Below are 141,753 nucleotides of genomic sequence, written 5' to 3'. Positions count from 1 at the left end.
TTATTATTATATCCAGCAAACAGTAGTCTTTAGAGAGTGTTCCCCAAAGCTTCTGTGATGATTCCTTGGCAATTGACCAAACAGTGACCTTTAGCCAAACGTTCAGAGAACTTTCAGGGAAGATTCCCAGAAAGATACCCAGAAACAGTGGCCTTCAAAGTATGTTCAGGTAACCTTTAGGGAACATTTTATGAAGGTTCAACAAATAGCAACCCTCAGGAAACGGAAGCATTCCCTAAAAGCTTCCCTGAACCCTAAAGGTAGTTGTTTGCTGGATACAACAACAACAAAAATAATAATCATAATAATATTTTATATATATATATGACATTTTCGCTTACGTCCATTGTGAAAGATTTTACTATTCTGTTTTGTGTAACTCTTATGTTCTGTGGCACAATAAAAAAAACAGTGATTATAAATATTAAATAATAATAAATATAATAATAACAATAATTATTATTGTCGTTGAACAGGAGATGTGACCATTAATATTCCCTGATGGATGGTTTTTCTCCACTTGGGTGATTTCACTTCAACACCAACCTGCTCGTCACGTGCTCTCGCGCTCGCGCTGTGTCTCCACCAGAAAGTCCCGGAAGATGCTTCAGTGTGTAGAGTGGGCGCGGGGTGCAGGTGAGGCAGCTGGCGCTCTTTACCTGTAAACAAACACAGAAAGCAGACATGAAGTCGACCCCCGGGACTCGGTTTAACGGAGAGCCGCTTCCAGCACCGCTTCGAAGCCGGTAACGTAACTTCAGGACAGCGCGCTCTTAGTTTAATGCTGTATCCGTGCCTTTGTTTTCTGTGCGCGCGGAGTCTCTTTGTTACTTTTGCCACTTTTAAACTTTGTAGCTCATGTCGTGTTGCTTTTGACATTTGTCGTTCATTTCAGTTCATTGTTTTCATTGTACTGCTTTGTGTGCACCATATGTTGTGTGGCCTCGTATTTCAGCTCTCGGTGTTCTTTTAAATCTGGCTGCCAGCACTTGGAAACATGTTGTGACTGCAAGCTGCTTTGGCAGAGCAGCAGAACACATTCAGTGCCACACCTTCCTATTCATTTATCCGCTTCCTACCATTGTGGGCTCTTATATTTACAGTATTTGAATGTCTCTGTTTGTTGGCACCTGACATTTCTTTGCTTTCTTCCCCCCTCTCTGTATCCCATTGATTTTCCCCTTTATTTTCCCTGCTCTTTCTCTCTCCCTCTCTCTTCCCCAAAACCTGCCAGGCTGGAGATCAGTGTTTGATCCAACATCCTGATACACACAGTGTTGCCAGACACACTGCGCAGAGCTTACACATGTAATCAGGTGGGTCAATCCACTCCCAATCCATTTGAATCCACAGGCTGCGAAGGAAAACCAGGTCAATTCACCTTTAAATCCTTGTAGTTTCTGTCTGATCCTGTCCACAGCATTCCTGCTAGAACTCATCTCTCCTTAGAATTGCTTAACACAAATCACATGATGTTGATGAGTGTGAGAGTGCACCTATATTTGCTACAATGACTCTGCATTCAGCATGACCAAACTGTATTTACTGCAGTTGTGTTGCACAAGGTGATATGTTTGTGGCTTCCTACAATGTTGCTGCATGTCTTTAAAAAGCCGCTTGAAACTGAAAATGTAGCACAGAGTAAAAATACAGCAGTCTCCTTGAGAATTAGATAAAAGTGATCATCAGAGTTATTTTTAGTTTTGACAGGTTGTCTTGTCTTCACAGACCACCTCATATTTGCTAGAGGATTTTTTTCATTGCGGTACAGGCTCCCTTTATAGCCTGTTTGGAGCCTTTTACTTGCTTACAGCCTGCATATAAAAATGAATCATGTCAGAACAAAGGTAACTCTGCAGTCTACTTGTCAGGAGGCTTATTTATTTCTCTGCTCTGGCAGTGTCCACTTGGCAAGTAACAATTATTAAAAAGGCAGCTGGGGTGATTTGTTGTATAAATATAAGAATCTTTTTTTATATATATAAATAAGAGTTTTTTTTTAAATATAAATACCCTTACAAAATCTAAACTTTGAAAAGCCTCACATCTTATTAGAAATACTGGCTGCATTAAAGCTGTAATATTTAAATTTTGAACTATGCTTTTGAGTTAAGCCACTGTGTTAGCTGATTATTGTTTATGTATCCAGAGAGCTTCATCAAACACACCCTCACCCAGTTTTTTTTAATCTTTGCATTTATTGTACGTTTAATGATCGGAACAAATGTCATCCAGAGTAAAAAGCAGTAAAGCAATAAACAGGAAGAGATGAGTTAATCTTTTTCACCATCTTGTGTTTCCTCAGGAGCAGCGTTATCGTGACGTTCATTTTCAGTAAATATATCTATAGACACTCAGAGGTACAATTGCGAGGGAGGAATGCTGGACTTGATGGCAACTTGAATACGGTTTTCATTATGCTCTCATGCACACACAAACAGAGTCATGCACACACATGCTGCAGTGGGTTGCGAATGTAATTATAGACTCTGCGTCTCAGGTGGAGGGCAGAGGCTGCAGAATTTGCAGCAGAGGGGAGTTGTTGTTAGATAAATGCTGATATCAGGAAGTGGCACATGAGCCAACCTACAGGAAATGTCACCTACAGCACATATACTTCACACTCACTGTATGCTGTATATTTTTCTGCATTTCATGTTGCTGCTAAAAAACTGCTAAATTGAGGTAAATGTGTACTGTAGGGAAGCTGCCTCGGCTTGGGCTTTTGTTGTTTAGTATGATGTTGACTTCAAAGATTAGCATGTTACCCACGTGGCCTTCAGTTCTTAAAAATATTCCACCTTAGGTAAATGTTGACGCTAAAGTGTAAATGGTATGCTAATAGAGTGTGTCACACATTTCTATCAATAAGAAATTTATGGCTTACCAGCATTAACTTTCGTTTAAAAAAATCTGCACGAGCTTACTGGAAAAATTTCAGCACCAAAAACATTCATGCTCTCAGGCAATTATGTCGAAACGTTGTACACAATTAGAAAAAAGACCATCCTCCTCACTATTAGCTGTCTGACAACTGCAAGAACAACATTTTTGTCACTGTTATCTCCAAAAACTCTCAAATTTCTGTTTCACGCACTAAATTCTGTTCTTTTAAATGCTCTATATAAATAAATGATCGGATTTTGTTCTACACACAATGTAGAATCACTTGCATATTGGTTTAGTTCATTGACAGGGAATTGATTTGTGGCTATTTTCATAATGATGTAACTGTTTGACTCTTGCCAAGCAATCAGTGTTTCCAGCATTGCCGAATATGGGAATCTTATCTTGATGTTTTATACGATGGTAGCATGGATACCTTTGGACTTTGGACTGTTGGTTGGACAAAACAAGACATTTTATTTATTTATGATTGAAGGTAATATACTGAGATTATAATTTCTTTTTCATGGAAGACATGGCCAAGAAGACATACTATTCTGAAGTTTAGAAAGATCTTTAAACCAAATCTAAAAAGAGTTGACTCAGGGCTAAAGTTAAACACGTTACAACAACCAGAAGATTAAAATGCACAAAACAAAATCCAGTTTAGGAACAGCAGTTGCACTTTTCAGTTACACTTCTTCTGATATAATACTCAGGCAGCCTGTGGTGTTTAAATAATGCTCAGTGGGTCCTAAGGGGTTGAAAGTATGCCAGAAGAATATCCCCTACAGCATACACCTCTACCACCAGCCTGAACTGTTGGTACAAGGCACAAACGGATCCATGCTAGCATGCGGTTTATGTCAAATTCTGACCATCTGAATGTCGCAGCAGAAATCTAGACTCATTAGACCCGGCAACAACGTTTTCCCAGTCTTCTGTTGTTCAGATTTGCTGAGCCTGTGCAAATTGTAGCTTCAATTTCTTGCCCTTAGCTGACAGAAGTGGCACCTTGTGTGGTCTTCTGCTACTGTAGCCATCTTCTTCAAGGTTTGGCTTGTTGTGTATTCAGAGATGAACCTCTGCATACCTTGGTTGTAACAAGTGGATATTTGAGATAGTGCCTATTCTCCTCTGGCTTCTGGCATCAATGAGGCATTTTATCCCAAAGAACTGCCTCTTACTGGATATTTTCTCTTTTTTTGGGCCATTCTCTGTAAATGCTAGAGACGGTTGAGTGAGAAAACCCCAGCAGATCTGCAGTTTATGAGATGGATAGTTGAGCCTATCTGGCACCAACCATGTCCAAAGTCAACTAAATCACCTTTGTTTCCCATTCTCATGATTGGTTTGCTCTTCAGCAATACATCTCAACTATGCCTACGTGCCTAAATGCACTGAGTTGCTGTCATATGATTGGCTGATTAGATATTTGTGTGATCAAACAGTTGAACTGGTGTATCTAATAAAGTGGCCGGTGAATGTAGATAGTGTCCCTATTGTCTAAACATATGCCATATAAGGAAATGCTAAATCAGGCAGGTCCTATTTCAGTAATAAAAACTCAGCCTAACCTTCAGTTTTTTGCTAGGTTTCTAATATGCTCACTGAAAGAAAGCCTGTCATCCACCAAGTACTTGCAGGAAGACTCATGTTTAATTATCATCATCAGTTCAATCATTTGAAAGTGACTATATTGAGCACTATCCACAGTGGTTTGTAGATCACTGTTAATTAATTAATGGGGTAAATAATCAGCAGATTAATTGATAATGACAGTAATTGTAAGTCGTGCAATTGTTATTAATATTAATTTCATTCCAGTCCTTTGTAGCCTTAAGGTTTTTCTTGTTCAGTCAAGGTGATGCACACAGGAGTTAGTCTAGTCCGAACATATGGAAGAAGTTGTATTTCAGTATTTGTTTTAGCCATATGTTTTCATTAAACTGTGCACTGTTGCCTACTGAAACTAATGACAGAGGCAGGTCCTGAGGCGGCGTGTGAGACTGACTCATCAACTGTGGACGGGTTCTTCGGTGTAAAGTGTTTGTGAAAAGAAAGATAGGAAGAGCCACAGAAACCACATAGAGGAAGCTACTAATGACTCAGCCGACCAGGTGACAAGGCGCCCTCAGCAATGAAGCTTTTGGACTATAATTAGACTTAACATGATGAGGGAACTTCACACAGCACAGTAGGTAGGAGTTTTAGAGAACTGGACCACCTCTATAAATGCAGACAACAAAGGCAATAAGGACTTAGTCACCCTTTGATGGTTTACAGTAAACCTATCCCCACAGTTTTATTACTTCCAGATAGGAAGTCTTAATACCATGATATAACCTCCTCTTTCACAGTCGACCATCTAACCCAGTGACCAAAAGGACCTGAACCCACTGTCATCCTCAGCTATGGCGAGCCAGGAGCCTGTCAACCCTTCGCATGCTGCGTTTGACCTGTTTATCCAAGCCCAGAGCTGTAAGGATGTAAAGCACCACTTTGTTGAGCTCTGCAGTGAACTGGACATCAATCCTAAGGATTTCAGGACCTTCTACACAAAGCTAAAGGAAAGACTGAACTACTGGAAGGCCAAAGCCTTATGGACCAAGTTGGACAAAAGGGCATCTCATGAAGATTACCAGCAAGGAAAAGTCTGCAGCAAAAACAAGGTACAGGCAAACTGAGATTCTTTGTTGTATCATATAGTGATGTGAAACATATTTGTTGACTTTGATTGTTCCTTTGGAAATGGTGACACTGTTTTTTCAGGTTAAGAAATGTGTTCTTTTAATTGACAGAGAAACAGGTTGTTACTTTACCTGTTTCACAAGTAAGGGAAAAAACTCTAAGCTTCTATGTTAAAGAGGGATCCCAGCAAACAAACACAGTGTTCACTTTCTGATTGTCCCTTGACTCCACTGTTTAAGGGAATTTACTTTAGTGGAAACCACTAAATACCTATCATTATATCAATGAAAATATGTCCTATTTAGATACAGTAAATTGTTGGTCACTATCAAATGTAGTCTAAAATTCTCAATTTCATCTAAGATATGTCCAGTAAAATAACAGTTCAGTTCAGCACAATTGTGTAGTTGCTTGTGAATACACAATATATCGATTATTGTCTCTTCATTATGCAGCATACTTTAGAGGTGTAATCCTATGAACGTTAGATTATTTTAAGGGAAAGTCCACTGCCTTTTAAACTCCTGTGTCGATAAGTATAGGGACTACTCATGCATGCTGTATCTTGTTTTCACTCTGCCGGCGAGGCTGTCCACATCTCCCATCATTTGATATGATAATATTTCACAATTTATAGTAGCCGTTATATCTGTAAAAAGAATATTAGGAAACTCATGTGTGTGTTTCATCATAAAATACTGGCAGTAAAATATCTTGTCATAATTTTTCTTGGGGAGATGTTGACAGTAGAATAAAGTATGTGCTAAATGCATGTATTTTTTAATGCAATGTTCATGTACAGTAACCTACTTCCAGAGTTGCACTGTCGTGAGAAGCAAACCAGGCAAATGTTCAGGATATAAATAAGGGCACAAAGGTTCCAAGGTTTAAATGAAAATAGAATTCTATAAAACCTCTGATCCATCACAGTTTACACTGGTGGTCCCACAGGAGGACATAGAAACATTCTGTTTTATCAGATTTTCATCATCTCACCTGTACTGACTGTCTGATTTCCTTCTTTCTTAGTGTCTTGTGTTGGGTGCTGGTCCTTGCGGACTGAGAACAGCCATTGAACTGACCCTGCTGGGGGCTCAGGTGGTGGTGGTGGAGAAGAGAGAGGATTTCTCCAGAAACAATGTTCTCCATCTGTGGCCGTTCACCATCTACGACCTCCGCGGGCTCGGAGCTAAAAAGTTCTATGGCAAATTCTGCTCTGGCTCTCTGGATCACATCAGTGAGTGACTCTGACAGTTATTAGTGAGTGAGAGAGCATAAGGGACGTAAAATGGCAAGGAAGAGAAAGGGAAAGGGATTTAATACACTTATTGCATTAACAGAACCCTTACAGAGCCAAGCCAACTTATTGAATTAGAGGTTTTGGAGGCTTGGTGTAAACACAATTGGCTACATTTCATTAAGTCCCCAATAATTTTTGAATCCACACATTGTATGCTAGAGGCCAAAGTTTCATCCACCATCAGATAGGATTTGTAACATTTCAGAAGTGATCAGAATCAAGCACTTGTCAAACTATTTATTCAGACTTTGTCAGTTATCAAGTAGAATGCATTTTCAAATGAAACATTTGCTGCTTTTTTTCTGATTAATATCTTAATCTCTTTGTTTTGGTTGAGCAAAATGGTAACAGATTTATATTTTTTAAAAAAAACAATAGATAGATCAATTAACACAATCTTCAGTTGCGCCCCATTTCCTTTGCTGCTTGTCTGCATGGATGATATTTTGATTGTCTCATGCACACATTTCCAAAAAAATATGCATGTGTGTTTCCAGGCATTCGTCAGCTGCAGTTGATTCTACTGAAAGTGTCACTTCTGCTTGGGGTCGAGGTGCACACCGGAGTGGAGTACCAGGGCTTGATCGAGCCCTCAGGAGAAAATGGTACTTGCATTTAACAGCCATAATCACCCTCCCCTCTGCTTTTGCTGTTGTTGTTTTAATGAATAAGATTTTTGAACCAGCAGTATGTACAGCAGTAAAGCTATTATGAAATCTACTGAGGTGCAGGACACATGAAGTCTGATGTCTCTCTGTCAGGTTGGATGGCCAAACTACAGCCTCGGTCTCATCCGGCTGCAGCCTTCCAGTTTGATGTCTTCATCTCTGCTGGAGGAGGCAGGTTTGTCCCTGATGGTGAGACAAATACCCATGCACACTTTATCACTTTGGTTCCATCTGTTGCAATAAGGGCCACAGCCCAATTTTGTAAGGCACTGCTGTTGCAAATAATCTGAAAACGCAAACTTTGCTCAGCAGCCTTTTTCAATATGTGAACTTTCATCATCCCAGTTTCCTCTTCTTCTGCTTTCTCAAACTCTCAGGTTTCAAGCATAAGGAGCTGAGAGGGAAGCTGGCGATTGGCATTACAGCCAACTTCATTAACGGAAACACAGCTGCTGAGGCCCAAGTAGCTGAGATCAGCGGTGTAGCTCGCATCTATAACCAGAAGTTCTTCCAAGAGCTGCTCACAGAAACGGGTATGAATGCAAATGACATTCATGAGAGTCATATTCATGTGGATAGAGAATAATACCTTGATTTAGAAGTGAAGCAGTTGTATGCTCTGGTTTGATATAATGTTGAAAAATTAAAACAAGAAAAGAGGAAATCAGTTGCATCATATTGCCTTGTTTTGCTTCATGGCTTGCACTTGGTGAGAACATAAATTGTGAAGTAGAGTCATTGAACCGTAACATTTCTAATAACAGGAATGCTTTTGTTTTAATTTTGTTTTTCTGCTGTTGTGCCCTGCTGAATGCAGCCCTAAAGGCATAAAATGAGTGTTCACACCGTCAGGTTGGGTTCAGTGTGAAGTGTGAAACGAGCAGCAATGTTGTTAATTTGTGTTCCTATCTCTATTTAATTTCCTGTTTCATGTTTACTGTGATAAAATACACCCTTTCCTGTCTGACCTGCTCCACCTTAATTTTAGTGAAATTAAATTTGGGACCTTTATAATTATGTTTGCCCTGATCACATGCATTTAAACTGCTTTTTACTCCACGCTGACCTCTCCGTGCAAATTACCGTAAGCTCTTCCACCCAAGAACTAGTTAAACAGTAAAATAACATAACCAAAGAAGCCAGCAATATAGGAAGATATCGCACTGAGAGAAACTTGTCAGCCCTCATGACTCTCTACCTCTCTCTCTCAGCCTTGCTCTCCAACCATTTTCTGTTCCAGGTATTGATTTGGAGAATATTGTCTACTACAAAGACGACACCCACTACTTTGTCATGACTGCCAAAAAGAAGAGCTTGCTGAAGAAAGGGGTCATTAAACAGGTGAGAACAACACATCAATTACCAAGAAAAAGTGTGATTCTTACTGGCACAAGCTGCATCTTTGGCCAGTAAAGAAAAAGGAACAAACCAGATGGATGAAACAGCTCTGCAGGTGCTTCAGTGTGAAGAGACAAACTGTTACTCAGCTCTTCTTTCCCTGCAGCCTGGGCTCTCAGCTAATGCCGTAACCCAGTATAAGCATGTCACTGTCAGAAAAGGTGTCACGAGTCATCAGATGGCACGTCTCCCTCTGTCTCTGCAGGACTATGCTGATGCAGAACAGCTGCTGGCTCCTGCAAATGTGGATCACAAGGCTTTGTGTCGCTATGCACGTGATGCTGCCTTCTTCTCCACCGGTGGCAAACTGTCTGACCTCGAGTTTGCTCAGAATCATGCTGGCGAGCCAGATGTGGCCGTGTTCGACTTCACCTGCATGCATCGTGCTGAGAATGCCTCGCTGGTCAGAGAGAGGCGGGGCCAGAAGTTGTTAATGGGTCTGGTTGGAGACTGCCTGGTGGAGGTAGGGGACAAGGCTTTAATGTCCTTTCCCCCAGTTCACATTTTTAGTCATGTTAGCGGCATGTCTGTAAAAGCCTAGTAACTGCCACAAATTTTCATTCATCTGCTTTCATTTTGGTATTGCAGAGCATTTCTTTGGGAAAGTCTTGCTAAAAGGACAGATTAAATTGTCCGTAGCCATGTTGAAAAGCAATTAACCCAAGAAGGGTGACTAGGTTTTTATGTGCACTGTGCATATCTGATAGCCAGAGGATCAATTCCTCACTTTGTAGCACTACCAGCAGATCAAATGTTTACTTATCCAGTGAAATATCTTGACATCTGCAACGTAGTTTGGAACAAAATGTTAGCTAATGACATAAATTAATACATAAATTAATTGACTTTTCTCAATGGTGAATCTGTGGTATTGAGGGAAATTTCTTGATGTGTGTTTAATAGTCACATTAAATTTAGTCATCCATGTTTTTAACCAGAAACACCATCAGATCAGAACTGTACATTGTATCACACTTTATCATTACACCAAATGACTGCAAAGCTAAGGGCATTTCTATCAACTTATAGCCATGCTTTATTTTTAATACTGTTTAGCAAATTTTAGCATGCCAAGCTAAGATACTCTAGCATTTACATATTAGCGACATCCTTTTTAGCATATTAACAAGCTGACATTTAGCTCAAAGCACCTTCCACCGTCAATAACATTTCTGTAGACTCTTCGTCATGATTACACCAAGATAATGACCGTCTGGAATTTTGATAAGCTCTTACGCAGAACTGCTGTTTCTTTTAACCTCATAAGTTTTTATGAGTAACAAGCTTCTGAGTAATTACTCATGGTGTGCTCCATTTAACTGTTGTACTGTTCTCTGCAGCCTTTCTGGCCTCTGGGTACCGGCATAGCCCGTGGGTTCCTGGCTGCTTTTGATGCAGCGTGGATGGTGAGGAGGTGGGGGAAAGGGGTCCCACATCTCAAGGTCCTGGCTGAGCGGTAAGTAAATAAGAAAAACAAAAGGCAAAATTCATCTTTTCATCATGATTAATGCAGGACTCCAGACTAACTTTTTCCACTGTTAGCACCGGAGTGACCAACTTTTCATTTGGTCGCACCTACCACCTTGTCACAGCCAAAACACAGCACTTGCTGAACATTTTCTTGTCGCTAGACACTACAATTTACCAAAGTTCCCTAAATGCCCCACATTACAGAGTGTGGTAGCTGCTGTTTGGTAACTGTGGTGCTCAGACAGGTGTGTGATCAAAAATTATTTTGAAAAGAGTTCAATTCGGACATTCTGATGTCAGATTTGTCCTAGATGAAACCGAACGTTTTTCTTTTTCTACACAAACATCTTTTCTGTGAGCACGGCATGTAGGGTGCTCCGCGTTTCATGTGAGGACCACATTATTAAGTGTAAATACTGCAGTGCACTAAAGTTATAAAACTACTACTATCCACCACTATGCTTAACAAAGTTACTGTCTGTGCCGGTTAGAACAGCATCAATACAGCTTAATGAAATCCTGCGACTACGGGAAATGTTACCTTGCACATTCTCAAAAAAGGGTGCAAATTCGACAATTTTCATCGGAGTCTGGAGCCTTGTCCGTATCTTGAGAAACACACTTCACTTTCAGATGCAGTTTTTTTTTGTTTCCATGCCACTTGCTGGATTTCTCTCGTTTGCATTAACCGTTTGTTCACCTTTAGTTTCACACACACAGCGACAGCAACAGGTTTTACTATTTGTATAATATTTGGGCTCAAAAAAACTGAAATAACAGTTTAAGTATTTTATATATTAATGGTTGGCAGAGAATGTACTAAATAAATGACTGAAATATAGTGCTAGAAGTCATCAGCGTGCCTGTGCGTCTCATCATCAGTAACAACCCCCCATCCTGAGATAATTAGCATGATGGATCATTGTTTTGATTACATAAGCTAAAAATTTATTCCAGTATGGTTCCTTGATGTGACAAGAATAAAACAATGAGACTAAAATGTGGCAGTTGTAAACCCAGGACAGGACTTTGATCACTGTCTCATTTTCAATAAACTTTTATGTCTTTAGTGTGAAGCCTGATTATTATACAGAATGAAAGGTCGAGTACCTCTAGTAAAACATTGGTTCTACTTTTAAATAAAGTTTAAATTAAAAGAGTGCGCCTGCAGATTACTTTAAACACAGACAACATATAGTTTTCACCTTTTTGTATTGCTGCTACTCTTGATTGATTTTGAATTTTGTTTTGCTCTAATTTGTCTCTGCTTTCATTTCTTCACAAATGTGCAGAGAAAGTATCTACCAGCTCCTGTCCCAAACCACACCAGATAACACCAGCAAAAACTATGCTCAATGCAGCATCGACCCCAAAACACGGTACCAGAGCGTCAACCTGTCCTCCATCCAGGCACATCAGGTCAGCCCTGCTATCCTTTATTTACTCAACAGAGACTGGAAACAGACTCTGTTTAATCATCATGAAGGTTATTCAGAAAGGTAGATTACAGTGTAAAGCAGTGAGAGTGAACAAGATAAATGTTGATCGGAATTCTACATGAAAATGCAGCTTCCAATACTTTTCAGCAATGAACCTATAAGGTGATTTCTGCACAGTGTAACAGATATTGGGCCTTAAATGGCTTACTATAACAAAATTGCAAAGATTGTGTTAAATGCAATCTTTAAATGAGTTGTGAAACAATCTCTGTGAACTAAACTTAGATTGATTTATTTAGTGTGTCATCTCTGAAAAAATACAATCATTTACCTTTCACTCACTTAGGTGCAGCACCTTTATGATGTTGATAAATCCTATCCGGCAAGCAAGAAACAAATGGACAGATGGCCTACCATGCGTCAAGGTCAGCTGCTCCTCTGTACTTCCTGCACAAAGATTATTGTGGTTAATCTTTCACTTTCAGCTGCACAAAATAAACCAGAAAGCACTTTGTGGCCAGAATAACAGATGAATGTTGCATATAAAGCATTGTCTTACTAATTGTCTGTGTTTGGTTCCTCAGACTCATCTAGTGTTTCTGAAGAGTTGTTGAAATGGTGCCAGAAACACACAACAGGTTATGAGAATGTGAACGTAAAAGATTTTACACAATCCTGGCGCTCTGGGCTGGCTCTGTGTGCTCTGATCCACCACTTCAGACCTCAGCTCATGTGAGTCACCTCCTCAGCAGTAGCTTGGTTTAGATCTGGCATCATATTTAATGATTCTTAATGACTATTTGGCCCAGTTCTTTGAGTAATGTATGCTTTGCGTTTCACACATTTTAACAAATAACTGTTCGTCTTCTCTATTGAGTAATCTCTGTTGTTATTCTAAAGTGATCCTGCTTTCTCCTTCCTCTCAAAGTGACATGTCTTCCCTGGATGAGTCCACTAGTGCCCACAACAACCAACTGGCCTTCAGTATCCTAGAGAAGGAGCTGGGCATCCCACCTGTCATGTCTCCCAGCGACCTGGTCGACACTGGTCAGATAGACAAGCTGTCCATGGTCCTCTACCTCACCCAGATCCAAAAAGCTTTTACTGTGCCAGCAAAAGGTAAAAGTTTATTGTTCGCACAGGTAAAAAGGAAAGTCGATCAAGGTCAAATTTAAAAGCCCAAAATCACTTTGCAATATTCATTAAATGCCCATTATAGTGGCATTTTTCTAATCTAATATAGCTATTAATGCCAGCAGCATCAATCTTACATAACTTGGTTGCTAAGACACTGCACAGCATTAGCATCACCTTAAAAGGGTCAGGTGTCCTCCCACTGAAACATGTTCAGTGTGCAGAAATGATCAAACCAGCACTGTCTCTTTAAGAGCATGCTACCCAGAATTCATTGGGCTTTAAGTGGCTAGTGCTGTGCTCAGAGCCAGCCTCTACTGGTTGTGCTGCACTTCTGCACTAAGCCAGACCAGCAGCCGACAGAGCAAACAGGAGCTGGATTATCAGGCTCTGACGGGAGGTAGTGTCTCTTGAAGCAGATCCGCTATTCCTGCTCTGAAAGGAGGATTTTCTCCCGGCTGATTGTTGCAGAGGTATTTTTTTGCGATTTTTTTAACATGAGGAGTTTGTGCAGTGTAGATGTGAGCTCAGCTTTTGGAGGCAGTGAATGAGCTGAAGTGGGTGTGATATACGCGCTCTGTGCCTGTGATGCTGTGCTGCTCAGCTTGGGATCCGCTGACTGATGTGCAGGCAGGAGGGAGCTGTCAATCTCCAGTAACCTTATCTGAATGATGAAAGAGTGGGAGTGATAGTCACAGCTTGAGCTGAGGAGTTTTTCTGTAGATTGACAAGTTAAATTCAACTGCTGCTGTGACGCTACAGAAAATTCAGACATTCTTCCTATTTCTGACAGAATTGAACATAAAAAGCTTTACTTTGAGGATTTTAGAAAAGGTGCAGTCAGAACATTTTAAGCAGCTTTAGGAAAAGATCCAAGTAGGCCAACAGTAACATTCAGGTATCTTTAGAATTGCAGTCTAGTCGAACAGGAAGAAACACTGAATCTGGTGTGTGTCCCTCTCTGACGTTTTTCTTTCTTTCATTTTCTGTTGGCAACAGAACCTGCAGGCTTCCTGCCATCATCCAAGCCTCTGACTCTCTCCCAGACACAGTCAGCTGTCTTTTTCCTGAGCAAGCTGAAGCACAACTCTCTGCAAAGACGCAAGGTACGCCCACTGTGACTAGAGTTCACTGTTTACACAGCATGGAGAAATGTTTGATAATGATATTTTCAAACACCCTGGCTTGTTGGCTGGAGTTCACGTCGAGGCCTTCAGTCTGTGTTGCGGTGTTATCAGTGACTCAAATGTCTGCTTCGTCTGTTTTTCCCCTATGTCAAGACAAAATGTTAGATGCTCTTTCAAAGAAATTGGTTTCCACTTGGATGGTTCAATCGTGTGTGATTGTTCTCCACTTAATCAACAAAAATAGGTCCTATGATAGTTATCCTTATTTTCTCTGCAGGAAAAGCTGGCATCTGAGAAACAAGGCACAGAAACTACGACCAGGATGGGAGATGAGGACAGCGTGAGTTTATTCTGCTAGTCACACTAATTCTTTATCACTAATCAATGTAAATCTAAAAAGAAACATCATTTTCCAGTGTTGTTTGTTGACTCTGCCTCCTGACCTTTTCTGCAGACGCTGGTGCCTCCTGTGTCCCCTGCACTCAGTCCTACGCCTACTCTTTCTCCTGAGCCTGGTGCTGCTGTTCTGATGACCAACAGGGAGGAGTGTTACTTCTGCGGTCAGAGGGTCTATGTCCTGGAGCGCATCAGCGCTGAGGGCAAGTTCTTCCATCGGAGCTGCTTCACCTGCCATCGGTGCGGCATCACACTCAGACTAGGAGGATACACCTTTGACCAGAATACAGGTGAGTGCTGTCAGAATACAATCACATGTATGCAGTACGTAATGGGGCACAAACATCCATTCAGTATGCTGCAATTGTCTTGTTTGTTATGTTTTGTTTTGTTTTTGCAGCTTCTTGTTTGTTAATCTAGCAGTCTGCGATTGAAGTGCTGTATTACTGAATATAATGTGCTTGTAGTAATTGTTTTAACAGCCATTGTACCTGTGGTATGATGTATTCTCTTAAAGCCAGACTGAGCTACAAGTGAAGCACGACTTATTTATTTATTGATTTGTATTATTAATAATTTGCACGGAGACGCTTTTTTTTTTTTTTTTAAAGGGGTCTACATCCTGACTGAAAGGAGATTAATTATTAAAGAAAGCAGCCGGGTTTTTCCTCTTAGCACGTCAACATTCACTCATGTCTGATTTTGCCTTTTATTGTTTTCATCTGTGATTTCCCCACAGGGAGATTTTACTGTGAGCTGCACTCGGAGGAGCTGGAGCTGGCAAATGGGGCTGAAACATCTTGTAAGGTGGGTCACTGAACAGAACAGATGTAAACCGTTCTGTTGCTTGCTGCTGATGACTCCATGCTGAATCTTTGTGTTCATTATGCTCTAGTTACACAGTCATGCATCTGGTGCTTATTTCAGTGTCAGCAGGCTGACTCAATCGGGGCAATGACGAGGACGTTTGTTTCAAAATATATGCAGTCTGTGGACTATTTCATCCTAAGCATTAGTTTTTATTTCTTCTATACATTTCCACTAACATCTTTTTTTGTTATGTCATTTCTGTCTTTAGGACGACAAAGAAAATGATAATGGGGCAAATGAAGAGAATGGGCTTTCTAGTGATGAGTATACACTGTCTCCATCGGATGAGGAGTATGAGCACACTCTGGACTGTGGCCCTGTTACTCATACACAGTCACATAAATCTGAACAGGACCAGGATATACGTGGATCCAAAGAAGATCCCCAAGAACCACAAACATCAGAAAGTCCTCCATCTATACCTGAGGTAGCAGCGCCAAATGAGGAGGACACAGAAGAAATTTCTTCCTCAGCGCCCTATCCGGTTCCAAAGCCACGTCTTTCTCGTCAGACCACACCCACCCATCAGCCCTCTCCCCCGGTTGCAAAACCTCGCACAGTCCACTCTTGTGATCCCTCCCCTCCAGAAAAACATTCACCGCCAGCCACTACAAAAGAGACCTCTAAAGCGGGACCAGACTCCCGACCTAAACAATCATTGCGAAAGCTTCAGTTAACCGATGAGGAGAGAAGCCTGCTGGTGAATCTTCAAAGTTTCAGCGCCGACTCAGACTCAGAGACCCCTGGTGGATCCTCCTCCTGCTCCTCTTCCTCGGCGAATGCAGGAGGTCCTGCCAAACCAGAGGGTCTGGATGGGCAAGAGGAGGAGGGCTACTGGAGTGGGAGCACTGCAGGTCACATGCGGGAGAGGAGGAATCGACGCTGCTACAGGAGAAAAGAGATGCCAAGCGGGCAGACCAGAGTACGATCCAAGTTTTCCCCCTGGAATCTGTCTTCCCCGAGAATCAGCAGAGACACCCGGCTCAGTGTCCACATTAATCAACCAGGCAGAGTGGGTGAGTTGAACTTCATTTTTAATTTCTCTAATGGAGTAAAATGGTTGCAGGCACAAACTTTTGCTGTTGTGTTTTTGAGTTCTTGGTCAGTCTGGGTTTCCTATTCTGCCTTTTCACCACAGAAACGACATTCAGACAAGTTCACAGCGCCTCAGAAGAGGGTGTTGATGGAGATGATGACGACGACGATGATGATGACGATATGTTTGAACGAGATGACATTGACTTGTTTGATGAGAAAGTAAGGAGAGGAGTGGAGATGTTTTCATTTTGCATGACGCTGAAATTGTAAATTTTTAAGCAGCACACTCACATTAACATCACTTATTTTTAGTTTCAGAATGTGCCATCTGACCCTGTTGAGGCTGAGAAGCTGGAGCTGATGAAGATGAGGACACTGGAGCGGCGGGCAAAGATGAGCGAACTGCAACGATTTCAGAAAGCTCAGGTCAGTGTTGCAAATTTTTTTTTGTTGAGTTCAGGTACAATTTAAATGTTGTTAAATTTTTAACACGCTGCCATGAAAGAGTGGAAATTTCTTTGTTTTCAAGATGTCCATGTAAACATTTCACTTATTACTCATCACTTTGAAGCTGACTGTTGGTCCAGGCTCATATTTCCCACTGCAGATGTTCCTGAGTGAAACTGGCTAGCCTACGCTTTAACTGTGACAATTAACCCACATTGAGTTTCTTTTCATTCATACATAAAAGAGTTCATACGGTGCTTGTGTAAAGTATTCAGCCCTTTTGGAACATTTACATTTTTATTTCTTTTTCAATTCAGTGTCAGTTTAATTTAGCTTTTTTTGACCAAAAAATGCAAAAGACTCTTTCATGTCAAAGTGCAAACATATTTCTTCAAAGTAATGTCAGTTAATAAAAATATTAAATGTACAATAAGTGATTTTGTAGCCCTTAGACAGGCACAGTTTATTCTTTACATTTCTTCATGAAGGATTTAACTGTACACACGTGGACAAAATTGTTGGTACCCCTCAGTTAAAGAAGGAAAAACCCACAATTCTCACTGAAATCACTTGAAACTCACAAAAGTAACAATAAATAAACATTTATTGAAAATTAAATAATCAAAATCAGCCATCACTTTTGAATTGTTGATTAACATAATTATTTAAAAAAAAACAAACTAATGAAATAGGGCTGGACACAAATGATGGTACCCATAACTTAATATTTTGTTGCACAACCTTTTGAGGCAATCACTGCAATTAAACGATTTCTGTATTTGTCAATGAGCGTTCTGCAGCTGTCAACAGGTATTTTGGCCCACTCCTCATGAGCAAACAGCTCCAGTTGTCTCAGGTTTGATGGGTGTCTTCTCCAAATGGCATGTTTCAGCTCCTTCCACATATGTTCAATGGGATTCAGACCTGGGCTCATAGAAGGCCACTTTAGAATAGTCCAACGCTTTTCTCTCAGCCATTCTTGGGTGTTTTTGGCTGTGTGTTTTGGATCGTTGTCCTGTTGGAAGACCCATGACCTGCGACTGAGACCAAGCTTTCTGACACTAGGCAGCACATTTCTCTCCAGAATGCCTTGATAGTCTTCAGATTTCATCGTACCTTGCACACTTTCAAGACACCCTGTGCCAGATGCAGCAAAGCAGCCCCAAAACATTACTGAGCCTCCTCCATGTTTCACCGTAGGGACAGTGTTCTTTTCTTCGTATGCTTGGTTTTTGAGTCTATGAACATAGAGTTGATGTGCCTTACCAAAAAGCTCCAGTTTGGTCTCATCTGTCCAAAGGACATTCTCCCAGAAGCTTTGTGGCTTGTCAACATGCATTTTTGCAAATTCCAGTCTGGCTTTTTTATGAGTTTTTTTCAGCAGTGGTGTCCTCCTTGGTCGTCTCCCATGAAGTCCACTTTGGCTCAAACAACGACGAATGGTGCGATCTGACACTGATATACCTTGGCCTTGGAGCTCACCTTTAATTTCTTTGGAGGTTGCTCTGGGCTCTTTGGATACAATTCGAATGATCCGTCTCTTCAATTTGTCATCAATTTTCCTCTTGCGGCCACGTCCAGGGAGGTTGGCTACTGTCCCGTGGGTCTTGAACTTCTGAATAATATGAGCCACTGTTGTCACAGGAACTTCAAGCTGTTTAGAGATGGTCTTATAGCCTTTACCTTTAAGATGTTTGTCTATAATTTTTTTTCGGATGTCCTGGGACAATTCTCTCCTTCGCTTTCTGTTGTCCATGTTCAGTGTGGTACACACTTTTTCACCAAACAGCAGGGTGACTACTTGTCTCCCTTTAAATAGGCAGACTGACTGATTATGAGTTTGGAAACACCTGTGATGTCAATTAAATGACACACCTGAGTTAATCATGTCACTCTGGTCAAATAGTTTTCAATCTTTTATAGAGGTACCATCATTTTTGTCCAGGCCTGTTTCATTAGTTTGTTTTTTAAAATAATTATGTTAATCAACAATTCAAAAGTAATGGCTGTTTTTGATTATTTAATTTTCAATAAATTTTTATTTATTGTTACTTTTGTGAGTTTCAAGTGATTTCAGTGAGAATTGTGGGTTTTTCCTTCTTTAACTGAGGGGTACCAATAATTTTGTCCACGTGTGTATTCAATGACCTCTAGATTCAGGTGTCTTTGTACTACAATTGCTTCAAACACATTCACTGTACTCCAGTGGTCTCTATTTCACTGAATGTGTGACTTTAGCAGCAGTTGGCTTCGCTTGTGTCGTATTGAGTCACTTTAATGGGAGTGAATACTTATTTTCTATTTTTAATTATTTGACATTACTTTATCTACGTCTGTCGTCACGCAGACATTAAAGTCTTTATTGTAAAAATAAATAAAGACATATTAAACTGACCATGATAATTTTGAAACACTTCCAAGAGAGTCAATACTTTTTGTTGGCCATTTATCTCAAAGTCCGAATTAAAAAAAAAAAAAAAATCTGATGTGATGTTTGAGTTGTGAGTGCAGTTGCGCAGTTTGGCCTTGTTGGAAATAAAGAGCAATGACAAGCTGGTCTACCTTTTTAATGTGTTTGAAGTGGTATCCAAAGCCATCGTTTGTGATAATCATTTGGGGACCTCTGACAGTGTCAGATGTACATCAGCGCTATCCCATGCACCCATTGGTAGTTGCATAAATCAAGATGCCTGAAAATTCACATTAGATTAAGTCACTGCCCACCCATTTCCAACAGTTATGTTGCCTGATGTCACTTTGTCACTTCATTGCTGGTCTCTGCCCATTGATTATTTCTTGTTTGTCCTTTCTTGGTTGATTTGGCAATGCCTATGGTTACCAGGGTAAAAAATGAATGGGTAAATAATACAACTGCAAACACTCTTGTGGAGATTGTTTGTTAGTAATGAAACAGAATAGCAGCTCAATTATCAGCCTGCAGAGAAGCCCAACAAACTCATGGTTCTTAAATGAGGAAGTCCGTCAATAACTGGCCTTTTTCCATCGGGTCATGAGCAGCTGCAGTCTGATTTCATCCTGCACAAGGCAAGAGCAGTTTTCTGCACAACAGTAGTGCTCAGTAATGTAGCAGTCCTCCATCTAGCAACTGACTGTGGCTGCTTCTCCCTGCTCTATTGTTGCCTTGCAAAAATGGAAATGAATAGCTGACAAGTCATTGCCATAGATGACATCTCGCACAGTGTGAAAATTAAAAGTAAGAATAAAATGATGCAGCACTAAGGGTGGATTAAATATCCAGTTGTTTCCTGTTAAACCCTCATTTGTTTGAAAATACATTGAATAAACTTTGAAATTTCATCAAAATCATCAAAAACTGAGTTTGATTTAAATGATAATGACTGACTAGATGTTTTTATTAAAATTTCTTTTTGTGTCTGTGGTTCGCAGTCCATCCAGCGAAGACTGGAGGAGATTGAGGTGACTTTCAAAGACCTGGAAGACAAAGGTGTAGTTTTGGAGCGAAGTCTGCGAGGAGAGGCTGGTAAGAAAAAAATGTTAACCAGCAGACCAATGATTTTCAATATGTGATATATTAAGGTTTGTTATTCTTGATTTCATGAGATTTGTAATGAATAATATCCTCATTTTTTATGACTGGAAACATTTAAATAGATTTCCACACAGATTTTATGCTTGTTTCATGCTGGAAGATGACGTTGACGTCTGTAGTTTACAGTAAAGAAGTTTCTAGTGCTTCAAACTGAGGAGGAGAAATGTAAAGAACATCCAAATGAGCTGTTATTGAGTTTTATGTTTTTAATATGGTCTAGCTCCTTAAATTTTGATTTTTACTAAATGTATTTTATTTTTATTATTTATATGTCAGTGGAGGTAGAACTTCTAATTTTCTAAGCCAAATGAATTCTCATGCGTGTTGGCGTTCAAGCTCTCAGACACTCACATGCTGGTTGTGTCAGATGCAACAAATACATCTTGTTCCTCATTACTATCTATAAATTCCATGTAAATGTGTCTTCCTCTTTTTGAAAAAGATAAAATTACTGTCACGCACAGATATCTAAACGCTACAATGTTCCACTTCCAGACAGCGGTGGTTCTCCTGATACGATCGAACAGTGGATCCAGCTGGTCCATGAGAAGAACGCGTTGGTCTCTGAGGAGTCGGAGCTCATGGTGGCGTAAGTTTTCACCCTTAGTGGCTCACTCATAGTGATGCACAGTAGAAGCCTGTGCAGTCACACCACAAGTACAACACAGTTTTTGTCCATAGTAGAAGCGACATCGTAGCCACAGGGTCCATACCAGCAGACTTCCACCTCCAAACACTGTGGCGACTATATGTTCTCACTGTGGCAGCACTCAGACTTCATCCGTTCTATCCTGACCTGCAGCTACAGTGGGTCGTGCTGTTGATATGACTCAGCGGATGTTTTCTTTCAGGTCTCGACAGCTGGAGCTCGAAGACAAGCAGAGCGCCTTAGAGTTGGAGCTCAGGAAATACATGGAGATGAAAGGTGTGTGTTTGGTGTGCACAGAAACACAAACTGTTCACACAGGTTTTGATGTTCGTAACAGAGCAACCCAACTTGTAAACAGGCACCATAGTGTTTAACTGTGGCCTGTAGTGCAGTACACGTTTTCTCCACTAATTCTAGCATCAGCGCCGTGCCCTTTAGCTCGGGTCATACCAGTGATCTCTAACACATTCTGCCTCAAGTCAAGTTTTAACTTTCAAATTTAGTTCATATGAGGTTCAGCAGTTAATAAAATGTCCACTTGATTTGACTAATTCAAAGTTAAATGACCTCATTGTGCCTCCACAGTGTTTCTGTTGCTGTTTGATTTCAGTCAGTCTGCTAAAGCCTTGTGTCAGATCTGAGCATCGTGTCCCTTTTCGTTTAATTTTCTTTTTGTCATCAGCGTGGACGGTAGGAATAATTAAAGAGGCGACCTGTACACTGTACAGTAGCACACATTGCTTTGACACTGTTTTAAGGTAGACTTGGGGAAAATATGACCTTCTGCTTTCAAACTGTATAAAAACCACAGCTGAGCTGCAGGAGTTTCTGATGACTCATTAAGAGGGGGCTGCTGCTGTGGGGTAAATAAATTCCTGACAAGTAAAAGCAAGTATGTCTTGGAAACTTTCGCTACATGAATATTCTGAAAAGGATTCACGCTATAATGAATTTTTTTTTTTTCCAAAAACAGAAGTTGGACATGATGGGGTCCTCTTATATTAGACCTGTACTGTACCACGTTCTCATTATTCCTCGAGTTAGACAGAGAATCGACTTATAGAATGCAATTTAGACTTGAACTGCATTCCAAGTCACATACTTGTCCTTTTTACCCTTTACTATGTGCTACAGTTGCCCTTGCAAAGTGCATAGTGCTACATGTGATATGTATACAACTGGGACGTACTACTTCACGATAATATTTCACCTTAAACTTCTGTTCTGCAATGTACTGGCTGAAATTTGTTCTTACTCACACGAGACACTGTGACATATGAGATGAGACTCTGCAGAGTGTTTTGGATCCAAATGGCCAGAAAAGCACGCTGCCTTCCATACTGCAACATCCAACTGGATGTAGTAAGACAGCCTTGTATTTTTGGCAAAACTACTTTTGACATACTGTGGGACAAAGTAAATCTTTTTCTGGCCTACTAGTATGCTAGTGTGGATGTGGTGCCAGAAAAAATATGTTAATAATATTTACAATACTGTACCAGTCAAAAATATCTGTTAAAAAAGAAGATATTTTTAGCCAATTTAAATACAGTGAAATAGTGTAATTCTGCAATCAAATGTAGAAGAATGAATTATCATTTGTGAAAAATTTGATGTGATGGTTAGACACAAGTTGGCTTGTATTTTTAAGAATTTCACGTAAATTGCTACGTTTTTTTCTGGGATTTTTACTGGTTGTCTGTGAAATATAACTAAATTGTTCATATATGTTTTTTTAATTGTTGAGATGTTCATTTTTACAGTGTGTCTTTGTAGTGTTCCTTTGTGCTGTATTAGTGATCAGTTGTAATTTCCTTTTTAATTTGAAGTATGCTTATGTTTTTGTCTGGCAGACAAGACAGCAGAGCAGCAGGTGGAAGAAGAGCGGGTTCTGCAGCAGATGATCGAGGTCGTGGACATGAGGGACTCTTTGGTGTCATTTCTGGAAGAGAAGAGGCTGAAGGAGATAAGCGAGGAGCAGGAGGCTTTCTCCATCATGGAGGCCAAACGGCACTCAAAGGCAGGATCTCAGGTCCACTGGGCGTGAGGCTGTCATGCAAACACGTACTCAGTATGAGCCTCTGTGAGCCGCACACGGGATTCTTTCACATCTGCTGCGTGTGAGATTCGCTGCTTTTAGACTCGGAACCTGAAACTTAAATGTGCAAAGCCAAAGATGATACGACATCGTTTTGAAAGGTAACCCATTACAAGTCGTCCCTCAGCGAATAGGATTAAGTTGAGGCTTATGGGCTGGATGCTGAATGAACATCAGTTGCAATCCGCCCCCTAGAGGGAGACAGAAGCCTTGCGGATGTGACTCTTGGAGTTGATGCATCCTACAACTCTGCAGCTAAGACAGCCTGCCATCACACTGGGGTGATAGCAACACACCATGTATGAAAAATGATCTGTAGTATCTGCCGTACTACTGAACAACCACCACACAGCAGATAATCATTACCCAGTCTGGGATTTGACCTGGTTTTGTGTCAGAAGCGTGACTTGAGTGCAAAGCCAAGACAACACAGAATGCAATTACAGTGGTGAGAAACCTGCAGTAGATGTTTCTAAATAGATCTAGGTTGAAAATACAGGACAAATACATGTTTTTGAAAATAGTTGGATGTTTATATTGATTTTAATTGTGTCCTCACAGACAAGTGCTACACATAACGCATTAATATACATATCCTGATTCTATCTTTAGTATTTGTATACTGAATATAAATATGATGGAGGTTTAAAAAAAAAACTAAGAAGAATTTGAAATATTAGACTAATTAAAATTCTGTTATTCCATTCTTTGTTTTCTTTTTATCCAGCTGTCATTTCTGAATGTTATTGAATTTTGTAGCACTCCCTGCTGTTCGCCACGTCCCTTCCTGATAGCTCGTTGGATAGCTAATCTCAGGGGTTGATCGTTCAGTCCTCTGAGAATCAGAGTTACAGTTTTCACTGATGGCCTTCAACTGTCGGCTGCTGTTTAAGTGGTGTATTATTGGAACATGGGGGATTTGAGGTGAATGAAAAACAGACTAAAATGGACTGGCTCATCTATTTATAAATACCATCATTTATCATTTGCAGGTGTTCCTATTTATGTGCTGGCTGAATAGACAAAATCAAGGCAGAAACCAGTCTGTCATCAGAGAAAAGGAGCCTTATATATTCATTGTCCTGCTGCCATTCTGTGCCACCTGGACGACACTTCACAGTATATCAAATAAAGATGATGCACTTTGATGTTTTGGTTTTTGTGTTTTTGGCAGTGTATTGAAGTCCTCAGGGGTGGAACTAATGGATGCTTGATCCTCTGAGGTGTTTTATGGTACCATAACCTCGCTAAATGCTCTAGTTATCTAAAATATAGAAGGCCTGACTGCCCCTGCTATCCTTTTTCCTGACCACTAGGGTGCACACTTGGCCTCGAGATTAAAAGTGGACATACGACCTAAACACTGGAGTACTCCAATTAGTTATATTTGTAAGTTTCTGCTTCTTTTTTTTTTACTTCCAGTAATATAATAATGTAAAAATACTCCGTTACAAATTCTGGTTTGATAATTTTACTTAAATTATCAGAAATATTTTCACCTCCTCGGTACTCGTTATGAACAATAACCTCAGTCGGTGTTATTATTTTTGAGCAGGTCATACATTAATTGGAGGGTTGGTGCTTCACTCCCCAACTCTTCTTATCCACATCTGAGCTTAAGGATCGCACTGACTTTCAAGTTACTGCATGCAGCTCACGGCCATCGGTGTGAGCATGTGTGCACTGTAAAAAATTAATCTTTCTTTACAGTTAATAACTAACATTTACTTTTGAATTTAAATTGACTAGGTAACTGTAAAAATTGCAGGCCCAAACTGTCAATGGTGATATCAAACGTGCATTTTTACAAATAGCCGTTTGTTTTGTTGTTGTTTTAATCTAATATTTGACTGTAAAATTCCAAAATTTTTGATCGTATTTGAATCAGAAAAAATAGCCATCATATGAAAGTTAGCTACTTTCCACTGCTGCCACCAGCTTATACCTACAGAATCTGAAAAAGCCTTTGAAGACTAATGAGGGCCCAGATTTATTTTATTTATTTTTAACAATATTGGTATGGTAAATAACATTCAAATTCCTCCAGTTTTAAGAAAAAAGGATGATCTGGATGATTTGAAATGAAGTGAAAAGCTTCAAAATTGCAACTGACGATTGTAACAAGACTGCAGAATGATTTATCAATATAAAATTCAAACTGTCCTTTGAAACAATGCTGTTAAAATGTGCTGTACTTTATGCAGCTCATCTGACCCAGGGTTTAGCTTCCCATGTGCTTATGAGGAATGTTTCTTTCACAAAGAAAAAGTTTTTGTTTTTTTGTTTTTGTTTTTGGACCAGTTGCGTGAAGCAATTAACAATTGCCTTTTGTGACCTTGACTGTGTTCAGCTATCAGGAAATGGTCACTGGTTTCATGCGAGCACTTAATTGAATTTAATCTCCGGTTATGTGAGCAGCCAACACTCACCCAACGCTAACCCTACAGCACAAATTAAACAACCTTACATAACACCTCGCTCACTTTTGTTGAGTGGATTTAAATCCTGATTACGCTTTGCTGAATTGTTTTGTGAAGATCTGAAGATGTGTACTGATGTCTTCATGATTCTTCTTCATGTGAGTCCATTTCAGCGACAGACCAGCGCTGAACATTTTCCTGATCCATTTAGTGTAATCCCATTGATCGCTAATTTAGCTGCAATAGATCTGAGGAGCGTGCAGTGGAGGTAATCGATTTGTTGGAGGTGAGTGGACAGCTTTGCTTTACATCACTTTAATGATATAATTGAAGCTGGATAATCTCACTGGCGTGGATTTAAAAGTTCATGTAACTTGTAAGCTTGTCCATGATGTAAGATTTCATGACTCAGGCCTGATGTTGCTGCTTTAGCAGTTTCTACAGACAAGTAAAAAAAGTAAAAGAACAGTACTTTTAGGAAAGAGGATTTCATTTTTTAAAAAAGTGCTTATGTATGCAGAATACCCCTTTCACTGTGTTATGGATTATTACTGATCCACTAACATCTAAGTAGCATTTTACTCTAGCATTTGGCAGACTCCCACTGATGAAAGTCATGTTTTTCATTTTGCTATCATGGTTATATGGTGCTTTTTATGTGGTGGAAGTCACTCACACCATTAGCCAAGTAAGCAGTTGCTGCAATTGTGTAGTATTTACACCTGAAAGCTGCAGTGTGGCGATGACCATCTCAAAAATATGGATTCAGACGTCTGTGATTTTGCTGATCCAGCTTTTGCTATTCTGTCTCTTTTTGGGAAAAGCCTAAAACTCAATGCCGAGTCTGTGCAAGTTGTCCTGATCTGGTTTGAAATATTTAAGGATAATTCATTTTGCGTGCTCAGAGGTTGTGTGCAGTAAATCTGTGTTGTCAGCGTGACCTGTCTTTTGTCATAGCCTACTGCTGGCTCACTGTGTGGTCGCTGGCATGAGCACCTGATGCAGATTAATGCATAAGCCTGTTAAACGCGGCCTCTGAAGACCACAGTGTGCAGTGCAACATGCTGATAGCCTGAAGCTGCAGTGGAGTTAAAGCGGTCCGTTACACAGGAGTGAGATATGTACTGATGTGAGGTAAAAACAGGTTTTCAAAAACTATTGACAGATTTAGAAAGGTCCATGCCACGATTACTGAATTGTTTACTGATGCTTTACAGATTATCAACAAGAACACCGAATGGGTTTGCAAGTGATGAAAAAAATCTCTGTTTTTGTGTTCATCTTCCTTCAGCATGATAACTGCTTTGTCTTATTTTTAGTTGAGTTAACTCCTCAGTGTCAAATATATTCTAATAATTTTGTATGGGCTCAACAACAAAGATGAACGCAACAGTTTCCTTTATTCTCTTTGAGTTATGACAACTTCTAATAGAATTTAGTACTCTTGAACTACTCTGATTGAGAAGAATGTTTTTTTTTCTCCACAGTCAAAGGTGTTTTGAACCACTTACTTTAATGACTGGGAGCATAAACACAGGGTGTTGAGTCAATTACTTATGAAAGATTGTTTTTTCCAACTAGCATGTCGTTATTTAAAGAGAATTTTAAAATGTCATGCATTGAAATAAGACTGCACAATAGCTCGGTGATTAGCACTGTCGCCTTACAGATAGAAGATCCTTGATTCATGTTCTGCATCTTTCTGCATAGAGTTTGCATGTTCTCTTTGTGCATGCATGGGTTTTCTTCAGCAACTTTGACTTCCTCCCACAGTCCAAAAACATGCTGAGGTTAATTGCTGACTCTAAATTGCCCGTAGGTGTGAATGTGAGTGTGATTGTTTGTCTCTATATGTAGCCCTGCGACAGACTGGCGACCTGTCCAGTGTGTCCCCTGCCTTCACCGTAAGTCAGCTGGGTTAGACTCCAGCCCTCTACAACCCTAATGAGGACTAAGCATTTTATAGATAATGGATAGATGGGTGAATTTAATTACCATAATTATGAACACAAGCTTTAAATTAGCAAGTTTGAAAAATTAAGTTGCCTCACTATTAAAAATCAAAATCATTCAGCTAGAAGATTTATCTTGCAAATGTGCATTAAATTAGGAAGAATAGATCTCTAGAATTACTTTCTAGAAGGTAGACCACAGCAATAAATCATCTGAAACAACGCTGCTGACAGCTGCAGACTGACATCTTTATCAGAGAGTGTTTTCACACATAGACCTCAGGAAAGGGGGGGGGGGGGGGGGGGGGGGGGGGAATGAATAATTGGCATTAGAAACACAAGTGCATTACTATTAATCTTTATATTTAGTAGCATGGCCCTTATATGTGTAATATTATTAAATATAGAGAGTAATAATAATGGTGGTGATGATGAAGGTATTGCAGCTAGAGGTGAATTATTATTAATATTATTTGGTAGTGATGCACATATACCGTAAGTGTGTAAATTTTGCTACTGTTATTTATTTTTTAAAAATGCACATCAAAATTAATTTTCACAACCTGATTGATATTTTTAGGGTAGATTTTTATTTATCACAGTTTACACAGAAATACTGGAATAATGTGGACATGTCCCAACACTGAATGAAAGCACACATTAATGTCAAAATGAAAACAGATCAGTGCCAGCGCATCTAAATAAACTACAAATATAAAATGTAAAATCAGATTTTGCAGTACATCAACACTTATGCAGCCACAATTTTTAAATTCTAATATTTATGCTGTGTTTTGCATTATTAAGTATGTAATATATACATTATTTATATTGAAATTAAATTATATAGATTTGTATTTATTATAAATCTATATTTAGTTTTATCAACCTAAAAAAAACTAAATTAAACCCACTCTGATTCAGTGTTGCAGCACTATTAAGCTAATAAGCAGTGTAGTGGAACTATGGATTCTTGGTTACAAACCTTTTGAAAAAGTGCTGTCCTGTTGTCATTGCAATGCTAACTGATGTGATTCTGAGCCTCGTAATTCAAACCAGCAGTCCACTGGACCCAACTCCCGCCTGATGTGAACGCGCGCCTGCACGCGTGCCCGTGGCTGTTTTGAATGAGCTGAGTTTGTGTCCAACCTGCTGAGTGGCTCAATGATGCAGCAGCCTCACTGACTCCCTCCCTCCTCCCTCCTCCCTCCTCCCTCCTCCCTCCTCCCCTCTGTCTCTCCCTGGATGTAATCTCCGACTTGACAACAGGTATTTGCAGTGTCCCAGACAAAGTAATCTGTCCAGTCGTCGGTGAGCTTTTGGCAGGAGAGTCAGAGCAGAGCTTCTCCAGCGCAGTCTCTAGGTGAGTCTCCATCACTGGGGCTGCTTCTTTACCAACATTGTAACTGCACGATTCACACTTTAGTCTGAGCTGCAGGTCGGAGGCTGCTGTTTGTTGACATGTAGCTGTTTTTGTCCGAGACTGAGGTAGAAAACCAGCGTTGCCTCATTTGTATTCTGCGCGTAATTGTGGTGTTTTTATGGCTTTGACATTTAGCTCAGGCGGGAGAGCTGCTGTTCAGACTCCATGTAAATATGCGATCCTTCAGTATCTGCCGCAGAGTGATCTTATCCGCAGCCAAGTTGTTATAGAGAAAAGGACGCACGACGCTATCAGTGTCATCTCTCTGTGTGGTGTTGGATTCCTTTGTGCGTCGGCGCAAAAACGCGTGACTCGACTGTAAACCTGCAAATTAGATAAGAGTCATCTGTAGGATGTGAGAGATTTTCTTTATATTTTGTGCAATTGCTTTGGGAAAAAAACAACATCTTGAAATTTGCAACAGCGCTGCAGGTTTGGACTTTGCAAATGAGTTTTACATCGCTCCGTGTTTTGAAGACCCTCTGCTGAGTCTTCTGTTCTGACCTGTGCTGCTTAATAACATGAGAGAAAGACTTGCTGCAGGGAAATCCTCCAGCCCATCCCTCAGATCCGTTCAGACACAGAACGTAATGTCACATAAAAGGTCACTTCTTCCATGTGCTGCAGCTCTTGGGGTTAATGTGTTTATGCACTGAGTGGAAAAATGAAAGTGGGATGACCTCAGAATTTGTTTTCCCTTCATTTGTTCTTAGATTTTACATGTTTGTACCACGGGCTCATGAGATATATTTTAAGCAGACATTTATTTTAGATTTATTGGAGGCTATTTCTTAGTGCTTGCATCTAGACAAGGTCAGGTCTCCAGATCAGGAGTTACTAATCCATTATATAAGAGAAAAGAGGGCAAACAAACTGGGTAACCTGTTCTTTTAAAGTGCTCCTAATCCTTCTCAGTACCTTTAGTTTTATTGGATAAGTCATTCTTCCTCGTTTCCAAGCTCTGATCCTGATAGATGCTTGTTGTTTGAGCAAATAAAAAGTCTTTTGCCGATAACTAAGTGTAAGTGTTTATCACCAGGTGTGCAGGCAGCTGTTTGGATGCGTCAAAAGTTTGTAATTTGACAACAGCTGTGAAATTTGTGTGTACGTTTTTTGAGAAATTCAGGACAGCTAAAGGTGAGAGATTAACTAGTTTTATTCTTTGTTTTATGTCTCTGATAAATCATTGAGAGGCCTTATTGATACACAGCTGTAAGCCCTGGTGTCCTTTGGTGCTGCTACAGTGTGGGACAGCCCCGGCGCTGCTTTAGACATTCCCGTGCACTAGTTAGAGCTGGGATTAGCACGTCAACCTTTTGTCTGCCAGACAAAGACTCATCGCGTCTCATCTGCTGCGTCCTCCTGCAGACAGTCTGAGCAGCGCAGCAGACACAGCAGCCTTCATCCCTGCCTTCTGATGACTCCACAGGATTTATGATTATGATGATGAGGAAGTCTGAACATTAAGCCAGGATTACTTTCTTTAAAAAAAACTTTGGCTTTAGTGCAGCTGCATGCAGAAATTAAACACTCTGAGGAATCAGTGTGGAGCTTCGGCGTTGACTGACATCTATTCTTATGTGTTTTCTTTCAACTTAACTCGGAAAGAAATCCCTGTCGAAGCGTCTGCAGACATGGGTCGCCAAGAGGCCGACTATATGTGGAAGAAGGACACCGACAACATCCAGGAGATCTTTGACTTCATGGAAGAGTTGGGATCGTAAGTACATTTAACTCTGATTTACATTATTACTATTTAGAGAAGTTTCAATGCCCTGTGTCTGCATATGGGGAATTTCTGCCTGTTTTTCTTTTTATTCTTGATGTTATTTTGTACTGGTGAATATATGATTGCAGACTCTCAGCATGCTGTTTGAGTTAAGGAGAGATTACTGGTTTGATTGGATTGACGCGAGGAGGCCTACTTTACTGCTGTCTCAGACAACAAGACACCCTGGCTGTTAGATCCCGGCTAAGACGTTCATTCACAAAAACATTTACACTTAACATAGGTTTTTAAATCATCAAATGTTGCTATTTGTACTTCAAATAAGGGAAAAAAGGCAAAAAATCTGATTAGAAAGCAAGTACAAATGAAAGAAAAAGTGGTATAAGAAAACAGAAACGGCGTCTTTTTATGATCAATTTAGAATTTAGGTACTTTTAAAATAACCAAAACTCTGATCCTAGCTTCATAGCAGTCAAGATTTTCAGCTTCTCTTCTTCTAACATCAAAATAAATGAATAATGTGTTTCCAACTGTTTCATATCATGACTTTCAGGCACTGTAGTGGCTATTTTATCACTGTTTTTGAAAAAAACTATTAATTGGCAAATCAAGACATACCTAATCAATTAGTAAATAATTAGAATAGCCAATAATTGCAGCCCTAAATGCGCAGAAACTGATCAAATACAAGATTTCTATGTGGATATTAAAAGTCACTTGAGGTAATTTGTACAAAAAAAAGTAATGAAATTGAACTAAAGTTAATGTTTTGTAACATTAGTTATGTGAGCACAAAAAATGAGCAGGTCCTGCATCAGAGAGGCCGACAGTAAATAAGGGGGGAAGCTGAAATGCTGCCAGGACCACATCGCTGTGGGAAAACAGAAGGCAGAGGGCTGAAGACGCCGCTGAGTGGTGATTGCTGGCGAGGCGCTCCTGTGTGTCGTGATCTAATATGTGGTTCAATTAGTCTGCAGCAATTACTGTTATTTCCCCAAACAATTTGATCAAAACAATGCCTGGAGGTTCATGGAAAAGTGGGTGAGGACAAGCGCTTGTAATGAGTGTATTTCTGTAGCACCTTAGCACAGAATGACGCTGTGGTGCAAGGAAATTAAAACTGGAGAGCCAGAAGGAAGCATGTTTGAGCCCCTCCGCTGCTTTCATTCCTGCTGGAGATGTCGAAGCTATTTTGTGCAGTCTCATGTGTCTGGTTTAGTCTTTTTGTCATCATTTCTTCCATTACAATGAGAGGAAGAGAATCCAGAGGGGATGGGAGACTGCGTGGAACTGCATCTTCTCCCAGCAGACCTCATCACACTTAGCATAAACAGCATCCGGATGGTTTCCTGGTAATAACGACACGCTGGTTTTTACACGCTCAGGTTTACCTGTCAGCAGCTTCTGATGGGCTTTTAGTCATTTTTCATATTGATGATTTCTCTTGAGAGTCAAAATAGTTTCTCTGAGGGGAGGAAAATGAGCTCTGGGAACCTGAAGCAGTTGAGCAGTGGGATGTGAAGTGACAGACAAGAAAACAGCTTCAGATCAAATCAGTTTTGTTTATGCAGCACGCCTTTGTGTCACCTAAAGAACACAGGGCGGGTTATCCAGTGTCTCCCTGCAGTCCTCTGACACCTGCCCATGACCTGACCCCTACTCTGTGCAGGAGCGTCTTGTTTCCAAGGATCCCTGCTGCACATGCTCAGTTTCTGACCTTTGTGTCTTGAGCCCTCAGCCTGTTGCTGTTTCCATTGCGTCAGGGATAAAGAGCTTAATCCACCCAGTAGAACAACTATTCCCAGACAACGCTGAAGATAGCATGGACACAGAGCAGAATAACAAGCTCCTTACCTATGAATAGTTAAGCCATGGGAATTCTTAGGAAATCTTAATTGAACTCTTGATATTGCTATCTCTGCCTTGGGTTTATTTTAATTCTGATGCTCTCTAAGAAACTTAGATGAGGAGGTTTCTGTCCCTGGATGACTGGATGTGTAGCATCAATTGTCTGACAGTTAGATCCTTAAAGTCATCAGATGCAATTATCTAACAGGAATTATATTTTAAGAGTGCACAAAATGCTGTTGTGAGTTAGAAGAGACAGTTGGCAGATCTGTACAGTAAAGGCTAATTGGTGTTATGTCGTGTTTATCTCATCAGTATTCAAAATACCTTACAGTGTTTCTCACTGGGCATAGTCCTTTCCAAAGGCAACATTTTCTGCCAACTAGCACCTCTAAAGCTCAGAATTGAATCTTTTATTGCTAATATGAAAACACAAAAATCAAGGTGTAAAAAAATAAAATATTTGTGCGTTTTACTGAAGTTAGAAAGTCAACTTTTTCATCTAAGTTTGCTAGAAACAACTAAATTTCCCCAAATCTTCTCAAAATGTTCAACAAATCCTAGATTTTCTCATTTAAAATGCAAGTATTTCTGCTGAAAAATAAATGAAATTAAGAAAGCAAGCCACAGCTGCTTCTGGTGAGAAAAATGTAAAGTAAAACCGACAAAGAGGCCAACTCTGTGTGCTGCTGTGGCCTCCATATTTTATCAACATCGGCCCCAGACTAATAAGAGGGAAGCTCATTTGCACTCACCATTGCAGAGTGTTATCTCTCCCTGTGCTGTTTCAAAGCATTCGCTGTTGAACTCATCAATAACTCGCGTTCAATATGTGTTCATGTGTTAATTACCAGAGGGGCGTTCTCAGAGGTTTACATGGTGAAGGAGAAGAAGACGGGAAAGAATTTTGCCATGAAGTGTGTGAAGAAGAAACAGAAGAGGGATCTCAATCTGGAGAATGAGATCGCTGTGCTCAGAAGGTAATTCACATGTGAATTTTTATTATGAGCCTTCAGCTTGCAGTTCACATTCTGTCAGTAGTCAGCATGGGTGGGAGGTCTGCTGATCTGCTTCCTCTTCTGCATGTTGTTATGCTGAAAATATGTGGAGTTTGTGATGGGATGATGACACCATGCAATACGTTTTTCAAACAGAATCCAACATGACAATGTTGTGGGGATGGAGGATTTCTATGAAAGTCGGACCCATTACTATCTGGTCATGCAGCTGTGAGTTTTCTGGTTTATACCTTAATATAAAATGAGATTTGGAAATTGAAATTGCACTAAAGATGTAATTTTAATGTCTTCCTACCAGTGTCTCAGGTGGTGAGCTGTTTGACCGGATCTTGGACCGGGGCATGTACTCAGAGAAAGACGCCAGCAGTGTGATCCAGCAGGTGCTGCAGGCCGTCAGTTATCTGCACCAGAACGGCATCGTGCACCGTGACCTCAAGGTATGACCCAGACAACGGAATTATTGCATTTGGTTACTTTTGCATTAATGTAATAAACCTTTTTTTAGTTCTTGCTTTGGATATAAATATGCAACATATCCAAAATGTATAAAGTCTGTGCCTTCTCTGTGTTTAAAGAACCTAAAAATATTGATACAGATGCTACATGTTGCAATCAATCCAGTCCAAGTTGCCATCCAAGAGAAATGCTTACAGATTTAGTTTTAACACTTTGGGAAATGTATTCATTTGAGTTCATACCAACAGTAAATGTAAAGTTTGATACTAGTCTCTATATGTATGTATGTGTATGTTCACTATGAAGTTACAGCTAGCAGCTGGTTAGCATAACTTAACATTAGGACTGAAATCTAGATTAAACAACTGGCTTGGCTCCGTCAGAAGGTAACAAAACAGCCCTACCAGCACCCAAATTTTGTCTAGGCTAGTTGTTTCCGGTTGTTTCTATCAGAATCGTCACGCCTCTGTCGTCACTTAGTTACGCCCGCCTTCTGACTCTACACTTCATGGTGATTCGTCCGGCGTGGTTAATTACTGTATGTAGCAAACAAAAAAGTGTGAAATAGGTTAAAACATGTTTAAAATTTTGGATTCTTCAAAAATAGCCACCCTTTGATTGCTGGTGACACTGTTGGGGATTTATTCAAAACTGAAGACACACTGAACCAGCATGGCTACCACAGCATCCTGCAGTGACATGCCATCGCATCTGGTTTGTGTTTAGTTGGACCATCATTTATTTTGCTAGAGAACAATGACCCCCTAACCGCTGCGTAAGGGCTGTTTGACCAAGAAGGAGCGTGATGGAGGCTGTGTCAGATGACCTGGCCTCTGCAGTCACCTGACCTAAACTTAGGTGAGATGGTTTGGGATGAGATGGACCGCAGAGTGAAGGCAAAAGGACCAACAAGTGCTCAGCATCTCCGGGAACTCCTTCAAGACTGCTGGAAAACCATTTCTACTGACTACCCCATGAAGATCATCGAGAGAATGCCAAGAGTGTTTAAAGCAGTAACCAAAGCAAAGAATGTAAAATTTAAAACATCTTTTGACTTATTTCACATTTTTTAGTTTACTACATAATTCCATATGTGATCATTCATAGTTTTAATGCCTTCATTGAGAATCTACAATGTAAATAGTTATGAAAACAAAGAAAAAAAACTTTAATGTGAAAATGTGTCCAAACTTTTGACTGGTAGTGTATGCTTCTTTAATTTTTTCCCCCAAAACATTCCTTCAACTTAAGATCTCGTTGATAAATAAACTATACTACTTTGAATTTTTCCACAAGTTTTGGTTTGATGGAGTTTTCCATTTTTACTGAACTATTTAAGCATTTGTTCCACCTCAGCAGGTGAAGTAAAACTTTGAAAAGTTCATCATTGAATCATTGTGCTTGTCTGTCCCTGTGCAGCCAGAGAACATCCTGTACTACAGCCAGGAAGAAAACTCCAAGATCATGATCAGTGACTTTGGCCTGTCAAAGATGGTAGACAACGACATCATGTCGACAGCCTGTGGCACCCCAGGATATGTAGGTGAGGAAACATGTCAGTCTGGTGAATAATACATGGACACTTACTGAGTGGGAGGCTTGAAATGGGTCATTAGAACACACAAGGGTGAAAAAAAACAGGGTGGTGGAGATGATCTATATTATTTACATCTTTGTTTCTCAACACATTGTGCTAACCATTTAATGTTTTCTCATTTTCAGCTCCTGAAGTTTTGGCACAGAAGCCTTACAGCAAGGCAGTAGACTGCTGGTCTATTGGAGTTATAACCTACATCCTGTAAGCATAAAGATTTGATATCTGCTCCACAATTTTCATCACTGTTAGATTAAATGTTGCTGAAATACTGCACTCAGAGGGAAATATACTTCCTGCTCCACTACATTTATCTCACACCTTGGGGTACTTTTAAAATGAAGATTTAACACAAGATATTATATAACAAGCTTTTAAAAATACAACAGTTTAAACCAGCGGTTTACAGCCTTTGTGGCCTCTTACAAACAGCAGTATGTAGTCAGGCTCACGTTTCACATGTGTGTGAGTTGTTATCAGCTCCACCAAATAATGATTTTATTTTCCCTCTCACATGGTCTCATTCCTGTTCAGATCATCAGCATAAAATCAAAGGTTAGAGAAAAAGTAAAAAAAACACTGAACACAAGTCGGTGAATCCTCTCCGATTAATCATGTTTGGAGCCCTCAGATGTATCTGCTGCCTCTGTGTATAAAAGTGGATGTAAAGGAGTTCAAACCTGCAGCAGCTACAACAGCAACATTCTGCTGATACACTGATGCTTCCTAATTAATTATCTACTGGTGTCAAATATAACATCAGTCAGAGGGATCAAACCAGCACTTTTACATTAATACTTTAACTAAATTTTGTTACTGTTACTTTGATCTGACAAAGAATCTAAATTCTTCTTCTACCACTAATTGCTGCTACTGTTCTCATGGTTTTATATGGCACATATAAAGATGATGCAGTGATTGAGTAAATGATAAAATCATTCATTTTCATCGCAGACTCTGTGGATATCCCCCATTTTATGAAGAAAGTGAGACACGACTCTTTTCCAAGATCATCAAGGCACAGTATGAGTTTGACTCACCCTTCTGGGACGACATCTCTGAATCTGGTAGCTACACTGAGCATTAGCACAGACCTATTGTGTAGCTGCAGGATACTGTCTTATCTCTAATGTCTCTCTAATTGTTTTGATCTGCAGCGAAGGACTTCATACGTAACATGATGCAGAAGAATCCCAACATGCGCTACAACACAGACCAGGCGCTCAGACATCCCTGGTGAGTGGCACCCAGTAGCTTTGCATCATGGGAAAATTTTAGTGCAGATACTGGGCATCATGGATAGTTAGCATGTAGCATGGTTACATTTTAGATAAGTTATATAAACCAAACAATTGAGTATTGCCTTTTGTAGTTAGCAGGCATTGCTCTCCCATCCCTGGATGTTTAACGTTTTAGTGACGTACAATCACATCCGTGTAAGTCACAAGAGTGACGTACAGTATCAGGTCACCCAGATGGATTCAGGATTAACGTCTACCTTGAAATAAATTTAAGCCTTCTGCTCTGTCAACCTTTTCCAGGATTATCGGAAAGACGGCCCGAAGCCACGATATCTACTACTCTGTCAGCGCTCAGATCCAAAAGAACTTCGCCAAGTCTAAATGGAAGGTCAGTCCACACTGATTTCTTGGCTCTGATGTGATAATCTCATTGAGGAGCTGCAGTTTACAGCAGATTAATCGGGTACCTACCTAAATCCTTCCTGATTAGGCGCAGTTTAATCAGATACTATTCTGTAATCAAGGCTGTGGATGGCTGATGTAGGGCTTTTAGTGTCAGGGGAAACAAAACAAATGTGATTGATGGGCAGTAAAATTGTCTGGACAACACATGTGTGACACGCTGTGTATGATAAGATTTGGTATAGCAGAAGCATAATGTCTCACAAACATCACCAAGCAAAGGTAGTTCCGGAAAACGAAGATCTCTTTGTGAATTTCTTTTCTGTGTTAACCCAACAGCAAGCCTACAATGCCGCTGTTGCCATCAACCACATGAAGAAGCTGCAGCTGGCCCACTCAGAGCTGGTCCTGAGGCAGGCCAGCATCCCTGACATCAAGGTGATCGACGTGTCCTCCCCAACGAGAAACCGCAAACAACTCAACACAGACAAGCTCGATCCCAAAGTGGAGGAGGTCAACGGGAACGTACGCGGGGCGCAACACATATCACTGCCTCTGAACCATGTCGAAGTGAAGAGCCACTTCCACCCGTTGAAGGCCAGTCAGAGCCAGTGCGTCGGACACCACGCGCCCACCATAGCTGAGCAGGGGAAGCACGTCTACCACTCAGAGCCCGCCAACCTCAACGGGTTTGTGTCTGCCTCATGTGATGCTGTGAATTTTGACTTTCTGATATCACAGCAGGGCTGACGTTTTGTTATTTTTTTGCCTGCAGGTACGGTAAAAACCGCAACACTAAGACGATACAGACTGGAGTCTGCTCAGTCATGTAAAAGGCTTCATGAAGTTTACATGGAAACAAAGCAATTTACCTGGTAGGTTCAAGGAAAACATTGCATCATTGAGTCATAATCAAATGCAGTAATAGAAGGAATACTTGTATTTAAATTGCAACGCTATTGCTTGTGATAAAGGGATAAAAGTTTTTATTCAGGGAAGTTTTTTTCTTACTATTTCACCAGCTTTATCTGAAATCTAACAGAACGACTCATCCTGCACATCAATTAATGTTTCCCCTCTGTGACACAGAGACACACAGCAACCTTTGTAACGCATGTTGTACATGTTTCACTTCATTTTCAGCTCATTATAGACAAATACGTGTCTCACCCTGGGTGCTTCTCTGCCCTCTGCAGGTCAGTGTTGCTGTGTTGACTCAGCATGCAGCTGTTTTGCGTCAGCAGCTCCCCGGCACTGAGAATGAGCGGCGGTTGATCCTTGGATGGACCCGAGCGGTCTGTGAAGTCCACAGTCGGTGGGACATTTTGTTGTAGAAGGAGTGCCTATGGAGCTTTTCAACACTTACAGACACACACAAACACACAGCGTTTTAGACAGTATTCCAGGGGATGTCTTCCAGAGAATGGGCTCACTTGGTGCTGAGCTCCAAGTCTTTGTCGTGAAGTCGTCCCTGACTTCTTTTGTCTGAGAGTTTAATTCATCAGCACTTAGTGTTCAGGTTTATTAGGATCGTGGTGGTTTAAGGTAACATACACAATGCAATAAGATACATTATTGTACTTGATCATGTGTAAATCTTTATCCTTATACCTGCATTTGCAAGCATAGTATATATATACATTTAAAAAATGCATGCTGGGTCGAAGCAGTAGCTCAACTGGTTGGGCTGTTGACCTATAAACAGGGGCTATAGTCCCTGATGCAGCAGTCATGGTTTGGAGTCCAACCCATGGCCATTTGCTACATGTCCTTCTCCCTACATTTCCTGTCTCTAAAAAATGCATGCTTGCTGCTTCTTACAAGCCATACTAATATAATTTATTCTGGTAAAGTTGTCTCTTATTTTTGTTACTTTCCTTGTGTGTCTGTTTTGTGTTTTTTTTTATTGATTTTTTTTTCTAAAGTATTTTCTTCCTTTTTTAAAAAATAAAAAGACAATAAAAGAGCAGGTCAGACGCAAGTTCACAACTAAACATTATACTGTATATTCAAACAAATGACTCATTAACAGTGTAAATGCCACAAGTATATCTAGAACTTGCCAACTCATAGTTCTTAAATGCCATCATCCTAAATGTGCTGCTATATATATATAAATGGTAATAGATGTTCGTCCGCCACTTTGGACATTTGGTTTTTTGTCTCTTCAGCTGTATGTGGCTTTGTATTGATGCGTTCAGCAGATATTGATCTTGTCTATGTTTAATGCTGGAATTTCTGTATGCACAAAAATAAAACCTGTACAGAATCTGCATTTGTTTTCTTCCCATTTGACTGATTTGAGAAAACTTGCTGAGAATTAAATGTGGGATTAGTTTTATGCAAATGCACCATTAGTCACACAAAATAATCAGTGACAATAACTGGCATGTTTTGGGCTTACAAACTTTAGGACCTAATTTTTATTTTCTCCATAATTATTAGGGTTCGAGCACCAACGGTCCCAAGGCACCGACGGTGCCGAAGGACCCTATTGAAATTCTACGGTTTCTTTTCTTCTTCACTCTTTTCCCGTCTTTTCAAACTCCACTTTGGTGGCCTAAACATAACCCAAAACGTGTCAAACTTTGCATGCACATCACGACTGGAGAAAAATTTGATATTTTATGGGAGTTGCGCACATGTAGCAAAATGGCTCCGTAGCGCCCCCTGTAAATTTGAAAAAGTGGTCATTAGGCCAACTGCCACGATGTTTTATCTACAGCCATAATATTTAGGGGGCACATGCAGCACATCAAACACACACGAAAAAGTCAATCACGGCCACGCCCTAAACCCAACAGGAAGTTGGCCATCTTGAATTAGCTGTAAATATTTTCTGATAAATAACTCATCGGGGGTAAGTCCGAGAGAACTCAAATTCAGCCAGTATATGCAACAGTTCTTCCTGATGAGAACTTATCAAAATTCTCCGCAAAAGTCAAAGGGTGTAACCATGCCTACTACCCAAAATATAGATCTTTAACCATCAAACAGGAAGTGTTGTCTAACTCTCACGAACATGCTCCAATCTGCCTGAATTTTACATGTATGATCAGAGTCCTGCCCTGATGACATCCATGTAGTTATATACATTACAGTCATAGCGCCACCTGGTGGTATCAGGAAATACACATCTTTTTTTACACTTTGATGTACTATTGTCAGCAGGTTGATCAGATTTACTTTAAATTTGGTGGCATAAGCCTAAACATATTGATGATGATTCCCAGAGAAAATGGTGACTCACTATCAAAAGGCGTGTCTGTGGTGGTGCCATGAAAATTTAATTATTGACATCTCAGCTGCATGTGTTCCAATCTGGACCAAACTTCATATGATGGACATCATTCCGGGTCAGAACACATCCACACTCATAAATTTGAAAATACTCATAGCGCCACCTATTGGCAACAGTAAGTTATTGTCATTACATTTGCATGTTCCATTGCCCGATACTTTGTTGTATCATTCTGAAAATTAGACAGCTCAGTATTCATGCCTTGACGATGCCACAGTGTGAAAATTTTGACGATTCATAAAACACTGTAGCCGTGGGAACAGATTGTTTCCATGGCAAACAAAGTACATTTTGACAGGTTTGGAACCCTCAAATGCTCGCCAAAATTACCACACACATCAGGACTGCTGAAGATTTGATATTTTAGACGAACTGCACATGTGTGTGGAAAAACAGCTCCATAGCGCCACCTGGAAAATTTCAAACATTTCTACAGCCAGTACCTGTCACCTACAGTTATGAAATTTAGTAGACATATGTGACTCATCAAGAGGCACAAAAATGTAATTGACACCCATGCCCAGAACCCAACAGGAATTCGGAATCAACGGGCCCAAATACACTCTCAGACGCAACGCCACCTGGTGGACATGCGTGGATTCGCCGACCAGCAAGGATGCGAGGACCTGTCCATCACTGCTTGCAGCTTTAATAATGTTTTGAAATTTTCTTTATAAACAAATCAAGTCACACATTGTAGAGGCTTATACTGTCTATACATACTCAATATTACAGCAAGGAAATGTGCAGTCACATTCAGGGATAACACACCTTCTACAAGAGAATGAACAAGAAGAATAAAGTATGTTTGTATCTATAGACTGGAATTACTCCTAAACATATTTGAAGCTATATTTCACCTTTTGTTAACTTCTTATTCCAATGAAACAAAGGGAACCTGAGTCAGAATGCAACTCCAAGCCCTAATGAATTCATCTACTAATTGGTTTTCACCATTTACTTTCTCTTTCTTGTTTTTAGTTTGATTCCTCCAATTACTTTGCTGAGTTGTTTTTCGCTAATTAAAACTAAATATATCATAAATTGGAACTCGATGTACCTGATTCTTTGACCTGACCGGGTATTCCCAATTAAACTAACCTCCAAGCCAATTACCGGCCCGTACTGTAGCAGATTAGATCTCACACCAGCTCCTCCAGCATAGCCAGGATTATAGAGAACAGTGTATTTGGAGCAGCAGGTTTTAGCCAGAGCAAATTACAGTGAGCCAGCATATATCCAAACATGTCTTTGTAACCAGGTACAGTAAAATTTTCAACTTTTATCAAAACATATGAATCTAAAACTGGGACACTCCATGGACAAAATTAATTTATATATAAGGGTACGACTAAATTTTCTCTGACTGCTGTAAACCTTGAATCTTTTGGATTAGCTAAGATGGAATATGAGATGCACTATGTGGTCCTATATGGTGAATATTCATCTTTCTTGTGTTTTCTATATTTTCTAAAGCTGGAGATGTTAAACAGAAACTGTGAAAACATAAAGATGCTCACTACAGTAATTCCTCCAGACCCTGTTCAACTAGATCTGGCCTTCCAGCTTTACAAGACAGTCAGAATTTTGTTAAATTTCAAAGTAGGTTCTGATGAACTAATTGTCCCTCGTCATTCTCACTGCTGATCCTTGTTCAACTGTTCAAAATGACCAGCTACTTTTGAGTCCACCAGGCTGATTTATGTTCTGAAGCTGCTGCTAAATCTAAAATGTCTCAGCCATGAGAATCAAATGTTCTACTGTTGGCTGCAAGAATGAACACAAGAGCCTTAATGCACTCCCAGCATCTGAGAAACTGAACATCCAGCAGATTTAGCTTGATTATTAATGACAATGTCACCGCAACAGTAAGCAAGGAATGCTCACAAAATACTTGTGAACAATATGTACAAGTTCTAATAATATCTTTAAAAAACAACTTTTGAATCTAACGTTGAAGACATTTATTTTTTCAAATTGAGTACCTTTGAAGTTAAAACTGAACTTAGACATGTTTTAAAAGGGACAGTAAGAGGATGTTAGAATTGTAAGATTGTGTTACACGAGAACAGAGGAAGAACATTGTCAAACAACATTAAAATATAAACTGTCGTCAAGATGCATTAAAAAAGGCAGAACATTTTGAATCCAATATTCTGAGGATGTTTTGGGAATGTTGTTGAGGTAACTGTTTAGGAAATTTCTGATTTTGAACAATTACTTGCAAACAGAAGTACGGAGCCCCTCTGGTGACATGGTAAAAAAAATAAAAAATTGTAGCCACAATATAGCTAACGTGCGCACGAAATACTACTTCGTCCCCACGAAATACTAATTTGTGGCCACGAAATAGGTATAATGTGCGCACGAAATACTAACTAATATCATTAATATTATTCCTGGACAGCTGGGTAAGCAAATCGAGCACACCTTCTCTACAACCTGCAATAATCTGTGTACGGGGCCGTACCTACGTGATGTTCCTAGGATGAGTGTCTTTTCTTAGCTTTGCTAGCAACGGTCATTGTATTTCATGGGAATGAAGTAGTATTTCGTTCGCACGTTATATCTATATTGTGGCCACAGAAAACACTCCTCTAAGCTTTGCAGAACTTTTTCAGAACATTTTTAGCTCAAAAACCAATCTAAATAGGTTAGCGCTAGCATGCTGTGCAGCTAATTTGGCTAACATTATCATTAGAATACATTCTCTGTATGCCCACAGACAAGAATGATGTGGGGAATTATAACGCTGAGGGACGTTCAGAGATGGTGGAAAGCTAAAGTCATATTTGAGACTAATAAACAAGAACTGAGTGGATCACTGTGTTTTAACATTGCCTGTTTTGCTTCTGTGCAATCTGAACTGTTTGCTTACATCTGCTGACTTCTCTCCTGCTCCTTGTGCTCACAAATACTGCATGTTAATACAGCAGAATTTCTTCCAATAAAACTGTTCTCATTGACATATTTTTCTGTTTCTTCTGTCAAAAAATAAAATGAGCATGAAAAGTGAGTGGAGCACAGATTAACCAGCAGTTGATTCAGGGAGAGCGACTTCTTTGCACTGCTAAACTACTGATTTTATAACTGCAACTTCATATGATGAACTCACAACACACATGAATTAAAAGCAACTGCTGAGCTCTGTATTCCGTGATATTTTCATATGAAGTGGCCGCTCAAAAAGAGCATTAGAGGTGATAGAAATCCCTGATATCGCAGGTTAATCATTCAGAAAAACAAAACCAAACTTTATAACCAGGGGCTTTTCAGTTATTACCCTGGGAGTGATATAATCATGGTGAAATAAACTTTTTTTCCCCACAATATTTTACACAGAAAAATTGAAAGACACCACCTATTGACAAGTGAGACTTCCATTCATTTGCTGGAAGTGGTCACAACATGAGACCTTTAAATAGTATGTTTAACATAACTAAGTCTGTAACTAAGTCTTCTTCAATTTTGAAATCAGGAACTCTTATGTTTGTGTGTTGGCCTCTTCAAATCACTTATGTTTGTCTTAAAAAATTATTTTTGAAAACAAGAATGTGTATTTTAGCCTTTTCTCCCCTGAGCTCCTGCTGAAAGAGTTTTCACATCTACACACAACCCTCCTGAACCACAGCATGGTTGACTTGGTGAAGTCCAGCATGAAGACAGACCATCCATTGAAACAAAAAATATGTGGCAAAGGTCCCCAAACACTTTCAACCTTTTTCCCAGCAGTGGCAAACATAAATGCCCCGAACCTAGACCGAGTTGCTCAAAGAGAAACTTTACTGAAGGCCTATTACCAGCAGTGATATTACCAGCAATGTTTTAGGAAAGTCTGCTTTGCAAAACAGGACAAATTGTGTGAAAGGTTTATCTTGAATCTACAGAATTGCTTTTAGCGTGTTCACTTATATTTTGAATGTGTGTAATGTCTACAGCTTATGGGTTTATTTAACAAACGTCAAGAATAATATGAAATAAGTCATGTTAGCAATATCAGAAAAAAATAAAATTGCTATTTTGTCTGTTGGTAATGTCTACTTTTTTCAAACTTTTCTGACCCTTTACTCATTTCGGGCATTCCTGGCAAGAAGCAGCAATGGTTAATGTTTACATGAGCTAAAAATAGTCACAATAATAACATCAGCAAATGGCAAGTTAGTAGGTCAAAGTGATGTTAGTTGATTGGTCAGGGGATCACCAAAATCAGCACGATTCTATTAATGTAAAATGTGGTGGACCTGTGGGCGAACAGAACCACGACTGATTCAATCTGGATCAAATGTTATTGTGCCAAGCAGGCATCATACGCTGTGCAGATGTTGAACCGACATGCAGGAGTCTCATGACGTTGCCCAGTTGTCACTTTCACTGATCTCTGATGACACACGTCTCTCTGTTACAAAGATCAGTCACATTTCCCAACTCGCTCGCCTGACTTTACCCCTTTGCCTTGTGCAGGGGGAACTAGGTCAAAGATCAGAAGGTTGGAGACACATACTCACACATGTACAAGCTAACCCCTGCAGTCCGTCACCTCCTCGCTGTCAGACAGGAGAGCAGGAGTCAGACCAGCTCCGGACTGCATGATTCGGGGGATTCGACTGAACCTTATCCTCTCGTAAAGCTTATCTGTCAGCTGCTCAATATGAGAGATTTCATGTGCGCCAGTACGGTTGTCCAGCAATCTTTGTCAACCAATAAATGGGATTGCCTCTGCACAGGCTCAACTACTGTGATTGGACACTAACCAAGCTCTCCTGATGTGCTGATGGTGACCAATGTGCAACAGCTCACACGACTAAAAAACAGTTAGTTATGTTGTTCAGTAATATAATAGGTTCAATAGAATGTTTAAATGTTTAGTCAGAATGATTTATTCTTTCTTTCTTTCTTTCTTTCTTTCTTTCTTTCTTTCTTTCTTTCTTTCTTTCTTTCTTTCTTTCTAAATAGATAGATAGATAGATAGATAGATAAAACAAGAGTTCAGTAGCTTTATACCAAAGATCCTCTAATAATCATGACATCTGCGCAGACACAATGTAATATAGGGTCATTCCATATCATTTCAACCAGTGGTCCCCACCTGACCCTCTCAGATTTTGCTAGGTTTTTACATACATTTAGTACATTATATGTGATGGGAAAATCCAAAATTTGAATGCTTTATTGTCTTTAGTTTCAAAGTTATGGCCATTTGAAGTAGGTAGAGGGTACCCTAAAATTGCAGCCAAAATTAAGACTTGAAATTTTCGATCATTTTCAGACTTCTATAACTTCTGAACAGCAGACGATAGATATCTCAAATTTTCAGAATCATTTCACAGTGACCTATAGTCCTCAGAAATGTGAAAATATTTACTTTATATTTATAATTGCATGTTACAGAGAATGACAAATTTGCGATTTTATCCATCACGAACTTCTAAACTGCTACATTTGGCCACCCATTACACAAAAACTAATCATCATATCCATTAGAAATTTTCTGTGGTATAATTTGGCTATCTAAGCATTGGATGTATAAAATGAAAGTGCTATGGTATGTAATGCATGAAATATGAACAGCTAAAAATAAAAAAAATCCAAAACTAAATATATTTAGTTTGAGCATTAAACATAGAAGGGTTTATAGAAGCAAGTTGTGCTTGGTGTCAAAATTTAGGGAAATCCCTGTAATTTCACATGATGTCTTTTATTTTTTGATACCACCTATCCCACATGCTGATATTGACCTTTGAATCTGAAGGTCGGACAAATATTTTTTATTTTTAGCTGTTCATATTTCACGCATTACATACCATAGCACTTTCATTTTATACAGATCCAATCCATAGATAGCCAAATAATACCACATAAAATTTCTAATGGATATGATGATTAGTTTTCTGAACATTTCGGATCTCTATCTCTTGTTGTTCAGAAGTTGTAGAAGTCGGAAAATGGTCGAAAATTTCAAGTCTTACTTTCGGCAGCAATAATAGGGTACCCCCTATCTACTTCAAATGGCCATAACTTTGAAACTAATGACAACAAAGCATTCAAATTTTGGATTTTCCCATCATATATAATGTACTAAATGTATGTAAAAACTTAGCAAAATCTGAGAGGGTCAGGTGGGAAGTTTTCTTAAAATTGGTTGATTTCATATGGAATGACCCTATAGTCTCCTGAATCTGCTTCACAACACATACAGACCTCATGTGATGCAACAGTGTCACGTACAGGGAGTATTTGTCTCATTTCTCCTCCTGGAAACTCATGCCCTTTTCCCCAAACAAACCCTAATCTCTAAAAAGCACTCACAGTGCAAGTAGTCTCATGAATATGCATTGTGTCTCCACAGTGGGAGTCAACTGACTCTGCTTGTCTTTAAATTGCAGGATCTGCCCTCTCCTCTTTGCCTGCGAATGCTTGGTCAGACCAAACACGAAGAAATAATCAAGGATTTGGTGTGTGCTTCAAAGTGAGTATCTGCATTATTATTTATTTTTTTGCATGTAGTACAGATTTTGGTTTCTCTTACCAAAACCATTTTGCTTTTAAAGGCAAATCTTGATCTTGGATAGTTGCCTCTAACAAAACACTCCTCCTTTTCCTTCAACAGGGTCATCAAACAACACAAAATGGAATGCATTAGTGAGTTCATCCCATTTGCTAAGGAGATGCTGAGAGAGAGGCCCAGCCGGAGCATGCTGAAGATCTACATGATCGGCTCCACTGTGGCAATGCTTGGAATGGTCGGTGGTTTGGTGGAAACGATTGTCCTGCCCTTTGTGGAGAAGGATCCTTTTGAGGATGAACCATTAGAGCTTGTCATGGAGAACGAGACGAAAAAGAAGCAGGTGTTGAATTCCCAGCCTCCCCTGGTTCATACCGAAGTGGTGGAAGTGCCGGAGGCGCTGGCGATTGGAGCCAAGGCCAAACATCTGGTGACCGCTGGGAGGAGAAACTCAGCCAACCGTTTACATGCTTCTTAAAGCAGCATGTGCCCCTCCTGATGCAAATGGACAGCACAGTTACAACACTGGTGGTACCACTGGTAAATTAATGTTGAACTAGTCCCTTTGTGCTTGTTCATTCATTTCAGATTAGATAAACATGCATTGTTCCCTTTGTTGACTGGCAAAATGAGATGAGATACTATGCAAACTGCAGGTTACAGTAAAATCTGGCTGCTGGGCAGCAGATACTTGTGGATGTGATGTGATAATGTGCTGGAAGAATAAAAGATTGTATGTGAGTTAATTCATGATGCATTCTAATAAATGTATTTTTCACCTAACAACAGATTCAGGACATGATTTTATTATAACCTTGGGTGCAGGTTTCCTCAGAGAGGTGGCTTTACAATAACAGGTCAAAGAGGGATCATTTAGACTTTAGCAAAAACATATTGATTAGAGTGAGTTCAAAGGCTAAAAACAATATTTTTCTTTATTTCTTGATCTGCTGCTTATTTTTTTGCTTAGCCAATGATTTTTTTAACCTATAACATGTCACAAAACCCTCCAACGTAGCATTTTCAAACTCTTAGTTTTGTGATCCCAGCAATACAAAATTCAAAATATTAATTTTATAACCCAATAAAACAGAAAAAAAGCAGAGAAGTGACACAAATTAAAAATTGGAGCTACTTAGGGTCTGTAGTTTTTGATTCAAAAGTGCTTAAAATGATAATCTGATCAGTTTTATCATCTCCGTGAAAAACTTATGCTTAGTAATATTGCCATTTTTCACACAAATAAGTTAATAATAAGAGAAAAGGTATCCACACTGAGCATCATAGAATGAGATATTGATATACATAGAATGAATGTCAGTTGAGCAGGTGCAGTTTCACAGATGACCACCAGGGAGCAGCACTCAATATAATGTCGATCATTTTCTTATAGTTTCGGAAACGACGTCATGTATCTGCACCATATATATGTCCATGGTGTTTACTAACGGCGGCTAAACGAGTCGTTGGACAAATAAACTTGTTGTCACGTTAAGTTAAAGCAACACAACGAGGAGAATCGAGACAAAGCACGGATGGCGGATCCTGCGGTGGCTTCGGGAGGTCCTCTGAACTCAGGCGGGGTAAGAAGCGCCTTTTTGTAGGCAGCGTCAGGAGCAGGATGTAGCTCAGCTACCGGTGCTAAGCGAGCAGCCAAAGCACACTGGAGTAGTCGCTCGTTTGTGTTCAGCTGGATTTATAACTTCAAATTTCTAGCAGTTAGTCCAGTAACAACCTATTGCATCTCTTTATAAGCTGTAAGGTTAACTTACTTGAGCTACGTTAACGTTTGACCCAACTAGTCTGTATATATAAATGAATGAACACTTCCATGTTTATATTCAGGAATCTATACAGGGGCGAGATAACTTTTGCATTTCTATATAAGTTTGCCTTTAAATGTGGCCAGAGAATAACCAAGTTAAAATTATGGACTCATGTAATCTACTTTAAAGGTCCCATAGGGTGATTTTTTTTACAATTGTCTTACGTGGTTGTTCTATGCTTTGAAGAGTAAACTAAATAATGTTAAGCTATGAAGACGATTATCCCTCCTACGACTAAAATCTGACGTATTAGCGCATTGTGAGCCTAATGTGACTAACATTATCCACAAGTGGAATACAAATTGTAAAGGTGAGAGAGATTCAGAGATTGTGGAAATTTGAATGGTGCCCCCTGTGCTCAGATATAGTGCATTTTGAGAAAGACAAATTTTATCAAGGTAAAATGTTTCAAGGCTGGGATTTGAATACAACTCTGCTACTTTGTCTTTTGCACTTTAACCAAATTATTCAGGAACACTGGTAATAATTTTACTTTTTACACAGCAATAAAATACGTACTAATAAATATGTTTTAACATAAAGAAAAAATAGTGTTTGAAGAAGAATTGAATACATATTATATAAAAAAATAAAAACAGTTACTACATGCAGGTGTGTGGAGGGTACAAGGACATTTCTGACACGACATGCTGAGGTGAAGTTTGTAAGGGGTGATCATGGAGCAGTTATCACTGGATGGGGACACTGCACCAGCCTTTGCACTTGTGCGTCCTTGAGATGCTTTTTAGAAATTGAAACGACCTTCAAGATGGCATTTTGAGATTAATTTCTGGGTCATGGACAGGAGGAGAAAGGTGACAGGGTGGCATATAGTAGCGAAATGAGAAGAAGAGACTCCTTTATTTGTTAACTGTTACAAATGCTACACTTGACCATGAGCACATATGCTCCTTAACGTTTGGTTAAGTCCATCACCCATACGATGGTGAGATGCTTAATGTTGTGTGTTCATTTGACCTTGGGAAGGGCCTTCTGTTCTTAGTGTCTATTTCCTGCTGTGATGAACCAGTTCTCTCATGTTGATCATTTCTTAGTTTTCTGTTGGTTTTTCCGATGCCTCTTCTCGCCGTCCTTATGTTTTTTTTCCCGTGTTTTTTCAGCGTGGGAGTGGTACTAAAGCAGCTTCCAGCCCAGCAGAGAACTACCACCTGGCCCGTCGTCGCACCCTGCAGGTCGTTGTCAGTGCCCTGCTGACTGAGAGTGGCTTTGAGAGTGCAGAGAAGGCAGCAGTGGAAACGCTCACTGAGATGATGCAGAGCTGTAAGTATGAATCCTCAAATGTAGCCCCCCTTCCACTGAGGAATGTTTTCATGTTCACTTTCCTCTCAGCTGCATGTTCTAGGTGTCAGTACATCTCATGAGCAGGATTTGAGGTTATGGAGGCAATAAACTGTGGGGTTTTTGGTGCTGCGGCAGTAGTTCACGTTCAGTGGTAACTTGTCCTGAATGCTTAACGTGCTCCAGAGCAGGTTATGTTCAAGATAAGAGATGAAGGCGTATTAAAACAACACCTACTGACCAGTCAGTTCTCTTAAAAACTGTATCACCATTTCTAAAATAAAATCCAGTAGAGCTTGGTGTGCAGACAGTGAAAGGGGAAAGAGTTTTTTGAACTACAAGTGATTTCAGCTGGACAGAAATCTGTTAATCTGTCGGCAACGGCAGGTGTCTAAATGAGCACCCTGGGAACTTTGCTGTAAAGGTACCAGGTCAGACGTAGTAGCATTTATATATCAGGCACAAGTGTGAACTGCATGCAGTTGTATTAAAATGTGGGGCCTACATTTTTAAATGATTTTAGTAGTTGTATAAATTATCAGTAAGGTTCTGTTGTACATATATGCATGAAAATACATCCATGTACACAATAATTAGGCTGCTGCTGCAAATATTTCGAATATCTAAACCTGAAAAAACAAAATCTGATGTAACAGCAGGATATTTTTGGCTCAGTCAAACTGCAACCTTTTGCCTATTTAAAGTGTCCTGGATGGTTACTGTGTATTAGCAAATAGCCAGAATTAGAATTTAGATGAGAAAAATGCAACATGTACACATCCCTGTTCAGTTGCTGTTCGTGTCTGTGTCATGTTTCTTTACTTTACATTCCTTATATGTGTTTGACGTTTACAGCATCTAATGGGATGAGTTTTACAATCATGTTTTTTTAAAAGTTTGCTTTGTTCATGAATAAAACTTCTCAACGATTCCTGCATCCACAATCCAGTCTTTTATGAGTCATCCCTTTGTTACATATAAATTCAGAAAAATTCTGCTTCTGTTTTTTAGATATCACTGAAATTGGTCGATGTGCCAAAGCATATTGTGAACACACAGCCAGGAGCATTCCAACTCTGCCAGATGCAGTCGTGACGCTCATTGAAATGGGTAAGAGTCCAACGTATGAATCATATGTTGCTAGCAGAACATAGAACTGATTAGATTTAACCTGTTTGTGTCACTAAAGGTTTCAATGTGGACACCCTGCCTGTATATGCCAAAAGATCACAAAGGATGGTCATCACGGCCCGTAAGTACACACTCCGCTCTCCATGATTAGTGTTGTAACTTAGGGATAAGAAAATCAACCTTAGTATTTACAGCAGGGATGTCAAACTCATTCCACAAAGGGCCGGTGTGGCTGCAGGTTTTTTGTTCCAACTAACCAGCATCACACCAGACCTGACTCATTTAATCAACCGATCTCAGTCTGCAGACAGGTGATTGGTCAGACTGTGTGCTCTAGGCTACAGCATTTAGTTCCAACATATCTACAGCACACAGTCTGACCAATCACCTGTCTGGAGACTGAGATCGATTGATTAAATGAGTCAGGTCTGGTGTGATGCTGCTGGTGGAACAAAAACCTGCAGCCACGCTGGCCCTTTGTGGAATGAGTTTGACATCCCTGATTTACAGTGATCTAAACATAATAATAAAAAGCTAACTTCACCATTAACTGCCATTTTTCCCCACTGTTTTTAAATATGACAAATGTTTGGACTCGATGAATTTCAGCTCCAGTAACGAATGCGCCTGGGACTGCCAAAGCGTTGTCAGCTGGACAGAAGCGCACACATCCACCTCACATCCCCAGCCACTTCCCAGAGTTTCCTGACCCTCACACCTACATCAAAACACCTGTGAGTCAGAACCCGTCACGACTAAACTGAATCTGAAAGAAGTAGTATTCCTTTGGGGGTATTACTGTATTCAAGGTTATCATGCTGAGGTGTGTTTTCCTTTGTGCAGACATTCAGAGAGCCTGTGTCAGAGTACCAGGTGGTGAGAGAAAAGGCAGCGACTCAGAGGAGAGATGTGGAGCGAGCCCTCACACGCTTCATGGCCAAGACCGGAGAAACTCAGAGCCTCTTTAAAGACGACATCACTGCCTTTCCTTGTGAGTGATTCTGAACAAACTGGCCTGAATTTCAGTGGTTGATTGTAATGCGTGTGAGATTACACATTTTAACCCGGCTCTCTGTTCAAAGTTACAAACGGAAGCACCTTGTATTTGCCAGAATTCTAATCCCTGTGACTGTGTTTTCAGTGATCGCAGCCCGGCCAAGTGCCATCCCATATCTCAGCGCCCTTCTACCCTCAGAGCTGGAACTGCAGACACTGGAGGAGACGGACTCGTCTGAGCAGGACGACCAGACCGACAGCGAGAACACAGTAGGAAACATCATCGCGGTGAGTCTTCACAGCTGGAGCCTGGTGTCTGTCTACAGCGTTCATAGCATCAGCTTCTCTGAGTTGAGAGGACCTGGGATCATAATTGCAGCATGTATAGCAAACTCTGACCTTATTCTGATTGTTTAGCATATAGATTGGGTTTGGAGGATTTCCAGTGATTTTAAAATGATCTGCAAGGGAATATATTGATACATTTCTATTTTTTCCACAACATATACAGATTATTAGTAGTCAATAATCAGGACAGCCTGATTGCAATTACATTTCCAAGTAGATTACAATTTTTATTTTCTACATATTTAGCTGTCAAATGTTTTTTCTCTAAGCTGTTTATTCACAGACATTTTATTTTGTGGTAACATTGTTAGCACATTCCTGAAAATGACACTAGCTTTGAGCATGCTGGTAATCAGACTAATCTGATCCCCGTTTTCTGGAAATCCTCTTACTGTTACCAGTGTGATAGAGAAAGAAGATCTTTCACAGATTAGCATAAACCACTGTAGTTGAAAAGTTGATCCATTTTATTACCATAGTAACCGCTTTTCAAGGTCATTTAGTGTTTAGCTACAACAGTTGCATTGGGTTGTTACTGAGCTTTGGAGAAAGCATCTTTGTCTCAGTGCATGGGAACTGAAAGTGCTGGGCTCCTGTGGGTAGTTTTCCCAGGAACCAAGGGGCAGATTTCTTCAAACAATTAAGGACGCACACCCACTACTCCAGGTATCCATAATAGAACATTTGTTCTAGTCCAATGTGAGATGATTTCCTCAAGAACTACATGGGGTAGAAGGAATCTATTCATGCATGGCCTGGGCTTGATTTGATGCCCTTTTACTAAGGTGTCTCACAAGTAAGCACTGTCATGTTATAGCGCACAAGTCATTTATATGATCTGAGGAATTTGTTGTCACTGAGACGTTGTGTTCAAATCGATACAACTCTCATATCTGCTCTTTTAGTGTGAAGCCAAGAGACGGCTGGTTCAGCTTATCATAGAGACTAGAAATGGAGGGAAGCAGCCAGCCTGGATCAGACAAAAGTTAGAAAATAAGACTACTAGCATCTGTGAACTATCATTTGTTTTATCCGTACAAAAATACTAATGTGAAATTTAGAATTTTCGAGGAAGTTCCACGCTTTAACTATTTCTGTTTAGTGTTTACACATATCCCCTTGTTAAACTAGAACTTGTGCTATTATCACTGGTTATTCAGTGGTTTAAACACAATACGTGTGTTTGTTAATTACCTTTAGAGAGGCTTGAAAGCAGATTTGTCAACTTTGGACAGTCAGGCTCTGTGCAGCCACATGCTTCCTGTCAACGTGCTAAACTAATCACTTTCTGACTCAAGCATCCTACTTGCTGCAAAGAAGTCAAAGAGTCAATGTTTTCACCAAACTCTCTGCAAGAAATCCTGACTGCTGCAGCAGAGGGCACACGACCTTTTGGTTCTTGAAAATGCTTCACCTCTCATCTGTGACTTCCTCTGTTCTGACTGACTGGTTGGAAGTTTCAGGTATCTATGTATTTAGGGCCACCTGTGGGCTGGTACACACCTGAAACTCACATGAATCAAGGTGTGAAAGGTGGTGACACTGTCTGGGGAGGGATGTTAACACTGGGCTTGATCGGCAGAAGTGGAACTTATTGGCAAAAAATGTAAGAATAATCAGAATTTTGGAATTTGTTTTGGTGACTGACTTAATGATGCTGATAATAGGTCTGAGTGGAGCTCCTTTTCCTGTCTTTAAAAGTTCATATATGCATGGTGTGGCTTCTTCACAGTAGATGGTCAGGAACTTTCTCCATTTTCAGCCCTTAGAAAGGAGTGTGGCTTCGTCAGGCTTTATACTGGAAAGCCTCATCCAAAATTTCACCAATTTTGTAAACAAGATCCAAAAACTGAAAAGGGGCTTCAAATTAAACTATGGTATCTTTTAGTGGCACTTCACTTTACATTCCTACCTACATTTGAGGCAGCAGAGACTGTCAGAAAGCAATAAAACTAGCTCCTAAATAATAGAGCCAACTTTACCCCTAATCTGATGTGTGCCCAGCTAGACCTCTGCCTGACCACCACTTATTCTATGCACACAAAAAACAGGCTATCTGGTGTTTGAGGAAAAACTCGAAAAACTTTCTCTAAACAAAACATCCCAGTTCACGTCAGATCCCCCAACATTTTGGGACAAAAATGTGTTCATTCTACATTCTTCAGGACAAGACTCAACAGTCCACCTGCATCTAAAGGAGGAGGGACGTTCCCTTGAAGACAGAAAAGTCCACATTCTGGACAGAGTAGAGAGATGGTTTAGGAAAGTAGAGAAGGAAGCAGTTCATGTTAAATTACAACAAACCTTTCTAAGCACATGCTCCCATTCACACCCTAAATCATGAGAGCTTCAAGTAGTGAGCCACAGGTTGCCCTCAGTAAATACCTGGACCTCCCTGTCAGTCCCATGGGTTAGAGGTGAAACATCTTCAAGAACAAGAAGGAAGTCTGGTTGCCTTCTACTGAAGCCCTGAAAACTACCATGACTGGATGATTGAGGATCGACACGTCTCATAAAGAAAGCAAACAACAATATTTCCCCTAACATGGTACTATTTCTTCAAAATGATTGTTGACTATGACATAATGACTGGTCAGCGCTCACTTCCATTTTTGCCTCCGTTTCCATTTTTCAGGATGATCCAGGAGCTGATAAAGAGAACTCCATGCTTCCTCCCAGCGGCGTTGTTCCATCAGCCAAGGCCAATGAGGACAACGTGATCGACAACCCATACCTCCGGCCGGTGAAGAAACCCAAAGTGAGGAGGAAGAAATGAATCAGGGCCGTCCTGAACCACCAGACTCATATTTGCCCCAGTGGTTGGTGCTTTCAGCAGTCTAGTCGTTGATTCCCTCCACAGAGAGGAGCAGCTCTGTGTTGGAACTGCTTTGTGAGCCGGGACTAGCGGCTGCCATTTCTCAATCGAAGGACCAGTACTGCTGCTGACTCTGACGTACAGACTGACTTGTGTTGAAGATAAGTTTTGTTAACAGTCACTTTTTCAGTAAGCACTCGTCTTGTTTAAAATATTTGTTGTTTTGAAAGTCCTCTGACTGTGTAACCTGACATGAATCCAGTCATGTTGTGAATAAAGAAAGATCCGTTTCTTTTTTAACTCTGACATGGCCAGTTTTTCTTGACAGTTTTTGTCAAATTAAGTAGCGTTTGGCTTTGTTATGTTACGGACAAAAGTTGCAGCCACTGTCTTGTGTCGACATCACGATGGGTTTTTATTCGTCGGCTTTAGAGTTAATAGTACAGACTTAGGTAGGCCACTCTGTTCCTCTGCTTAAGGAACTCCTTTTTACCGGTTAGCTGAGGAGAGAAAATAAAATGACAATCATTAGGTTTTGTGTCATGTATCCTGAAAAATGTACATTTATCCCATTAAATACAGGGTTATTAAAAAGAATGGACCAGTTTCATTACACAATATTTTAATAAGGAAAAGCAATAGAAAACTCCTGCCAAGTCACAAGTATTCTACTCACAATTAACCTTTATTTCCTATCTTACAAGTGTTCAATGTGGCCACCACCTGCAGCACAGGCAACGTCAATGCCATAAGAGAATTCCTCTGAGACACATATCAGCATATCACGATCCACTGAGTTGATAGCTGTTGTTACTCGATGTCATTCAATGACCTTAAACATCAAATAAGAGTTGTAATAGTAGTAGTAATGAAATTGGTTCATTCTTTTTGAATGACTGTATAATTCCTATGAGAAAAAGCTGCATCTTTAGCAGCAGTTGTGTAAAAGTTTGTAAAGGATTCAGGAAGCAGACCTCTTAAGTCTGTTTAAGATGTATAGTAAAAGATTTATGGGATTTACTCAACAGCAATGTATTTCTGACTTATTGGACTTCTGACCACAGACATTCAGTTGGAATCTCTAACGGGTAAAAAAGACTGGTGACCTCTCCAGGTGTCCCCTGCCTTCGCTCTAAGTCTATCAGGATACGCTCCAGTCCCTTTGTGACCCTAATGAGGATTAAGTGATGGATGGATGTTTATGTTGGAACAAACAGAATTGATTCAGGTACCTGTAAGATGTTTGAGTAACAATTCCAAGTTGGAAGGTTTCTCAGATTTAAACACTATGATGACTGTCTTCTTTACTCTGAGACAGGATTTCACAGTTCACGTGTCGCTGTGACTGGGAATAACTACTGCTGCTTACAGTGCGCTTTATTGTTGGAAGTCAGGCCAGAAATGGTCCAGGATGCAAGATCCAAAAAATGTTACCAGATTTAAACTTCCCTGTTTTATGTGGATTGAACAAACAACATAATGTCTAAGTTTAATCTTTCTGCTGACTGACAGATTTGGCTACCTTTTTACCAACATTAATCTGCCTTCTGATGGAGTTTTATCAGTGGCGTTTTAGCATTAACTGAACAAAAGTAGTAAAACTGTGTGAAACATCCTCATTGTATTCCACATGTTTGTATCCCAAATGTTTCACTACTTTTACCTTAAAAGTGGATGTCCCAAAACAATAAGGTCTTTAAATTCACAGATTTGCTTCACTCACATTTACCCTGAGTGACTTCTTGTCAATCTGAGGCAGTCTGGACCAGTCTGGGCTCCCAAAGCACATCGGCCAGCTCACTTTCCTGTTTGTCACCACATCGTGAGCGTACGTTCCAGGCCTGCGTCACAAAATAACAGCTATCAGCTCAGTCCAGTCGTGTTACATTTCAGCTGTGTGACTCTGTCTCACCCTGGACTGTCCTCGGCTGTACTTGGCATGCTGCTGAACCTCTGTGTGGTTGAGCTGAAAGGTGTTTTACCAGGAGGGATGACTCTGGATCTGGCTTGATCCTGCTGGTACTGCTGCGGTGAAGGGGTCGCTGCCTGATGACATCATAAAGACATCTTTAAGTTGAATGTGACACATTAAACAGGCATTCCAGCAGTTAGTGTTGTTCCTCCACTAGATTGCGGGACTCAAAGGAAATTGATGTAAAATGAGTGGTCAAAATCATCCATCCATCCATCCATTCTCTATATACCGCTTTATCCTCACTAGGGTCGCGGGGGGTGTTGGAGCCTATCCCAGCTGACTTACGGTGATTTACCATTTAACCTCAGCATGTTTTTGGATGGGCTGCACAGTGGAGTAGTGGTTAGCAGTTTTGCCTTGCAGCAAGAAGATCCCTGGTTCAAATCCCGGGGTTGGCTTGGGATCTTTCTGCATGCAGTTTGCATGTTCTCCTTGTGCATGCGTGGATTTTCTCCGGGTACTCCGATTCCTCCCACAGTCCAAAAATATGCTGAGGTTAATTGATAACTCTAATTGCCCATAGGTATGAATGTGAGTGTGATTGTGTGTCTGTATATGTAGGCCTGCGACAGATTGGCAACCTGCCCAGGGTGTCCCCTGCCTTCGCCCGAGTACAATAGTGTAGAAATTACAAACATAACTCCTTCATTGAAATTTTAACTTAAGAAAAGGTACAAAAGTATTATCATCAAAATAGACTTAAAAGAACCATAGGGAAAGTACTCATTTAGCAAATGACCCATCTCAGAATAATGTATATTATATTATTACATTCGAATTATTTTTACTGTTGCCACTAGAGATGGTGAGGCTGATTTTAATGATTGTATTTCCTGCTGGGTAGTTTGTAAATTTGCCCCTGCAAAGGACTCAATAAATCCTAACCTAATAATGAGGTGTCACTATGTGACAATAATAATACATACATTGTTATGTATAATGTATTATGTACAATAATACATTACAGTTAATTTGATGATAAAATTTTGGATTACTCATCTGGATATTCAGAGTATCTAGTAACTAAAATTATCAAATGCAAGTAGTGGAATAAAAACTCAAATACATCAATAGCAATGGCATAAAATGGAAAAAATTGAATAAAGTACTAACACTCCAAAATTGTAATAAGGTACAGTAGTTAAGTGAATATACATAGTTATTTTACACCACTGGGATGAGATGTAAATACTTCCTCTGTCACTGCAGGAGTAGCACTCATGATGACTAACTGTAACTTATTGTGCATATTAAATGTGCTCACAGTACACCGATGATGGAGCAGGAAGGTCCTTTGTGGTAAATCTTTAAGATGAAGGGATGAAAAGTAACTCAGTGCCTTTACTGAAGTATTATACTTGAGTAAAATTTGTAGTGCTTGTAGTGTAGGTGAGCATTTTCATTAAATGTTACTTTATAGTTCCACTTCTCCACAGTTCAGAAGGAGATTTTGTACTTTCTACTCCACTGAATGTATCAGACAGCTTTACTTACTTTTACGATACAGACTTTATACAACCTTTTAAAATACAAGACATGCTGTTAAAGATAAACCAGTAGTTTCCAACATTTGCGGCTTCTCGTAATTCACAAGTCTGAGTTGTTTTCAGCTCCACCAAATAGTGATTTTCCCCTCCTAACTCCTCACATGGTTTCTATGAAACAAATGGTCAAATGATCCAGTATCTTAACATAAAGTAGTTCAAACCGACATCAGCCCCAACAGCAACATGCTGCTGATACACTGATGCTTCACTGATAATAATCCAGTGGTGTCAGATGTCATATAAATAAGAAGAACCAAACCAGGGCAGGATGTTGATGCATTAACTGCTTCCTGCTGCTAATGCTTATATACTTTTATTGAAGTAGGATTTTCAATGCAGGATTTTTAGTGGCAATACTGTGCTGTCACATCACTGTACTGGTACTTTTATTTAAGTAAAGAATCCGAATAAGGTCATTCCATGAAAAAACGGTGCTCACCTGACTCCCTCAGGTTCAAATTATTGTTATTTATTTACATTAACAATAACTTTAGTTAAAAAGCACATACTTCTGACCCACTCTTTTGTACTTTGAGGGCCCGTAAATCAGATAATATTCCTGGTATTAAGGTAAAGATTTTTGTTTGGCTTAAATTTACAGAAGTTGTTGCTGCCATGCTGATGCTTCATTAGTAATCATCTAATTGCGGCTGGTACAGTAATTTATCAATCAGAGGGACTTAACCAATACTTCAACTGAATTTCGGTGTCAACGCTATACCTTTACTTAAGCCGGGTTTTTCATGCAGGATATTTCCTTGTAGTTGAGTAGTTTTATCAAAGTAAACAACCAGAATATGGTTTCCTGCACTGGCAACATTTACCTTGTTACATGGTGGAAAGCGCGCTGCAGTCCTCGCACACAGAGAATATCCTTTCTTACTCACAGGTCTCTTCTCTAAGTCATAAACTATGGTGCCAATCTGTGAAGAAAACCACAACAGGTTGACCTTATGATGGACAAACACATCGTCAAAAAGCTAATGGTCTTAAAACACCGGTTAATGTATGTAAAAGGCGTTACAAACAATTATTGTACTTAAAAACATGTGTGACGCTTCAGTCCACCGAGACCTGGCTTAGTATGAAAGGCACAAACCTTATGGTTGTCATAGTGACCCGGGCCGACATGCGGCGCTCCTTGTCGGGATATTTGGTTTCCAGACCGGTGTGACGGAGAACAAAGGGGATCTAGTTTGCTCTCCTGAGACCTACCAGCAGCTCTAGACATTTTTTGAAGCAAACTTCTTGGCAAGTAAATAACAAAAACCGGACGAGAAAGAGAAGCTAGCAACACAGTTAGCGTTGGCTATAACTACCGCTAGTCAGTCATGTGACAAGAGAGTGTTACCTGGCAACCAATGGACAAAAAGCAACAAACGTGAACTTCAAGCAAGTCATTAAATCTAAAGCATTGTATTAATTTAAAATTGGTCCGTGTATATTTTTGGTGAATGGATTTTCCGTTCTGAATCGGGTATTGAAAAACAAAAAAGGAGTGGTTATTTGAGTTTCGTTTGCAAAAATTGAAATACAAGGCGTTTTTCCTTTTAATGATCAAAGGGATATACGAAATTTTAAAAATGCTTTGATTTTCATTTTATATTTACAACAACAAAAAAATAAAACCAGTAAGAGACAGAAAAGAAAAAAGGTCCGGTTTTTCATTTCCTGAGACCGGAAGTGGATCATCACTAAATGTGGAGCCAAACAGAGTACGGTGCATAGACTGTATATATTTTTTTCGTTAGTTTTTATGGTCATAATGAGAGATCAGGTTGCCGATCATCTTAACACATATTTCTATATAAAACAATATACACTGCTCAAAAAAAATTAAAGGAACACTTTTTAATCTAAGTATTGCATCAAATCAGTGAAACATGTGGGATACTGATCTGGTCAAGTAAGTAACTGAGGGGCTTTTTAGTCAGTTTCAGCTGCTGTGGTGTTCATAAAATTAACAACAGATGCACAAGAGGGGTAACAATGAGACAACCCCCAAAACAGGAATGAGTTTATAGGTGAAGGCCACTGACATTTTTTTCCTTCTGAATCTTTCAGGACTGTTTTTCACTAGTTTTTTATTTGGCTAGGGTAAGTGTCACTTCTGGTAGCATGAGGCGATACCTGGACCCTACAGAGGTTCCACAGACAGTCCAACTCCTCCAGGATGGCACATCAATGCGTGCCATTGCCAGAAGGTTTGCTGTGTCTCCCAGCACATTCTCGAGCGCATGGAGGAGATTCCAGGAGACAGGCAGTTAGTCTGGGAGAGCTTGACAGGGCTGTCGAAGGTCCTCAAGCGATCAGCAGGACAGGTATCTGCTCCTTTGTGCAAGGAGGAACAGGATGAGCACTGCAATAGCTCTACAAAATGACCTCCAGCAGACCACTGGTGTGAATGTCTCTGATCAAACATTCAGAAAGAGATGTAATGAGAGTGGTCTGAGGGCCCAGCATCCTCTAGTGCCCGCTGTGCTCGCTGACTGGCACCGTGGAGCTCGGCTGGCAACACGGGAATTTGCAAGTCCATACATGATTTATATATGTAGGATGATTTTCTCTGATATATAACTATTATAGCTATATAGCTATTGCATTTTTATCTATTTTTATCTATTTTATATATCATTTTCTGATATATCTTTTTTTAATATATATGCATGAATTATATTGATATGATTTATATAATAATTTTCTCTGACATATTGATTATATTAATACTCCACATATGATTTATATATATTATGTTTTCTGATATATTGATTATATTGATACTCCATACATGATTTCTATATGTAGTATGATTTTCTCTGATATATAACTTTTATCTATTATATATATCTATGATTTATATATATTCATTTTCTCTGATATATAACTGAAATCTATTGTTTTATATAGAAACATGTGTTCATTAGTCAGTATTTTGTTTATATATGTGTATATAGCGTAATTATATATTGTCTCTTCAAATTATTAAAATAATTGACTTTACTGCTATTGTGTGCTTCTCTAACATATGTTAGTGTGTGTGTTTACAGTGTTTGCAAAATACCTGTCTACAATCAAGCTCAATATCAGAATATTCTATTACTGTTAATCCCGCTATGAATATTAAAATATGCCGAACCATTTGTCCTGTATCATAGATACATGTATGTCGTTTGCAGCAAATAAAAAAAATTTAATAAGCGTGAAAATCAGTTTAATATTCAGAGTTAAGATAGATTAAATGCGCTGTCAAACAGCGCTGAGTGGAGCGGGTGACCGGTCCAAGATGGTGGCCCCACCGCTCGTCAGCCCCGATAGGCAGTAGCGGTCGATGCGGCGTCTACTCTTTATATATGTCTATGGGTCCTGCCCCTAGTTGCTCTCCGGTCCAGCCTGTTTGATGACGCTTTTTACGTCACTGGCTGCAAAAAATCCAAAATGGCGACCAGGAAGTAGCAAAATCCGGGCTTCATTTTCTCGGCGTTGAAACCAATGAGTGACGTCACAGTTAGTTCACGCCTGTGGAGGAGACAGCCAAGACTCTGCTCTCCTCGTTTGGATTAACTCTGATATGATCACTTTTTTGTTTATTATCCCCCGCCTCCACGAAGTGGAAAAGGGGGATATAGGTTTGGCCTCCGTCCGTCTGTGCGTCTGTGCGTCCGTGCGTCCGTCCGACATGAAGGGGACAGCTTTTCTCGGAAACTATTACAGCTAGGATTACGAAATTTAGTGTGTAGCTTCACACCATGGACACCTTGACCAAGTTCGAAAATAAGACCTGTGCGATAATATTTAACAGAGTTATGGCTCTTTATCACTATTTTGGATATAGACTCATAGACATCACGTGGCGGGGGATATTGATGACCATGTCATGCACTGTTTTCCAAACGCTACTGCTTCGCCATACTTTCACCTACAGACTTAATTTTAGTCTTTAAAAAAAGCCCCAACTCTCTGCTTTTCAGGCATGTACATATTGTGACAGTGGGATTTATGGTTTTCCATACAGGAGCCTCCAAAAACCCCGAGGTTGAGCAAAAAATCCCATGTTCGAGCATGTGCTCCTCTGGTGCTAGAGTGTGGAGAGGGACAAAATCTGTCCGTTTTTTTTTTTTAAACTTAAATCGCCATCCTGGCCAAACGGTACATACTACAAGGACAATCCTTTCACAGACTATAGTAAAGACTCTCTACATTCATATGAGTCCGACATTGTTCACCTGGCACCTTGTTACGTCACGCGCCAGCCCTTAATTGACGTGGGAACCTGAATCGCCCTCCATAAGGCTCAATGCAAATTTATGCCTTGTGCTGCTTCACACACAGCGATTTTAATACTGCCGTTTCTCGGTCATTTTTCACTCTACAGCAACATTAAATATACCGACCTCTTCCGTGACTCATCCTGTCACTCACCATCCGGTTACTTTTGAGCTAGCATTCACGGTTAGCCCGTAATTAGCGACAGAACGCGACTGCAGCTGACAAGCTGTAAACTGCTGCAGGGGCGGCAGTAGGTTTTCAGGACAGGGGGGCTTAGCCCCCAGGAGATGCACACAATGTGAGTGAACGTTTAATTTTACAGCTAACAATTTAGTGTGTAGCTTCACACCATGGACACCTTGATCAAGTTTGAAAATGAGACCTGTGCAATAATAAACAGAGTTATGGCCCTTTGTCACTATTTTGGATATAGACTCATAGACATCACATGTGGCAGGGGATATTGATGACCATGTCGTCTTGTTTATCGGTGGAGCAGCAGAACCCTTTCCACAGACAGCTTTCCTGCCTGGTGGCTTGTTTTAACCAGTTTTCTACCTTCGGCTGATTCTACCAGTAGACACTGAAAGGACTCTGATAGTTCAGTAAGTGCTTATTTTCATATCGGTGCCACTTTTAATGCAATTTATATGCAGCTTTAGTGCCACATATCATGTGTGCCGTGCACTCCAGACGTTGGTGGAGTTTATTTCTGTGTGTGTTGACCAGAGAAAAGAGTTAGCATTCAGTAAATATTAGCTTTAATGTTCACGATGCTAACCAAGCTAGCTGCTCAGTCGTAGCCTGAAGCTAATGTAGCATTAAGCTAATGATGTTTGTGTTAAGTTTCATGCAAACAGCTGAAGTGTGTTGTGTTCGTGTAATGTGGTGCATTTAGTTAATAGAACTGTTCATGGAGACGCTGGTTCACATTAACGCTTAGAAAACCTAAATGTGATTAAAACAGTAAGGGTTCTGTGTTGTCAGTAATCCTGAATATCTGCTGAGTCTCTGAAGTTAAGCTGGAGAAAACAGTATATCTACTCTCTAATCGTTAACATTTAGTGTACTTTAACGTTTAGTGACTGATTCACGTTGTAGTGCATATTCCTGCAGTGTAGACTTGAAAAATAACCTCCCAGAATATGTCCAAAGTAATGATTAGCACTACAGTTATTACATTTAAATTGCACCACAGATAAGCTGGATAATAAAGTCCTCTCTCCTAAAGCGACTACAGGCCTTTCTGTCTTTCAGTGCTTGGAAAATATATATGACACAGGAAATCTCTCCGGGGATACTTTATAATGAACCTCTGCTGTTGATGCTGATACTGTGACGTCTGTCTTCATACCAGGTGTCTCATGTTCACTGTGAGGATCTTCTGAGTGAAGCCAACAGAAGGAAAACCTCATCTGGTTGTGAAGAAGGAGACTGAATGGACGACATCCTCAGTGAACCACTTCCTGTTTAGCTTTCACTTCCAGAAGGACAGACCAAATGTTTCAGCAGTTTATTATTCTCTGTTCAGCAGACAGGTGCTCTGCTTAGGAGTGTGACGATGTCGTCGGTGATGTGGAGAGTGAAGTTTCCGTTTCACCCACAGAGTGCTTTAGGACACCCAGGTCAGACTTTATGTTTGAAATACTGACCGAAAGCTCAGATTTAACTGTCTGCAGTTCCATTTTGATGGATGTTAATATGGCCTGTAGTTCATAGGATAGCATGTTGGCAAAAAACCCCCATAGATGATTGTGTGGTTCAAAAAGCGCAAAATGATAGGATGTTGCCTAAAATTGTAATGTATCATATGTGGTTGAAAAAATGTCATAGTGCAGTATATTGTCAAAATAGTATGTCATTCAAGAAGACATGAGAGTATAATATGTTGTCTAGGAAATGCCATAGAATAATATTTCAGTGTGCAAGTAAAAGTACAGCAATTTTTAAAACTGTTCAACAACAAAAAAGTCATAGTAATATGTCAATTAAAAAAGCCTATAGTAAAGTGTGTCGCCCAACAAATGTCATAGTATAGCATGTCGTTCTAAAAACGTCATATTATAGCATGTCGCTCTAAAAACGTCATAATATAGGGTCATTCCATACTAAATAGACAAAAATCCAGAGAAGTGGTTGCACCTATCACCTCAAAATTGCTTCATATTTTTTTGTGCCATTTTTTGGTACATTTCATTGGGAAAGCCAAAATTTTGAGGTCTTAAACCCAATCCTCATGGTTCTACAGGCACACAAAGGGGCAAGGGTCATGTTTTTAAGTTTCCGTCTGTAATTGTTTTCAGTTTTCACAACTTTATATCTCAGGAACCTCTCAAGACATCTGCTTGAAATTTTCAGGACTAAAAATATGTATATGGACCCTTTATTTGTTTACAAACATTGTGACGTTTTTTGTGGGCGGGGCTTATGCTGGAGGCAAAAGAGGAGCGAGAAGTCAAGCGGGACTGGGAGTTTGCGCTGCAAACTCGAGCATTTTTAACCCGTTAAACTTCAGTGTACCGCCAGCCGTACACTTACTAATTTGCATAGCAATTTAAAGAATGTCCGAAGGCTGCAACGCGATTATATAAACACTATACGCCGATGGAAAGCTTAGATTAATACGCCGGTATAAAACACTTTCAGATGTGATTACCACAGCGGGTAATATAAACACATTTGTCCGACAAACAATGAATATCCATCCATCCTTTCTCTGTACACGGCTTTAACGTACACAGCGCGACTCACATTTCCGGGTTCATTATTACACAGAGATGAAAATATTCCACAAAAAACGGCCATAATCCAACCTTGGACATCCAGACGACACAAGCCAGTAAACTATTTTGTCCAAAACATGTCCTGAAGTCGGTATATAATCCACGAATAGGTCGTTTTCAAGGAAATGCACCTCGCGATGCGCGTCCAATATTCCTTGTATTTCTCGTCATATTTAACGGGTTATTGTTTTTGATTGTATTTTTTTCTGTGTCTTGTTGTGTCCTTGTTCTTATGGTGTGTGTATTTGGACCCAGTGTCTGGAATAAAGCTGAACTGAATTGAATATTTGTTATTTACAAATAGAATATTAGCGATTTTTTGTACTGAAAATGGCTGGAATTGACTACAGCTGATCGTCTCTGTCCAGTCTTTTCGCCTCAGTGCATTTAACCACAACTGTCTTCGTTCCCTCTGAGCACGAGTGTTCGGTGTTCGGTGGAATCCTATAAAACTTTAATTTGCATTCGCCAATGTCATTCCTCCTATTCTGGCATCCAAAAACACAGCAGGACGACATTTTAGAAAAGTTGATAGAGCCTAGTCCCTCAGTCTTCCGCCTTTCGGTCACGGCCGCGGGCTTCCTCTTTTGCCTTCAGCTAAAGCTGTGACGTCATTCGTGACGTGGATCATTAAAGGGTCTATAGTACATAATATTTTGAGCTTCAAGCAAGGTATATGTCTCATATATTATGTATACCAGACCTCTCAATATGTGAAAAAATTCTTCAGACGAGCTTGTCAATTGAGAGATGGCCGCCAGGCCATCTCTCAATTGGACAGAGACCTTCAAAAAATCCTGGATCCAGACGGTGATCTGGATCACCTCCAAAATCTAATCGATTGTTACTTTTGCTCTTCTGGACATCCTGTAAAAATTTGGTGAAAATCCGTCCATGACTTTTTGAGTTATGCTCTTCACAGACAGACAGACAAACAGATGGCCTAGCGGAGGTATGCGCTCTCCGAGTGCTTTTCTAGTTTCATATTACTTTCATTCTATTCGCATTCATTTGTGGGCTTCCTGTATTTACTATCTTAGTTTCAATGATTCAAAAATAAAACGGGTCACTGCTATTTTTTTGGGCATAGAAAGTGGTTATATTGGAACTAATGCTTGCTTGTTCACACATTCTGTTACAGCAGCTCACCTGTTCCTTCCACACTGACAGGAGTAATCCCCTCATCACTACTGGCTCCTCACAACCTAATTTCACAAAGTTCAAAATGAGTCGGGTTTATCTTCATAATTATTAATGCTGTGTGGTCTTAGTTTTAATATTTTAATTGTTTAGGCCAAGTTTCTTATTTACTTATACCAAAGGGTTGTAGCTACAATATTACATTGAATGGGTGAAGTATTTTAGATCATTTTGATAGGGTTTCAGTATCTAATATCTAGCATTACTCTTGTATCACACCATAAATACCGCTGCAGGACTCTGCTATTAAAAAAGTGACATGACAGTTTATATATAGATTTTTATTTGCAGTTTCAGGCAGTGTACTGTACATATTGTGCCAATTGCACACCAATAATTTTGATAAAAGAAGGACCGAGGCACAGTCATTAAATTAGTTGATGACCCTGAAGCAAACGTAAGGAGCCGATTAAGAAGAAAAACTCTTATATAAATAAATTATTTCCCATTGGATTGCATTTGGTGTACATGTGTGATTTAACCATGACAAGTGACAACAGAACTAACTCCATGAGGAAGTATTAGCATACTTCTTGTAAGGCAACACTTCAGAGTTCATTACAAATAGTAGTTTAGACACAACCACTTCTTTCATTACTATTAGTCTTTAAATTACAGTTTAACTGGAAAAAGTAAAGTAAAAACTGAGGTCTGAAACGGTCCTACAGCATTCAGCGATCACATTCATATTGGCAAAGAAGGCATTCTCTGGTAAGAGTGCAAATTCTTCATATTATTAGCACAAACATCTTTAAGCACATGCACTCAAAATTGATGGAAAATAAAAGTTGCATCCTATTTTGGCAATTTTAAATGTGGAGAAATTAAATGGAATGTGCTTTGAAAGATAACCGTAACCAAACAGAGATTTGGAAAGACTTCGGAGAATCAACCACAGCAGAGCATCTCAGAAGAAAAGGTTGGTCTTCCTGGCAAGTATGCTGGAAGGAAAACATTTAAAAGGGGGGGACATTGTCATGGGTCCACAATCTACAAGGAAGCACTGGGAGACTGAGGAGTGTGTGTGAGTGTGTTTCTGCTCGTGAGAAGTGTTTCACTCCGATTGAGGCACTGAAATCGATGGCCCTTTGGGATCATCGAATCGATCCATGGTGTTTAGCTGCATGATCATGTGCAGACCGTACACGAAAATTAGCAGCATGAGCAATGAGGTCAGCAACCCCATCCAAATCCCTGCAGAGAAGAATCCTGCACAGTCACTGGCATAGGAGAAATTTGTTCCATTGGTCAAACCGAAGCCCTGAATCTGTATCGTGAAAAACAGGAAACATGCATCAAATTCTCAACGAGCCAGTTATTTCAAACTCTTCATAAATAAAGCAACTGATGTGATGCTGCAGGAGTGGCAGGTTGGAAAACAGAGCACTACAGTCGTACCTGGAAGTCGACAAAATTGAGCCTCCACTCAGATGTATTTTGACCGGAAGCTGGGACTAGCAGGGCATCTCGGAAGTTGGTGACGGACTGGCAGTGGAAGGAATACTCTGCAGGGGCATATATGTTGCGTGTCCCGCTGAAAGATGCAGTTTGACCATTCCACTGCAGCTGCACAGCATCCACAGTGGACCAGTTTCGTGCAGACACAGGATAGAAGCGCTTACTCATGGCGAACCTGAAGATGAACAAAAGAAAGACGCTGAGTGTCTTAATGAAATCATATCCGTGGAAAAGATCAGCGTGTATCGCTCAAATTGAGACACACTTTGACTGCAGTCATTAAGCCAGGTCTTAATCGTTTAATTACACAAATTATCTCTGCCAGAATCACCTCAGCTATGTCTGTAAGGAGACAGACACTCTCCTTTTTTTGGTTGTTGTTTTTTTTAGTTTGTCTTTTAATTTCTGTATTTTCTTGCTCTATTTGTTTACGTTGGTTAAAAATTCATAAAAACTTATATGAAAAAAATAGTATAACTACACACCTGGGAATGGGATTTTAAAATACCTGACTCTGGCGACTCCTATTGGTAGCATAAAAAAAGACAGATGCCACATGGCACTAACCCGGCACACTTACACTTAACTATGGACTATTTTGAGATTTAAGTGAAGAAAAAAGCAGGTGAAAAACGTTGAAGAATGCCACCTGCCCTTCTGCAGCAGCTTACAGAGTTGTTTTGCCTTTTCAAAGATTGTAGAAAATGTTTTACAACAACGAAACACTTAAATTTAAGGCCACGTTGGTAGGGGATTTACACAAAGGTATAACAGAATAGTTTGACATTTATGGAAATGCACAGTTTTGCTTCCTTGCCAAGACTTGGATGTTTCAGCATATTTTATTTAAATATGCTCATTTTTGCCTTACCTTAGTACATAGCCAGATGAATAAGTGAGCACCAGCCTACAGGTAGGGAAAAAAACACATTTGAATGACTTCTTTCTTACATTACGTAAAAATCAAGTTATTTAGTAAACAGAAAATACTTTTAAAGTCTAGATAATTTTATGGAGTAACAAAATCGCATCTTACAGTGAGTCAGTCTCGTTACACATGGATCCCTCCAAGGAAGGTTCGTCTGCAGCCAGGTCGGTCCACGAACCGGTTGAGACGCTGACACTGAGATTCTGAGCCCACAGCATTATGCAAGGACTTGAGGGGTTAAAGACGATGGGCATCACAGATGTAACATTTGCAGGTGCTTGTAGCAACGACCGGCCCACTGGCTGGTTAGGCACGGATGCTTCTGAAATCACCTACAAAGTATTCAAAATACTATACATCAAATTATAGCCAATCAAACATCCAGAGTGTATTACAACTTCAACTGTATACAGTTATTCTATGGAAATGTGCATAATGAGTAAGATATTAGTCTTACTCGTGACGGCTGGAGTCCAGTGTATATTGCAGTGTATGGGACATCTGTGGCTTTCATGACATTCAGCACTTTCCCCATAGTCTCATCTGTTGACAACAACATACATTTGGGTTACAAATTACACACGTCAAAAACTGGTATACTTCGATGCAGCTGATTACCAATAACTTTACATTTCACTTCAACTGTTAAAATGTACCATTGTTTTGTAGGACCTCCTTGCAAGACTTGTGTAAACTGTAAAACAAAAACAAAAAAAGGAAATTAAAGTAAGTGTGGCAACATCTAATTTTAAAAATGAAGAATTGATCATAGGAAGTCTCACCCGTTACAATAAGGCAAACTGATCAGCAGTAGATTGCTGACAGACGTGTTGATGCTCAGCTGTGACAGCGTGTCTGCATCTACAAGCAGAGGGGAAACACCAAGCTTCTCCTGCAGCAGAGTCAGGATGACAGAGGAGTCTGTCCACTCCAGTGCTGGAACTGTCACCGATGAGGAAGAAGAATGCAGTGCAGCCTGGATGGAAGGGAGGAGAAAAAAATGATCAGTCTTATTTTTCTGGCCAAATAGTCCTAATTTTGGACTAATATATTACATTAAAAAAAACTTACCTCAAGGTTTTTAAAGGCACTATCCTGTTTGTTTCCAAAAACTCCCCCAAAGACCGTGAAGTCATCTTTGCTTAACTGAACACAAACAAATGCAAAAATTGCAATAAAACTACAACATCAACCAACCTCATGAATCAGTTACAACAATGACCCCTGACCACAGAGAAAAGACGTGGACAATGTGTTGCGAAGGGACTGCGAATTGGGAAGTAATGCCAAAGCTCATTGTCACACCAGAATGAGAAGATTGCTATGGTGTCACATGGGTCTGCTGAGCAACTACACATGATTCATACTAACCCACCACTTCATACTATTTTAGGCAACTTGCATATCGAAGCAGAACTAGCTTTCAGAGAATCCTTTTGGGGACTGAAGCATATTTACTACAGAGCAGGAATTAGCTGTTAGTATGTCAGGTGCTGACCTTGTCTTGCAGGAACAGCAATACAGTGTGGGAGGCAGAGCCAAAGGCAGAGGTGAGATAGGCACTCAGCTGGTCATTGGTTGTGATGTGACCGGCTGTGGTTGAGGTCAGTGGTGGCAAACTAAACATACAGACAAGATACAAAAAAGACACATTGTGACATTTAGTATCACACATTTAACCCTCCTGTTGTCCTCATTTACAGGCACCAAAAAATATTGTTCATTTGTCTGAAAAAAATCCAAAAATTCAGCGAAAAAACAAACAAAAAAAACCCAACAAAAACCCTAAATTAATAAAAATTTGCAAAACTCTTAAGGAAGAAAAATCCTTAAAAGCTTCCCTTAAAAGTTTTTTTTTTAAATCCCCAAATTTGGAAAGAAATTAAAAAAAAATTAAAAAAAAATTAAAACTGTAAATATTTTCAAAAAATGAATAAAATCTTCGAAAAAAAATCCTAAAAATATCTAAAGTGATTACATATATATCAGTAAAACTTCTAATATTTTCTTTAAGAAACATTGGGGGGTGGGGTGGGGGGATCAACCAAAATCCAGCGAAATTTGCTGGATTTTGGTTGATTTTTTTCCGAATGCTCTTAAAGAAACATTATTTGTTTAACATTTATTTTCTTATCACCAAAACAATTCCCAAAAATGTTGAAAATGTGGAAGTTTTAATTGTGAAAACAAATTTTATTCCCACATTTTCAAATTCTGAAACAAGTCAATTTGACCTGCAGCTCTAAAACATCCATTACAATCAGCACAAGAGTTATTACTGTCCTGCATAGAACTTTATTTGTCCTTTAAAAGGCTGCTTGCCACTCACTCAGAACATATATCAAAAGCATAGACCAAAAGGCAATAAAGTCTGCTTTGTATTTAACTTCTCATTCAGAATTAGCTACAATAACCTACCAATGTCAAATATGCTCTTATCAAAATTGTATGCTTATTGTCAGTAAAAAAAATCAGGTGTTTTTGCAGTAAAATATGCATCTGGTGTTTATACTGGGATCACAATTAAAATAGCAGTTATGTAAAATGTAAATAACCAAAGCTGACATAGTATCATACATTTGACAACATCGGCATAGTGCTAGCTTCAACATTTTGTAAAGTCCCCATAGGAATGGTCTCTTCCTCTGACCAAATCACCTCATACAGTAGTACTTCCACATTTTCTTTCTGTATGAGTGGCCTGTTGTGTCTGTCTGATGCTTGTGTGCTCAGATTAAGGAACTGTGGTTGGTCTGTCAGACTCAGCCGGTGGCGTAAATGTGTTAAAGTGGTGACAGTACTGCAGGGTTAAGGGTGCACCTCTATTTTATCCATGCCACTGCCACTACCACTTGTGATATTACGTATTAATGCCCAACAACAAATGGCAGCTATAAAGTTGTACACATTAATCATAGTAATAAACATGTCTGCTAGCAGCACCGACCATCAACGAAGGCAAGAGAGTCACTCTGATTGAGGAGGATTGTGAAAAAACTAGCCATGACTACAGTTTATGACTCGACAACTGAGAAAAACTCTACGCCTCAAGCAAAACAAATTTAGTTTTTGGACTCTTCAATTCGTGAATTTTCGCTAAATTAGCCATCAAAACAGAAACCAAGTTAGCCACAAGTGCTAGCATGAGCATGCAAGACAGCCAGCGGTCGCTGACCGTTGGAAATTAGCGTTCCCTGAAGCATTAAAGAGAAAAAAATGACATATTACCCATCACTGGACCAGAGCAGAAGCGGCACTTGAGGAGTGGCTGTCCCTGAAGCGAAAAGAGCGACGAAAACCGCAATGAAAGCTGCTAATCGCGAGCTTCCGGAGCACCTCAGTTCTGCCATTTTTTCGTGTAGCTTTTCCGCAACGCTGTGATCACGTGAGCCCAACCAGCTGACGGTCATGTGCGGATGAAGGACTTCCTGCTTCTTTCATTGAGCTGCCCTGCCCACAGCTGACTTTCACGACAGCCTGCAGCTTTGCCCTCTTTTTTTCTTGTCATGGTGGCATGAAAAAAACAGCAACTTATAGAACAGTCCAGCTTCTGCCATCAAACTACTGCCAGAACATTTTTCCCCAGCTCGATTGCTAATTCTGCTTCATTATTGAGCTTAGCATCCCATTTTAATGCTCTGACTTTAAACCACACTGGGTCCCATAACACTACCACTTATAATGTGATGCATTTGAACCGTGTTTTGTCTCAGTGGCACCTGGCAGCTGTCCAAGGTGCTGGTTCACTCCGGACATGTTGATGTTCCACTTCTCGCGTGATCACGTCTCACAATCCGTATGTGGCACTTTTATAAGCACATTTAAAGAGAAACAAACACTAGCAATAACAATGCTTATGAATAATAACTCTTTCTCTTGTGAAAAGGCCTGCGTGTGTTCAGAGCTACTCCCATCCACACAGCTGTGGCGGCGGAGGGATACCGCTGCCCACATCCACGCAACGCTGCGCCTTCAACTGGGAAGAGGATAGAAAGGAAAATAGAGAGCACACACATACACACACACTTGTACACAGTGTATTTAAAATGAAAAAAAATATTAAACTCCAAGCCAAGCTCTAAAACTCAACATGAGCCCTCGCTAAAGCCGTCTCACGGCTCCGTTTGTTATTCCACGCAGCGCTTCGGTTTGGGTCCATTGTGTGACTACACGGGAAAGAGGAGGATGCGCACTATTTGCCGACGCGCACCGACACGTTTCTAGAGTGCTCCGCGATCAGGGCCATCTTTGGTCGTCCTCGCCGGTGACAGTGTGGACAGTATATTCTATTGGTCATTAATGCCTCATGATTAATAAATAATATTCAACTTTAAAGAAGCCGTTTAGAGCACTTGGCGTGAGAAAAAAAGGAGCCGTTTTCCCGCTTTGTGGACCTGTTTCCTCCGATACCCTTCAATTCTCAAGGCAAAAAGAGGGCGAGACGGGAGAGGCGGTGAGACAACATGGATGAGGAATATGATGTGATCGTTCTGGGCACCGGACTCACGGTGAGTAGACAAGCTTCGTTTGCTGTGCGCAGAAAGCGAGCAGATGGATTGTGTGAGCTCCACAATGATGGCTTTGGAGGCCCGTTATCCTCCAGCGGAGCTCCGGAGCCTCCTGCATCCCTGCGCGCTGGTGACATTAGGAAAGAGTGAAAAGAGATGCGGGTTAGAAATTAAATTAAACAGGTCGAGCTGCTTGTGCATCACGTCAAAAAGCAAACGATGCTCCCGGAGGAGATGTTTGTGTTGTGTTTTTTTCCCCCCAGCCTCGCAGCCGGTTCAGTGTTGTGTTACACCCAGTAGCATCTTTTAGGCGTAACCCCACAGTGTGTCATGGTCCTCTTTGCATAGACAGGCCTCCATCCTGAGGTTGGCGCAGGCCTGAGCACGGGTTTATTAAATGACTGAGCCTTTCTCTGCTGCTCCTCTCGCCGCAATTACCTTCACTTATCACACCCAATGCGGCAGAAGCAGGCCCGGCTCACGTTGTGTGGCTCTCATATGGGTTTGGCAAACGGAAAGGACGACATTTTGGTAGTTTTGTATAAGTTATCAAATATCCTTTTGTCAATGCATAGCCTTAATGCTGCTTTTTGTTTGATGTGATGAATAAAATCCACTCAATTTCATGTGACCGTAATTACTGTTCCAGCTACTATTGTTATTACTATACTTATCATGATCATTAATATTATTATAGTAGCTACATGGGTGAAGCGGTCCAGTCGCGCATGCGCACACGGTTTCCTCAGTCTCCTGCAGCTTTCTGTCAAACCACCTAACTCGAATTTACCTCCAGTAGCCTGTTTTTGTTCAAAAATAATTTAATCAAATGCAACCTTTTCAATCTAGTGATATTAAAGCGTGGATAAATTAATAGAAACACCTGTCAGTTGAACTACATCCTCTAAAATGACACAAATCAACATGTCTCTAAAATGGAACAAAACATGAGTGTTGTAGTCTTTTTAAAGGTAGTTTTTTGCAGGGCTGCATTTACACAATAGATTTAGCTTGGTGTACCTTAAAAACAAGCAACTGAGAGTGTTTCTTTTATTATTAAATCTCTTACTTTTTTCATAATGATTGATCCCCTTCATAAACTACTTTTATTTGATGTCCATTCACTGTTAATTTGTTCTTGATGCTCATTTCTTGTCTTTTTTCAGGAATGCATTCTGTCCGGGATCATGTCCGTGAATGGGAAAAAGGTCCTGCACATGGACAGGAACCCCTACTATGGTGGGGAGAGCTCTTCCATTACACCCCTGGAGGAGGTAAAGGGCTCCTGGGATCTATAAAGCCAATCAATATATTTTTTATGTCCCTCAGTATATCTCATTTTACAATCCACCGCCACTGCTTCGCTGTCTTCATTTGCTAACCGCCTCTCAGATGCTGTGAGCCTTGTGGATTTGATGCTGATGTTTCTCTTTCCAGCTTTACAAGCGCTTTACTCTCCCAGATAGCCCACCTGAGTCGATGGGCAGAGGGAGGGACTGGAACGTTGACCTCATCCCCAAGTTTCTCATGGCCAATGGTTGGTATCAGAATATATTAATACCATTAAACTCTTTTCATATACAAGGGAGATTTGTAAATAACTAGTACATAAGGCCCAATGGATAAAGAATAAACTAAACAAACTACTCAAATGACGATCTGTAACTTGATATACTATAAAGGCTGGATAATCCTAAGAGCTTCAATAAAGCGCAGTTGTTGTTAAAGACATTTTACCTTCAGTCCTGAACTTTGTTGGATGAGACATTAACATCTTCAAGAAACATAAAGAGAAGTCCAGTTGCTTTTTAGTGAAACTCTTAGAATCCATAATGATAAAAAGGTATGATTTTATTTGCTCACAAATAAGACATAGCTTGTGGTTGTCTGTGTGACTGCAGGTCAGCTTGTGAAGATGCTGCTATACACAGAAGTGACACGGTACCTGGACTTTAAGGTAGTGGAGGGAAGCTTCGTCTACAAAGGAGGAAAGATCTACAAGGTGCCGTCAACTGAGACTGAGGCACTAGCTTCAAGTAAGCCACCTGAATGTGTCTCAGCACGTTTTGTAAGACATTAAGAGTAGAGTAACGGAAACACGGAAACTTTTTGTTTAAATTTCCAGATCTGATGGGAATGTTTGAGAAGCGAAGGTTTCGGAAGTTTTTAGTCTTTGTGGCCAATTTTGACGAGAATGACCCCAAGACTTTTGAGGGCGTGGACCCCAAGACCACAACAATGAGGGATGTGTACAAGAAGTTTGACCTCGGCCAGGACGTCATTGACTTCACCGGCCACGCCCTGGCCCTCTACAGGACAGATGAGTAAGAGCATAATGTCCAACATCATATCAAAAGCTGCATTATGGTCAGTGTCACTGCTGGTTTAAGTGTTTTAAATGGACTTCAGAGCTCTTGTGAAGATGTAATAGAGCTTTAATGTACTTACTTATAATCTAATCCTGAAAGCATAATATTTTTAATTGTTTTTTTTTTAGATTAAGATCAACCCAGATTCCTCATTGATTTCTCTTTACCTTTAGCTATCTTGATGTTCCCTGTTTGGAGACGATCAATCGTATCAAACTCTACAGTGAATCACTGGCACGATATGGGAAGAGCCCCTACCTCTACCCTCTGTACGGTCTGGGAGAACTGCCCCAGGGATTTGCCAGGTATTTTCATCATTTTTTTATAATTACGATCTAGCACCTAGCATACATTGCCTGTAATTGTAACTAAAGAAATATAAAAACACTCCATGAGTGAATGGACTTTAATCACTTGTCATTTTAGGTTGAGTGCAATCTATGGAGGAACCTACATGCTGAACAAACCAGTGGATGAAATAGTGATGGAGGGCGGAAAGGTGATTGGAGTGAAGTCTGAGGGCGAGGTATGGAAGCGCTGATTTAATGTGAAAGAATATGAAGTTTTATTAGTGTCACAACAAACTTGGAAGTGAGTTCACTGACCCACCTGTCTCACTTCTGCTGCAGGTGGCTCGTTGTAAGCAGCTCATCTGTGACCCCAGCTATATCCCCGACCGTGTCCGCAAGGCCGGTCAGGTGATCCGTGTGATCTGCATCCTCAGCCACCCCATCAAAAACACTAACGACGCCAACTCCTGCCAGATCATCATTCCTCAGAATCAGGTTAACCGCAACTCAGGTGAGCCTCGTTGCTGCTTTTAACCAAATAGGCTAAATGGTGAAACAGACTTTGATGGAATTAGGTTCACTGAAAATGGAACAATAAGACTGATAGCAACGATGCAATTTTTATTAAATGTAATTGCTTTGATTTTTAACACTGATGATATAAAGGATTGTTTTTATGGAGATAAATCAAATTATTTGTATATATCTGTATATCATGATAAAAATGACTAAAAATGAGGTTGATAGGGAAAGGTTGGCATTGTTTTTGACTCTTAGGGCAGCAATAGTCTTGTGATGTGAGTAGTTACTCGACTAGACAAATATATGTTACCCTCGCTGGTCAGCAGCGGTTTGACTAATCATTAACACTTTATTTTGGTACAAAACTGGCTAGCTGTTGCATTTAAGATTTTATGCATCCATCTCCCACTATCTGGGACTGCAGCCCAGGCAGATGACAGCCCTCATCTCAATGCACTTATGGCCCGGTTGTAAAAATCCAGAATGCAGGACAGATAACATCTCATAAAACCAGCGTGACTAGATGGTACTTTGATCTAGAAAATAAAAATAAGGTTGTATGTAGGTTGTGTCTGAATAAACTGGCAAATAACCACTGAACTGGAGCAATGTGTAACCATGTTCATCTGCATTTCAAATTTCATTTTTGAATGATGTGATTGATGGTTTGAAATGGCTCTTACATTCTATATTTACAGATTTAATACATAATGTTCTCAGATTAATTTGGACCATGAATAACACTGTAGGGTCCTAAATATAATAATTTGTTTAATATTGCACCACAGAACACTACAAGGGGTGATTTTGTTAAGTGGCAATTAAACTGTATTAATAAGTTTCCCCTTTTAGCAGGAATGACAGCTGAACAACTAGACACTAAACATTGAACAATATCATTTTTCAGTATTACATTGCTTTTCTATGCTAGTTTTATTTTAGCGTAATTATTTTTATTAACCCTAACCCAAACAGTATCTGGCACAATAGTTTCTGTTGAAACTGAAGTTATTTTTATCTTAATGTTGTTAGTTAAATTCAAAACAACAATCTTTATTCCCTATTAGAAACACATTCGCTTAATGGCCTGTTGTGTTCAATGTACCATATAAATAAAATGACTTACATATGTGTGCAGTATTGTTTTGGACAGTGTTTTACTTTAAATACAAAATAGCGCTTCATTATATCTATTTTATGAGTGTTTCCTTCCTGTTAGACTAGTCAAGTAGTTGTTTTTAAATGGCTTCTTATGAACATACCTACCATATTCTGTGTTCTTGCTAAATTAACATTGGATCACTCAACTCTACAGTTCACCTCAGCGTTATGGAGCATTCGAGCGGATTGTGTTGGATTTGTGGCCCATCGTTTTACCATTATAGTTCATTCTCACTACTCTACCAATAAAAGCTGTTGGCAGCAGAAAAGCTCTAACAGCTCACTGAATGCCACACAAAATCTGGAATTCACTTGCTAATAAAGTGTATCAGCTGAAAAGAGCCACATATTTCCTTCAGCAGTTATGGAGGTAAAAACAGAGACATAAGAGAGTGAATATTGGATGTGCAGCAGGTGGCCCAGAAACATGACTCCTGACAAATGCTATTATGACTCCATTTCTCTTGCGTAAACAGGGAACTGTTTGCACAACCAGGGGGGATAAGGTGTCAGTGCTGTTTGCAGCTTGGTTCCGCTGCCCCCATGTGGCCAAAAAAAAACCCAGTTAACACAGGTTTAAGTCAACTGATGTAACTTTCCCCTCCTCAACCCATTTTTCAATTCTCCAGACATCTACGTGTGCATGATCTCCTATGCTCACAACGTGGCAGCCCAGGGGAAGTACATTGCCATCGTCAGCACCACAGTGGAAACCAGTGAGCCCGAGGCTGAGATTGAACCGGCCCTGGAGCTGCTGGAGCCCATCGACCAAAAGTCAGTCCAGTAGTTTACTTCTGTGCCATAAGTCAGCATTCAGTTTATTCATACTTTAACAAACAAGCAGGCCATCAAACAAAACGTGACAGTCATATAGAGTAAAGTAAGGAAGTTGATTAAGTTGTTTTTCCTTTTGTTTTTGGCAGGTTTGTGGCTATTAGTGACCTTTATGAGCCCACAGATGACGGTACTGACAGCCAGGTAAGATATTTGTTTCCAGCAGCATTGCAACTAGAAAAACTATGTTTATATGCTTAGTCATGGCCAGTATTACAGTGTTGGATGGTTTGGTCACCACTCTCTATAGATAGATAGACAACTATCTCAGCAGCCATCAGATGGAATGCAAACTATCATGGTTCGCTGAGGATGAATGCCTCACTTTTCCTCTGGTACAATCAATTTTTTTTGGTTTAAAGTAAATGTCTTGACAGTTATTGACAAGGTGTTCCACTATTTGGTACAGATATTCAGGATCAGTGTAGTATATAGCATAACTATAGCACAACTCTGTTATTTCTTAAAAGGCAAATGTGAGCATGAGTGAAAGCAAGACAGTGAACATGGCAAACAGAATTTGTCAAACCTCACCATGTTAAACATCCCATATACTTTTTTTCTCCTTTAGTTTGTCATGAAGCTGCTTTTTTGTGCATGTAAAAGGTCTGAAAACTTACAACCCCTCCCCAAAGCCACATTAAAGGGCATTTTTGTTTGCGCCTTACCTGCCTGAAACATCTCGTTTGAAGTCCAGGCATTTCTTCTGTTTCTTATCTACATCACCTTGGAACACATTTGCATAATGCCTGCATAGAGGCTAGTTTTGCCCCTAAGAAAGAATGAGCAGCTTCACCGCAGTTCATCATTATTTCCTTTGTAGAGCTGCTCCTGTTTGGGCTGCATCTCTGTTCCTATAGATCTGCATACATAGTCAGTATTACCTCGCTTTCGTGAGTTTCGTGAGTGGGTTAAGACAGGTGCTGCATTGTTGTCCATTTTCATAGCTCCCTGCATACACAGAGTTATGGAATACGGGAATTCCAACAGTGTAGAGGGTATGAAGACATATTTGTGTGCAGTTATCTAACAAGCGAACAGCGATCTAATACACAAGTCGAATGCTGACTGGTTGAAAGGTTGGCTTTCTAGAAAGGGCATAGGGTTCTTTGGAATGATGAACAATGCGTGTATTTATAAGCACTTCTTGTGACTGATGATGCAACAGACCGACCAGTAATGCTCTCAGATGTCAATCTATTACTTTTGTCACGCCATCTCACTCCACACGGGAAAACAGCGCACACACAGGAATAAGAATTGCCTGCGATTAGAGTTTTATTTCGCATATTTTTGACAGTGCCCTCAACTGGCAGCAGACAGCTACACCATGTAGATGGGCATCTGCAAAGCTTGTTTCAACCTCTAAAGAGACAGGAGCATTTCATACAGAGTGTTGGAATAGGTGCTGCAGCAATGTACAGCATGAGAAAAATCATGCGTTTTTAAAATTTTATTTAACTCAGAGCTGCAGCCTCACAGAGCTTCTAGCGTCGCTGTAGATCAACACTCTTGTTCCTTTATCTCTCACAGGTCTTCGCCTCAAGGTCCTACGATGCCACCACCCACTTCGAGACCACTTGCAACGACATCAAGGACATCTACAAACGTATGACCGGGAGCGACTTTGACTTTGAGAACATGAAACGCAAACAGAATGATGTGTTTGGGGAGGATGAGCAGTGAGCGGTAGATGGGGCTTCCGAGAGAGGGCGGGGTTGGGAAAGGAGGTGGGGCCGGAAATGGGGGCTAAGAGGCGGCAGAGTTTGCAACGGTGGAGGAACCAGGGCTGCCTGAACAGTGCTTTAAAAATAAATGGGTGGGGAGGGGGCAAGTGAGAGCGTGGTGGAGAGGGTTCATGTGTCTGAGCTCTGCCTTCCTTCAGCCGCTCGCCTCCTTTTCCTTACGTCTCTCTCTCTCTCTTTCGACACACATCAGACACATAAACGCTCACAAACACACACCATACACGCTTTTCAAATACTCACACTCCCTTTCTCTGTCACTGAAAAGCAGGGTTGATATGGTCTTTCATTCCATTGTAGAATTTACAGTATAATCATGTCTTAACTATTATCATTAGAGGTGAATTTATTACTTGTTGTTGGCGATTTTCAAGGCATCTCATCCTTTCTGTAACATCTTTCTCATATCAGAGGTTGGCTGGGTGGAAGATCGGCACTGAGGGGTGTGGACCGCAAGCTCTGACATGAGGGACCTGTAATGGCTTAGTGTAGAATCCTCTGGAAGGGTCACCTCCAGTTGACATGCATGCACCTTTTACACATGGTAGTATTGTACATAGACTCAAATGACACTGCGGTTTGAAGGCTGGACCATTCCACGCACCACGCCTGTCAACCCTGCTTTCACTTTTCTCTTACTTGGTCTTTTACCTGTGTTACTTCAATAGAAGCCGCTCCTTTTGGCAAAATCTGTTGGTCGGGCAAAAAAAAAAAAAATGTGATGACAAATTACATATAAATGGGCTGTTCTGTCAACATGATAGTGCTCACTTTGCAATGCTGTTGTGTTCCCTGTGCTAGCAGGCAAGCTAACCAGTGGCTATTAACTGTCACCCCAACCCCCTTCCCCCTCTCCTCAAAAAAACAACAGTTCCTTTGTTTATCTCTGTTGTGTGATGTCAATTTTGAATTTGAATAGTTTACATTCTAACATTTTAAATTATTGAAGAGTTTTATTTCTATATATTTGGTGCACATTTCACTGGCTGAAGTTATGAAGTTTACAGGAGCGGAGGTTGAAACTGTGGTCTTCGAGTTGAAAAAAGGGAATGTCGGGAGTGAAAAGAGGCATGGAAAGGATTATAGTGTTGTTAGGTGAGACTTTTTATGAAGTATTCTGGAAGAAATGTGCGACTAAGAACTCGTTGAGATGCAAGGAAGTGTGCCATGGGGAAAAGAATGTATGCAGGGAATGTTGTGGATTTGACTTTCGGAAAGTTTCACTTTAGAGTGAAGAGAGTGAAGACTGAAATTTCGGCTCATAGTGAAAGCACCAGATCGTGTCTTGGTTGTTTCAACCCTTGTGTTTGTCATTTAGATAAGTCATTACCCTCGGGACTAAATCCTCCGAAACTATTGTAGATGTGAAATAGAAGGAAAAGCTGGATACTCCCATAATTTTAAGAGTTTGTAGCATAGCAAAAGTATGAAGCCACAGTTACAAGTGCCGCCCCATGAGAATGAACCGAAATGCTTTTTATGTGGTTGTAGCCTTAATTTGGGGTCTAATTCAAATGTTAAAAATGTTTTTACTACCAGGTAGTGGCAGGTCAGTGTTGTGCCAAAAATGGTCTTTCTGTTATTGGCAAAGCTTGCTGACAATATTAAAGGTTCACTGTGGTAGTGTGCGCTGCTCTGCAGAGCTGAGTGAACACTATAGAAGGAATATTGTTTTCTAGCACATCAGGTGGGTTATTGTACACCTGAGAGGAGACAGCTCTTCATATCTCTGGAGTGCACACTTAGAGATTCATCTGTGGCTTGGCTTTCTACACATCTAAAACAAACAGACGAGATGCTTCGATCATCTCCTTTAAAACCCTGAAGCTGTTCCGTTTCACTTTATCTGCCATGACCAATCCCTTAACAACTCTAAACAAAGTTATCATGTGTTTGGGGAGTTACGTGTCTTACCGTTTATGCTCTATTTATTTAAAGTTTGCTGACGTATTGTGGAAAGATTTACGTCAAATGCTGAATATGCTATGCTCTTAGTTTATGTTCTGATGAAAAATGGATTTTAAAAGTGATGCACATCGAAATTGTTTGTTTTTGTTTGCTATTTGCTGTGTCATGTGTTACGTTTACCTTATTTACTGATCATTCCAGTGTCGCATCACAATTTAATATAATTATTAGCATTCCTAAGAAACAGGTTTTGATGGAAGGAAAACAGCAACAGTCAGTCACAGAGCTGATATCACAGTCTATACAGCTGTGTTCACAACAGTTTCACACTGTGCATCATTCTACATTGTGTGTGGTCTTCATCCTGGAAACATGTTATCTGAGAAAAACTGGAATACTGTTTACTCCTTGAACATAGCAGCCCTTTCTCCCCCACCCTTCCTCAGCATCAGATACTGTCCTCTCTTTTTTTATTTATTGAAAACAAAAGCCTCATGTGTGGTTGTACTGTTTTAATTTCCATCCAGTATGGCCTTTGAAAACCACTATTGACAATATCCCTTGAAATTGACAAAAGAAATAGTTCAGGCTGAGTAGTAGAAAACTTACTGTCCTTGTTTGATCACTAGTATGTGAACAATGCCTAATGTCTTGTGTAACAAATAAAATGAATTAAACTATGAATGAAATGATAGAAAAATAAAAAGCACATGGCAAACCTGGATATGTGTTTCTGTTTGAAGATGTAATCATGATTTCCCAGGTGAGTAGTAGTAGTGGGAAGATTATCCATACATACATACAATACTATTTTATATACACTGTACTAAAAAATACACCTTACAAAATGATACAGTTTTTATTAATTACAAATGATTCTGAAAGAGAAGGCTTTGACTAATAATCACCCCATGATGGAATATAAGAAGAATCTGATAACTTGTGAACAGAGTTAGTGTTTGAGACATTCTGGAGCAAGCGCAAACTGCTGCAGCACAAATGAACATTTTGTAGTTGCTATGCGACCAGGAGAACATTGCTTCTCTGTCATAGATACACAACACAGAGCTTGAATCCAGTTCAAATTCAGTGATGGAGAAGAAACAGAGGCACCATTCAGTCCTTCACTATGTTTGTACAACCACACATCATTATTCCTTCATATCCAGCTTTCTGTCTCGCTGCAGTCTCTAATCTGTCACACCCTCTTTTGTAACCACATCCGTGTTCCTTACAGAATCTCATTCAGCAACTGTGGCAACGTATCATTTTAGCCCTGTTGGGTCCCAGTTTTGGTTCATCCTTTGTCTGATAGCCATGATAACTGCTGTGACCTGAGCCATGCGGCAGAGAGACAACAAGGTGGAGCTGACTCAGCTAGAGTTACGCATGATTCACCACGTAGCTCTCATATGAATGACCCAGAAGTCTCTGTACCTCTGCCTTGGGCACCACCCAACACTTGCCTAGGTGGCGTTTTCGCACAGAGTCCTTCAGCGTCTTGTCTTGCAAGGTGACTGGCATGTGCTCTGATCCCCACTTTAGGATCCCTCTGGCTAAAATGTCGTCCTTGTTTGCGCGGTGAGCTCCTCCGTCCAGATGGTCCTTCACCACTGACACACTCATGTCAGCATGCTGAAACTGGCCTGCAGGCAGATAAAGAGCAGCACTCAGAAAAGAACTGAACATCATTTACTCAAGTTCAGCATTTGTCAGTTTGATGTATACTTTCAGGGAAATACTTTTCACGGCTATATTGTTGGTTACTTTTCAGGTTATTGTATTTTACATAAAAAAACGAAGTCTAGAAAATACAACACACTGTTAAAAGTTAAACCAATGGTCGATAACATGCTTTGTTTGCAGTGGTGGAAGAGATATTTAGATAATTTACTCAATTAAAAGTCCCAATACCACTAGCAAAGTACAAAAATGCCTATTTGAAAGCTGGTTGAAGAGTAGCAAGTTTTATTAACTTTATAAACAATTTCAGTTCATGAGATGACTGAAGTAGTACATATGAAAAAAAGATGTTTTTTAAAAAAAAAAAAAAACTATCTAATATATACATTTTTTAGGAAATTTGGAATCATTTCACTTCTAATCTTTGCCCGAGGTTGGTAACCACTGGACTGAAGGATGCAATATGTAGCACTTTGGACATAAATATAACAGCAAACAACTATCTGACATGTACAGCTATAGCATAAGTTGAGTACTGGCTTACTGAAGTCCCTCTGTGTGTTTTATTATCCAGCCTGCTTTCTTTTATGTTTTAGAGGCCAGTCTGGCTGCACACGTGATGCAAAATGGTGCATGTGAATCCCTCCCGTCGAAACTTTTGGCCCTCTGTGAGCTGAGTGACCGCCCATATTGTATTGCAAAAATCAAAGTGCAGTTCAGCCTTAAGCCAAAAAATCAAAGAAATGTAAAAAGAAAGTATTTTATTGATATTATTCACCTATTTCATGTGCACTTGTCTAAGAGTAAGAGTCTCTACTGCTGTTTCATGGCTTTCCCTTGCTTTCTGATTTACATATTTTTAGTGGAGGCTGACAGTGAAAAGCTGATGTCTACGTACCCAGTAGGCCTTGGGTTGAGTCAGAAAGCCCCCGTCCATCTGTGACATAAAATCCTAGATGAGCCATCTGCAGGTAGCTGGGATGTTTATAGTAGTGGAACAGGACCAGGAACCGAACCCCTTTGACCAGCTCAATCCAGCAGCTCCGATGGTTGTCAACGGTAACCGTGACGCCCTGCCTTGTCACCGACCCCTGCTGATTGATGGGAATGGTATCTTGTCCTTCCCCCTCCACCACGACCGCGTCCAATGACAAAGTGATCATGATGTCACCAGAGATGCCTGTGGCTGAGGAGATGGTGAGCTGGTCAAAGTAAGTTCGTGAACGGTCTTCGGCACCGTGCTTGGAGGGAGCCCCTGTTAGGCGGCCGTCCACAATGATCCCTTGAAGAAGAAGGTGACACGTGTAGATATTTGGTCACACATTTACAAAGTCCTGCATGCACCCAGATGATATGTTCCGTTAAATGTCTCTGCACACCTCTCTCTGGGTCTTCCAACAGCCTGAGAACGTCATTAGCCCTGCCGTCTACTGTGAAACACAGGTTCTGATGCAGCTTTGGTAGTTGAACCACAAAATGAGGATCTCCATCAACTGCAATAGACAACATTGAGGTGAAACATGACCTGAATACATAAACTAATCACAGAATAATGGGGTGTAATTACAAGCAAATAAACAAAATGTAGAGTCTTGACCTGAAGAGGAGAAAACCCCGATGGTGCTCAGTCTGGATGGAGGTTCTAAAAGCACAAGACATTCAACTAAAGGACAGTCCTCCTCACTCCCAAGCACTGAAACCAACAACAGGACTAAGCATATATTGCAAGCAGCATCTCTACAATGAATTCCATGATATTTAAGACATAAACCCTCTAAATACTCACCACCAAATGACTCAGTGTCTGCATTCTCATCCCCTGAAAATAAATGTATTTGGAAATAAATATTACATGTCTGAAAAGTAGCTAGAGTGCACAATTGCTTCTAATAAGTGCTGAGAACTTACAGGCATCATAGCTGAGGTTGTCGTCATAGTCATAAGTTGCATCATAGTCATAAATTGCATCATAGTCTGAGAAATGTAAGCAAATAATGCAAGAATAAGTTTGGTGCACACTGCTCTGCTCTGGAGTATGTTGATTTTAGGAGGAATTAACAATGATACTAACCTTTCACAAGATCAATATCTATTTAAAAGAAAAAAAAAACATAAGATTACTGATTTGTATTCAGTGCCTGTGCTGACATGTAACTGATTATCTATTTACCAGCTGTAAGACAATGTCATTCATTTTCAAAAGTCGTGGAAGGTGGTGATTTAAAGCACTGTACCTAAGGGCAACTTTGTGTTACTTTTCCAGTTTAAATTTTGTTAGAGCAAATGAGCTCTTCAAATCTATACGAACCTTTCAGCATATTGGGATTCAAGTGGTCAAAGAGAAAACTGGACTTGAGTTCCTCATTTTGACTCCAGACTCCATTTTGACACCCAGATCAGATGAGAGAGAATATAGATGGAAAGAGTCCACAGTGACTGTGAGTAGGGTGTGGATAAACAGACTTTTACGTGGTAGAGTGTTGTTTTAATCCTGGGTCTAGCCACAATAAGTGTCTTTTAACATGACTATTTATGTGCATTTGAAACCTGTGCATATACTCATGTTCGTCTGGCTTATTCTTTTTTGCCTTTGTCAGATTTCTGCCTGTTGCCACTTTAAATACCTATTCAAGGGTCATGGATTACACACTGCTTGTTACTTATTTTAAAAGTAATGCATTGCTTTACCTATTTATTCCATGTGCAAAGTAGTTCATCACAATACTCAATACATTACTCTTGTGTTACTCCCCAACATCCACTGAGATGCATTTTCATCCAAATTAGCAGTTAACACTATAACATTAAATCTTACAAAAGATCACATATCAGCACAGATTCCTATCCAGAAAAGGGTTATATATACAAAATCTTTCTTTAATGTTCTTTAATAAATATTACCTCAAACCTATCGGCAAAGTTGGTGAAAATCAGCTCACAGAGCACTTAAGAAAAAGGCTGTGGCAAGAACAAGGCTCAAATGCATGTCTAAGATAATCAAGGTGGCAGTAGGAGCAATTTAAACAGCCTTAAAATAAAAGTGCTAACTGTAACTAATTAATAACTGCAATATTATCAGAGTGCTATCAGATTTGTCAGAACCTCAGCTCTTACCAAGTATATTAGCTTAAATTTGGATTAAAACATGGTTTTCTTCTTTTTGTCATAAAAGAATCATCTGGTGCTTTCTACAGATTTTCTGAATTTTTTGAAGACTCTTTTATTCATGTACTAAATGGTCACTTCATGGTCTTGATAAGAAACCCTGTCTTTAGTGGAGTTATTTTAAAGTAGATACAAAGGACACGTCTAGGCATCTTTTGCATTAACTTTGTTTAACTAGATTATTTTAAAATAATAGCTTTGGTTTGATTTTATGTTTTTATGTCTTGTATTGATAGTCGGACAGTCTGAGACAGCTTATCCGGTAAAATAAATTTTCTGCACACATTGTTGTTTTCAACACATGCTTGGTCGAGGAACTTTGTAAAGAATTAGCTTTACAGTTAGTTTTTAGGTGTTTTCTTACTTTAAAATCAGAAAGGAATGGGATTACTTGTTCCACTGCTGCATTTAAATATATGTAAACCACATAAAAAACATTTAAAACTGAGAAGAAAGAGTTTTATTGTTGTAGACAGAAAGTTCAGTCTTACCTTTTCTCTGAATTTGAATGGAAGTAGAGACATCTAGTGGAGAGACGAGGAAAATTCAATTGTGGATATATAGAAAGTCTGCACCTTAAACAATCAGCTTGTAACTGTCAGAGCACAAAATTGTTTTGACTGTAAATTAGACAGATAAGATAGTGTTTAACCTACCCAGAAGGCCTGCTGCCTCCCACAGTCGTGGCCCATCTGTTACCCCAGGCATAGGGGCAAAGGTAGCAGACACAAGGGTGGCGATGCTCTGGTCTGTTTCGACATCTGAGTTTGTGTTGTTGCCCTCCACAGCTGGAGCCGGGGCCGGGGTGGGAGAAGTGAGCGTAGACGGCAGCTCGGGTGGGGAGGTGGTGATTTCAGGCTGATGAACATGTGCAGCAGATGTGGTTCTGTTGTCTGCCTCTGTGGACGAATCAGTCACTTTGACAGGAGGAGGAGCTGACCTCACTGTGCTGGGCTGCTGGGTAAATGTAACAGACTCAGTTCTGATGGAGCTGAGTGGCTGTGAGGTGCTAGTGGTAAATGTTGGCATTGTGGTGATTGTTGTTTTCATGGTGTTGGGTATGGGTGTGGAGACTTTTCCAGGTGCAGGAGGGGAAGCCGTTTTCAGAACATTAAGCAGAGAAGTGGATATTTTTCCAGCTGGAGGAGGAGAGGCAGTTTTGGAGTCATTGTGGGAAGGAGTGAGCTTTTTAGCAGAGATTGGTGCTGGGCCAGATTTGTTTGAGTTGGGACTTGAGGTTGTAGTAGATTTCTTGGACAGTGAAGCCACAGTTTTTGCTGTGAAAGTTGGCGATGAAGGTTTTTTAGGCTGGAGGGTATTTGGAGGTGGCTGAGGCCGGTCTGGCTTTGTTTTTCTAGACCTGGGGTTAGATGGTGAGCTTGGCTTCTTTGCAGCACCTGCAGCTGGTATTTTGGTGGTAGCTGTCGTCGTTGCTGTTGTGGTTATCGTCGCAGCAGTAGTGGCTGTAGCCGTGGTTGGAGTTGGAGCTGCTTCATCTGCATCTGGCTTAACTACGACTAAAGAAGTGACCGGTGTTACAAAGTTATATTTGAGAGAGAGGTTGGTAGCTTTGTCTGCCAGTAGCCTTTGAGTTGCAGGGTCTGTAGTATTCAGTTTGGCCAGTAGCAGCTCTTTGATGGTGAAATACGCCCAGAGACGATGCACAAAGCTGGAGATCCCTTCTAAACCTCCAGAACAGTCTAGTGAATCTGTACTCCCATTACCCTTTGCATGGGAAATGAGCACATTATTCTCCACCTTCATGCGCTGTTTTGAATCAGTAGCTGAAACTGACACCTTTAAATCTTTGACCCCTGCTTTAACCCTGCCAGCCACAACCAACTCAGAGCCTTGAAAGTAGTTGGGGAACAGGGAGCGAGTGATGTCAAATGCCTGATCATCCAAGTAAGACAGCTGGATGTCTGACAGCAAAGGGCTGGCTACTTCATCATAGAAGCCCTTCAGCTGTAAGGCTGCATCTGCGTCCTCGTACACCATCCTGGCTACACCTCGGTTATCCAGTGCCAGGCGTTTCAAAAGAAGGAAGTCTGCATCATCTCCAAAAGCGAGGCCAAACAGAGAGGCTGAGCCCAAAGCCCTCTTGGCGTTACTGAGGATGGTGTCACCAGACGTTACTCCAATGGTTGCTTCCCCATCAGTAAGGAAAATTACCAGAGGGACACGATGGGATGAGAGGCGGCTGGAAGATCCAGAGGATGGAGAGTTGACAAGTTGGGCAGCCAACAGCAGAGCTGCATTGATATTGGTCCCTGATACAAAAGAGTTAAACAATGGAGATAATTGGTGTTGAGGGCAAAAAGCAAACAAAGATTAAGGCGTTAATAAAAAGATCCACAGGCCAGATCTGACTACAGTGTCACAGCTCAGACTATATTAGATTTTGACTCACATCCTTCTGCAATAATCCTCTTGACAAACTCTTTGGCATCTCGTACATTCTGTCGAGTTGCTCGCACTGTTCGACCTTTCTTCCAAGTGTGAACCTTGTCTGAGAAGGTAATGATGTTGAAGTGGTCTCCTTCTCTAAGGTCCCCAAGGATGGTGCTCATGGCCTGTTTGGTCTACTGACAGAAATGATTAGCATTAATGACAGAAATCCCACTTTATCTTTAGCCAGCTTCTTCTTTAAACTTTTAATGTAGCTCTAGTCATGAAATTTGTCTACTTTACCTGCTTTATCTTGGTGCCTATCATTGAGCCACTGACATCAATGACAAATATAACATCCTTAGGAACCACAGGAAGTCCTCTGGGTGCAAAGTAATGCACAAAGTAGCCATCATACACCTGATAGACAGTGCGAAGGAAGACAGATGAAGACTGGCATCAAAATCATCACATGTGCATGACAAACCAGATATGAGAAGATGCTGCTGACCTGGACGTCACCCATGAGGTCTCTGAGGTCCACGTCATACTGAATAATGAAGTCTGCATTAAGACCCTTGGAAGAAATACTGTTCTGCTGCTGTAGAGTCGGACTGTAGTGAACTCGAGCACATCCAGCACTCCTCTCAACACGAGTGGAAGAAGGAGCCTCTGTATCTCCTGTAGTAAAGTAGTACATGATTAGATCCATGTAGTGGTGGATAAAAACATTTTTAACACACAAGTCCCTTAGCAGTCATTCATTAAAACCTAAAAAAATTAATCTGGTGAAGAAAGATTTGTTTTTGCCATGACATAGATGCAACTCTACTCCATTACCCTTTTTTCTTTAAGAACTACTAATATGAGCAGTTGTGATTCATCTCAAGAGTCCAGTGTCCTCCTAAAAACTTTAACAGTTCCTCTTCTAAACATCCACTGAAGGGTATTACATACATTCTGTGCTTTCTGACAGTGTGGGGCTATACAAGAGCAAATTTTCACTTTAAAAGTTGCACAGATAATTTAGTTACAACATCCTCATGTCATTTTTACCTTGAGCAATGTTGGAGAGCAATCGGCTTGTCTTGAGAGGAAGAACTTTAATAAAACTAATGCCCGTCCTCTCTGTTACATCAACATCTAATGTGAGGTTCTGCACAAGCTGTCCAGGCCTCAAACCTAAACTGAGCTCGTAGCGGCCGAGTCGACGAGGTAGCAGCTCCTCATAGGACAGGCAGAAGGACATCCAAGCTCCTGATGGCACACTCACTGCTACACGAAACTTCTCAATTTCCCGCTCTCTGCAACACCACAGAGCAAAGGGGAAGATCACAAGATCATAGTGGATCAGTTAAAAACATCTGCATTACTATTAGAAAAACCCAGAGCATGACACTGGAAATGTGAAATTTTGTGGTCGCTAAAGGTATTACAAAAACGTTTTCCTAGGACTGACTTTGTAGCGACAAGTCCGGCTGTTTTTCCTTGCTTCTTAGCAGCGTCGTAAATTTTCCTGGCAGCAGCTCTTTCCTTCACCTGGGCCACGTACACCTTGCCATTGGAGGTGCTGATGGGAAAGAGGAAAGAGGAAGAAGAAACAGCCCTCTGTGTGAGTCACAGTAGCCAGATTATGTTACAGTCAGAAACACGCCTGGCCTGCATTGAGCTGTTGGGCTTGATTTACTTTATTTTTCTCCTTGTATTTCCAGAGTGATCACAAAGCTGCTTCACAAACAGCCATCGGGTTTGTTTACAGACTGAGTTCATACCATGTGAAGGGAAGGTGGGGGCCACAAACAGGGTGAGTGGAAAACAGTAATTTCCCTCGAAAAACAGCGTTAATGAAGAGAGATCTCGCAGGCTGATGATGCTCCAGGGGAGTGCCGCCATGTGCTACACCCAGCAAAATCCCAACCAAAACCACTGCTCAAAAACGCCGTCCAGTCCACAGAGCGTGTTTCCTAGACTTTAGCGACCGCTGTTGTCACGTGATGAGGTGCTAAATTAAGGTCAAGTCCTTTGAACAAATATATCCAAAGAGAAAAAACATCAAGGCCCAACTAAAATAAACCCGTAGGTTTGAAGCGGGTCTTGTTTGAGACACAGAGCAGAATGGCATGAGAGAGCCTAGTGGAAAATGAAGGTGCTTGTATTTATATGTGTGGCTGGCTGGGGGTGGGGGGGTGGGGGCTGTACATCAGCAACCTATACACACAGAACACACAGTGCTTAGTTTCAGATGCAGAAATGCCAAAGAACTAACGCAATGCCACAACTTTTTCCCTCTGGGTAACAGGCGATACGCAGACGGTTGTCGCTGAGTGTATGTGAAAATATGGATGACAGTGTGCATGTGTGTGAAAGAAAGAAGTGAAAGAGAGAGAAAAAGAAATGTGAAGATTATGGCTGTAAAAAGCTGCGCAAGTTCCAAAGTCACACATACTTGAAAAATCTAAGTGTAGCTATGCAGGACATGGATACATCCAGTCGATGTAGGCGTGTGTCTGAAGCATATCTAAACTGGCATGGTGCCTCAGTAAACTGTGTGGGGGAGAAAAAGGGGGACTGGGCAAACTCCTGTCATTTTCTCTATTAACTTTCTGACTTCCATTTACAAAGCCTGGTATTCATCTGCCCTCAGGTTCCCCCTCCGCCTGACCTGCTTCCGCTCCCAAATCCAGCTCCGGGCTCGCTGTTTGGCCTGCAGTGTTGACTTATTTGTTTTGTTTATATTTAGCATTTTTAAAGGAGAGTGGTTTTCGACCCTCTTACTAATCAAATTGTGCATCTCCTCTGCACCGGAATTCTGGACCCTTACATAACTTCTCTGAAGTTGTATTTCTGGATTCTATCCATCAGCGAAAACATTACTTTGACTTATTTCAATTTCTTACCATATGGCAGAGAAATATTATTTCTTCAGGAAAGAAATAATATTTCTCTGCCAACTTCAATACTTTCGACTTGGAAGGTGTGGATTTTGGAACTTTAGTTTTAAAGGTCCAGTGTGTAGGATTTACATGGATCTATTAAAAAACTACAGTATAATATTCATAATTGTGTTTTTATTAGTATGAAATCACCCAATAATAACAATAATTGTGTTTTCATTACCTTGGAATGACGCTCTACATCTACTGGAGGTTTCTACAGTAACCCAGAACAGATAAACTGTGTTTCCATTTAAGTGACAAGAAAACTTTTAAAATATTAAAAACGTGAAAAAAGAAAATGCAAATTAAGCCTAATCGATTAAATGTTACAGGCAAATAAACTAGGCTGAGTAGTGTCATTAGAAGGTGGCGCTAAAGGCTACATAGCTGCAATAAACAGAGTAGAAGAAGCTGTTGCTTTCTCAAAGATCTCGAAGACGAATAAACAAAACTCTTCGTCTATGAGAAAAAATGGAGAGAAGTCTTCTAGGATTTCACAGTAATTGTTCTCAGCTGTTAAAGTTGTAATTACTCTTTCATGTAAGCTGGTATCAGTCAAGTTTAGGAGCTAAAGACAATGAAACAAGTCGAAACAGTCAGACAGGTACGGTCAATGCCCCAGTGATAGGGTAGCGCCTCACATGGCAGCTATGTGAATGGGTCATGTGAAACACATTGTAAAACACTGCTAAGAATCTCAGGTCAAATAAGGCGCTATATTACTATTTATGTCAGAAAACTCTCATTATGCATGTTGCCGTTTTCAAAATATTGCGATTTGCACTTCTTCAGATGTGTTCGTGAAAATACATCATGGAAACACGACTCGCTTTATAAGAAGCCTTTGGTGTTTTCTCTCATTTTAGTGAGGACAATAAGTTCTTCTACATGTTTGGAACATAGGTGGTAAATATGATTTAGTTGGTTGCAATCTGCATTTTCCACACTAGAGGCCACTAAATCTCACACACTGCACCTTTAATAGACTCAAAGCTACAGTTAGTGACGCTAGGAGTGGCAGCATTTCATGACTTTCACAGTGATGCAGCTAAAAGATGGAAACAGACACTAACTGACGAATGTCCCTGTGGACATAAGCAGGAGACTTGATGACAATGGACTGACTTACATGGTGAAGTTGGAGATGAAAGCAGAGGAGGGCAGGTCCACCTCAAAGGCCGCCTCCTTAATGATCGGGAGCTGGTTCCACACTGAGCTCTGGACCGTAGTAACAGCATAGCGGGACACCACTGAACACTTCACATGGTAGTCTGTCACCTTCAGCTAGCGACAGAACAAACACAAGCAGCACTTTAGAGGTTGGAGGAGAAAGCATGAAACTTGAGGAGACATTATTCTGGTTCAGTGACTGTATCAAATGCCGGCTCAATGGGATAACATTGCAGATTTGCCACTTGAATGAAACTTATAGACCCAAATTCCAAATTTACAGCGATGTGACACCACCGGTCGTGTAGCTACAACAGACATCCATGAATGCCATCTTAAACCCAATGCACTGCCCTGAGAATTGAGTAAATAAAAAACTGTTAAGCTTCACACATGAATATGATTTTTCCCTCATATCACGATTTACGCTGCATGGCTCTGACGAGTTAACGAAACAACACAAAGTAGTTCCCTGCATGGTGTCTCTGCCCTCCTCTTGTTTACTTGGGGAATGGTGGCGCCTGCTGAGACCAATCTGGTCAGTGCTGGCCACATTACTGCAGGACAAGGCGACCGGCCGGAGCAGGAGGCCACATCAGGCCTCCAGCTCACTGGTATTTAGGAAGGCTGTGGTTTGTGCAGAACAAACAGACTTACTGTAAGTTCACAGGGAATTGCTTCACAGTTACCAGTGAAGCAAAGTGAGCAGAAAACCACAGTGGAGCCGGAGACATGTTTGTTTCCCAGTTTACTTTGTACAACCTTCAGAGCACAGCAGTGAGCACTGTTGTTAATTTTAATTCTATATCATGTGCAGGTATGGTAAAAAAAAAAAAAAAGAAAGAAATGCTAAAACTGGATGTTTTTGCAGAACAATCAGGTGAATATTTGACATTTCATGGCCAACACTGATACACAAACTTACCACTGGCTTTGCTGGTTTGCTCTGACGTTTTATTCTCTGGAAAAGAAACAAGGAAGCAAGTGAAAAAAGGTCATTTTTAAAAAAAAGTTTTTTTAAGAAATGGGACGTGGCAACAGTTCTGCTGTATAACACAAGGTTTTCCTAGCACCAGTATGTTCAAAATGACCCGCTTTTGAAGTAATCTCCACAATCTACGTATGTGAGGGCTGGGTCAAGATTTTGTGTCAAAATAGTCTGAATCAAAGCCATTCACGAATGGAGGGGAAGTGGAACTGGAAATAAATGCTTTCACTGTATATCGGGCCTGCGAAAGCTGAACGGTTTGGTCTCAGATGTTAATTCTGCACACAAGTCATTGCTGTGTCAATACATTACCAAACATCCTGTGCACTGGTGGGAACTTAACATAAACAAATAGCTTTAGGAGTGGAAACTCCATGAGGGAAATGGAAAATTGTAAAATTTCATAAAACACAGGATTATATGATGTATATGACGTAGGAGACGCTGCTTTTGTTTCATTTCCCTCATTTTAACAACATTTTTGCGCTCACTAGCAACAAATATCTCTTAAAAGTGCTTGCGACATGGACATCATAGAGATAAAACTATACTTACAATGAGAGGGGTGTGTTTCAGAAATGAACTGAGCATTAAAAAAAATAAAAATTCTCACCTGTAAATGAATATCTGTGCCAAGGTGTGCTTCATAATCCCTGGATAATCCCTCTTGCATGTGCAAAGTGAAGAGAACTAGGACTTTTAAAAACATCATGTCCGAGATCACTTCAGTCAGCAAAGTGAAGAAAATTGTCCAGAGATCTCACGTTGACTGAAGCAAGCAGCACACACACCTCACATTTTACACAAGTTATATTCTGCACAGGGGAAGTCTCTCGACCCCCTTTCCTCAGACGTCTTTAATCGCTCGGATGCTGTGACAATGACATCAAAATTTGTTAAAATAAGAGTTTAAACTTCCTCCCAGAGTTAATAGGAAAAAAGAAAGAGTGCAGTTCAGTCAAAAAGTTGCGTGAGTCCCGCTGGTTTAAAGAGAACAGCTCCCAGCTTGTGAACATGCATACTGGAAACTTCGCGCACTGCTGCCACCAAGCTCCAGGAGAAATGAGGGATTCTTAACCCCTGCTCGACTATTTGGGGAAAATACCCCACAACCAAAACACCTCCTCCTCCACCACCTCTGCTGCTCCTTCTTTTTTTCCTTAAATTACTCCCAAATGAGAGTTTCCCTTGAGTGCTCTTTCACAAAGACCCAGTATTGGCCCAAATAAAAACAGTACTTTGGTCAGTTGTCCAACTTCATAAAGCAATGTCTCTGACTTGTGTGCTCTAAAACCTCATGGTTGGGCTGAGCAACAACAACAAATACAACAACAACTAAACAAAAAAACAAGAAACTTAAGCCAACAGTTCTGATAATTTCCAGTGAAATTATGTTGAACCATAACTCTAGATTAATTTAGGGGAATTAGATACTTCTAATTACCAATTGTAAATATATTAGTAGCATAAAAAATAATTCACAAAAATTAAAAAAAAAGTTGCTTCAGTGTTACGTAGGCAGAGGAGGGGACTTGAAATCATGACCTCAAGGTGAAAAATGTTGTCGAGCCAATTCCGTCAACCTGAATTTTGTTTTAAACCAACTAATGCAGGAATTTGAGTTGAAATCACACACATTTTTAAGTTATTGTTATTCTTTTTCTTGTTATTATTGTTATTATTATATCATGGCATGAAAAAATGAAAAGAAGCATTTTTTAATGTATGTAGTAACATTTTGACAGGACAAAATTGACCTCTGGAGGGTTTTTTTTCTCTTATAAGAGTATACATATTCAAATATGAGGGCTATCCATTAGTTTAACATACACTCAACAAAAATATAAACGCAACACTTTTGTTTTAGCTCCCATTTTTTATGAGATCAACTCAAAGATCTAAAACTTTTTCCACATACAAAATATCACCATTTCTCTCAAATATTGTTCACAAATCTGTCTAAATCTGTGACAGTGAGCACTTCTCCTTTGCTGAGATAATCCATCCCACCCCACAGGTGTGCCATATCAAGATGCTGATTAGACACCATGATTAGTGCACAGGTGTGCCTTAGATTGCCCACAATAAAAGGCCACTCTGAAATGTGCAGTTTTATCACACAGCACAATGCCACAGATGTGGCATGCTGACAGCAGGAATGCCAACCAGAGCTGTTGCTGGTGTATTCAATGTTCATTTCTCTACCATAAGCCGTCTCCAAAGGCGTTTCAGAGAATTTGGCAGTACATCCAACCAGCCTCACAACCGCAGACCACGTGTAACCACACCAGCCCAGGACCTCCACATCCAGCATGTTCACCTCCAAGATCTTCCGAGACCAGTCACTTGGACAGCTGCTGAAACAATGGGTTTGCATAACCAAAGAATTTCTGCACAAACTGTCAGAAACTGTCTCAGGGAAGCTCATCTGCATGCTCGTCGTCCTCATCGGGGTCTCCACCTGACTCCAGTTCGTGGTTGTAACCGACTTGAGTGGGCAAACGCTCACATTCTGGCACGTTGGAGAGGTGTTCTCTTCATGGATGAATCCCGGTTTACACTGTTCAGGGCAGATGGCAGACAGCGTGTGTGGCGTTGTGTGGGTGAGCAGTTTTCTGATGTCAATGTTATGGATGGAGTGGCCCATGGTGGTGGTGGAGTTATGGTACAGGCAGGCGTCTGTTATGGACGAAGAACACAGGTGCATTTTATTGATGGCATTTTGAATGCACAGAGATACCGTGACGAGATCCTGAGGCCCATTGTTGTGCCGTACATCCAAGAACATCACCTCATGTTGCAGCAGGATAATGCACGGCCCCATGTTGCAAGGATCTGTACACAATTCTTGGAAGCTGAAAACGTCCCAGTTCTTGCATGGCCAGCATACTCACCAGACATGTCACCCATTGATCATGTTTGCTCTGGATCGGCGTATACAACAGCGTGTACCAGTTCCCGCCAATATCCAGCAACTTCGCACAGCCATTGAAGAACAGTTTTTACTCCCAAAACATGATCAGATCAGTGGTGAGAAAACATCCAAAATACACCTTTATTATTTGTTTATTTTACTATTTATTACACTCCATCTGTTTATTTAATTACAGAACACATCTGTGCAATATTAATATTTTCTACACACGGAAGAATCTGTGCAACATCAAGAACCCTCTGTGCAATATCAATATTCCCTTTATGCAATATGTGCAACCAATGCTTGTTTCACTCTTTGCTATTGTTATGTAGTGTATTGTAACAGTGTAACTAATCTATATTTTAAGTTTGTTTTTTATTTCTTACTGATGCCTCTATGTTTTTGCACTTTTCCTTTTGCTGTTGTGACATTGCAAATTTCCCCACTGTGGGATTAATAACAGCTTATCTTACCTTAAAGGAGTTTTTCCTCCTACTCTGATCCAGAAATCTCTACTTTGGCAGCACTTACACCATACTTCCCATTTTTATTCCTGTCTACTGTATATGCTGAAGGTTTTTACAGAAGAGATTGTTCATGTCAGTCACAGCTTGATTTATAGAACATTTTACTCTGAAAAACAATGTGAAAATTTGTGGAGTCAGCCTTTGGCTCTAATATGCCAACAACATAAAAAAATAATAATAAAGCTGGTTTCTTCCAATAGTCAGATATATGTTCTGGAAATTGATGCCAATGTAGAAGTATTTTGATATATAAGACCATATTTGCATATTTATACAAAAAATATAAGAAAACGTGTAACAAAAAAAGAAAAGAAAAAGAATGTCTTGTGCTTTTTGTAAGTAATCAGCTGTGGGTGTTGACAGAATGTTCCTCATCCCTCCAATAGAGTAAAGACACTTTTAGAATCTGGCTGCGCATTGTGGCCCAACATCTTAGAAAATTCATGTTGCTTTTTCCTGTAATTAGTCACCTGTCTCTACATTCTTCCAGTCCAATTCACTCGGGCTTTGTCATGTAATCCGCATCACACTGTCACAGTAAAGTGTCCAAATCTGCAACATGTTTTGTTTGTTTTGGTGCTGTCCTTGGTGCTGATTCCTAATTCGACAACTCAAACACCTGCGACACAGTTTGTTATCTCTACAGTACTTACACATGCATGAAATCCTCGAATGTAGTGGAAACGTCTTTATATTTATACTTTTCTCTACTTTAAGACAGTGCATTTTTTCTGTAAACGATTCGGACAATTCAAGAAAAGCAAACCACATACTGTCAGAATAAAACACAGGAACATTTCGCAGACATCTTGAAGACAGAAGCAGCTAAAAGTTAGATGCTTTTCAGTCACTGCAGGGGGGAAATCCATGTGCTTCTGTGTTGATGTTTTCATGTTTCTACCATCTCTCTACCATCTCTCTTCTTCTTCTTTGAAGCTTCCCCAGCCTTCTGTTTCCACACAATCAGCATCTCACTGGAGTCATCTCTAATATTCAGCGAAGCTTATTAGTAGCAACGTATCCAGTTTCACATGACTGAAGTTCATTTCCCCATAAAACACTACTTAGATGTGGTCAGGAACAGTCTGCAGAGCTTCATCTGGGTCTCTGTTGATGCTGACATTCTGCAAAGACGGCGACAGAAACATTTAGAGTCCATCGAATGTAAAATGATGTCAGCTCAGTGGCAGTTACAGCATAAATTAACATTGGATTTGCATTCTTTTGCTTTAAATATATTAGGAATACACAATACAAATATGCAATTTGGAACAAAATGACCACTGACAGACAGATGAAATCATAATAAATATGGCGTGCCTTATGTGTGAGTTTAAATCATTTTTTTTATGTTGCTCAGTGAATGCTTACATTTAACACATTTTATGTTAATGTCTGCACCTGCCAGTATGCAGTCACCATAAAAGGAGGTGTAATAATTTGTTAAAGTCAGAGTGGGACTGAGTAACAGTGCTCCTTATTCCTGGCAGCTTTGGCAAAAAGCCACAGGCCTTTCTTTTCACATTTGACCTCTCATCCAAATGGCTTCTTCAATCTCCAAATCTCAGATAACCATGACGTGAATCATTGAGAATCTACACAGATGTAGTGCACCTTAACACTTAAAAATACAGAATTTTGACTGAAAAAACAATATATAAATATATCATTTATTATTACATATAAATATGTGTATATTTCTGCTGAACATCCTTTCAGCAGAGAGGATCATTCCTCACCTCTGCATATACCCACTTTATCAATACATACAAATTACAAAACATTACTGCCTGACATCAGACATAGTTAATGTACCTCAGGCTAATAGTTGGCAAAGCTAAGCGTCTATTATGACAAATGTGGAAACTTACTGCTGGCCGCTCTCTGTGTGTGTTGACAGCTTCAATATTGAGGAAATATGACTCGACTTTGCACCCTACAGTTGAAGAGAAAGCCAGACAGTCAGAGGAAGATTTGAAGACACTGGCTATGTCATACACTCAGGCATTTACCACGTACCATAGGCTATCGGAGTGAGTTTGAGCACCGTGTGAAGGGGGCATCTTAAATAAGGCAGCTCATCTTCAGACAGAGGAAAACACAATATGCAATGAGTGTTTGTGGTATCAAAACAACATCACATACTTGTGTATCATAGTAAGTTAAGGAAAACAATCAAGCCCGTGCAGAAGTTGAGGAAGGTCTTTATTTATACCTGCAGGTTTGTCAAGGAAGTAGGCCAGTAGACAGCGCATCACAGCTTGGTGGCAGACAACCAGGACATTTTCCTGCCTCTCCAGCTCCATGATGACCGGCTCGAGACGATGGACAAGGTCCTCGTAGGACTGGACAAGATACAAAATACCTTAAAAGTTCACTTATTTTTCAACCACATTCATTCTTATCTTCTCAGAGCGTTGACTGTAGATGCTACCAACTAACCCAAACTTGATTTTGATGTGATTCTGGCATAATTAACATGTCTGGCAGTAAATTAAAAAAAAGGATGGTGGAAGGGCTGGACTTTAGAAAATATCCTTTCTTGCTTTATTGGAAACTTTATTGGAAGATTATTCTCATATTTTTCCGTTAACTATGAATGTACAGCCAAGAGATAATTAGCTTGGCTTAGATTAAAAACTGGCACAGAAACACGATCCACCTTCCAGTTCCTCTGAAACTCACTAATTAGCACATTATGTGTTGTCTCTAGTAGATTAAAGCACATTTAACTATTTCTTTATTTCCAGTTTATGTTTTTTTCCCCTGCTTCACCACATTTTGGGGAAAAAAAAAGTAGTTTCTAATCTGCTACATATATTTGACGGATTTATTGATGTTCATATATGCACATTTGGACTAGATATATGAAATAGAATGAAGAATTACATTTAATGCAGTATTATAGAATAATTCAAATTAACCCCACCTTCACCTGATGTGACATTACTGACTTGTATTCAGTGCATTAATAAATAAAATCCATAAATATAAAGCTCTGGAAAAGGATGTACTGCATGGTTTGTATTTACATTTTAAGCAAGATTGAATGCTTATACTTATGTATTTTTACATAATCTCCATTTTGATAAAATGTCTTTTATTGTAACAGATGTATTTTACTTGAGCAAAAATATGAGAGTATCTGTTCCACCAGTGCTTGCTTTTTGTTTTCAGAACAAAGTGTTGTCCTCCATGTGTTTTCAAAAATGGTGAACTTGCTAAGAAGTAGTCCTACTCCCTCTTTGCGTTCTTTATGTTCAGCTAATCCAACCATCTCCTGTTAACAGCTACCTTTCATTTCAAAGACAAATATCAGAATGGCATCAATCTTCTTAGTACACTCTACACCAAATCAAACAGCATTTTTTCTCAAAATTATTGAGCTATTCCTTGAATCTACAAACTGCTCCATCAGAGCCTATCACTTGCCAAAAGATCTGAATGTTTCTACTGGGCAGATTCTCAGCATGAGCAGTATGTTCCTAAAACTCCTAGTTATACTTTGTTGAATAAGCAGACTATTTTCTTTTTTAAAAAGCATTACAAGATAGTTCAGCAGCGCTCACCTCGCCCTTAGGGTAACGATAACGATACTTGTCCTGGTCTCTCAGTGCGAATTCTTCTGGGAAATTCTCCTGAATCTCTTCGTAAGTCAGCTCCTCACACACACCCTGAGTGAAAAGCATTTAAATTAATAACACGACTGTAAAGTCAATCTAAGTACACGATAATCTGAGCATTCGCTGTATTGTAACCCTGAAATCAAAATCTGAAGCACTGAAACACAAAAGCTCTGATGGCCAACAGGTATCATCAGAAGGAGGCCGCTTGAATGAGGGAGTCCATGTGTATGACGGTTTGCTGAATTAACCACTGACAAGAATGAAAAGGAGAGAGAAGCTTTCTACACCTCGATGGGCCACCATTCCAGCCCCAACTACACTGAGGAAGAGCAGACAATGCAAACTAGACATTATGACCAGCAAAGACATTGTAATAGCTTTTGAGATTTTCTTTCTGTATATAAATACAATATAAATCCATTAATGAGTAATTACTCTCCTGTTTCAGTTGTCTTGTTGTTGTCTCTGTTCATTATAAGTATATATAAGTGAAAACTCAATCAGGCAAAATGAAACATTGAATGTAACTTGTAACTTTTCATATAAAATGACAACATATAGACCCTTATGTAGACCAGTTTTTGGGGTCCTATGTATGAGTCTACGTCACCATTTTGCATTGTGAAAGTAGCAAAAAAAATGGAACCCTATTCTTGCCATACATTATATTTTATGGATGTTTGAGGCCTCACAAGTTGGGAAAATGTAGACCCAAACTGGGTTGTAGGAGGAAGGATGGATACGTTCACTCATAAACACTTGCACAAATGTTCTGTGGCCTCAGTACCACTTTCTTTTTTATTGCAGCCCTTTTCTGTTTACAAAGGCCCATTAATTACTGGAGCCATTCAATCAGCTGGATCTGCTAGTAACAGATCAAACCAAATGTCATGGCTGTGTTTTAGAGATATTAAAACCCTAAAATGGTTTCCCAGAAGACAAAAATCCACAGATTCATCCAGAACATTTTACAGAACTTTGTCTTTGACATAAACTGACCATTGGACTACAATTCCAACATGCTAACATTTGCTAATGGGCATGAATCACACACTAAAGCCTTTGAATGAAGGGAATGCCATAAAAAAAATTAACGATTTCAAATTTAAACAGTTTGAGGTTCATCAGAGTTATTCCACTTCATCTTGAAGGCAACATGAGTGTGTGTACACATTAATGGCAATCTATTAAACAGATGTGGAGAAATTTATTGATGCAGGGATGTACTTACAGCGTCTATCTCATTGAGAGCCTTCCACTGTTCATACTGGACTCCCAGAGTCTCTGCAGTCTGAATGGTCCTCTTCATGTGGCTTGTCCACACCTTCAGGTCAGTGATTTCCTGACTTCTAATGAAGTTTGCCAAGGCACTGGCATACTGAGGAGAGAGGGGACGAGTCACTCTATTGGATTATGTTTCTTTGCGTCTAAAATATTAAATGTTCATAATTGAAAGAAAAGGAATGAACCCCCTAAAGGCCATCTTTACAGCTCAGTCTGCTCACCTTTAGTCCTCGAGGAGATAAGCCTGAATCTCCACCAATGCGACCTAACAGGTTGAGTTCGCTCTCTCCATGGCGGCTCAGGTAGATGGATCTCGGTGTGACATGGATGTTCATCAGGTAGTAGACGATTCTACTTTGAATGTGGTCCTGAATTTGGTTCACCAGGTATCTGCTGCCCACGTCGAAGATCTTTATGTAGGAGAGTTTCCTGATCAAAGTCGTGGCAATGAATGAAACACACTTTAAAAACAACTTTGTCAGAAATCAAGAGCAAGTTATTTTTCTGTATATCTGTCCATCTATCTGTAGGTCTTACCTGTCTTTCTCATCATCTATAGGCATGTAGCTTGCCCTGTAACACTCGATCCGCTGGACAAAGTCCTCCATGGCTTCATCTATGTCACGATCCACATAATCCGGACTCCCAAATTTTACTTGCTGGAAACAAAAGCCAGTTTTGGAATTTAACTGAGAACACTATGCTTCGGCCTCTGTAAATGTTGCTGGTTTTGTAAATGTGTTTCTCACCTTGATGTTCTCTGCAATGATTTCTGGGTCATCACAAATAGATTCTACGAAAAACACCTGCACAAAAAAGGTCATTCAAAGCTCTGATTTATTAACTGATTGTGAAACATCTCCATGTGTTTGTCACTTAGTTTGTCCTCAAAGCATAGTCCAGCCAAGAGATGGCTACCTCAGCTTAGGACAGTGGAGGAAGGACTCTTATCAAAGGCAGCTAAATCAAGCCAGCCACACTCCCAAACTACACAGACTTTGAAGCCTGAATTCTATTTAATTCAGGAATTATTTTCAGATGGAGGCCTGGAACACCAGTCACAAGGAATGAATTTATGTATATAAAAAAGAAAAAAAAACATCATGACTTAAGGAAAAAATGTATGGACTTATTGTTTTTATGAATGGGAGTCTATTGGAGCCGGAGCTCTTTGAAGCCAGCACCCAGTGGCTGTAGGTGGTGTTGCACTTTAAAGCCCTTCTACAATGGCTTGACTTTTCAAAGACGCTCATCTTTTTTTATAAAGTCTATGATCATCACAATGAGTTTGTGAGGAAACCAGCACTGCAGCACAGAATGGTCCGAACTATAACTGTGCCTAAATCCTTAGCTTTTTTAAAAAAAAAAAAAACATTTTTTAAATGGTTTTAACAAATGAAGTACAGCATGTATTTAGTGAGCTTTAAGAATGTTGGTGGGTAGATTTCAACTGTTTCCTGCCATCCAGTAGTTAAGCAAAGCTAACTGGCTGTTGATAGTACATTAAAGCTGGGATTGGCAGTATTTCTTGGCATCACTGGGCAGAAATTCTAGATGAACCTTTCAAAATCTTCTAAACCAAGTGACTTGAGATGAAACTACACATCTGCACCACTTTTTTAATTAAAAAAATAGAAAGATACAACAATCATAACACACAACACACAAATTAAGATTCAAGCAGTAGTTCCTAATCTTTTTTTTTTTTGTGACTCTACAAAACAGTAGTCTTTACAGCCCCTTTCATACAAGCATTCCTTTTCAGCTGTGACGCCAGCTGAACGTGTCGTCTGCATGTCTGAATGCACACCCTGCTCAGTTTTCCATAAAGGTTGTGACGACAATCTTACTAGGTTGGTACTTGAGTTGTGTGAAGTGTTCAAAGGGAAGCTTTCGGCACTAATATTAGTCTTTGCTCTGAGTTTATTAAATACCTGCAGCATCAGACAACAGCAGGATGGACATGAGTGTTTAAAAAGAAAAATCCTGCAATGGAGACTTTATTCAACCAGATATAAAGAGTCTTTGCTGCAAAGCTAGCACTTAGTGTGGGACGTAGTGGGGCAATAGATTAACAGAGAACATTCAGTCAGGAGAGAGATTTAAATCCGGTGTCAAGCAAGAAGTGAATGTTGACTTGTAGTTTTAATTTTCAGTATTTATGCATGTTTGAAGCTTGTTTTTCCTTTGTTTTTGTGCTTGTTTTCAGATTTCTGCCCACTGCAGCTTCAGCATTTAGTGTCCAAACATTCCAGTGGTAGCAATCTTCTCATCTCACTCTTTATAAAAGGCAAACACAAAGCGCAGTTCTTTTAATCATTCCTTTAAATATAAAAAGTGTCACTTGCCTTGTAGCCTTTCTCCTTTGCCAAGCTAACAATGACCGCCCTCCTCTCCCTCGTGGTGTTGGTAGCATCAAATACCTGTATGAGAAAGAACACAGCTGGGGTCAACACATCCCTATAGTGTTTGGAAATAAAGTACATTCATGCTCTTTCAAATTATGTTATTAACAATCAAACATCTGAATAAAAAGCTGTTGTTCTACATTGCTTATTTTAATGCAATGTGGATGTCTAAATCATGTTTTCTATTTTGAAAGTCATATTTATACGTGCAGAAATTTTGTTCAGAATGTTTTGTCTCATTTGCTTATTATATTCTCTGGCAATAATAATAAAAAAGAATAAATAAATGAATAACCAGCATGTTTTATTATGATTAAAGGGAGATTTTCAGTTGTCCTCTTACTCACAGCTACTTGTCCTTGCTCCTTTGTGAAGTAAGCACTGACGTCTTTGAGTGCAGCTGCTGCACAGGCCCTGAAGGAAAAGTTAGACCAATAAAGGCAAAGCAACAAAAACCCTGCTAAATATTAGTGGATGTTAAGTTAGGTGTGATAAAGAAAGTGGAAGATGTATCACATATCCATCCATCCAGTATCTATACACCACTTAATTCTCATTAGGTCGGAGTCTATCCCAGCTGATTTAGGGTGAAGGCAGGGGACACCTTGGACAGATCACCAGTCTATCACAGGGCTGCACATAGAGGCAAACAATCACACTCACATTCACACCTACGGACAGTTTAGAGTTACCAATTAACCTGAGCATGTTTTTGGATTGTGGGAGGAAGCCGGAGTACCTGGAGAAAACTCACACATGCACAAGGAGAACATGCAAACTCCATGTACAAAGATCCCCGGTCCAGGCTGGGACGTGAACCAGGGATCTTTGACAGTTCTAACCACCAAGTCACCGTGACTTTCATCTTTTAATGACTTATGAGAATATTAGTGTCCTACTTACTTGCGGATCCTCATGGCCTCCTCATTATCAGGTTTAAAGAACTCAAAGTTCTTATAGATCTTGACAGCCTCCCTGCGATACTGCCCCACGTTAAACACTGGGTGAATAGGAAAACAGATACAATGCAGAGTAGACTCATCCTTTGGGCAGAAAGAGCTTAAAGAATGTATGATGAACTGTAGTTAACAGCTACCAATAAAATACTCAGCTCTTTGTTTCATGCATTTATGTGATCAGGATTCAAAGATTTACTTTGGAAACTGACTTTTTGTAGGAACCCCGATCCAGTTCAGATAGCGAGTTAGCTTCTTGGAGATGTACGTCTTCCCTCTGGCCGGTAATCCAACCATCACAATCACTGTAGGAGAGTTACAGAACTGCGGCACAGAGGCTGAGAAGAAAACAAACATGACTTCATGGTGTTCATAGCTGCCAGTATTACTGACAGACACCAGACTCCTCCTTGACAGTAGTAATGTCCCCCTCCAAATGTTTCTTGGGGCTTACTCTAGTGTTTCTGTTGGCGATGGCTTCTATCACCTTGATGGTGGTCAGCTTGACTTTGACAGTCGTTGCAAAATTAGTTAGGTTGGATTGTTGTCAGGCTTTTGTCTTTTTTTAATGACACTGGTATTTTCTTTAACATTGGTGTTGTAGTTGGGCTGAATGACACATGCAAATTGAGGTTTTTAGTAAAGATTTGGAGGCTTTGAGTAGCAGAGCAATCTTACATGTACCTTCTCAGCAAGTTGCCATACCCAGAATGTAAACACCCATTTTGATTTAGGTTAAGTGTTGTCCTGTTTTTTTCTTTGTGGTGAGAACCCAGATAGCAAACTATGGGTGAATTAATGTTGAATCTATGTTGAGACCTAACGTCGAAATTATACAGAAAGCGCAAGGTTGATAAAATGTTGAGTCAACATTTGCTTACATAGATTACATGTTTGCAAACATAGATTCAACATTAATTAAACATTGACCTGTCAAACATTTTAATTAAACCAAAATACAATGTAGATTCAATGGTATCTTTTAAACACAAACTTCAATGTTGACAAAATGTTGTTGAATCAACGTTGATCCAACCGTCAGTCTTCAACCGTAACCACAATTCAACCTTCTTAACCCTAATTCAACATTGATTTAACATCTTTTGCTATCTGGGTAAAGTGTGATTTATGGTTGAAAAGCAAACGTTGACTCAACATTTTATCAACCTTGCGCTTTCTGTATAATTTCGACGTTAGGTCTCAACATAGATTCAACATTGATTCACCCATAGTTTGCTATCTGGGAAGGGAGATCAATGAGATTGAGACTTCACAAACGTTTACTGCACATGTGATCTATTATTCAGAAGTACAGCATCTGTCTCATGTTCAGATGATCAAAGATTATCTAGAGTCACAAACACCTCAGTGATGCTCTGTGTTGATATACATGTGTTGTGCGTCACTGCAGTCTTCATTAACAGGAAATAAGAGCTCCACAGTGCAGCTCAGATGTCTGAAAACCATTGCAGAGTCACATGTCTTATCTGGCCATGTATGGCAGAAAACTGCCCCAATCAACCACAAACTAAAATAAACAGATTATAGAACAATGAAAACATAATTTGGAAATTGTCAAATACAACCTTGGACAGTGAAGAACAGCATTTACCAACATGTTTCTCCTCTACATGTAGTCTCATCGCAGAAACAAGCAGAGCAGCACAGTGAGCTGCACCATATGGCTCACAATCACGAGGACAAAACACTGCTAATCTCCAACTGTGTTAAAATCAGCTCGGCTACATGAAACATCCTAATCTAACACCATGATTCCAAGTGGATAAACCAAAGGCCTTCCTTCAGACTGTATCCAGGCTCACAATTATTGAAACTACAGTGAAGAAAAGAGAACTTACTGAGGCGCCACTGTATCATTAAATGTCCCTTGTCAGGATCACTTTTGAAATAAATCCGGTCACATTTCCACACAAAGCTAACATTTTCTGTTTCTTACCCGGTCGTGACTCAGCGTGCTTTACTGTCTGGGTTTAAAAAATGCCAGTAATTTATAACTCAGACAACAGGGTTGCTTGCCAGTCAGCTGAGCCCCCACAAGTACCCGGATGGGGGTATGTGTGTCCATGCAGGGACAGACAGTGTGTCAGCCTCCAGGCTGTTCGATTATCAATGGAGTATGCTGCTTCAGCAAAATGCTCAAAGGGCACAGCAGACACTGAACAGAGAGCCAACTCTGACCTGCTTCGGTCCAGCCTGGCTGCCTCTCCCAGACTGCTGCCTTCCTACTTGCATCCCTGACAGGACAGAGCTCAGTCCAGAAGCATCAGAGGGAAAGGATTCATTTACAGACAGCAGGCAACTAACCTGTAACTGCAGGAAGTGGTAATGCAGACTTCATCTGCTGAACCAAGAACTGAGTTAAAGCAGAGGCAGAACAAACAAAGGGCAGAGTGGCTTCTATTGCAATGCCAAACGTGATTATTTACTTCACTTACATCCCCTCCTGCGGTTCAAGTTGCATCCCATCCACGGCACCCAGATCTTGAGCAGAGGAGTCTGTGTGAGTTTCTTCTGCTCTGTGGACATGTTCATTGTCAAAGCCATGAGGCCTGCGTTTAGGAAAGAACGACTGAGGCGAACAATTCTGTGATCTGTGTGCATGTGTGTGCTTCACTGGACATCTACTGCAGGTCAGCTGACTGTTGCTAAGGAGAAGTACTTGGGAGGCAGGAGGGGGCGGATCTGAGGCCATGCAGCTTGTCTGCCTCTCCGTCTGTTTCATGATTATAAAGGCCTGTGCAGAGCTGCCAAACTCTCTGCAGTGACGTCAGACAACAGAAGCATTCAGTTCTGTTGTGTTTTACATCTGTTGCTGAAATTAAGCTGGTTTCTCAGTCAGAGTAAGAGCAACAGAGTCACATAAAACACGTATACCACAAGAGGGATGCTCTGATGAATGTAAATGAGCAAAGTTGGTGCTTGGTTTGTGTATCAGCCTGAGAAGTGTGGAGTTGGGCTTCTTCTTTCTCACTACTAGAAGGCAGTTTAACCTGGACCTTAAATCTGTTAAACTCAATGAAGTTACTGTTGTCCTGCACTAGATTAAACTACAAGTTGATCATACCATGTTCTCAGATTCTGTTAAAACACTTTATGTGTAAAAACTCCTTGAAATGCAATGGTTGAGAGAAATCTTTTTTCATTTTTTAAAAATATTTTTTTATTTTATTACACACTTTGCATTTAGATTCAGCATGTGAACAATAACTTCGGCTGTGCATCAGCTGAAGCCCCTGTCAGCTGTCATGTCTCCTCAAGAAACAGGGCAGGGGCACATTTTAAGGGCGGGGTTTTTTTTCTCGATCGTGGCTCAGTTTGACCTGGATTCGGTGTCTTTCTGTGTTTGTTTGGTGTCTTTATGTAACTTGGAGACCGTGTTTGATTCATTGTGATAAAAGCTGAGGTTTTCAGGTCGGTTTTCCTGCAGGTTTTTGTTGTTCTGCCGTTTGCTGAACTCTGCAGATTATAGCACAAAGAACAAACCTATGAAATTTTGATATTTTTTTTTCCAAGTCATTGACACACTGACATCTAGTTACTTGGTTTGGTTATCTGTCAGCCACTGAAAAAAGATTTGTCAGTCAGAGATCATTGGCCAGAGTCATTTAGCAGACATTTGGGAGTACAATCATTTTCTATCACAGGCCACAAAACTGACTGCAAGAATCCACAAGCAGTTTTAAAGTTTTCAAACTGAATCGGTCAACTGTTCAGATCATCAAAAATTTTGGAGCAAACATTGGTTCTAAGTAGACCAAGGTAGATCAGACTGAAACTCTTTTTGTGTGAACCCAGCTTCAGAAAATGTCATGATATGATGTTTCAGTGGGCTCTATATCAAGGTCCCAGTACTCAAGCCTTAATGTCACTCATTCTGTGAACCACTAACAGAGAACATCCTGTACCCAGTTTTGGCCTGTTTTCAAAGTCTGACAGGCAGTTACTCTACAGCAGAGATAGCCACAAATACTTCCGGAATAAGCTGTGCCATTACGAAAAAAACACATCTTCCAAAAAAATAGAAAATTCTGGTCCTTGTATTTCTTCTCATGCACATTTACGTGCACACATTAAAGCATGTACCGTAAATGCGCATGAGGGGCCTAAGAGGAAGTTCTCAGGAATTTAACAAACTGTAGCAAATATTTGAAAGCACCTCTCTTCTGTTCCCCTGGTATTGCAGACTTGTCAAATATTACTTTTTTTCTCTTCGTAGGAAGTTGCAGGACTTGCTACTCTACATTCTTTCAAAGCTTGTATTACCTCTATAAATGTAACTGAGCAGTTTTTTCATTTAGTAGGGATTTGCTTCTTTGCTGCATAACGCACAACACCACATGGAGTCTATTTGTACTCTTTATGTGCTGCAGTCAGTCAGTATGTAGTAGCACATCTCCATGTACCACATGCTAGTAGAAACTTTGGTGTAAGGTTCCCTTTGTGTACTGTTGTCGCATGCTCTCTGAGTTTGTCGTGATCTCACCTGCACTGTCACACCTCAGAAGCCTCATACGTTCCGGATGAGGAAACTCCATTCTGTGTTAATCCCAATGCAGCAACCAGCAGACCATCAACACAATCAACACACAGAACTATATGGCCAGAGGCAACAGAACTTATGATCTTTTTAAAGAAGCTGAACCCCCATGCCAAAGTATTCTCAGCCCACCCCCATCCCTGATTTTCGTGACACATGGACATATGATAGCAGCACACTGGGCCTGTCCTTTAATGTTTGCCAGGGACAGAGTTCACAACATACACAGGAGATGAGGGTGACTCGGCATTTGGCGTGTACATCATGGCAAGTGCAAAGGTCACTGAGACAGTGACTGTCGCTGCACAGGGAGACACGACAACATTAAGGCTTACAGAGTGTGATCACTCATGATATATGTCAGCAGTGGGGGCCCTATGGCCATCTGTGTGGCACATGTTTAATCTCACTAATCTTACACTCTTGCACCAATGGGCAGGGAGTGATATTTGAGATCAAAACCCAGAGTGCAGTTGCATTATCGTATGTGACGTCTTTAGTATAGCACAGAACACACAAGACGGCTTACATACAGTATATCCATGTATACAGATGGTGGAAGACATTGTTGAAGAAATTTCACTCTAAGTCCTTCAATGTTTGCTGTAGTGGGGTGTTTATTGGTATTGTGGCATACAGTGGGCTGACCAACACAGAGCAGGAGTCTGTGAAGGTAAGCCGATCCAGAGCATTTGGTGAGTAACTTCTATAGGGAAGGTCAAAGAGTGGGTCAGAGGGTAGGGAGGAGGCCGTTTGTAAATACAAGGATGAATAGGGGTTAATTTGCGTATGGCTGCTAATCAGTAACAGAGGGTGAGACAAACAGAACAAAGAGTAATTCAATCAAAGGATCTGGCAAACAGCTGTGATAACTGGTGTGATAAGTGTTGACAGACAGTAGCAAATAACCAAAATTAAAGGCATGTGTATAACCATGGGGAATGGAATGAAGAGGAAAACACATGACACTAGTACCAAAAGGTGTGCTATTTTAGTGACAAGATGTCATATGAATATCATTTGACTCTTTACAGTCACTGTATTACCAGGGTTAATTAAAAAAAAGGACTAAGCTTTAAATCGCTACACAACCTGCATGCAACAGACATGATATTATGAGATCTGACCTAGATACTGAAGTGTTGTGATTTATTTCTCTTATAATTCACCATTTACTATTTATCTGAACAGTATATTATGGTGCATTTGGTATGGCTGTAATCCTTTATCATCAAAACAAATGGGAGGACATCAGAAGTCACATCCTCTCAACAGTTTAGCTCAGGAGATGTGATGCAAAATACCTGATTTCGGGTATGGCAGAAAGAAAATGGCCATATAAGGCCTTTTTGCCAACATTTTTTTCACATATTGCCTAAACTACAACAAAAAATCAGAATATGCCCAACATCAAACATCAATTAACCCATTTTTTTTTATTACAGTGAAGAAATAAAGCATGAAAGGGATCTGGGGTTGCGTCAGTACGGGTGGAACAGGGCAAATGTAATTGTGTGAAGGACAAATGAACCAGGTCATGTACAGCGCTCTTGAAAACAGCCTTCTTCCATATGCTGGAAAACTCTTTCCTGCCTCGAATGACTGGATTTTCCAACAAAACCATGCCCCTTGCCACACGGAAAGGTCAGTTAAAGCCTGGATGGAGAACCAGAACATTGAAACCATGCCTTGGCCTGCTCAATCACCAGATCTAAATCCAATCGAAAACCTGAGGAAAATCCCCAAATGCAAAATGGAGAACCACAAAAACAAAGCAAATTTGTTTGAATTTGTGCAACAGGAATGGGCTGATGGAGAGCATGCCAAGACAGACAGACAGACACACACACACACACACACACACACACACACACACACACACACACACACACACACACACACACATATATATATATATATATTCCCATTTTCTTGCTCAGTCTTATTGTGTATGTGTTTGAAGAGGACATACCTTCCTGTGTGTTCTTGCAGAGGCTTTTTGCAGTTTGTTTTGAATGCTTTACAGCTCACCGCAATATTGCTATGAAATTCTACATTCCCAAGTGGAAAACTAAAATGTCTAAAATATAAAAGCAAAACTGGGCAGTGGGTTTACAGGAGGTGGTTTAAAATCAGACTCAGAATCAAAAATACTTGATTGATCCAAAGGGGAAAACTGCTTGAATGGCAAAAAAATTAGTAAGAAACAGAATGGTCAGTTTTAGTCAGTTGCATGTAGCATGATACATTCACTTGTTTTCCATTGGCAGCTCACCAGGACAGTTGCATGATCAGCTCAAACAAGGGACTCTTCTTGATTTACACATTAAATCACAGACATTGAGGCCACAGAGGCTGTATGTGAGGATCAGATTGACTAACAAACTGCATATAGGTTCAGTTTTAACTTTTTATGGATGATGATGTATTTTTTTTCTCTGAAACAAGTCTTCAGAATAGCCTGTTGATTTAATAAGTAAGACTTTTCCTTTGTGTTGTCACAAACAGCTACTAATTAAAATTTCACTCAAGCAGAGCCACTCAAACATTTTTCTTTTTAAATGATCTATGTACACTTTTCACTTGACACAGCTCACACTGAGTCAACACGGCAGATCAGGCAACCATATCTAGGTTGTGGTTTTGTTACATCTTCTGTACAGACTTGAGCGTGTGGTTGTGTCCTAAATGACAGTTTAAGATGGACTGATTATTTTTTTGCTGCAGACACAAAACAAAGTGTTGTGGTTTCTCTTATACATCAGGATGTGTAGATATCAAAGAACACGTCCGGTGACACTGTTGCTTCATGGCATAATTTTATGATCAGGAAGAACAGCAGACAGAGACTGTCTGGGAGGAATCAGTCAAATGAACCTCTCCGAACAAGTAAGTAAGTAAGTAAGTAAATTTTATTTATATAGCACCTTTCACAGACAGAGAGCCACGAGGTGCTTTACAGCATAAATAAAAACAACAATTAAATACACATAAATAGTCAAAACTAAAAAAATAGGATCATAACAGCCACAAAAACTAAGCAAAAGCCTGAGCAAACAAGAAGGTTTTAAGTTGTGTTTTAAAAGCGCCAACAGACGCAACTGAGCGGAGAGAGAGTGGGAGATCATTCCAAAGCCTGGGAGCAACAGCCTGGTATGATCGGGCTCCTCTGGTCTTAAACCGAGTACGTGACACCTTTAGCAAATTCTGATCCACAGACCTTAAAGCCCTCGCAGGGGAGTAAGGCTGGAGCAGGTCACAAATATAAGAAGGAGCTTGACCATGCAAGGCCCGAAAGGTTAGAAGCAAAATCTTAAAGTTGACTCTATAAGAGACTGGCAGCCAGTGAAGCTCCTTTAAAATGGGAGATATGCGAGTCCGCCTGTTTGTGCGGGTCAAAATTCTCGCTGCAGAGTTTTGCACAAGTTGCAGTCTCAAAAGCTCCCTCTTGTTCAGACATGAAAACAAGCTGTTACAGTAGTCTAAACGTGATGAAACAAAAGCATGAATGATGAGCTCTAAATCATTACATGAGACCATTTTCCTGAGTTTAGAGATTTTTCTTAGTTGAAAGAAACAGTTTCTTGTCAGCTGCTTGCAGTGCTGCACTAGAGACATGTCTTTATCAAGGAAAACACCCAGATTTCTCAGACTCGATTTTGCAGACTGCCCTCACCAAGGTACTGTTTGATCCCTGGAATTGAGACGTCAGGGGCGACGATGAGTGTTTCAGTTTTGTCTGCGTTGAGCTGAAGAGAATTTTCACTAAGCCATTGTTTTATTTCTGCCAAACAATGGAAAAAGGAATCAAGCTTCTTTATCTCAGCCGGTTTAAAAGAACAATAGAGCTGAATGTCATCAGCATACAAGTGGTAAGAAACATCCCTGAACATTTGGATGATCTTACCCAGGGGGATCAAGTACAGTAAAAATAAAATAGGGCCCAGGACGGAGCCTTGAGGCACCCCACACAATAGATTCACGGACTGTGATTTTATCTGGTTTGTTGACACACAAAAACTACGTCCAGACAAATATGAGGTAAACCACTGGAGAACTGACCCCGACAGACCCACCTGATCCCTCAGTCTACTTAACAGGACCTGATGGTCAACAGTGTCAAAAGCTGAGGACAGATCCAGGAGAACTCGCACGGTACATTGACCCGAATCGGCAGACATCATTATGTCACTGGACACTTTCAGTAGGGCTGTTTCCGTGGAGTGGTGCTTACGGAAGCCAGATTGAAATTTGTCAAAGAAGTTATGCTGATCAAGGTAAGAAGACAGTTGATTGCAAACCACCTTCTCAAGGATCTTTGACAAGAATGGCAGCTTAGAGATAGGCCTATAACTATTTCGGTCTGCCGGGTCTAAACCTACTTTTTTTAGTAATGGCTCCACAATGGCGTGCTTGAAGGCATTTGGAAACACACCTGATGACAAAGAGAGGTTTATCATTTCGGTAACCCAGGGACCGACTGCCTCCAGTACCTCTAAGAACAATCTACAGGGGATGACATCAGAGGAGCAGGATGAAAGTTTCATCTTGGTTACCAATGCCAAAACATCAGCGAGAGTTACAGACTCAAAAGTGAACCACATGCTGGAGACAGGCTCAATAGCAACCGAGGCACCACACTGAGGGGGTGGCAAATTATCCTTGAGCTTCTTGATTTTATCGATGAAAAAATTCAAGAAGGCATGGCTATCGGCTTCGGTGAAAACAGGAGTTACAGGAGCAGCAGGGCTAACCAAAGAATTGATTGTGTCAAACAGCACTTTAGGGTTTTTCTTATTCACTGCCACCAGTTGACGGATGTAGTTGGACCTGGCACTCTCAACCATTTCATTGTATGATGACATAAGATTCCTGAGATGGAGCCTGTGTACCTCAAGGTTAGTAGATTTCCACAGGCGTTCAGTCTTTCGACACAGTCTCTTAAAACTTAAAATATGCTCGTTAATCCAAGGACATGCTTTTTTCTGTGTAGTCAGATTAGCTTTAACAGGGGCCACTTGATCCAAAATCACTACACAGTGGTCATCAAAACACTGGATTAGATCATCTACACCAGAGCAATTTGTTAAAAGAAGAGGATCAAACAAAACAGAGAACCTTTCTGCAGTATTAGCAGTGATAATGCGCCTCTTGGACCTTACTTCTAAAGGTTTGGGCTCAGGACTAAAATGCAAATCACATGAGACAAGACAATGATCACTCATGTGGACATCGTTCACAGACACATTAGAAATGTCCAGGCCAAGTGTAAAAACTAAATCTAAAATGTGGCCCTTTCGGTGGGTTGGCTTAGAAACATGTTGCACAAGGTTAAAAGCTTCAGTCACTGTTAAAAATTCCATTGCATAGGATGAAGAGATATTGTCAACATGAAGGTTAAAATCTCCAAGGATTAAAACAGGTTCCAACTTTATAATAGAGGATAAAAAGTCACTAAAATCCTTTAAAAAGGCAGCAGCAGAGCCAGGGGGATGGTAGACCACAACACAGTAGAGAGGGTGCAAGGTGCCCACCTTGACCATCTGTGATTCAAAAGAAGAGTATTCCTGTGAAAGAATCACTTTACAAACAAGATCCTCCTTATGGACAAATGCCAGCCCCCCTCCACCTCGACGGGGGCGGGGCTTCCCGTGCGCAGCAAAGCCAGTAGGGCAGAGCTCGTTTAAATGAATAAACTCCTCTTCTTTCTGCCAAGTCTCTGTAATACACATTATATCCAAATTTTCCCTTGAGATGAGATCATTCAGGGCAAATGATTTGTTACCAATGGAACAAGCATTCAAGAGACCAAGGTGGATCGTGAAAGACGTCACGGAGGTAGTGTCCGAGGTGTGCAGCGCGATTGGACGAAGGCAGCGGTTGCGTGGGCACCAGCTGGTCCGTGCTAACGGAAACACAGAAGTGCGCTGCTCCAATGGACATCCACGACCAAGACTCAAACGCTGTACAGGATCCAGGACACTCGTGGCCTTCGCCATACCTGGACACCGGCCCGCGATCCTCGCTTTTTCCTCGAGCTCCTGCGGACCTTGCCCGACGCCCGGAACAGCAACAAATATTCCAGTAAGTTTAAGTCAATGGTCAAGGGGGAGGAAACGCCTGTTTATAACGATCCTGTGTATTAAACAGGCCCTCCATAGTCTCTTTAATACGAAACAGTGAGTCCCGATCATAAGTTTGTAAGGCCAAAACACATCCATTAGTTAGTCGGGCTGATATGATCACATATGCAGAAAAAATTAACATGAAAAGTTTACACAGGAGCCGAGCAGAGGCACCGCCAGTCACAGGTGCCATCTTAGATTGAAGGAAGGATTGATGGAAGAGCTCCTGCCTGGGCGCCGTGTGTGCATGAGTGGAGTCTGGGTGTCTCTCCCACAGGTCCGCTGGGCGCCGTGTCGTGCCTGGCCGCCGTAGCTGACCTGCCACTCTCGATGCAGACGGCTTCTCAGGTGGTGTTTCCTCACCTGGTTTGTCTGTACCCAGCCCCATGTTAACTATTTTAATGACAGTCACTTCACGGCATGTTTGCAGGGTGGGTTGGGGGTGGGCGTGGGTGGTACGAGTGTTCCTTTGTGTCTTCTTTGTTCTGTGTGTGTGTGTGTGTGGGGAGTGGGGGGTGTGAACGGGTAGAAGGTGAGGCATTGTTTTTAATCATTTTTAATCTGTAAAGCACTTTGTATTGCAATTTCTTGTATAAAAAGTGCTATATAAATAAAGTTTGATTTGGTTTGATTCAATCATCTCCCAAGACACAGAGGCCCCTAAGAGCCCCATAGGTCAACCACCTGAGGATTGGGACCCTTATTTGGACATAACCTTAAACCCTTTTGAACAGTCAGGAGCAAACAAAGCACATTCCATTCTAAACAGTTGAAAGCAGATGAAGCGTATGCCATTCTACTAAATATATTAAGCAACACATGATACTGCAAGATACTACAAGAGCCAGTCAGACAAAACACAGGATGGGTTGAAGCAAAGTGCAAGGTTCAGACAAACATGTAATAAACAAAGCAAGCTATAGCTGAGAAACAAAGTACTGGAATGCAACAGCACGAAGCAACACTGAAAGGTTACCAATGCGGCAAACATCTCTACATGCAATTGCAGTATTCACATTATGTCACTGCAAGCTGCCAAAAATTAGGGTTAGGCAGTAATACGAGGTAAAAATCTTATTAATTCCAAATATGAGAGATTCCATCAAACAGCACTTCTGAAGCTCAGTAGTAAATATGAATCAAGTGATCAGTAAAGACACCTATATCTTGAAGATGTAGTCCCTCTTGGCTATAGTTAGGCCATGAAGACAAAAGAACACTCCAAGAAATGACTATTGGAATGCACAAGTCAAAGGGTGGATACAAGGAAAATAAATATGCCTTGCAGTTAAATCTATCATGAGGAAATGGCAGGATTATGGAACATGTAAATCTGACTAGTGCAGGCAGGTCTCAAAAACTGAGTGACCATGCAAGAAAGAGACGAGTGAGGGAAGCCACCAAGACACCTATGACTCCTCTGAGGGAGTTACAAGCTTCAGCGGTTTTAGACATACTTAAGTGAGAACTTTGCAGACAATTGTTTCTTGTTTTCCACCTGTCAAAGCTTCATGGGAGAGTGGCAAAGGTAAATAAAAAATCATATTAAATCCTGACTACAGTTCAACAGAAGGCATGTGAGAGACTCTTAAGTTTTCTGAAGATGGAAGAAGGCTCTTTGGTCAGATCAAACCAAAATTTCAAAGATTTTGGCCATCAGACTAGATGCTATGTTTGATGGATACCAAACACTGCACATCATCACAAACATACCATTCCAATTGTAAAGCATGGTGGTGGCAGCATCAGCAGGCCCTGGAAGGGTTGTGAATGTACAGGAAAATCCTGGAGCACAAACTGATGCAGAATGCAAGAGAACTGCGACTTACGAAAAGATTACTTTTCCAGCAAGACAAAAAAACCAAAGCACACAGTCTGTACCTGCCAGGAGTCACAGGTTTAGATGTGTCCCATCTAAACCTGGTCTGAATTCAAATTGTCCTCCACTATTTTCTGATAGCATGTTGCATTCCTCTTGCCTTTGATTTGGACCAAATTTCCAAATCAAAGGATCGCTCCAACTGATTTTGTACCAGAAGCTTTGAGGCTTGTCCAGGTGCTGTTTAGCATATTGCAAGTGGGCAGTTTTGTGGCACTGGCATAGGAATGGCTTTCTTCTGGTAACTTGACCATGCAACCCATTTTTATTCTTATTATTATTTAAACGTCTCGCGCATCTTGAAAACGCTTATATGTGAACTTTTTTGTGGATTTTTCTTTGCATCCCGTACAATTTTCTTTGCAGTTGTAGCTGAAATTTTTATTGATCTTCTTGACTGTGGGTTGGTATCAACAGAATCTCTGCTTTTCCACTTCTTTATCAGAGTGCAGTGGTGCTCAAACTCATTAGGAGTTTGAACACTTCTGATTGGCATTCTCAAATGTTTGGATATCTTTTTATGCTCTATTTGTTGTGGAAATCTGGTTGAGCCGTAGCAAAAACAGTTAAGGTGCAACAGTATTTGTTGTTGTAATTTATTTAAAAAATAAAAGGAGTAATAATGAAGAATAGAAAAGCGGAATGCAGAGTGAACATTTCAGCTGAAGGGCAGAGCTCTAATGCCAGGCTCGTGTTCAGAGGTCTGACAAAGATTCAAACAACAAATGCAAACTTTTAGTTTCTGTCCTTCGCACAGCGCAGCTTTGCCTTTCTGATGAAGGCAACAGAGGCTCCTCAACCAAGGAGTCCGATGGTCTTGGTGTCATTAGACCTCGGTGCTTGAAGATGGCCACAACAGAATCACATACCATAACAAAATATAAAACACATTCACGGTCAAGTCTATTATGTGCTCTAACAGTTATGACCTGACTTGTTTGTGATTGTCACATTACAAATACAATTCATCCGAGCCCAAATTAAATCAAACACAAAATCAAACACAGAGAGCCACAGCACCTTTTTACGTTTTATAAAATTTAGCTATCTTCTCTTGCAAGTCCTTTAACAGTTCTTTTGCTTCCCCCATGGCTAAGAATCCAGCAATGTCAGCGCCACACTGGAGGAAATGCGCAGGATTCTGTCAAGAGACCAGAGACTCAGTGACCTTTTATACACAGACACTAATTACACACAAACAGGTGATAGGTGTGGACAGTTACCCTTACTAGCTATTTAAACCTGTCTGTGTCAACTTGAGTGCATATCATCAGTCCAAATTTCAAGGGTATGTATACTATTGATCAGGACTGCTTGGGTGATTCAACTTGTCATTATTATTTAAAAAAGAGCAAATACATTTGAGTGAAAATAACTTTGTTTGACTGCTAACCATAAATGAAAGAAAAGTTTTTCCATGATCAATCATATTTTCCGAAAAAAAAAAAAAACTGACAACGTTTCACAAATTTTGCCAGAGTGGGTAAACTTATGAACACAACTGTATACCAGAAGAGGGATGCAATCATGAATTCATATGAACACACTGAGATGTGATTTCTCACCACTAGAGGGCAGTTTAAACCTTTATCTTAAATCTTAAATTATTTTTTAAATAATTATGTTAATCAACAATTCAAAAGTAATGGCTGTTTTTGATTATTTAATTTTCAATAAATTTTTATTTATTGTTACTTTTGTGAGTTTCAAGTGATTTCAGTGAGAATTGTGGGTTTTTCCTTCTTTAACTGAGGGGTACCAACAATTTTGTCCACGTGTGTATATTATTAATTGTTATTTATTTATATATACTATAAATATATATAATGTAATATAATATGATATAATATTATTTTAGATTATATTAGATTATATTTTTATATCTTAATATAATTGAATTTCCCTTCGGGGATTAATAAAGTTGTTGTATTATATTCTACTCCTTGTGGTTCACCCTCTCTCTCTCTGCTCTCTCTCCCACCGAGTGCTCTCTGCAGCAGCTGAGTCTAATCATACTCTTCATCAGCAGTAACACCGGGCAGCTGCGGCAGCACACCTGTCTCATCTCCCGATCCATAAAAGCCTGTTCCACACTCCACTCCCTGTCAGAGTGTAGCTTCAGCTCCAAACAGTTGAGTGGTCAGGCTACAGCACATTGTTTGTTTTCTTGTTCTGCCATGACTAACTAGAATTTCTTGTTCCTGCCCTGGCTTTGCTTCAGTCCTGCTATCCCTGGCCCTCTCCAGAGACGGTTCGTTGATTTCCTGCCTGCCTTGGTTCTGTCCTCTGCACAGCCTCAGATTCCCCAAACCCTTTCCCGGTGAGGATCGGCTCCCTCCCTGCCCTTTCTTCTGACTGCCGCTGCTGCTCATCCACTCCATCGGTGTGCGTCTCCTGGACTGCCAGTCTCCAGGAGCCTGCCTGCCCCTCGTCCAGCCTGTTACTGAATGTTAGTTAATTCTTATTCCTAGCCCTCACCTTGGCTATTCCTGACTTTCTATTTATTTTGAAGATTTAGTTCTTAGTTACAATTTCTCCTCCTCTGCTATACTGATTTCAGGATCTTATCACTGTCCTATATTGGGATGGTTGTTGTGCGGTCCCACCGCAATGTGTTTGGTCAGAACACGAGGAGATGCTAGAAATGGTTTGTAATGGAGCTAACAATAAGATATAAACAATGTTTGTAATTTTTTGGTTTGACTCTTTTGGACAATTAAACATGCCCCTGAGTCAAACTGACTCCTGGACATTATTGCTGGGGCCTCTTGCCAGGTCACCATTGTAAATGAGAAATTGTTCTCAACTGAGCTTACCTGGTCAAATGAAGAATTTTTAAAAATGCTGTTCCTGAGAATTGAATATCCCAATATCTGCTGCACATTAAACTTTAAAATGGGTCAATTTGACCCACAGCATGAAAGGAAGGTTACTTAGTAAATTGTTACTTATCAGCAAACAGGGGAGTGAAAGAAATCAGAATTCTGTATGACAAATTAACTTCCACTCTGCTCTCCACCCCTTTCTTTAAAATCTCATGACATCACTGTTCCAACAGCAGTTTTCGACCACATTTCTGACGGTGTAATCTGTTCATCCATACCTCAGTAATTTAGAAACTTTACTTTAAGATTTCCAGGTTCTGAGTTGGTTTGATACTGACTTTTTTTGACCAACCCTGTGTGCTCTTTCCTATGTACTTTTTTCCCAGGAGTGGCACTCTCCAGTCCCTCCAGTATCCAACTCTTCAGGAATCAGGTAAATTAACAAGCTGTACATTGGAGCAATGTGGCCAGTACTTTGATTTCCAGGTCTTTATTTTTCCCCTCCACATTTTTCGCCTTCTCTTGAAGCAGTTAAATTGTCTTCTGTTGTTGAATTTCTCATGTCTGTCTGTGTGACTCTTTCTCAGCAATCTGTCATGTGTTTTCTTACATTTTCAATTGCAGTGAAAATGCGAAATTTGGATGAGAAGTCAGACTTCATGATGTTAATAGCTGCCAGTATTACTGACAGACACCAGACTCCTCCTTGACAGTAATAATGTCCCCCTCCAAATGTTTCTTGAGGCTAACTCGGATTGTTGTGTCCAGCTGCGATTTGTCTTCTTTAGTGACACTGGTATTTTCTTTAACACTGGTGTTGTAGTTAGCCTGAATGACGCATGCAAACTGAGCTTTTAACAATGGATTTGGAGCTTTGAGGAGCAATCTTACATGTGCCTCCTCAGTAAGCTGCCATACCCAGAATGTAAATACACATTTTTATTTTGGTCAGGTCTGGTCCTGCTTTTTTTTTTTTTTTTCTTTCTTTGTAGTGAGAAGGGAAATCAATGAGATTGAGATTTTACAACTTTGAGTACAAGACTGATTCAAAATTAACAGACCGGGATGATGCCCTAAAAGAATGCGAAGTTAAGTTCTTAGTGGTAGCATATTGCTACAAAAATGTTTACTACGCATGTGATCTATTATTAAGAAGTACAACATCTGTCTCATGTTCAGATGATCAAACATTATCTAGAGTTGCAAACACCTCAGTGATGCTCTGTGTTGATATACATGCGTTGTGCGTCACTGCAGTCTTCATTAACAGGAAATAAGAGCTCCACAGTGCAGCTCAGATGTCTGAAAACCATTGCAGAGTCACATGTCTTATCTGGCCATGTATGGCAGAAAACTGCCCCAATCAACCACAAACTAAAATGAACAGATTATAGAACAATGAAAACATAATTTGGAAACTGTCAAATACAACCTTGGACAGTGAAGAACAGCATTTACCAACATGTTTCTCCTCTACATGTAGTCTCATCGCAGAAACAAGCAGAGCAGCACAGTGAGCTGCACCATATGGCTCACAATCACGAGGACAAAACACTGCTAATCTCCAACTGTGTTAAAATCAGCTCGGCTACATGAAACATCCTAATCTAACACCATGATTCCAAGTGGATAAACCAAAGGCCTTCCTTCAGACTGTATCCAGGCTCACAATTATTGAAACTACAGTGAAGAAAAGAGAACTTACTGAGGCGCCACTGTATCATTAAATGTCCCTTGTCAGGATCAATTTTGAAATAAATCCGGTCACATTTCCACACAAAGCTAACATTTTCTGTTCCTTACCCGGTTGTGACTCAGCGTGCTTTACTGTCTGGGTTTAAAAAATGCCAGTAATTTATAACTCAGACAGCAGGGTTGCTTGCCAGTCAGCTGAGCCCCCACAAGTACCCGGATGGGGGTATGTGTGTCCATGCAGGGACAGACAGTGTGTCAGCCTCCAGGCTGTTCGATTATCAATGGAGTATGCTGCTTCAGCAAAATGCTCAAAGGGCACAGCAGACGCTGAACAGAGAGCCAACTCTGACCTGCTTCGGTCCAGCCTGGCTGCCTCTCCCAGACTGCTGCCTTCCTACTTGCATCCCTGACAGGACAGAGCTCAGTCCAGAAGCATCAGAGGAAAAGGATTCATTTACAGACAGCAGGCAACTAACCTGTAACTGCAGGAAGTGGTAATGCAGACTTCATCTGCTGAACCAAGAACTGAGTTAAAGCAGAGGCAGAACAAACAAAGGACAGAGTGGTTTCTATTGCAATGCCAAACGTTCAGTTCTGTTGTGTTTTACATCTGTTGCTGATACAAAGCTGGTTTCTCAGTCAGAGTAAGAGCAACAGTCACATAAAACACGTATACCAGAAGAGGGATGCTCTGATGAATGTAAATGAGCAAAGTTGGTGCTTGGTTTGTGTATCAGCCTGAGAAGTGTGGAGTTGGGCTTCTTCTTTCTCACTACTAGAAGGCAGTTTAACCTGGACCTTAAATCTGTTAAACTCAATGAAGTTACTGTTGTCCTGCACTAGATTAAACTACAAGTTGATCATACCATGTTCTCAGATTCTGTTAAAACACTTTATGTGTAAAAACTCCTTGAAATGCAATGGTTGAGAGAAATAGTTTTTAATATTTTAAAAATAATTTTTAATTTATTAAGCACTGTGCCTTTAGACTCAGCATGTGAACAATAACTTTGGCTGTGCATCAGCTGAAGCCCCTGTCAGCTGTCATGTCTCCTCAAGAAACAGGGCAGGGGCACATTTTAAGGGCTGGTTTTGTGTATGTGTATGTATGTGTGTGTGTGTGTGTGGGGGGGGGGGGGTAATTATCGGGGTTGTGGGGACCTAATGTCCTCACAACCATAGGAAAACCAAAAGAAATGTCATTTGTGGGGACCTCATTTGGGTCCCCACAAGTTTAAACAGTGTTTTCTTGGCCATGTTGTTACTGAAAAAAGTGAAAGTGCAAAAACTTTTCTTTAGGGTTAGGCATTGTTTTGGTCTGGGTTAGGGGTTAGATATGAATGGGAGTCAATGGTAAGTCCCCACGGGGATATAAGAACCAGACGTGTGTGTGTGTTTATTCTGTTGTGGCTCAGTTTGACCTTGAGACTTTGTTTTCTGCTGAGCCCAGAGACTGAGTAACTTTTTTTTTTTTTTTTTTATACAGACACTAATTACATGCAAACAGGTGACAGGCGTGGACAGTTACATAGTTATCTACATTTACATCTATATCTATAGCTTGACAATAAATAACTTTGTCTGACTGCTAATCATAAGTGAAAGAAAAGTTTTTCCATGATCAAACTTTTTTTTTCTGAAAAAACTGACAATATTTCACAATTTTGCCAGAGTGTGTAAACTTATGAGCACAACTACATGCCAGAAGAGGGATGCTCTCATGAATTCACATGAACACACTGAGATGTGATTTCTCACCACTAGAGGGCAGTTTCCTTCATATCCCATATCCCTTCAACAGTAAAAAAAAATACACATGGGAAGGATATATGCTTGGAGTAGAAAGTCTCTCTCTGTCTTTATGGCTATGATCTGTGACAGAGAGAAGAGGGGTGTTGGTGTATCATGTGTGTGCATCTTCCACAAACACTTCAGATTCGATGTGCTCTTCTTCCATGCTTGTCCTGATCAACCTGACATCAGACATTGAGTCTTGTCACTCTGGTGATGCTGCATTTCCTTAACGGTCTGATTTAAACTGTCCATTTCATTTTGCATAGCAAGTTCTTTGTGTTAGGTAAGGTGATCAGAAAGTCACTGTGAAGAAAGCAAATTCTCTTCTGCAGAGGTGTGGTTTTCCTCATTGTTGACACTTTATGACCCTGAGCAGGTTCTGGTGTAGGTAGGAGACATCCTGTTTTCTCCAAGAGAGCCGTGAGTAGTCCTTTAGTAGTAAACATCTGATCTGAAAATGTTCCTTTTGGATATGAGTTTTGGGTTAGCGGTTGTCTCTAATGGTTTATTATCAAATTTACAGCAGTGGGAAAGGGTCTCTACAGTTATACCCCACCATTGCATGTAGATGCTGCTGTAGATAGGTACTCCTGGCTGAAGAGGATTAGGGTAACTCAAGTGATTAACTTTAAACAAAGAACATCCTGTACACTGTTTTGGCCTATGGTCAAAGTAACAGGCAGTTACTATTTAACAGAGTGTAATACAAATAGTTCTGGGTAGGTAGACACTATTTTACTAAGAGTTTATTATGGCAGGAGTTTCATGTGTTCTCCCAAAAACAACAGTCCTCCTGGATTATATCTATTTTCTAAAAATCACAGTCCTTCATGTATTTCTCCAAAAATATATTGCACTGTATGTACCTATACATAGTTTCATTCTAATCATTACAGAGAGCATGACCTTTTAGATCAAAAGCATTATTTCTTCAGTTTGGTTCAGAATATGTAATGCTTCATTCTAAACCCTAAGCTTTCAAATAGTTCAGGTGCAGCAAACAATTTATTGTTGTTGCACAAAGGCCCAGTGCTTCCATTTCAGTGCGACTCCTCATGCTTACATGGCTTCTACACGCTCAAGAAATTACTACTCCCAGTTCTTGGGTTTTTGTTAAACAACCCTGACAAAATTCCTATGGCACTGACTTATAAAAATCATCCCTGTCTCCTTCTAGTTGCTTCAGTTTACTGCTTACAGCATCCCGCACAGGCGGTCACCATGAAACTGGGTTTATCACCTCTTGCTCTCTCCAGTTTGTTGTACGAGTTTGACTTGTTTTCTGGTAGGACTTGTACAATTAATCCAAATGTCATTTAATATATTTACCAGTGTCTGTATTCATATAGCTCTCTGTCTCTTCTACAGTGATGGGGACACATTCAGCCCTGGTGTTCTTCCTGCTGTTTTCTGCAACTCTGTCTTCCAGCTGTGATGGTGGGAAAGTGCTGGTTTATCCTATGGATGGGAGCCACTGGCTGAACATGAAAATCCTTGTGGAGGCACTTCATTCAAGGGGACATCAAATCACTGTGATACGTACCTCCACCAGCTGGTATGTTTCTGAATTCTCACCCCATTACACCTCCATCACAATCATCCAGGAACAACCCCAAATCCTAGAAAGCCAAGACTTTGTGACCTCTTTCTTGAAAAGGTCACTTGAGATCCACCGGAATGAAGGTTCCCTATGGGCATTTTTTGAATTTTATAGCAACCTTTTCAACATGGTCGGAGAAAATCATAAAGCTGTGGCAAAAGTGGTCAACAGCATCTTTGAGAATAAGACAATGATTAGGGAGCTGAATGAAACTGGATATGATCTTTTCCTGACTGACCCTGTTTTTCCAGCTGGAGTGATTTTGGCACACTATTTCCAGCTTCCCTTGGTTCTCAATGTGCGCATGCTTTTCAGTGGGGAGGCACAATTTGCCATCGCTCCATCTCCACTGTCCTATGTTCCTGCAATGTTTTCCCATTACACTGACAAGATGGACTTTTTTCAAAGAATCAATAATCTAATCTATCACGGCATGTTGATTTACATGCACTACTATGTCTCCATTCCACCATACCAGCCTATATGCGACCGATATTTAGGTGAGGTCAGCATTACATCTATAACACAAGAAGCTGATCTCTGGCTCATACGGCTTGACTTTACATTGGAGTTTCCTCGTCCCACCATGACCAATGTTGTCTACATCGGAGGCTTACAATGTAAACCTTCCAAGCCGCTTCCACCACATTTTGAAGATTTTATGGAGAGTTCTGGTGAACATGGGGTAATCGTCATGACCCTGGGGACCTTGCTTGGTGACCTCGGCCCTGAGAAATCAGAGATCATTGCCTCAGCATTTGCCAGCCTCCCTCAGAAGGTTGTGTGGAGACATGTTGGGAAAAGACCAGTCTCTCTGGGAAACAACACTATGCTGGTTGAATGGCTGCCTCAAAATGATATACTAGGTCACCCTAAAACAAAGGTTTTCATCACACATGGGGGCACTAATGGCCTCTATGAGGCCATCTACCACGGGGTTCCAGTTTTGGGCATTCCTCTCATCTTTGACCAGTATGACAACATGGTGCGCATGAGGGCCAGGGGGGTGGCTGAGATAGTTGAGGTGACAACACTGGATGTTGAGTCTTTCACAAGCGCTCTGAAAAATATTCTCAACCCAGAAAAGGCCTACAAACAGAATATGCTCAAACTGTCACAGCTTCATCATGATAAACCGATGAAACCTCTTGACAGTGCAGTTTTCTGGATGGAGTACGTCATGAGGCACAAGGGTGCAGCACATCTGCGCACGGAGTCATATAAGCTACCATGGTATGCCTATTATTGTGTAGATGTGATGGCAGTCTTCATAGCTTTTGGGTTGGTCATCACTGTATTGTTCTGGGCTTCCTGTAGATGTTTCATAAGATGCTTGGTGAGGACCAAGAAGTCCAAGCAAGAATAGATGACATGACAAAGAAAGCCTGGCACTGTAAGAGTGTGATCACCCAAAGTAAAGGAACTTACAATGTTATAATGTGAAAGTAAAACCAACTGTAAGCTTCTAGGTTATCAGTGATTAAGAACTGTATTACATACACAAAGTATGTAATACAGTTGTTAATCTTCAATTCATATGCAGTCGCTCAAATGTTTAGTCATGCTCCAAGTTATAGCTGACTGCTGTTTATATCAATGTGACATGCGTCTGTTGTACAACAAGAGTGAAAAATATATTTCTCAGGTCATGTCGGGTGTGGAATTTCAGACTGAAGAGGCTCCTTGGTCAACGTGAAATATAACATTGCTGATGATTTTTGTGAAAATTCATATTTGGTGGTTAAAGAGCATCATGAAATAGTTTTGTAATTATGATTTATTAATAATTTCTGTCAATCATCATAAAAATGTATGCTGTAATAAATGCAACAAAGGCATATCCCAGGTTCTTTCATGTCTCATTCATTCCCCTTATTTTCCACTGGTACATTTAATATTGTCACATGCAAATACTTAAGCAAGACCAGGCTGATTTTTTTTTTTTTTTTTTTTTTAATTTAGGTCCCAGCCATTTTTGCTCAGTTATGATTTTGCTGCCATCAAGCTAATGAAGTCAGCCAGTCAAGTCCAAGAACAACTAAAAACATTAAAGCCTCAACTAAAGTTTGTCCCTAAACGTTGACAGCCAATTACTGTTGCTGTTCGCCACAGAATATTAAACGCTTCCTGCAAAGATTTGTTTTGTTCCTTTATCAGCACTCTAAACCAATCATGGCTGTGTTCCCCCAAGGGTTGGAGTTGAGCTTTACTGTTCAGGAGAGGTCAGAAAACACATACCTTTAGAACTTAATTTGAGGTGATCTCTTCAACATGCAAATCCAATTGCCATCTGTGATGATCTAAAATCTGTAAACCTGTGATTAGAATGACACCAAACATAAAATGTTTATCTGATATGGTTCCTGACATAATGATAAAAGGTGTAAACATAAGAATAATCTTACAAATTGCAGACTTCAGGCTACATGAAAGTAAAATTACAACATAGCTAAAAATAACAAGCATATACTGTACATTCAATAGTAAGAAAAATAAGACATGGGAAGTACATATGCTGAGAATAAAAAGTCTCTGGCTTTATGGCTGTGGTCTGTGACAGACAGGCCCAGAGGAAAATTTTACTGCTCAAAGCTTGCTCTTCTACAGCTCAGGAGACAAATTTGAGATTCTCATGTCAGCCTCATTTTAGTTTCTATTTTGTCTAAAGGTTTCTCATATGTTTCTCCTAAAATTCACTAGGAGAAATAGGTGAGACAGGATAATTAGAGGGAGTCATACTTGAGACTTGTGGGAGATACCTTGCTAATCTCAATACAGTGTGTTTAATGGCTCCTTTATTTCTCCTCTGGAAAAGAAAATGAACAATAGTGGAGCTCCTACAGAGCAATATGTGAGACTCACTCACACCTCTACAACAGACTCAGAATCGAACCCCAGCCTTCTGGGTGTGAGACAGCCACTCTACCCACTGAGCTATGCCACCCTATGCATATATTAATCTGCACACACACACCTTATAAATGCTGCAACAAATAAGAAGTTGCCAGGATACAGCCTAAACATCTTGAGGCACTTATAATAATATATGGTGACTTCAATCATGTCACCCTCTCCTCCCATTTGACTGGATTTATCATTCTAAACACCACGGATCATCCACTCATAATATCGTGATGGGCCTCTCTCTGGACTGCAGGACGGAAAGATATAGAAGATCTTTGTACCCACAGCGATCAGGCTTTATAATTCTATAGCAAATAGTAGATGAGCTGACAGACAAATGAATTTCCCTTTTGGGATGAATAAAGTAATCTGAATCTTTATTAATTAATTTAAAAAAATATCATGTGGATTACAATAAAGTCAACATGCTAGATGATTAAAAACAACCAAAACGTTGACCTGAGTCTGAGAATTCAGTGAGCGCTTGTGGAGATCTCTTCATTTGTTCTCTCTGAGCTTAGTATGAGATGCATGAACTGAAGCTGGGATGAGAATAGATTGAGTTCTTAGAGAGCGCTCTCTGATTTCTCTGCCTGAGATCACAAAGAGACACAAAAGTTGAGAAACTCTGAGAATTATATGAGAGCTTGTTGAGATCTCTTCTGAAACTTTAAAGGAGACTAAACTGAGATTTAGTGCATCTTATTGCTCAGGAGAAAAAAATGAGACACAGGAGAAATAAGCCTTAGTCTCAGTTTGGTGTCACACAGATCTCAAAGTTGTCCAGGAGAAGTAAATGAGACATTTTTGAGATCTCTTTTTGAATTTTCTTTTCCTCTGGGGGGGTGTTGGTGTATTGTGTGTGCATCTTACACAAACACTTCAGATGTTCTTCCATGCTTGTCCTGATCAACAGGGGTGGATCCAGATGAATTTTAGTGGGGGGCACAGGGGGATTCAACAGATAAAATACCTGCAATCAACATTTGACTGAGTAGGTGTGTTCTCCATTCTCCAAACTTCAACATGGTACCATCTGGCCCCCTGTTGACCTAGGAGGCTGAAATTGTATATACCGACTCATGGGGGGCCCTAGTACTTGTGGTTAAGATTTCGTCCCGTTCGGGTTAAAAATGAGGGTGAGGGTCTAATTCCACTGGCAAAAGGCTCTCAGGGTCGAGGAGTCTGACAAGGGTTAGGGTTTTCCTAACATGAACACTTGGTCAGATTTTTCTACTGGGACCCTGTATGGAGTTAGAACAGTCTCATAATTCACAAATGCACACAGAAGAATTCACACATGTGAACTGCAATCCACAAATGCACACAGAAGAATTCACACATGTGAACTGCAATCCACAAATGTACACAGAAGAATTCACACATGTGAACTGGGATTCGCAAATGTAAACTGCAATCCACAAATAAATTAAGAAAGTTCACAAATGTATTTCTGCATTCACAAACTGCTTTTGTGTGTGAATCTTTTTTGAGACTGCTCTGCCGTCAGCTCGATCCACAAATGCATTTTTTTTCAACGCTACGCTATATATACATATATAAACAAAATACTGACTAATGAACACATATTTCTATATAAAACAATAGATAGAAGTGATATAAATCATAGATGGAGTATCAACATCATTCACATATATATATATATATATATATATAATAGATAAAAGTTATATATCAGAGAAAATTATTATATAAATCACATATAGACTATCAATATAATTCATACATATATATTAAAAAGATATGTCAGAAAATGATATATATGTATATTGTGTTATATAGAAATATGTGTTCATTAGTCAGTATTTTGTTTATATATGTATATATAGCGTAATAATATATTGTCTCTCCAAATTATTAAAATAATTGACTTTACTGCTATTATCTGCTTTTCTAACATATATTAGTGTGTGTGTGTGTGTGTGTGTGTGTTTACAGTGTTTGCAAAATACCTGTCTACAGTCGAGCTTAATTTCAGAATATTCTATTACCTATTATTATTATTATCTATTATTCCCGCTATGAATATTACTATGTTCAGCACCCCATTGATTTGCACCTGCATTTTGTGCTTCATGGCGCTAGGTGTGCTGTTTGCATGTTGGACATTGTTTTACACAGACACCACCGAAGAAGAAAGGTGCCGAAGTGCTGCACGTTTTTGTTTTTTTTAAAAATTTGAAACAGGAGTCTGTCCGCATGAATGTCCAGTGGGTTAGGGGTTGTCCATGAGTTTGATATCTTCAATCATGCTAAAAAGTTTTACAGCAGTCCGTTTTTTCATATGTTTCAGTGATGAGAAGAATAGAGACATTTCTTTATGAAACATATTAAAAATAGGTTTACATTTTAGAAATCTGCATTTGTGTATGAAAAATTTCCCTAATATTATAATACAGCAGACCGGAATCAAACCCACATCAGAGACCAGCTCCTGTACATGGGTCGCCTGCTTAACCTGCTGAGCTATATGGGGATCGGATACCCACTAAACAAAATTATTTAATAAATACCAGCGCACCGGCCCTTCGGTCAAACAGCCAAATGATGTTTACACAAATTTTGGCCCGAAGCTACATCTAATTGCCGACCCCTGCATTACATTATAAATATGGGACGATGTAATGCAAAATATAGCGTTGGATTTGCAACGCTTTTACATTAACTCTAGGTTGCATAGGTGGGGTCAAAATTGACCCCAGAGGTTGTTATTCCTTAATATCTTTAAGATTAAAAGTTTTGATATTTTCATATTCCAGGTATTCCTCATAAAACATGTTTGTGACATGATGCCATTTGCATTTTTATTCATTTTTTCATTAATTAAAAAAAAATTCAGTTTTTGTATCAGTACCCCACTCTTCCATGGGCGGGGTCAAAAAATGACCCCAAGTATTTCCGATGGGATATTTCACTTAACATTGCTTCTTGGCAACTGTGAGTGTAAATAAACATTTACTGTCCCTCATACAACTGATGTCAGCAGTCCCACCACCTAGGAGGTCATTTTTGCACAGCATTATACATGTAAGTATTATCTGAATTTATGAACTTATTTTTCATTGACAGAATATGTGAATTTTATGTGAATATCTGTGAAATTTGCCTGGTTTGTGGTTAGCTAGCAATACTGTTAGCTAACAATATTATTAGCAAACAGTATTGTTAGCTAACACAATCACACACACACACACGCATGCACGCACGCACACACACTCATACACTGTTGTTGCACTGTTATTACACAGTATCTTAGCTAACAGGATTGATAGCGAAAGTATTGTTAGCTAGCACAAACACACACACTCTCTCTCACACACACACACATACACCATACACAATCGATGATCATATAATAGGCTACCTAATGGGTTAGTGTGTGTGTGTGTGCGAAGACCGCAAAGCCACCAACTTCTGTTGGAAATGCAAAAGCCCTGTCTGCAATGGTCACAGCCACAAGAAAATAGTCTGGGAAAGCTGTGAAGAGTGAGAAGAAACATGTTTGTGTCTGAACATGAATGTTGAATGAATGTTATTGAATGTTATGATTGTTATGAATGTTATTGATTATTGTTACTGAATGTTAATTTATGTGTCCCACTGTCTGTTTTAAAATATGGAGGAAGATTAAACATGTTTTGATACCGTTTCAGTGATTGTTATGTGATAAAATTTGAATCAAAATTGAAGAAAGAACATATCAAAACTGAAAATACTCTTTTGTTGAACAAAATATATAATGTCTAACCAACATGAAAGAAATGTCTCAAGTTTATTGAAAAAATGAATTGATTTCAGTTGGGGTCATTTTTGACCCCACCCATGGAAGAGTGTAGGTATTGGTTGGCCATGCATCCAAGGGTTAAAAATATACCCATTCAAAATGCCCTAACTCGCTTAAATCTGACCGAGGAGAAATATGACACACGAGGAATATTTGATTAATTAAACGTTCTATTCAGGTGTGATTAAGATTCAGATATGAAAATAAAATCAAACCCGTAGTTGCAGTAGTTTTAAATACGTTCTGAGTGGCACGAAATATCCTCAGTTTGAAATACATTGGTTTGAATTTCGTTGTGTGCACTACGAAAAACGTGAGAAAATCGTGTTGGTGCGCACGAAACCACGTGACAGTTTCACGAATCCTTGTGAGACAAGGGTTGCCAGACAACACTAAACACTCTTGCTTATGTCTCCTAAGAACCAGATTGTACAGTTTTTCACCGCCCTTCTTTAAATAGGCAACACACAGCATCACTCACTGATACTGCTCTCATTCACAACAATCACAGTCTCCGCCCACAATGCTAATCACACAGCAGAGTTATGGCATGAACAAGCCCCATTTGTTGAAGCCTGGCGCAAGATTATAACAAACCAGCGGGACAACAACAGTGTGGTGACTAAAAAAGAAAACATTTATTTAAAAAAAAAGGTGTATCAGCTCCTGTCAGAGAAACAGAGCATAAGAATGAGGGAGGTTTGTATAAGCAGAGTCACTGGGCCCAGGTGTGGCCCATCAAGCTGGTGACCCTCTGCTCAACTTCTACAAAACAAAAGACGGGGACACCTAGTGCCCTGAAAGAACCAGCAGACCGCCGACACAATCAGCGCATAGTTGCAACACAACTACCAATATTTTTAAAGAAGCTGAGCCCCCATGCCAAAATATTCTAAACCCACCCCTCCCCTCCTGCTTTAATGTAATTTAATGTTTGCCAAGGTCTGAATTCACAACATGCATAGAAGACGAGGGAGCCACAGCACTTGACACATACATGATAACAACTGCAAAGGTCACTGAGACAGAGGTGCAAAGGGAGTGTTAGAAGAATTATGTTTAGAACACTTATAGTACTTATGTTAGAAGAAATATACTTAGGATATTCAGAATAGAATACTTGCTTTTAGATTATCATTAATTTATCATTGAGTGACTGTGAAACATATGTGCCTTTTGAACCATGATTCTGTATATATTGTAAACCATGATTCTACGTGTACTTTGTACTCTATGGCAGAGACATGTAGGCACAGCACATACCGAGAGGCGACCAGAACTAGAGGCCTTCTAGATAACAGGGCAAGCAGACGCGAATACCACATGTCTGCCTCTGAAGGTCTTTCTGCTAATATCTTACTGCAAGTGAAGAAGGTTTTTCCATTGTCATCTCGTGCTGAATCATGGTACCACCCATGGTACCACCCTCTATGTTGCATTCCTGTCTGAAACAAATAAAAAGACGCAGGGGAGACACAGGCTCTTTGGAGTTGGGTGGCTGATGCTACGGTGTGTACAGCCTGTCTCTCTCCCCTTGCGGCAAGTAAAATACAAGAGCTCGAGTACTGTCTCTTCTTCCTTGTGCTGTCTCTGTGTTTTTCAGGTTTTAAACCCAACAGGGAGACATGATAACATTTAGCTTTACGGAGCTCAGTGATTCAGGGTCCGTGTTTAAGTTAATGGTTAGCAGTGGAGGTCTTGTGGTCAGCTGTCCGGTTTGTGTTTAGTCACACTGTATCTGGTACACTCTAGAACCAAAGGGAATGGAGTGATATTTTAGGATCACAATCCAAAGATCAAGCATGACTGTGACATGATGTGATATCTTTATTAAAGCACAAAACTCACATGATAGTTTATATGTAAGTATGCAGATGCTGGAAGACATTCATACTAATTCTGCAAGGCGTCTCACAAGACAATGTGTCACAGCATACTGTTCTAGCAGCTGGAAAACAAAAAACAACAGACTTGTATCAGCATTTTGTATCAGAAAGAAGTTACACAATATGCCAAACATTATTTAAACCAGCTTTGGAACACAGTCATAAAATTAAGTGTCAAAGAAGATCATTTGCATACTAAAAGCAGTATAATTTTTAACAGATGTTTGTGTTTTGGCATAATTTTCTGTTCTCCCGAAAAACTCTGCCTTCCAGCCACTCACAATTTGATACGTTTTCCTAGCTGTGAGCAACTTCTCTACTTGCTTCATTGCACTGCATCAAAGGAGAAGCAATTGCAGTTTGTTTTTTTTTTTATGTCTAATGTAAATACTGCTGTGTTTGCATAAGAGACATCATTTGTATTTGGTAAAGTGTTTATGTTGTTTTCACATGATCTGATATATTTCATAATACTTTCAGCATTTCTGTAGTGCTTGAAATGCTTCCCGGAGGTCCTGTTGTATAATATTCTAAACTATCCTTCAAATTAAATTTCATTTTGGGAGGGAGAGCAAAATCTGGTACGCGGTGATTGTGTTGTAACAAAAAAAACAAAAACAGATGCAGTCACTGCACTGTAAAAAAAGAAAAGAAAAACAGATGTAATCACTACAATGTATTTGGGTCCACAGCGCATGAGCACGCTGGTATAGTGCCACAGTTCAGGTTGTTTGAGGTGAATGTTCTCAGTCAGATACTTTAAAACGCTACTGCAGAACTTGGCTTGAACAATTTGACCATGGGGGGAAATTCCCTTATGGCGCAACCACGTGAGTGCTGAAGAAAACAACAAGCATACTCCTGGTGGTCCTGACCTGAAGCACTTTCTCTGGCTTTGAAAACCACAGGTTCTTTCACTGTGAAACCTACTGCCAAGAGAGGAAATTCGACAAACCCACCTCTCGTTAACACCTGGCCTCTCCTCTACGTGGAGATTGGATCATTCTGGCTGCTGACTGACAGAATATGATGTTCTCTTCTCCACTGTCAGTATTGTATTTGTGAAGAGATGTTCGTTTATGTTAAACTGTTGCAGTTGTGTTTGAACGCCCTGCAACGTTTTAGTGAAATTCCACATCCCACATGTAAATGCTAAGATTATATCCAGGTGGTGTTTGTGCAGAAAAGCCAAACCACTACAACAGAGGAACAAAAAGGGGCGGAGGGTTTAGAGGGCATGTTTAAAACTTGCTTGGATAAAGAGGCAGGAGACTGGAGATACTCTGCCAGAGACATACAGAGTTATACATTCACTTGTGTTTCAGCAAGCAGGTCACCGATCAGTTGCAAGATAAGCTCAGACTCTGAACTGTTCTTGATTTGGACAAGAAGTCACAGACACTGAAGCTACAGAGGCCAGAGGTGAGAATCGGCTTTACTAACAGTCTGTACATGGGCTGTTTTTGAAAAACTTTTTGAACTTTCACAATGTGTCTGTTGTTTTATTAGGCAACATTTTTCTTACTTGCATAACCATCTACTGCTGCTAATAAATGCCTAGAAACAAGACTCCAAGCCACTACTATGAATAGATTTTAAAAGCTATCGTGTCACTTTTCACTTGACATTTGAGCTAACGTTGAGTCTACACCACAGTGCAGTCAGCCATATCTAGGTTATGGTTTTTGCTGTATCCTGTACACAGACTGTACTGTAGTGCCTTGAATTGCAGTTCAATGTATTATGGTAATATTTGATGTTTGTTATGTAATGTTTTCATGCTTTAGTTTTGGGACGTTGACATGGTTTTCCTAGTGCTGAACATTTCTTAATATTTCAAGGAAACAGTAATTGAGAACCTGGACGAAGAGAAAAATTTAGCCTATGCTCAGATTCAGAAAAGGCAAAAGAAGCAGCGTGGCTGAACATCAGAGATCTTGGAAGAGCTGCTACACAATCATATCTGTATGATAAATATGAAAACAGCTCCTGACACTGATCTGCCTATAGACTCTCATTCATTCTGGTAAATGATTTTTTGCGTTCACCCACATCTTACAAGGAACCTCTAAGAAACAAATTTAGAAACATAGGAAGTGCAACTTTTAAATAATAATAATTATGTATTTTGCATTAATATTTGTAAAAACCAGGACTTTATACAAATGTCGCTTCGTAAAGCATTAATCAGGACAGCTTTTTTGAAGTAAATGTATTGGAGATATAATTTTATTCTGAAGCTTGAGCATTTTATGATCTGCAAATATTTGTCCTCTAAGCTCTCTGTCTCTTCTATAGTGATGGGGATACATCCGACTCTGGCATTCTTCCTGCTGTTTTCTGCAACTCTGTCTTCCAGCTGTGATGGTGGGAAAGTGCTGGTTTATCCTATAGATGGGAGCCACTGGCTGAACATGAAAATCCTTGTGGAGGCACTTCATTCAAGGGGACATCAAATCACTGTGATACGTACCTCCACCAGCTGGTATGTTTCTGAATTCTCACCCCATTACACCTCCATCACGGTCATCCAGGAACAACCCCAAAACATAGAAAGCCAAGACTTCATGACCTCTTTCTTGGAAAGGTCACTTGAGATCCACCGGAATGAAGGTTCCCTATGGGCATTTTTTGAATTTTATAGCAATGTTTTCAGCATGGTCGGAGAAAGTCATAAAGCTGTGGCAAAAGTGGTCAACAGCATCTTTGAGAATAAGACAATGATTAGGGAGCTGAATGAAACTGGATATGATCTTTTCCTGACTGACCCTGTTTTTCCAGCTGGAGTGATTTTGGCACACTATTTCCAGCTTCCCTTGGTTCTCAATGTGCGCTGGATTACCATTGGGGAGGCACACTTTGCCATCGCTCCATCTCCACTGTCCTACATTCCTGTATTATTTTCCCAATACTCTGACAAGATGGACTTTTTTCAAAGAATCAATAATCTAATCTATCACGGCATGTTGATTTACATGCACTACTATGTCTCCATTCCACCATACCAGCCTATATGCGACCATTATTTTGGAAAAGGTGTCACTGCCATGACTCTAACACAAGAAGCTGATCTCTGGCTAATGCGGGTTGACTTTACTTTCGAGCTCCCTCGTCCCACCATGCCCAATGTTGTCTACATCGGAGGCTTCCAGGGTAAGCTTTCGATGCCGCTTCCACCACATTTTGAAGATTTTATGGAGAGTTCTGGTGAACATGGGGTAATCGTCATGACCCTGGGGACCTTGCTTGGTGACCTCGGCCCTGAGAAATCAGAGATCATTGCCTCAGCATTTGCCAGCCTCCCTCAGAAGGTTGTGTGGAGACATGTTGGGAAAAGACCAGTCTCTCTGGGAAACAACACTATGCTGGTTGAATGGCTGCCTCAAAATGATATACTAGGTCACCCTAAAACAAAGGTTTTCATCACACATGGGGGCACTAATGGCCTCTATGAGGCCATCTACCACGGGGTTCCAGTTTTGGGCATTCCTCTCATCTTTGACCAGTATGACAACATGGTGCGCATGAGGGCCAGGGGGGTGGCTGAGATAGTTGAGGTGACAACACTGGATGTTGAGTCTTTCACAAGCGCTCTGAAAAATATTCTCAACCCAGAAAAGGCCTACAAGCAGAATATGCTCAAACTGTCACAGCTTCATCATGACAAACCAATGAAACCTCTTGACAGTGCAGTTTTCTGGATGGAGTACGTCATGAGGCACAAGGGTGCAGCACATCTGCGCACGGAGTCATATAAGCTACCATGGTATGCCTATTATTGTGTAGATGTGATGGCAGTTTTCATAGCTTTTGGGTTGATTATCACTGCATTGTTCTGGGTTTCCTGTAGATGTTTCATAAGATGTTTGATGAGAACCAAGAAGTCCAAGCAAGAATAGTAACATGATGACAATGGAAGCATGGCACTGTAAGTGTTCTAAAAACTTTGGGATAGCAGCAATGAATAACTTTTAGGATTTGGATAGATAGCTTTCTAACCCAAAGGCCAACATTTTAAAAAAGTTGTTGTGTAATTTAAAATTAAAGAACGGAAACAAATGGCCTATTTTTCCATACAAACATGTGCCTGTTTATATTATGATCCTTGCAAAAGTTTCACATTGTTATTCTTATTATTGCTTTCAGTCATTTCCGTGAGTCATCATGATTTTGTATGTTGCAGTGCTTGCAATTACAAAATATTGTCAAAATAAAGCCATCTTTGTTTTTGACTATCGTACATAAAACTTTGCTTTGTATGTACAGATTTTATTTTACTTTTTATTTTTTTCCAAAAGGCCTTCCTTTATAGAGTGCATCCTGTAATGGATGTAGCTCCTAGATCTAGAAACAGTGTATATACACCGATCAGGCATAGCATTATCACCACCTGACTGATACTGTGTTGGTCTCCTTTATACTGCTAAAACACTTCTCACACAGTGGGGTATGGACCAGGATGGTGGCAATGAATTCTGTGAGTCCTGTCGGTTACAGGGTGGGATCTCCCTAGATCAGGCTTATCCTGATCCTGGGACATTCCACAGAGGCTAAATAAGATTTGGATCTGGGGAGTGTGGAAGCTAAATGAACACCTTAGCTCTGTCGTGTTTCCTGGGCCACTCTTGAGCAGTTTTTGTTGTGTGTCATGGTGTATTGTCCTGCAAGGGGGGCAACTGGCATCAAGGACTGCTGTGCCATCCATTAAGTCAACTGAATCAATATATGGAAATTGTACAATTTGCTTAGATTTTACAGTTTTTTTCATGACAACTGTGACAGAGACATTATAGTGCCCATGAAAAGTATTCATCCCTCTTGGAACATTTAACCAAGGTTGATATAATTTAGCTTTTTAGACAAAAAAAAATTACCACAAAAGACTTGCATGTTAAAGTAAAAGATTTATACAAGAGAGATTTCTACAAAGTAATGTCAGTGAATTAAAATTCCAAAACTTCCACCATCGTGCCCCTGTGGATTGAGTTCCATCATCAGCCATGCCCATCTGCACTGGCAATTTTATCTTGTTCTTCTTTGCAGAACTGCTCGAGCTTTGTCAGGTTACACTGTAATTGTAAGTGAGCAACTTTTTTCTTGTCCATCTACGAAGTCTCGGTGGATTGAGGTCTGGGGTCTTACAAATCTTGTTGGACAACAAATCTTGCAGACTGCATCAGGTTGACCTGCAGCATTTCCCTGTACTTTGTCAATTCATTTTACCTCCTACCTCTACAAGCCTCCCACAGCCTGCTGCAAAATTGTCTCCATTCCATGATGCTGCCACCGCCATGCTTCACAGTAGAGGCAGAGTTTTAGATGTACAGTGTTTGATGTCCACCTAGTGTTGAGTCTAACTGCCGCAAAGTTTTTCCATCAGACCAATGAACCTTCTTCCGCTGAGTCTCCCATATGCCTTGAGATTTGACATGGGCTTTTTTCAACACTGGCTTTCTCTTTGCCACTCTCCCACAAGGTAGTGTCTACGGATACGGGTCCGTATCCGTAGCCCACAGGCTATGGGTACGGCACTTTCCATTTGCCAGACAGATACGGACCCGTACGTGAGTCTCGCGAGTCAAGAAGCTGCTAACCACTGCAAACTGTTGAAAGGTAAGCAAAGGTTAAGGTTAGGGTTAGTGTTAGGGTCAGGTTT

The 141,753-nt window shown here is 40.2% G+C and overlaps 11 protein-coding genes across 15 annotated transcripts; 7 read left to right on the top strand and 4 right to left on the bottom strand.

The window, feature by feature from the left end:
- Positions 1–565: 565 nt before the first annotated feature.
- On the top strand, positions 566–24,330 carry mical1 (microtubule associated monooxygenase, calponin and LIM domain containing 1). Of its 2 annotated transcripts, none has more exons than XM_022189817.2 (25): positions 566–746; positions 1,235–1,316; positions 5,299–5,558; positions 6,607–6,814; positions 7,375–7,482; positions 7,639–7,734; positions 7,923–8,078; positions 8,786–8,886; positions 9,149–9,406; positions 10,284–10,399; positions 11,706–11,832; positions 12,199–12,277; positions 12,437–12,584; positions 12,781–12,971; positions 13,986–14,092; positions 14,391–14,453; positions 14,568–14,799; positions 15,249–15,316; positions 15,588–16,395; positions 16,518–16,636; positions 16,730–16,843; positions 20,273–20,366; positions 20,931–21,024; positions 21,287–21,360; positions 22,938–24,330. In XM_022189817.2, exons 3-25 carry the CDS (start codon positions 5,301–5,303, stop codon positions 23,129–23,131), a joined length of 3,813 nt encoding a protein of 1,270 aa, XP_022045509.2. In that variant the 5' UTR covers positions 566–746; positions 1,235–1,316; positions 5,299–5,300; the 3' UTR covers positions 23,132–24,330. The 2 variants fall into 2 exon arrangements, with proteins under 2 accessions (XP_022045509.2, XP_022045508.2); XM_022189816.2 differs by having other exon boundaries at positions 5,247–5,558.
- A 4,410-nt stretch (positions 24,331–28,740) lies between these two features.
- On the top strand, positions 28,741–39,541 carry camk1gb (calcium/calmodulin-dependent protein kinase IGb). Its single transcript, XM_022189818.2, has 13 exons — positions 28,741–28,917; positions 30,586–30,697; positions 33,409–33,534; positions 33,709–33,783; positions 33,872–34,010; positions 35,449–35,572; positions 35,752–35,827; positions 36,578–36,690; positions 36,781–36,859; positions 37,165–37,252; positions 37,606–37,955; positions 38,042–38,141; positions 38,463–39,541. Exons 2-12 carry the CDS (start codon positions 30,612–30,614, stop codon positions 38,097–38,099), a joined length of 1,314 nt encoding a protein of 437 aa, XP_022045510.1. The 5' UTR covers positions 28,741–28,917; positions 30,586–30,611; the 3' UTR covers positions 38,100–38,141; positions 38,463–39,541.
- Positions 39,542–46,918: 7,377 nt separating this feature from the next.
- Positions 46,919–47,815, top strand: g0s2 (G0/G1 switch 2). Its single transcript, XM_022189775.2, has 2 exons — positions 46,919–47,033; positions 47,175–47,815. The coding sequence occupies exons 1-2, from the start codon at positions 46,978–46,980 to the stop codon at positions 47,545–47,547; spliced, it is 429 nt and encodes a 142-aa protein (XP_022045467.1). The 5' UTR covers positions 46,919–46,977; the 3' UTR covers positions 47,548–47,815.
- A 659-nt stretch (positions 47,816–48,474) lies between these two features.
- Positions 48,475–55,790, top strand: taf8 (TAF8 RNA polymerase II, TATA box binding protein (TBP)-associated factor). Its single transcript, XM_022189819.2, has 8 exons — positions 48,475–48,652; positions 50,017–50,176; positions 51,206–51,304; positions 51,384–51,446; positions 51,935–52,059; positions 52,169–52,316; positions 52,467–52,609; positions 55,305–55,790. The coding sequence occupies exons 1-8, from the start codon at positions 48,605–48,607 to the stop codon at positions 55,443–55,445; spliced, it is 927 nt and encodes a 308-aa protein (XP_022045511.1). The 5' UTR covers positions 48,475–48,604; the 3' UTR covers positions 55,446–55,790.
- An 85-nt stretch (positions 55,791–55,875) lies between these two features.
- LOC110948333 (protein pitchfork) lies at positions 55,876–60,362 on the bottom strand. The gene is made up of 5 exons (XM_022189821.2): positions 60,106–60,362; positions 59,831–59,929; positions 57,397–57,530; positions 57,208–57,325; positions 55,876–55,984 (listed from the first exon to the last, which is right to left on the bottom strand). Exons 1-5 carry the CDS (start codon positions 60,235–60,237, stop codon positions 55,919–55,921), a joined length of 549 nt encoding a protein of 182 aa, XP_022045513.2. The 5' UTR covers positions 60,238–60,362; the 3' UTR covers positions 55,876–55,918.
- A 7,158-nt stretch (positions 60,363–67,520) lies between these two features.
- On the bottom strand, positions 67,521–73,563 carry atp6ap1b (ATPase H+ transporting accessory protein 1b). Its single transcript, XM_022189824.2, has 10 exons — positions 72,870–73,563; positions 71,140–71,260; positions 70,713–70,787; positions 70,424–70,617; positions 70,298–70,335; positions 70,099–70,184; positions 69,750–69,973; positions 69,585–69,620; positions 68,654–68,888; positions 67,521–68,522 (listed from the first exon to the last, which is right to left on the bottom strand). Exons 1-10 carry the CDS (start codon positions 73,049–73,051, stop codon positions 68,310–68,312), a joined length of 1,404 nt encoding a protein of 467 aa, XP_022045516.1. The 5' UTR covers positions 73,052–73,563; the 3' UTR covers positions 67,521–68,309.
- A 285-nt stretch (positions 73,564–73,848) lies between these two features.
- Positions 73,849–83,700, top strand: gdi1 (GDP dissociation inhibitor 1). The gene is made up of 11 exons (XM_022189825.2): positions 73,849–74,149; positions 75,316–75,423; positions 75,587–75,686; positions 76,051–76,185; positions 76,275–76,473; positions 76,692–76,823; positions 76,945–77,044; positions 77,148–77,319; positions 79,121–79,265; positions 79,415–79,469; positions 80,859–83,700. The coding sequence occupies exons 1-11, from the start codon at positions 74,105–74,107 to the stop codon at positions 81,009–81,011; spliced, it is 1,344 nt and encodes a 447-aa protein (XP_022045517.1). The 5' UTR covers positions 73,849–74,104; the 3' UTR covers positions 81,012–83,700.
- On the bottom strand, positions 83,470–94,645 carry itih6 (inter-alpha-trypsin inhibitor heavy chain family member 6). The gene is made up of 15 exons (XM_051949742.1): positions 94,640–94,645; positions 94,280–94,434; positions 91,674–91,784; positions 91,271–91,518; positions 90,726–90,895; positions 90,518–90,634; positions 90,237–90,408; positions 88,483–90,096; positions 88,318–88,350; positions 86,733–86,750; positions 86,570–86,635; positions 86,259–86,480; positions 86,041–86,154; positions 85,560–85,943; positions 83,470–84,624 (listed from the first exon to the last, which is right to left on the bottom strand). The coding sequence occupies exons 1-15, from the start codon at positions 94,643–94,645 to the stop codon at positions 84,362–84,364; spliced, it is 3,693 nt and encodes a 1,230-aa protein (XP_051805702.1). The 3' UTR covers positions 83,470–84,361.
- Positions 94,646–98,349: 3,704 nt separating this feature from the next.
- On the bottom strand, positions 98,350–111,644 carry pfkfb1 (6-phosphofructo-2-kinase/fructose-2,6-biphosphatase 1). Of its 4 annotated transcripts, none has more exons than XM_051949103.1 (14): positions 111,531–111,644; positions 107,239–107,364; positions 106,974–107,070; positions 106,418–106,484; positions 106,011–106,085; positions 104,412–104,468; positions 104,200–104,321; positions 103,884–104,091; positions 103,610–103,756; positions 102,322–102,426; positions 100,968–101,097; positions 100,772–100,834; positions 100,624–100,688; positions 98,350–99,876 (listed from the first exon to the last, which is right to left on the bottom strand). In XM_051949103.1, exons 1-14 carry the CDS (start codon positions 111,580–111,582, stop codon positions 99,817–99,819), a joined length of 1,374 nt encoding a protein of 457 aa, XP_051805063.1. In that variant the 5' UTR covers positions 111,583–111,644; the 3' UTR covers positions 98,350–99,816. The 4 variants fall into 4 exon arrangements, with proteins under 4 accessions (XP_051805063.1, XP_022045518.1, XP_051805064.1 ...); XM_022189826.2 differs by lacking the exon at positions 111,531–111,644 and adding an exon at positions 109,483–110,088; XM_051949104.1 differs by lacking the exon at positions 111,531–111,644 and adding an exon at positions 108,984–110,087.
- Positions 111,645–127,272: 15,628 nt separating this feature from the next.
- On the top strand, positions 127,273–128,868 carry LOC110945750 (UDP-glucuronosyltransferase 2C1-like). The gene has a single exon (XM_051949741.1). The coding sequence runs from the start codon at positions 127,273–127,275 to the stop codon at positions 128,866–128,868; it is 1,596 nt and encodes a 531-aa protein (XP_051805701.1).
- An 8,417-nt stretch (positions 128,869–137,285) lies between these two features.
- On the top strand, positions 137,286–140,327 carry LOC110948310 (UDP-glucuronosyltransferase 2B20-like). The gene is made up of 2 exons (XM_022189780.2): positions 137,286–137,519; positions 138,396–140,327. The coding sequence occupies exon 2, from the start codon at positions 138,398–138,400 to the stop codon at positions 139,994–139,996; it is 1,599 nt and encodes a 532-aa protein (XP_022045472.2). The 5' UTR covers positions 137,286–137,519; positions 138,396–138,397; the 3' UTR covers positions 139,997–140,327.
- The last annotated feature ends 1,426 nt before the right edge of the window (positions 140,328–141,753 follow it).

Source organism: Acanthochromis polyacanthus, chromosome 6 (assembly GCF_021347895.1).
Source record: "Acanthochromis polyacanthus isolate Apoly-LR-REF ecotype Palm Island chromosome 6, KAUST_Apoly_ChrSc, whole genome shotgun sequence".
Taxonomy (NCBI): Eukaryota; Metazoa; Chordata; class Actinopteri; family Pomacentridae; genus Acanthochromis; species Acanthochromis polyacanthus.
This window is presented reverse-complemented; position numbering and strand designations above follow the sequence as displayed.

What these genes read in the sequence shown, in the direction of transcription:
- LOC110948333 (XM_022189821.2), bottom strand. Translation starts at nt 60,237, where the DNA reads ATGTCTAGAGCTGCTGGTAGGTCTCAGGAGAGCAAACTAGATCCCCTT. An exon ending in GTCACTATGACAACCATAAG is followed by an intron (nt 59,930 to 60,105) that starts GTTTGTGCCTTT and finishes TTTTCTTCACAG; the next exon opens with ATTGGCACCATAGTTTATGA. An exon ending in GCTTTCCACCATGTAACAAG is followed by an intron (nt 57,531 to 59,830) that starts GTAAATGTTGCC and finishes TGATGTCATCAG; the next exon opens with GCAGCGACCCCTTCACCGCA.
- taf8 (XM_022189819.2), top strand. Translation starts at nt 48,605, where the DNA reads ATGGCGGATCCTGCGGTGGCTTCGGGAGGTCCTCTGAACTCAGGCGGG. An exon ending in AAGGATGGTCATCACGGCCC is followed by an intron (nt 51,447 to 51,934) that starts GTAAGTACACAC and finishes GATGAATTTCAG; the next exon opens with CTCCAGTAACGAATGCGCCT. An exon ending in ACACCTACATCAAAACACCT is followed by an intron (nt 52,060 to 52,168) that starts GTGAGTCAGAAC and finishes TCCTTTGTGCAG; the next exon opens with ACATTCAGAGAGCCTGTGTC.
- itih6 (XM_051949742.1), bottom strand. An exon ending in GGAGGCAGCAGGCCTTCTGG is followed by an intron (nt 88,351 to 88,482) that starts GTAGGTTAAACA and finishes TCTCTCCACTAG; the next exon opens with ATGTCTCTACTTCCATTCAA. An exon ending in CTCAACCCAAGGCCTACTGG is followed by an intron (nt 84,625 to 85,559) that starts GTACGTAGACAT and finishes ATCTGCCTGCAG; the next exon opens with GCCAGTTTCAGCATGCTGAC.
- g0s2 (XM_022189775.2), top strand. Translation starts at nt 46,978, where the DNA reads ATGCTTGGTCAGACCAAACACGAAGAAATAATCAAGGATTTGGTGTGT. An exon ending in GATTTGGTGTGTGCTTCAAA is followed by an intron (nt 47,034 to 47,174) that starts GTGAGTATCTGC and finishes TTCCTTCAACAG; the next exon opens with GGTCATCAAACAACACAAAA.
- LOC110945750 (XM_051949741.1), top strand. Translation starts at nt 127,273, where the DNA reads ATGGGGACACATTCAGCCCTGGTGTTCTTCCTGCTGTTTTCTGCAACT.
- atp6ap1b (XM_022189824.2), bottom strand. Translation starts at nt 73,051, where the DNA reads ATGACCGTCAGCTGGTTGGGCTCACGTGATCACAGCGTTGCGGAAAAG. An exon ending in CTGCTCTGGTCCAGTGATGG is followed by an intron (nt 71,261 to 72,869) that starts GTAATATGTCAT and finishes CTGTATGTTTAG; the next exon opens with TTTGCCACCACTGACCTCAA. An exon ending in TGTAACGAGACTGACTCACT is followed by an intron (nt 69,621 to 69,749) that starts GTAAGATGCGAT and finishes CCCTACCTGTAG; the next exon opens with GCTGGTGCTCACTTATTCAT.
- gdi1 (XM_022189825.2), top strand. Translation starts at nt 74,105, where the DNA reads ATGGATGAGGAATATGATGTGATCGTTCTGGGCACCGGACTCACG. An exon ending in GACTGAGGCACTAGCTTCAA is followed by an intron (nt 76,186 to 76,274) that starts GTAAGCCACCTG and finishes TTAAATTTCCAG; the next exon opens with ATCTGATGGGAATGTTTGAG. An exon ending in CTGGAGCCCATCGACCAAAA is followed by an intron (nt 79,266 to 79,414) that starts GTCAGTCCAGTA and finishes TGTTTTTGGCAG; the next exon opens with GTTTGTGGCTATTAGTGACC.
- camk1gb (XM_022189818.2), top strand. Translation starts at nt 30,612, where the DNA reads ATGGGTCGCCAAGAGGCCGACTATATGTGGAAGAAGGACACCGACAAC. An exon ending in TCGTGCACCGTGACCTCAAG is followed by an intron (nt 34,011 to 35,448) that starts GTATGACCCAGA and finishes GTCCCTGTGCAG; the next exon opens with CCAGAGAACATCCTGTACTA. An exon ending in TGGCACCCCAGGATATGTAG is followed by an intron (nt 35,573 to 35,751) that starts GTGAGGAAACAT and finishes TCTCATTTTCAG; the next exon opens with CTCCTGAAGTTTTGGCACAG.
- mical1 (XM_022189817.2), top strand. Translation starts at nt 5,301, where the DNA reads ATGGCGAGCCAGGAGCCTGTCAACCCTTCGCATGCTGCGTTTGACCTG. An exon ending in ACTCTCTGCAAAGACGCAAG is followed by an intron (nt 14,093 to 14,390) that starts GTACGCCCACTG and finishes TTTTCTCTGCAG; the next exon opens with GAAAAGCTGGCATCTGAGAA. An exon ending in AACGATTTCAGAAAGCTCAG is followed by an intron (nt 16,844 to 20,272) that starts GTCAGTGTTGCA and finishes TGTGGTTCGCAG; the next exon opens with TCCATCCAGCGAAGACTGGA.
- pfkfb1 (XM_022189826.2), bottom strand. Translation starts at nt 109,648, where the DNA reads ATGCACACAGATCACAGAATTGTTCGCCTCAGTCGTTCTTTCCTAAAC. An exon ending in ACTCACTCCGATAGCCTATG is followed by an intron (nt 100,689 to 100,771) that starts GTACGTGGTAAA and finishes CTTCAACTGTAG; the next exon opens with GGTGCAAAGTCGAGTCATAT. An exon ending in CACACAGAGAGCGGCCAGCA is followed by an intron (nt 99,877 to 100,623) that starts GTAAGTTTCCAC and finishes CCGTCTTTGCAG; the next exon opens with AATGTCAGCATCAACAGAGA.
- LOC110948310 (XM_022189780.2), top strand. Translation starts at nt 138,398, where the DNA reads ATGGGGATACATCCGACTCTGGCATTCTTCCTGCTGTTTTCTGCAACT.